The 144179-nt window shown below is 43.2% G+C and overlaps 1 protein-coding gene and 1 long non-coding RNA gene across 2 annotated transcripts; one reads left to right on the forward strand and one right to left on the reverse strand.

The window, feature by feature from the left end:
* Window positions 1-2555: 2555 nt before the first annotated feature.
* APBA1 (amyloid beta precursor protein binding family A member 1) lies at window positions 2556-80524 on the forward strand (the record flags this gene model as incomplete). The annotated part of the gene is made up of 12 exons (XM_082656345.1): window positions 2556-3761; window positions 42439-42534; window positions 46803-46842; window positions 50751-50896; window positions 59793-59825; window positions 60829-60915; window positions 61620-61805; window positions 65523-65702; window positions 67187-67399; window positions 77416-77535; window positions 79491-79631; window positions 80415-80524. 12 exons carry the CDS (start codon window positions 2556-2558, stop codon window positions 80484-80486), a joined length of 2520 nt encoding a protein of 839 aa, XP_082512471.1. The 3' UTR covers window positions 80487-80524.
* Window positions 79172-84195, reverse strand: LOC309823782. Its single transcript, XR_014296871.1, has 4 exons — window positions 83729-84195; window positions 82888-82988; window positions 80182-80269; window positions 79172-79318 (listed from the first exon to the last, which is right to left on the reverse strand). It is a non-coding gene; the product is annotated as an uncharacterized lncRNA (long non-coding RNA).
* Window positions 84196-144179: the final 59984 nt, after the last annotated feature.

The following is a 144179-nucleotide window of genomic DNA, read 5'->3' on the forward strand; positions in this document are numbered from 1 at the left end:
AGTCAATAGAAAGCTCCACTGTAGCAAAACTGCATTATTTTGACAGTATTTTTCCCTAAAGTAGTGGTTTCTTGTAACTTTGTTTACCATAACTCAGTGTACGGACATGCATGGAAATCTCATTTCCTTTGGATCAGTGCTCTATGAGATGGTACCATGTGCTGGTCAAATGCAATTTTAACCCAGAATAAACTAAAATCTCTTTCTGATGCATATATCGATAGATTTTTATCAAAGTGAAAAGGGAAAATGCCATTTTCACTGAGGACAGTGCTTTGATCAGTTCTGCACATGGTTATCATGAAGTCTTGGCTGGTTCAGGTGTTTTGGATGGTGGTTGTTGCATTGCTAACACTAAGCACACACAGCTGACACACTGCAGGGCAACAGTACCCCGGGAAGTATCTGGCATGTTTGGTATCCCTCCCAGTGAATGCTTTCTCTGTGCTCAGCAGACTTAGATTTGTACATGAGTGTGGTTTTTATCTGTTGTCTTTTCCAGAGAGTCCTTATAAAGGAAACTTGGATAGACTGTTGTCGTCCATGTGTTGTATTGAACTGAATATTTGTTTTGTATTTTGCGTGATCCGCTGGAGGCCACCTAACCTGGGGGCCTCTTCTGTTCAGTGCATTAACCATCCATCTGGTCTGAATGGAGACTCGTACTTGGAAAACTTTCTTATACCTAGTTCACAGTCACTGTTCTCAGGGGTTAAAGGAGAGGAGGCCACAGTTTTTCAAAGAAGACAGGGTCTAATTTGTATGAAGTGGGACTCTTATCAAGGAAGGAAGCAATAACGATTGATCATCTCTGCTAAACCACAATTGCTTTCTAGTGAGTATTAGTCAGTGGTGGATCCATCAGAGAATGGGAGAAAGATGATACTTCTGCTTTAAGATGAACTTGGTAGCTCCAAAATGGCCTCCTTTACTGCTGGGACTGTCATAGTGCCTGAAGGAAATTGCTTTCATTGTGGTGGGAGTTGAGCAGAATATAATGCATCAAAACATGAGAGAGTCCATCAGATGTTCCTGGTCCTCCTGGAGCTCTCTGCTATTACGTTAAAGAGTTCACTTCCCACTTTTGTCCATTTGTAAGATGAGCTCACCAAAAGAACACTATGAGAAAAGTTTACACATTTTAAAAATATATTTATTTATTTAGGCCATGCCGGGTCTTAGTTGCGGCACACGGGATCTTTAGTTACAGCATGCAAGATCTTTTTAGTTGTGGCATGTGGGCTCCTTAGTTGTGGCATGCATGTGGGATCTAGTTCCCCGACCACGGATCGAAACTGGGCCCTCTGCCTTGGGAGCTCGGAGTCTTACCCACTGGACCACCAGGGAAGTCCCTAAAAGTTTACACATGTTGAACCTATTTACCATAAATGTCTTGAAATCATAGGGATCCTGCTTGTTTTTGCTGTTCTTTACATCTTTTGTGTTTATTTCCATACATTGCACACAGATTATGCTATAAAGCTATTTTGTGATAAGAATGAGAGAGGTTGAAACCAAAGCTGTGTCTCTAGCTGCAAGTCCCTCTGAAAATAGGGAAAGAGACCTAGCCATATTTTAAAGAAATAAGCATGTTATCCAATATCAGCTGTAATGCTAATTCATAGAATCAAAGAATTGTAGATCCAGGGTGTATGAGGGAAGTGAGTATTAGAAATTAGCTAGTCTGTATTTCTCTAAGTGCATTTGTCAGAACACTGGCCTGTAGGAAAAAAGTGTTTCCCAGTCAAACAAGTTTGTGAACCGAGCATCTTGTATCTTCCTCCCCTTGAATATTCACAATGAAAAGTCAACTCGAAGTCAGCATTTCCCAGACTTATTTGACCACGGAGTCTTTTCTTATCTAGGTAATAGGTGTTAACATCCTGCTATAGGAAATGAGTCCAGCCTCATGGTGGAGGTCCGGAAAACTGAGCCACTTAACCGGAGGCAACAGAGCCAGCAGTGCCAGGACGAGAACCCATTGATGGTTGATAGCCTCCCCCAGAATGGCTGCGAATTTGTATTGACAGCAACGGATCCAAAACATTCCAAGATTATTTTTTTCCCTTGAAACTTATTTTAAAAATCGTTTCTAGTATAACTTAGATTTATCCCTTAGCAGATGGAAAATGTGTCAATTGTCTCATTCAATTTGGTAGTACTCTCTATTCATATGCATCAGAAACAGAACCTGAATAGTAAGCATGGTGGGGAACTAACGGCTCAAGAGGCTCTCAGTCTGAGGGGTGGGGAAGGGAGAAAGCCAGTAAGCAATTACACAAGGAGATATGTAATTACAAATTACGACACGTGCTACGAAGAAGATGAACTATGTGCTCTCAAGCTGAGCTTAATTTGCAATCACTTTTGAATTGACCGAGATTCAGATGGGATCAATAACAGCTGTTTTTATGGTATCTTGGTACTCAGCTCCCGCCTACAGTCTGAACCACGTAATAGCCCCTCCCCCCTTCTTGTTTTTCCAGCCGGGTGAGGCAGAATGAGAGCGCAGTGAGCCGGCCCAGCCCCTCTCCCAGCCGTCGCCGACGCCCACCATGAACCACTTGGAGGCGGCCGCGGAGGTGGAGGTGACGGACGAGGCGGCAGGCGGGGAGGTGAACGAGTCGGTGGAGGCCGACCTGGAGCACCCGGAGGTGGAGGAGGAGCAGCAGCAGCACCATGCGGGCCGCCCCCCGCGCGGGCGCGCCGTCGAGGACCTCCGCGCCCAGCCCGGGCCGCAGCAGCCGCAGCAGCAGCAGCAGCAGCAGCAGGAGGAGGAAGAGCGCGGGGAGTGCCTGGCGCGCTCCGCCAGCACGGAGAGTGGCTTCCACAACCACACGGACACGGCCGAGGGCGACGTGATCGCCGCAGCGCGCGAGGGCTACGACGCCGAGCGCGCGCAGGACCCCGAGGACGAGAGCGCGTACGCAGTGCAGTACCGGCCCGAGGCCGAGGAGTACACGGAGCAGGCGGAGGCCGAGCACGCCGAGGCCACGCACCGCCGCGCGCTGCCCAACCACTTGCACTTCCACTCGCTGGAGCACGAGGAGGCCATGAACGCTGCCTACTCGGGCTACGTCTACACGCACCGGCTCTTCCACCGCGGCGAGGACGAGCCCTATGCCGAGCCCTACGCCGACTACGGGGGCCTCCAGGAGCACGTGTACGAGGAAATCGGGGACGCACCCGAGCTGGACGCGCGCGACGGCCTGCGGCTGTACGAGCAGGAGCGAGACGAGGCGGCCGCCTACCGCCAGGAGGCCCTGGGCGCGCGGCTGCACCACTACGACGAGCGCTCCGACGGCGAGTCCGACAGCCCCGAGAAGGAGGCCGAGTTCGCGCCCTACCCGCGCATGGACAGCTACGAGCAGGAAGAGGACATCGACCAGATCGTGGCCGAGGTCAAGCAGAGCATGAGCTCGCAGAGCCTCGACAAGGCGGCCGAGGACATGCCTGAGGCCGAGCAGGACCTGGAGCGCGCCCCCACCCCGGGCGGGGGCCGCCCGGACAGCCCCGGGCTACAGGCGCCGGCGGGGCAGCAGAGGGCGGCTGGCGGCGAGGCGGTGCAGCGGTACAGCAAGGAGAAGAGGGATGCCATCTCGCTGGCCATCAAGGACATCAAGGAGGCCATCGAGGAGGTGAAAACCAGGACCATACGCTCGCCTTATACCCCCGACGAGCCCAAAGAGCCCATCTGGGTCATGCGCCAGGACATTAGTCCCACCAGGGATTGTGACGACCAGAGGCCGGTGGATGGAGATGTAAGTGTGTGCGGGTTCAGGCCCGCTCAGCTCCACGCGCGGCCAGGAGGGGAGACGGGCGCTCGGTGGCATCGTTTGTCATTGGGAAATGACTTGATGAGAGAAACGATCTGTGGGGATGCTCAGAAACAGCTTGTGCTTAAGCGCGCCTGAGTGAAACACAGGTGGGAGGGAGTTAAGTGTTGAGAGGTTGCCGTAAATCAGTGGTTCTCAAACTGTTCCTGGAGCACTTGTTCAGAAATTGATTTCCAGGCGCACCGCTTCCCATCCCCTAGTTTCCCACTTAGAAGGTATGGGGTGGGGCCTGAGAATTTGTATTTCTAACGTCAAATAAAAAAACAGGTCTGGATTGAGTAAGGAGAGACTATTGGAAAGCGTTATTGCAAAGGGGAAAGGTCCTGTTGTAACAGGGGAAGGGGGACTGTTGCAGTAGCAGAACCTCTAAGATCTGCAAGCGTCTCTAGAGTTAGGCACAAAGGGGGTTCTTTTGGAGGGAGGAGTAAACAAGGCTTGGAAGAACAAAGTGTGAGGAAGTGGGATGAAGCCCGGCTTGAACGCATTGCCCAGGAAAGAGTGTTTTAACCTGACATCAGCCTATTCCCAGGAGGAGCTGTTGAGTAGGGGTGGGAAGCTGGCCAAAGTTCAAGGACCTGGAAGAAGGCGAGGAGCTTCATCGAAGGCTGGTTAATAAGAATTTTGTCTTGATTAATCAGCAGTTCAACTAACCATTTGTCAGGCAAAGAATGTAAATTTGGAGGGGCTGTGTCTGGCCTTGTCCTAGGTAAACAAGGGGGCACCTGTGAGCTACTCAAGTCTAATGGGAAGGTAGGTTCTTTGCCTAAGCCATTTCCAGAACACAAAACGAGGGGAGGGGAGCCCTTAACCTTTGCTGTTTTCCAGGATCTCAGGGCTCAGGTGAAACTCAACGTTGTCACTAATAAGTTCCCAGGTGATGTTAATGCTGCTGGTCCCAGGACCATAATTTGAGAACCACTGCCTTAAAGCAACCCTTAAAAGTTTGGGATGGATAGTGTGGCCTCTTTGGAGGAAATCAAGGAAATCCTTCTGCCTTTTGGGGGTGTCTGCAGTTTTTTCACTGTGACTTTCAGGAAGGGCTTAGTTTTCATCTCTGGTGGTACCAGAGTGTCCTTCTCACCTCACAAAAGACATGTTTTTGAACTGAAATACACTTTCTTGTGAAGAGCTACAGAAAGCTATTGCTGCCCTGTCTGCATTTTATTTTCTGTGTTTGAAATACCTAAGAAATTTGATAACTCGGCAAGCTTGAGTGTCACCACAGTCTATTCAAAATAAATCAAGAAGGCTAACCTTTACCCCCACTACCTGGCTCTAAAGATTCTCTTTCTCCTCTGACTCTTACTTTTCCATTCTCTTGAATAATTTTTAAGCACTTTCATTTTTTTTAAGCACTTTCGTTTAAAATGCGAGCTTGGAGTAAAAGAAGGGTCAAGTGGTTAAATTCGGTTTCATTTAATTCTGCATTTTATGATTGCACCAGCCTATTTCTCGGTATATCTGTTGGAGTGAGAAACAATTATTGGAAGCTGTTTGTTCATTTTACTTAAATAGGTAAAGGGCTATGCAGGTCAGAAAGGTATCATTCGCCTGCTCTTTTAGTAACAGTCAGCATTGGCTGTTAGCTGATTAAATCGCTGGCACCTTTAAGGCAAGGTTGGAAATGGGTTGGGAAGGGATCTGCATCCTCCCAGCCAGGGGGCGGCATTGGGTCAGTTAGTTTAGCATGCTTGGTGTCTCCCTCTGCTTTCCAGGCTTCACAGTCAAACAGTTAAAAATAGGTGCACTCACGTGCAGAATTGTCGGTGACCTCCCGCTGTCTCCAGGTTCCTTGTGGCTTGGAGGGATGGAGTGCAGCAAGTATTTTGCAAATGTAGTGGAAATGGAGCAGGTTTTTAAAAGTAGGGAGCTGTCAAGAGGCCGGGTTCTACATCCTTTTTAGAAACTTGGAAAGCCATCCGAGAAAAAGATGCGGGAGCATTCGGTCCAGATGCTGGCCTCTTCCTTCAGCTCTCTCACCTGCACCAGCTCCATGAAACTACTAGCTTAACCACCTGGTCCCTGCAGCCTCACGATGAACCCATCACCCAGCCTCCACTAGGGCTGGGGGCTTGCTTTTATCCATTGGAACTAGGAAAACAGCTTAACCCTCTTGCAAGATGTTTCATTCAGGAGGTAGAATTGATTCCAGAATATTGGGTGATGCTTTAGAAACCCATCCAGTCAGAAATTCAACTTGACACTAAGAAATTGGTTAGTTGGGCTTTCTGGGTTATGAATAGTTAATACACAGCAAACCCCAAGACCTGTGCTTTAAAATATTCCACCAGTTGTCTTTAAGCCATTTGAATTTGTGGGTTGCATTTCATCGGTCATGCCACATTTATCAGAAAGACCTTCATTTGCTACCTCTTTGATGGTATCATGGGGGAAATACATACATTCTGTGGATTTCTTCCTCAGCATCAAAAAATATTTACTGAATGCTCATTCCGTGTATACTGTTGTAGAAAATGGAAAAGCACTATTAAAAGCCACGTGGCCTGAAGTCTTTCTGGAAGGTACTTGTTAAAAATACAAATTACTACCTTTCTTTTCCAAACCAGAATACCTAAGATGGGGTCCAGTGATCTGGGGTTTTGTTCATTAGGTTTGTTTTCCTTGTTTGTTTTTGTTTTGTAAATTCTCCCTGTGATTCTTGAGTATGTAAAAAATTAAGAACCACTGATTTAAAGGACAAGTATCATCTGGGTAGTTTCCCCATGTTAGCTCTATGGATTAGAGACCTAGCTAATTAGAGACCTAGACCTAAACCATAGGTGTGGTTTCATGGAAGGGGCTCTCCCACTGTGGTTTTGGTCAACTGGCCTGGAAAAGGGGCCCTGGAATTCTTGTTACAGAAGCAGCATGTTCTCAAAATAGCAACATCAGAAACTACAGTTATGCAAATAGATGGTAATAAACACCACCTGTACTACTACTTGCCAGAGGTATCTGCTGATAGCTAAATCTGCTCTAAACACTACTTTTTTTTTAAACATCTTTATTGGGGTATAATTGCTTTACAATGGTGTGTTAGTTTCTGCTTTATAACAAAGTGAATCAGTTATACATATACATATGTTCCCATATCTCTTCCCTCTTGCGTCTCCCTCCCTCCCACCCTCCCTATCCCACCCCTCCAGGCGGTCGCAAAGCACCGAGCCGATATCCCTGTGCCATGCGGCTGCTTCCCACTAGCTATCTACCTTACGTTTGTTAGTTCTAAACACTCCTTTTAATTCACTCGGACCTTTAGCATTTTTCTCATACTTGGAGGAAACTGGCATCTGTTTGCAAGTGAATCCTACAGAATGCGAAAATAGGATGGCTCGTTAGCAAGGACTTATTGAACATAGACTAGATGCTCTGCAGTGAGTGAATATAATTGTTTTTTGAAAAAAGTATTTATAAATGCTTTGCTTCTAGTAAAGGCTCTTTTCTAGATATATGTTTGAAAACTACCACCCAGCCCCCTTCTTGAAAAGTATTGTTAATGAATGACCAGTTCTGAAAAGTTCCACAGCCTACCCGTCTCTCTTTAGGCAACAAACTCACTCTGAGTAGAGAACAGAGCGGGGGGTGGAATCAGAGGGATGGATGGGAGCAAGCACACAGCGTAATGGGAGGGTTTTGGCTACTTGGAGTAGTGTGTTGCACAGTTTGAATTGGTCTTTATCACTGCTCCCTCTTAAAGCTACACTAAACATACATACACTAATATGTATAAAATGGATAACTAACAAGAACCTGCTGTTTAAAAATAAATAAATAAAACAAAATTCGAAAAAAAAAGCTACACTAAAATGACAGTAAAATAATAAAAATACGTAAAGCCACAATCACCAGGAGACAGAAGAAACAGCAGCAGATGAGAACAACAAAATTTTGGAACACCATAGTGGTGACTGGCTGTGGTAGACATTAGTGCCCCTCCCCCATATTGCCAGTTGTCCTCTGCTTTCAAGCCCAGGGATGACTGCACTGCACCTCCTCATACCCTAGGAGCAAGACAAGGCCAGTGAAACGGGAGCAGTGAAATGTGATGTTGCTTCTAGGCAGGAGCAGCTCAGAGCACCTTCTTCCCCTGAAGCCTCAGGTTAAGATGGCGGTGTCACAGGATGGCAGAGCCTCTGTCCGTGTGGGTCCCAAGTGACCGTGATGAGCCGGGCTCTCTCCTGCCCCTGTGGACATGTAGTGTGAGAGAGGAAGCAACCTTTGTTGTTTTAAGCCTTGGGAATTTGGGGTGGTTTGTTGCCACAGCACAGCCTGATCGATTCTCACTCATACACTGATGAGGTTTCTGTGTTCCCTACTCTGTGAAGATTTGTGCCGGGGACCCCCAAGAAAGGCTAAGGAATTTGAGACACCAGATACCGCCGATGGCAGGAGTATGGCTGAAAAACAAAAGAGGATTGTTTGAAGGTGTGTCACAGGAGAAATTAGACTCCAAATCCCTTCTCCAGCCCATGCCACCAAGTTTCCACTTCTCCTCCACCCCCCGCAGAAGGTGGGAGGTTTACTGTAAAGAGAGGGTGAACCAGAGAAGTGCTGGAACTAGCCACAGCTGAAAAAGGGGTTAAGGGGTACCTTATGGAACACAGGACCCACTAAGCAGTGAGACTCTGAGAAAGCCTTGGAATTCTTAGCCATCAGGCTTAGAACCTACCCCCTCGCAGCCCCCAGCCCCAGCCGGAGATTAGAACATTCCTCTCTGAGGAAACAGAAAGACGCAAGAGTAGGTACCTACAGTTACTCATGTTTGGGGCTTTTCCAGCATAAAATCTGGTTCCCTACCTGATCACCACGCAGTGAAGGTTACTGCTGCTCATGGACCTTCCAACAGGCTTTTTGGGACCCGCTGTTAAATATGAGTGTATATCCAAGGATCTCCGGACATTTGACGAACATCTCTTAACATGAAAGACAAAGACACAAAAAAAGCAAATGGAAAAGGAACTTGGAGAAATAAAGGCAGTACTCAGAGCAGGAAAAAACTATAAAACATTCATCAGTATTCTCAGAAGGGTAGGAGAAGATAGGGGAGCCACTAAATTAGGATGCCATTTTAAAAAAAGAACATTCCAAAAAAAATTTTTTTTTACATCTTTATTGGAGTAGAATTGCTTTACAATGGTGTGTTAGTTTCTGCTTTATAACAAAGTGAATCAGTTATACATATGTTCCCATATCTCTTCCCTTTTGCGTCTCCCTCCCTCCCACCCTCTCTATCCCACCCCTCTAGGTGGTCACAAAGCACCGAGCTGATCTCCCTGTGCTACGCGGCTTCTTCCCACTAGCTATCTATTTTACGTTTGGTAGTGTATATATGTCCATGCCACTCTCGCGCTTTGTCACAGCTTACCCTTCCCCCTCCCCATATCCTCAAGTCCATTCTGTAGTAGGTCTGTGTGTTTATTCCTGTCTTACCCCAGGTTCTTCATGACATTTTTTTCCCTTAAATTCCATATATGTGTGTTGACATATGGTATTTGTCTTTCTCTTTCTGACTTACTTCACTCTGTATGACAGACTCTAGGTCCTTCCACCTCGTTACAAATAACTCAATTTCATTTCTTTTTATGGCTGAGTAATATTCCATTGTATATATGTGCTACATCTTCTTTATCCATTCATCTGATGATGGACACTTAGGTTGTTTCCATCTCTGGGCTATTGTAAATAGAGCTGCAATGAACATTTTGGTACATGACTCTTTTTGAATTATGGTTTTCTCAGGGTATATGCCCAGTAGTGGGATTGCTGGGTCATATGGTAGTTCTATTTGTAGTTTTTTAAGGAACATCCATACTGTTCTCCACAGTGGCTGTACCAATTCACATTCCCACCAGCAGTGCAAGAGTGTTCCCTTTTCTCCACACCCTCCCCAGCATTTATTGTTTCTAGATTTTTTGATGATGGCCATTCTGACTGGTGTGAGATGATATCTCATTGTAGTTTTGATTTGCATTTCTCTAATGATTAATGATGTTGAGCATTCTTTCATGTGTTTGTTGGAAGTCTGTATATCTTCTTTGGAGAAATGTCTGTTTAGGTCTTCTGCCCATTTTTGGATTGGGTTGTTTGTTTTTTTGTTATTGAGCTGCATGAGCTGCTTATAAATTTTTGGAGATTAATCCTTTGTCAGTTGCTTCATTTGCAAATATTTTCTCCCATGATGAGGGCTGTCTTTTGGTCTTGTTTATGGTTTCCTTTGCTGGGCAAAAGCTTTGAAGTTTCATTAGGTCCCATTTGTTTATTTTTGTTTTTATTTCCATTTCTCTTGGAGGTGGGTCAAAAAGGATCTTGCTGTGATTTATGTCATAGAGTGTTCTGCCTATGTTTTCCTCTAAGAGTGTGATAGTTTCTGGCCTTACATTTAGGTCTTCAATCCATTTTGAGCTTATTTTTGTGTATGGTGTTAGGGAGTGATCTAATCTCATACTTTTACATGTACCTGTCCAGTTTTCCCAGCACCACTTACTGAAGAGGCTGTCCTTTCTCCACTGTACATTCCTGCCTCCTTTATCAAAGAAAGGTGACCATATGTGTGTGGGTTTATCTCTGGGCTTTCTATCTCCTTCCATTGATCTATATTTCTGTTTTTGTGCCAGTACCATACTGTCTTGATTACTGTAGTTTTGTAGTATAGTCTGAAGTCAGGGAGCCTGATTCCTCCAGCTCCATTTTTCGTTTTCAAGATTGCTTTGGCTATTCGGGGTCTTTTGTGTTTCCATACAAATTGTGAAATTTTTTGTTCTAGCTCTGTGAAAAATGCCAATGGTAGTTTGATAGGGATTGCATTGAATCTGTAGATTGCTTTGGGTAGCAGAGTCATTTTCACAATGTTGATTCTTCCAATCCAAGAACATGATATATCTCTCCATCTATTTGTATCATCTTTAATTTCTTTCATCAGTGTCTTATAATTTTCTGCATACAGGTCTTCTATCTCCTTAGGTAGGTTTATTCCTAGATATTTTATTCTTTTTGTTGCAATGGTAAATGGGAGTGTTTTCTTAATTTCACTTTCAGGTTTTTCATCATTAATGTATAGGAATGCCAGAGATTTCTGTGCATTAATTTTGTATCCTGCTACTTTACCAAATTCATTGATTAGCTCTAGTAGTTTTCTGGTAGCATCTTTAGGATTCTCTATGTATAGTATCATGTCATCTGCAAACAGTGACAGTTGTACTTCTTTTCCAATTTGGATTCCTTTTATTTCCTTTTCTTCTCTGATTGCTGTGGCTAAAACTTCCAAAGCAATGTTGAATAAGAGTGGTGAGAGTGGGCAGCCTTGTCTTGTTCCTGGTCTTAGTGGAAATAGTTTCAGTTTTTCACCATTGAGGATGATGTTGGCTGTGGGTTTGTCATATATGGCCTTTATTATGTTGAGGAAAGTTCCCTCTATGCCTACTTTCTGCAGAGTTTTTATCATAAATGGGTGTTGAATTTTGTCGAAAGCTTTCTCTGCATCTACTGAGATCATCGTATGGTTTTTCTCCTTCAATTTTTTAATATGGTGCATCACGTTGATTGATTTACGTATATTGAAGAATCCTTGCATTCCTGGGATAATCCCCACTTGATCATGCTGTATGATTCTTTTAATGTGCTGTTGGATTCTGTTTGCTGGTATTTTGTTGAGGATTTTTGCATCTATGTTAATTAGTGTTATAGGCCTGTAGTTTTCTTTCTTTGTGACATCTTTGTCTGGTTTTGGTATCAGAGTGATGGTGGCCTCGTAGAATGAGTTTGGGAGTGTTCCTCCCTCTGCGGTATTTTGTAAGAGTTTGAGAAGGATAGGTGTTAGCTCTTCTCTAAATATTTGATAGAATTCGCCTGTGAAGCCATCTGGTCCTGGGCTTTTGTTTGTTGGAAGATTTTTAATCACAGTTTCAATTTCAGTGCTTGTGATTGGTCTGTTCATATTTTCTATTTCTTCCTGATTCAGTCTTGGCAGGTTGTGCATTTCTAAGAATTTGTCCATTTCTTCCAGGTTGTCCATTTCATTGGCATAGAGTTGCTTGTAGTAATCTCTCATGATCTTTTGTATTTCTGCAGTGTCTGTTGTTACTTCTCCTTTTTCATTTCTAATTGTATTGATTTGAGTCTTCTCCCTTTTTTTCTTGATGAGTCTGACTAATGGTTTATCAATTTTGTTTATCTTCTCAAAGAACCAGCTTTTAGTTTTATTGATCTTCTCTATCGCTTCCTTCATTTCTGTTTCATTTATTTCTGATCTGATTTTTATGATTTCTTTCCTTCTGCTAACTTTGGGGTTTTTTTGTTCTTCTTTCTCTAATTGCTTGAGGTGCAAGGTTAGGTTGTTTATTCGAGATGTTTCCTGTTTCTTAAGGTAGGATTGTATTGCTATAAACTTCCCTGTTAGAACTGCTTTTGCTGCATCCCATAGGTTTTGGGTCGTCGTGTCTCCATTGTCATTTGTTTCTAGGTATTTTTTGATTTCCTCTTTGATTTCTTCAGAGATCACTTCGTTATTAAGTAGTGTATTGTTTAGCCTCCACGTGTTTGTATTTTTACAGATCTTTTCCTGTAATTGATATCTAGTCTCATAGCGTTGTGGTCGGAAAAGATACTTGATACGATTTCAGTTTTCTTAAATTTACCAAGGCTTGATTTGTGACCCAAGATATGATCTATCCTGGAGAATGTTCCATGAGCACTTGAGAAAAATGTGTATTGTGTTGTTTTTGGATGGAATGTCCTATAAATATCAATTAAGTCCATCTTGTTTAATGTATCATCTAAAGCTTGTGTTTCCTTATTTATTTTCATTTTGGATGATCTGTCCATTGGTGAAAGTGGGGTGTTAAACTCCCCTACTATGAATGTGTTACTGTTGATTTCCCCTTTTATGGCTGTTAGTATTTGCCTTATGTATTGAGGTGCTCCTATGTTGCGTGCATAAATATTTACAATTGTTATATCTTCTTCTTGGATCAATTCCTTTATCATTATGTAGTGTCCTTCTTTGTCTCTTTTAATAGTCTTTGTTTTAAAGTCTATTTTGTCTAATATGAGAATTGCTACTCCAGCTTTCTTTTGGTCTCCATTTGCATGGAATATCTTTTTCCATCCCCTTACTTTCAGTCTGTATGTGTCTCTAGGTCTGAAGTGGGTCCCTTGTAGACAGCATATATATGGGTCTTGTTTTTGTATCCATTCAGCCAATCTGTGTCTTTTGGTCAGAGCATTCAGTTCATTTACATTTAAGGTAATTATCGATATGTATGTTCCTATTCCCACTTTCTTAACTGTTTTGGGTTTGTTATTGTAGGTCTTTTCCTTCTCTTGTTTTTCTTGCCTAGAGAAGTTCCTTTAGCATTTGTTATAAAGCTGGTTTGGTGGTGCTGAACTCTGTCAGCTTTTGCTTGTCTGTAAAGTTTTTAATTTCTCCATCAAATCTGAATAAGGTCCTTGCTGGGTGGAGTAATCTTGTTTGCAGGTTTTTCTCCTTCATCACTTTAAATATGTCCTGCCACTCCCTTCTGGCTTGCAGAGTTTCTGCTGAAAGATCAGCTGTTAACCTTATGGGGATTTCCTTGTGTGTTATTTGTTGTTTTTCCCTTGCTGCTTTTAATATGTTTTCTTTGTATTTAATTTTTGACAGTTTGATTAATATGTGTCTTGGCGTATTTCTCCTTGGATTTATCCTGTATGGGACTCTCTGTGCTTCCTGGACTTGATTAACTATTTCCTTTCCCATATTAAGGAAGTTTTCACCTATAATCTCTTCAAATATTTTCTCAGTCCCTTTCTTTTTCTCTTCTTCTTCTGGAACCCCTATAATTCGAATGTTGGTGCGTTTAATGTTGTCCCAGAGGTCTGTGACTGTCCTCAGTTCTTTTCATTCTTTTTTCTTTATTCTGCTCTGCAGTAGTTATTTCCACTATTTTATCTTCCAGGTCACTTATCCGTTCTTCTGCCTCAGTTATTCTGCTATTGATCCCATCTAGAGTATTTTTAACTTCATTTATTGTGTTGTTCTTCGTTGCTTGTTTCATCTTTAGTTCTTCTAGGTCCTTGTTAAATGTTTCTTGCAGTTTCTCTATTCTATTTCCAAGATTTTGGATCATCTTTACTATCATTATTCTGAATTCTTTTTCAGGTAGACTGCCTATTTCCTCTTCATTTGTTAGGTCTGGTGGGTTTTTATCTTGCTCCTTCATCTGCTGTGTGTTTTTCTGTCTTTTCATTTTGCTTATCTTACTGTGTTTGGGGTCTCCTTTTTGCAGACTGCAGGTTCGTAGTTCCCGTTGTTTTTGGTGTCTGTCCCCAGTGGCTACAGTTGGTTCAGTGGGTTGTGTAGGCTTCCTGGTGTAGGGAATTGCCAGCAGTGGAGGGTCTCCTGCAGAGGTGGGCGGTGGCTGTGGTTCACAGTGGGGACAAGGACAGCAGCAGAAGTTCTGGGAAGCACTCCCTGGCGTGAGCCCTCCCAGAGTCCCCAAAAATTTTTAATTAAAAAATGCCAGCAGGAATTTTTAAAATCCTTTAGTAGGAAGCTTAGAAGACAAAGTAGAGGAGATCTTCAAGAAAGTAGAATAATTAAGGTAATGGATGGAAAGAAGTAGGAACATAGATAAAATTGAGATATTGTGAAAGACTGTTTCCTGGAAGCAAAGGACATGAGAGTTTCCTGATTAAAAGATTCCATTGGCCGGGCTTCCCTGGTGGCGCAGTGGTTGAGAGTCCGCCTGACGATGCAGGGGACACGGGTTCGTGCCCCGGTCTGGGAAGATCCCACATGCCGCGGAGCGGCTAGGCCTGTGGCCCATGGCCACTGAGCCTGCGCGTCCAGAGCCTGTGCTCCGCAACGGGAGAGGCCACAACAGTAAGAGGCCCGCGTACTGCAAAAAAAAAAAAAAGAAAATGGAAGAAAATGAGATTCCATTGGGTGCCTAGAACAGTGAAATAAAGAAAAGATCCACATAAATTTCAGAACAGAAGGTAGAAAGAGAACATCCTCCATGCTTTCAGAGAGGTAAAAACAGGTTACAAATGATCAGGAATCAAAATGGTGATGGACTCCTCAAAAGCAACACTGGAAACTGGGAGGCCTACACCCAGTCTAATTTCCAATTAAGTGTGAAGGTGGAATAAAGATATTTTCAGTTACACAGAGTCCCAGAAAATTTACCTCCCAAGCACCTTTTCTCAGGAAGCTACTAAAGGATTGCTTCCCCAAAATGCGTGTGTAAATCAAACTCAAGAAAGAAGATGGGATCTGAGAAATGGAATCTAACAGGAGAAACAGGCAAAGCAATGCCCAGGGTGATGGGGGAGGAGATGACAACCATGTAGCAGGACAAGGCATCAGCCAGTCTAGGGTGGACCAGAACTTGGAGAGCTCCAGGTAGAAGGTTTCCAGAAATGGTGGAAATGAGAGATTTCCTAATATGTTTTTTTTTAATATTTTAAATCTGTATTTAATTAGAACTTTTTTTATCTTTGAAGGATATACTACTTTTTAAATTTTTTAGTTTATATTGGAGTATAGTTGATTAACAATGTTGTGTTAGTTTTACGTGTACAGCTAAGTGATTCAGTTATACATATACATGTATATATTCTTTTTCCAATTCTTTTCCCATTTAGGTTTTTACAGAACATTGAGCAGAGTTCCCTGTGCTGGAGAGTAGATCCTTGTTCGTTATCTGTTTTGAATATGGCAGTGGGTACATGTCAATCCCAAACTCCTAATCTGTCCCTCCCCTGCACCCTTCCCCCCAGTAACCATAAATTCATTCTCTAAGTCTGTGAGTTTTTCTGTTTTGCAAATAATTTCATTTGTGTCATTTTTTTGGATTCCACGTATAAGTGATATCATCCGATATTTGTCTTTCTCTGTTTGACTTACTTCACTTACCATCCCTGTCACTGCAAACGGCATTATTTCATTCTTTTTAATGGTTGAGTAGTATTCCATTGTATATATGTACTACATCTTCTTTATCCATTCTTCTGTTGATGGACATTTAGGTTGCTCCCATGGCTTGGCCGTTGTAAATAGAGCTGCAGTGAACATTGGGGTGCATATATCCTTTCCAACCATGTTTTTCATCATATATATGCCTCGGAGTGGGACTGCTGGTTCATATGGTAGCTCTCTTTTTTTAGTTTTTTAAGGAACCTCCATATTGTTCTCCATAGAGGCTGTACCAATTTACATTCTCACCAACAGTGTAGGAGGGTTCCCTTTTCTCCACACCCTCTCCAGCATTTATTGTTTGTAGACTTTTTGATGATGGCCATTCTAACTGGTGTGAGGTGATAGCTCATTGTAGTTTTGATTTGCATTTCTCTAATAATTAGCAATGTTGAGCATCTTTTCATGTGCCTCTTGACCATCTGTATGTCTTCTTTGGAGAAATATGTATTTAGATCTTCTGCCCATTTTTTTGATTGGGTTGTTTGGTTTTTTTTGATATTGAGCCACATGAGCTGTTTGTAAATTTTGGAGATTAATCCCTTGTTGGTCACATCATTTGCAAATATTTTCTCCCGTTCTGTGGGTTGTCTTTTTGTTTTGTTTATGGTTTCCTTTGCTGTTCAGAAGCTTTTAAGTTTCATTAGGTCCCATTTGTTTATTTTTGTTTTTATTTTCATAACTCTAGGGGGTGGATCAAAAACGATAGTGCTGCAATTTATGTCAGAGTGCTCTGCCTGTGTTTCTGTTTAAGAGTTTTTATAGTATCTGGCCTTACTTTTAGGTCTTTAATCCATTTTGAGTTTATTTTTGTGTATGGTGTTAGACAGTGTTCTAGTTTCATTCTTTTACATGTAGCTGTCCAGTTTTCCCATCACCACTTATTGAAGAGACTGTCTTTTCTCCATTGTATATTCTTGCCTCCTTTGTCATAGAGTAATTGACTATAAGTGTGTGGGTTTATTCCTGGGCTTTCTGTCCTTTTCCATTAATCTATATTTATCTTTGTGCCGGTACCATACTGTTTTAATGACTGTAGCTTTGTAGTATAGTCTGAAGTCACGGTGCCTGATTCCTCCAGCTCCATTTTTCTCTGAAGATTGCTTTGGCTATTTGGGGTCTTTTGTGCTTCCATACAAATTCTAAGATTTTTTGTTTTTGTTTCATTTTTCCAATGGAAAATGCCATTGGTAATTTGATAGGGATTTCATTGACTCTGTAGACTTCCTTGGGTAGTATAGTCATTTTGACAATATTGATTCTTCCAGTCCAAGAACATGGTATATCTTTCCATCTGTTTGTGTCATTTTCGATTCATTCATCAGCATCTTATATGAATAGTTTTAGGAGTACAGGTCTTTTGCCTCCTCAGGTAGGTTTATTCCTAGGTATTTTATTCTTTTTGACACAATGGTAAATGGAATTGTTTCTTTACTTTCTCTTTCTCATCTTTTGTTGTTAGTGTATAGAAATGCAACAGATTTCTGTGTATTAATTTTGCATCCTGCAACTTTACCAGATTCATTGATGAGCTCTAGTAGTTTTCTGGTAGAATCTTTAGGATTTTCTATGAGTAGTATCATATCATCTGCAAACAGTGACAATTTTACTCTTCTTTTCCGATTTGGATTCCTCTTATTTCTTTTTCTTCTTTGATTGCTATGGCTGGGACTTCCAAAATTATGTTGAATAAAAGTGGCAAGAGTGGACATCCTTGTTTTGTTCCTGATCTTAGAGGAAATGCTTTCAGCTTTTTACCATTGAGTATGATGTTTGCTGTAGGTTTCTCATATATTGCCTTTATTACATTAAGTTCCCTCTGTGCCCACTTTCTGGAGAGTTTTTATCATACATGGGTGTCAGATTTTGTCAGAATTTTTTTATGCATCTATTGAGATGATCATATGGTTTTTATTCTTCAATTTGTTGAGGTGGTGTACACACTGAATGATTTGCAGATATTGAAAAATCCTTGCATCCCTGGGATAAATCCCACTTGATTATGGTGTATGGTCCTTTTAATGTATTGCTGGATTTGGTTTGTTAGTATTTTGTTGAGGATTTTTGCATCAGTGTTCATCATGATATTGGCCTGTACTTTTCTTTTTTGTGTGTGGTATCTTTGGTTTCAGTATCAGGGTGATGGTGGCCTCATAGAATGAGTTTGGCAGTGTTCCTTCCTTTGCAATATTTTGGAATAGTTTCAGAAGGATAGATGTTAACTCTTCTCTAAATGTTTGATAGAATTTGTGTACGCAGCCATCTGCTCCTGGAGTTTTGTGTGTTCAAAGTTTTTTTTTAAATCGGTGTCAATTTCAGTCTATTCATATTTTCTGTTTTTTCCTGGTTCAGTCTTGGAAGGTTGTATCTTTCTAATAATTTTTCCATTTCTTCCAGGTTGTCCATTTTATTGGCATATAGTTGCTTGTAGTAGTCTCTTATGATCCTTTGAATTTCTGTCGTGTCTGTTGTAACTCCTTTTTCATTTATAGTTTTATTGATTTGAGCCCTCTTCCTTTTTTTCTTGATGAGTCTGGCTAAAGGTTTATCAACTCTGTTTATCTTTTCAAAGAACCAACTTTTAGTGTCATTGATCTTTGCTTTTGTTTTCTTCCTCTCTATTTCATTCATTTCTGCTCTGGTCTTTATGATGTCTTTCCTTCTACTAACTTTTGGTTTTGTTTGTTCTTTAGTTGCTTTAGGTGTAAGGATAGGTTGGTTTTGATTTTTCTTTTTTCCTGAGGTAAGATTGTATTGCTGTAAACTTCTCTTAGAACTGCTTTTGCTGTACCCTGTAGGTTTTGGACCGTCATGCTTTCAGTTTCATTTGTCTCTAGGTATATTTTAATTTCCTCTTTGATTTCTCAGTGATCCATTGGTTGTTTAGTAGCATATTGTTTAGCCTCCACGTGTTTGTGTTTTTTAGGGTTTTTTTCTTGTAGTTGATTTCTAATCTCATAGCATTGTGGTCAGAAAAGATGCTTGATATGATTTCAATTTTAAGTTTACTGAGGCCTTGATTTGAGCCCAAGATGTGATCTATCCTGGAGAATGTTCCATGTGCCCTTGAAAAGAATGTGTATTCTGCTGCTTTTGGATGGAATGCTGTATAAATATCAATTAAGTCCATGTGGTCTAATGTGTCATTTAAGGCCTGTGTTTCTTTATTGATTTTCTATCTGAATGATCTGTCCATGGATGAAAGTGGGGTGTTAAAGTCCCACACTATTATTGTGTTACCGTCAATTTCTCCTTTTATGTCTGCTAGTATTTGCCTTATATACTGAGGTGCTCCTGTGTTGGGCGCAGATACATTTACAATCGTTATATTTTCTTCTTGGATTGATCCCTTGATCATTATGTAATGTTCTACTTTGTCTCTTGTGACAGTCTTTATTAAAGTGTATTTTATCTGATATGAGTATTGCTACTCCAGCTTCCTTTTGATTTCCATTTGCATGGAATACCTTTTTCCATCCCCTCGCTTTCAGCCTGCATGCGTCCCTAGATCTGAAGTGGGTCTCTTGTAGACAGCATATACACAGGTCTTGTTTTTGTATCCATTCAGCCAGTCTGTATCTTCTGGTTGGAGCATGTAATCCATTTACATTTAAGGTAATTTTATCGATATGAATGTTCTTACTGCCATTTTGTTAATTGTTTTGGATTTGTTTTTCAAAGTCTTTTTTTCTTCCCTACCCCTTCTGTTCTCTTGTGATTTGGTGGCTAACTTTAATGTTGTATTTGGACTGCTTTTTCTTTTTGTGTGTATCGTAGATATTCCGTGAGGTTTTTTTTTTTTTTTTTGCGGTATGTGGGCCTCTCACTGCTGTGGCCTCTCCCGTTGCGGAGCACAGGCTCCGGACACGCAGACCCAGCGGCCACGGCTCACGGGCCCAGCCGCTCCGCGGCACGTGGGATCCTCCCAGACCGGGGCACGAACCCGCGTCCCCTGCACCGGCAGGTGGACTCTCAACCACTGTGCCACCAGGGAAGCCCCTTCCATGAGGTTTTGATAAAGCAGTCTGTATATAAACGAGATTGTTTTAAGTTGCTGGTCTGTTAATTTCAAATGCATTTCCAGTATCCTGCATTTGTGCCCTCCTTTTCTCACAATTCCTAGTTTTGATATCATATTTGTGTGCGAATGATTTCCTGCCTTTATATTTGCCTTTAGTGGTGAGGTTTTCCATCCGTAATTTTCTTGTTTCTAGTTGTGGCCTTTTCTTTTCCGCCTAGAGAAGTTCCTTTAGAATTTGTTGCAAAGCTGATCTGGTGGTGCTGAATTCTCTTAGCTTTTGCTTGTCTGTAAAGTTTTTGATTTCTTCATCAAATCTGAATGAGAACCTTGCTGGGTAAAGTATTCTTGGTTCTGGGTTCTTCCCTTTCATCACTTTAAATATATCACTCCACTCCCTTCTGGCCTGCAGAGTTTCTCCTGAGTAATCAGCTGATAACTTTATGTGAATTCCCTTGTATGTTATTTGTTGCTTTTCCCTTGTTGCTTTTAATATTTTTTGTCTTTGATTTTTGTCAATTTGATTACTGTTTGTCTCGGCATGTTCCTCCTTGGATTTATCCTGCCTGGGACTCTCTGCACTTTCTGGACTTGGGTGACTGTTTCCTTTCCCATGTTAGGGAAGTTTTCAGCTATTATCTCTTCAAATATTTTTTCAGGTCTTTCTCTCTCTCTTTTCCTTCTGGGACCCCTATAATATGAATAGTGGTGCAGTTAATGTTGTCCCCAGATGTCTCTTAGACTGTCCTCATTTCTTTTCATTTTTTTTCTTTATTCTGTTCTGTGGCAGTCATTTTCACCATTCTGTTTTCCAGCTCCCTTATCCATTTTTCTGCCTCAATTATTCTGCTATTGATTTCTTCTAGTGTATTTTTCATTTCAGTTATTATATTGCTCATCACTGTTTGTCCTTTAGTTTTCATAGGTCTTTGTTAAACATTTAGATCTGTGCCTCTGTTCTTTTTCCGAGATCTTCAATCATCTTTACTATCATTACTCTGAATTCTTTCAGATAGATTGCCTATCTCCACTTCATTTAGTTGTTCTTCCTGGGGTTTAATCTTGTTCCTTCATCTGGGACATACTCCTCTGCTGTCTCATTTTGTCTTTCTGTGATTGTGGTTTCTGTTCTGCAGGCTGCAGGTTGTATTTCTTCTTGCTTCTGCTGTCTGCCCGGGTTCTAAGAGGCTGTGCAGGCTTCCTGGTGGGAGGAACTGGTTCCTGCCCACGGGTGGTTGGAGCTGGGTCCTGTCCCTTTGGTGGGCAGGGCTCTGTCAAGCAGTGTGTTTAGCAGGAAGCTGTGTGCTTAGGAAGACTTTAAGCAGCCTGTCCGCTGATGGGTGGGGCTGTGTTCCTACCCTGTTGGTTGTTTGGCCTGAGGTGTCCCAGCACTGGAGCCTACAGGCTGCTGGGTGGGGCCAGGTCTTGGTGAGAAAATGGTGGCCTCCTGGTGGGCTCACGCCAATGAGTACTCGCTAGAACTGTCGCCGCCAGTGTCTGTCCCCATGGTGAGCCATAGCTGCACCCCACCTCTGCAGGAAACCCTCCAGTGCTAGCAGGTAGGTCTGGCCCAGTCTCTATGAGGTCACTGCTTTTTCCCCTGGGTCCTGGTATGCACGAGACCTTGTGTGCATCCTCCAAGAGTGGAGTTTCTGTTTCCCCCAGTCCTGGGGAATTCCTGTGATCAAATCCCGCTGGCCTTCAAAGCCAGATTCTCTGGGGGCTCCTCCTCCCACTGCCAGACCCCCAGGCTGGAGAGCCTGACGTGGGGCTCAGAACTTTCACTCTTGTTGGAGAACTTCTGTGGTATAATTATTTCCCAGTTAGTGGGTCACCAACCTGGTGGGTATTGGATTTGATTTTATTGTGATTGCGCCCCTCCTAATGTCTTCTTGTGGCTTCTTTGTGTTTGAATGTAGGGTATCTTTTTAAGTAGGTTCTGTGGGGGGGGTTGTTGTTGATGTTTGTTCAGCAGTTAGTTGTGATTTTGGTGTTTTGTAAGAAGAGGTGTGCTCAAGTCCTTTTACTCCATCTTGTCTCCATCTGAGATTTTCTAATATGTTTGTACTAAGAGGAATCTTAGATTGTCTTAGAGAGTTTGGCATAAATTATTGATCAGTACACAGAAAACTAAACAAATGTAAAAACAATGCAGCTATTTACCTCACTGAAAACAATTGTTATGCAGGCACGAAATGCGATAATGTAATGCATGCGCCTCAGGGAGTACCACGTGCGTAGTCCTCAGCATGCAAACACTGAATATTGATTAACCAAAAATGGGAATATTGAGAGGATAAGGGAAGGTATAGTATAAAATAGGTAAATCCTAGTCTTTTATAGTAGAAGCCAAGAAATAATGTCTGCAATTGAAAAATCAAGGAGAGGCAGTGTAAACACCCTATTTATGATGTGGAAGTAAATACCAGAAGAAATGCTAAAAGGGGGTGGGGAGGAGTAGGGAAAAGGACTTCAGTTTTTGCCTTAAGCCATATAGTACTGTTTGACTTTTAAAACTCGATTTCTGTATCTCTTTGCCTTATTAAAAAAACAAGAGTTGGGGGCTTCCCTGGTGGCACAGTGGTTGAGAGTCCGCCTGCCGATTGGGGAGACACGGGTTCGTGCCCCGGTCCGGGAAGATCCCACATGCCGCGGAGTGGCTGGGCCCGTGAGCCGTGGCTGCTGAGCCTGCGCGTCCGGAGCCTGTGCTCCGCAACGGGAGAGGCCACAGCAGTGAGAGGCCCGCGTACCGCAAAAAAAAAAAATAAGAGTTGGAATCGTTATTCAGAGATCACTAACTGTACAAAGGGATTGTCTCAATGTTATCATCCATATTCTTGAAAAAACAGAGAAAGGCAAACACTTCTGTATATTATGTGCACAATTTAAAAGTGACTGCTTTATTAACTGTTATATGGTGAGCTGAGTGTTCTGAGTTTTTCATTTTAATTTCATGCTGTGTTTGTGTATGTACTAAGCACACACACTTGCATTTGGCTTATATTACACACATAAGAGTAAAGAGGTAAGAAGTAGGTCAAGGATAGGGCTGTTCTGCTTAAGGTGAAGAACCCTAATTGGTAAGTGGATTTGCATCTTGACAGTGAATAACCTGAAGAGTTCAGGAACTGTGGGTTTGCTAATGGGCTTAGAGTTTAGAAACTGCTGAACATACATGGGAAGGATGGCAGCTAGAATACGAATAGCTGCAGTGAGAATGATGTTTGCTGAGGTCAAAGTGGATGCATTGATTTCTCCTCAGGTTTATATACTCACTTAGGTTAATGGTCTGTACTTTAAAAATGAAATGTTTTCAAGGTGCCATAAGCCATGGTAGGGTACATATAACGGCCCCTTCTGCAACTTAGGGTCAGCGGTAAATGGCCATATCCTTGGCAATGGGGAGTAACGCTCTAAATAACAGAACCGTGTTGTCAATTTAAAAAAATTCACTTTTCTGTGAACTGTGAGGACCTGATGTGACCAGGGTAATGTTTTTAAACATGTAATAGTCTTACTGTTACAACTTGGAAATGAAAAGGCCTGACCTGGAAGTCCCTATCAGAGAGCAAATATGTAATTTATTTCAATCGTGAAAATGCCAAAGGAGGTAGGAGCATGTGTGCTTTTGCTCTCTCCTCCTGGATTTGAAGTATTCCTGATTATTTTAACTCACCTTTTGAGTATCACCTGTCAGTTCAGCTCCAGACCAGCCCTGTTTACAGGGCAAGGCAGGTATCTCCCCACTGTCATCAGAGCATCACCATATTGGAATCACTGGCACAAACCAGTCTGATGATCTGCACAGCAGAACGCGAGGTCTCCAATTCTCTGTGCTGCGTGGAATGAAGCTACGTGATGGGAAAGATTGATTTTTTTTAACCCCCAGGCTCCAATTTTTTCTCTTGACCTGACCCCACTCCCAAGAGGAATCTTTCTCAACTTTTTAATGGATTGGCTCACTAGTCAGTGTGTATGTGAAGCTGTGTCAAGAAATGTGGGGAGAATTGCAGGGAAGGAACTGCATGATTTTGCCAGAGAGCATTTTGTTGTCACCTTCCAGGTAGCAACGCAGCACGCAGGGCCATGGTTTGGGTATCTCACATGCTCGCTTAATAAGTTGGAGCTCAGGAAACTTCCCAGGAGTCTTTAGAAACCATTGTGTTAGTTCTCCCAACTGTACGCTCTCGGTATTTTCTGTCAGTGGACTGGGGCTGTACAGGGGAGGAAGGGAAGGTGCAGGGAGGGGAGCGGATAGATCATAGCTAATTGAATTCCATATGTAACCCAGTTAAATCCTGGGCCCATGGAATTATGAATTGCGATTTATCTGTAAATGGGATCATCTTCAAAATGGGAAATACTCCCATTACAGGTGTATCTGACAACATGTCCTTAATCCAAAGATGTAGCTTATCAATCCACTTTCTTTGAAACACAGGTTTTCACTGGAGAGCAGGCATGGCGAGGATGTTGGGTTTTTTTGACAAAGGCCACCTCACTCTCCTGAAGAGTCCCACTGGCAATTTCTCTCTCCTGCTGTTTTGCACAGGAAGACAACGGGCACTCAGCTGCCCACTTGGTGTGCCTGGCTGACCTCTTTAGTTGGTCACATCCTGCCCGTGGGACACCAGAAACGGACGAAGTCTGGGAATGGATTGAAGGAGGTTTGGAGCCAGGCTGGGCATTTTGGCCTCAGTTTCCACAGACAGAATACCTGAAAATAGCTGGGGTATGTGACCCAGCAGCCTTGACCTACCAATCATGGTCCGTGACACATTTCACAGCTTTAGAGCACAAATTATCCAAGATGTCTACACCCTTTGTCTTGGGCAAAGACAGATTCCTCCAGGCAGTAATTTCCTCATGGGATTTCAGGGATGACTAGGCAGACCCCACTGGACCGAGACCAGATGGCGCTTTGGGCATGTAAGGATCCCCCGCCCCCGCCCTGCATTGGCTTACTCATCGGCCTTGTACTTACAAATTCTACATCTGCTTCTGTTTAAGCGGACTTGCCTCCATACCCCACTCCTTACCACACTGGCTCTCCCTTCTGACCAGATCCCATTCGTATTCAGTGCAGTCAGGGCCCCAGTCTTTGAACGGATCGATTCCAGATTCCAGACTTCCTGATTAAAATCTCTGGAGGTCGGGTCTTATCATGAGTATTTCTGAGGCCCAGTCAGAATTGGTAACCACCAACTTAAACTGCAAACTACAGTTTAAAACTTGATTCTTTACTGTCTGTCTTTCTACTTGTCTCACGTGCATTCGCCTCTTGCCTCTGTAAGTCACTGTCAGGTCTATTGAAGGCATAGTGTCTTTTCCTCCTCTTGGAACTCAGAGGAAGTCACAACGCTGGTGCTCAGTAAGCATTCATTATATGTAAATCTTAGCTCTATCGTCGACCTGCTGCAGCTACGTTGAGTTGCTCACCTCCTTTCTTCCTCAGATTCAGTTTCCTCATCAGTAAAACAAGTTATCAGGTTTATTTCCCAGAATGGCTGAGCGAAAATGGTTTTGCAGATATTGAGTCCTCCCTGGAAATGTGAAATCAGAATCACAAGTTTGGTGTATTAGTTGCCTTAGTAGGTCAATACTCACTTAACATTTAGGGTTGGTCTGTGGCAAACTGAACTAGAGGAGTTGGCTGTTAGCACCCCTTCCTCACTTTCTCCAGCCTGGTGTTGCCCTTCTGCTTCCCCCAGCACTCACATCCCTCCCGTGCCCTCACGGTACTGCCCATCTGGTCAGGCACTCTGAATAACCTAGGGTCTCCAGTTCCACTCTGAGCAACACTTTAGTATCAGCTTTTATTTTGCAGGGCTGGTCTGATTAAGTCAAACTCAACTGCTAACTAGTGATAATGGCAGTATGCACCACCCCCTTAACATAACATTTACCTTTTATTGGCATCCCCAGTTCCAGAGACCAATTGGTGAAAGTATTTTGAGGGAGGAAACCATTTGGGCACTAACACTTCTTAGACAGAAACCAGCCACTTTCCTGCTGAGAGGAAGATATTGCTAAAATCCTGGGAAATGTGAGGGCTTGATGTTAACACCTGCCCTGATCAGGTGCACTTTTGTGCCCACCTTCTTTTTTTTAGTTTTTATTTTTTTTGGAGAAAGATGATGTAATGAGGGTGGAGAAGCATCCTGGCTTCATCTGAGCCTTGGTTTCCTTGACGTCACCTCCCCCCATCCCCTCTCCCTTTCCCTCTATCCTGAATCCAACATCAGCCTACATGGATTGTTGTTGTTGCTGGGAAACTCTTGACCAAGGTCAAGTATACATGCTAATTCATTAAGGCTTGTTGGCAGCATCTTATCCTGTTATGGTTGTGTTGTCAAGCTTACAGGGGTGAGTGAAAAGAACCGTTTTTGACCAAAAAAAAAAAAATGTTTCTGCTGCTGAAGGCTTCTGTTTTCATGAAGGATTCTTGTTAAGGTATCCTTCTCTGAGAGGTCCTTTTGCCAATCCACATTCCTTAGGGAGCTCTGGCCAGCCATAGTTTTTCCAGGATCTGAATAGCAAAGGATGGAGTTGAAATGAGATCTGCAGTCAAGCAGACAGACTTTAGAATGAATATGTATTCTGTTGGAGCCTGATTTCCCTGAGTAGAGCAGTTCCTAGCTGGAATGTGATTCTTGGCAGGTGGGGGGGCAGGGAGGAGTGTTTTCCTAGGATAGTCAGCTCCATTCTGTGTCCTTTTGTGGCTTGAAAAGGACTAGACCCCAAGCAGCCTTAACTCAGAGTGTTCTCCTGGCCTGCTGTGGAAGAGTATCCCAGTATCCCAGTATTGGCTCTAAAACCAACTTTGTTCTGTTATATGGTTCATACTGTTTAGAAAAGGGGGGCTGGCAGACCCTCTAGGTTAACATCCCAGAAACTTACCCAGAAGCATAACTTTAGAACCAAAGGATCTGATGTCAGGACAGCAAAAATGGGCCCCAGGATATTTTGCTAAATAGAACTCAGAAGCCAATAGGAAAGCTCGTCTTAGACAAATGAATGATATCAGAGGAATAAATGTGCTCTCAACCATCTGCCATGCAAATTGTCATAAAGTGATTGGATTGAGCTGTTACAGTTGTTCCCTTGCTAACACTTTTGGGTTTAATAGAGTACAGGCTACATATAGGACACTGTCTATGAGTAAGAAATAGGGCTTGGCCACATAGCCACACTCTTCTTAGTTTTGTCAGTGAACCAAAGAGAGTTGTGACTACTTTATCTCATCACAAATTGAAAGTCTCTCAACTTATCATCCACTCGTTTAACAAATACTTCCGAGTTCCTTCTATAGCTCAGGCACCATGCAAGACACCAGGGATACAGCAGCCACGGAGATGCAGGCTCTGGCTAAAACAGACACAGGGCCTACCTGTGCAGACTTTATGATCTGTTCGAGGCTAGTTCTTTATTGAGCCCTCAGCCAGACCTCAGGTCTTCTCTGTTCTTGAGGCTTTCCTCTGAAGCCGCCGTTAGTGTCTCAGCTGTGTAAAATCTGCTGCTGTGTAAAAAAATTGCCCCCAAACTTAGCGGCATAAAACAAGCCATGTTGATTATCTTACAGTTTCTTTGGTCGAGAATCTGGCATGGCTTAACGGGTCCTCTGCTTTGGGGCCTCTCAGAGACTGCAGTCAAGGTGTCAGTGGCCTGTAGTCACCTTAAGGCTCACCTGGGGAAAGCCCTGTTCCCAAGCTCATGCACTTGTTGGCAGGATTCAGCTCTTCTTGGGCTGTTGGACTGAGGACCTCAGTTCCCAGGTGACTCCTGGCCACAGGCCTCCTAGGTTCTTTGCCGCTTGGGCGCTCTCCTCCCTGGCAGCTTGTGTTAATGAAGTGTGCCGGACAAGAAGGCTGAGTCTGATAGCAAGATGGGTTACAAAGGACTGTGACTTCCCATCACAGAGTGACATCCTTTGCTGTATTTTATTGTTGCTTAGAGTAAGTCACTAGCCCACACTCCCTCCCCAGGAAGGGGATTACACAAGGGCCTGAACACCAGAAGCTGCGGGTCACAGGGGCCACTCAAGAAGTCCACCTGCCGCATTTGGTGTCTCGTCATTACCTTGTGCCAGCAAAGAGCTGCTGGGCTTAAAGCCTGAGGACACAGCAGCTGCTGGCCTCCTCCTACCCCCAGCCGACCTGGTCAGCCATTCCCAGCTCCTAGGCTGTATGAATTTTGTTGTCTGGCTGGGAATGGGCAGATCTACAGATCCTGACATGACTGACAGAGAATGAAGCCAAAGTGGTGGAAAAGGGAATCGGGGTGTGAGCCAGCACCGAGGTGAGGCGGGCGGCTGTGTCAGAGAAGGTTAGGGCTCAGAAGGGCCTGTGGAAATGGGAAAGAGGAAGGATTTTGTCCTGAAGGAACACGCACGACCACGTGGATCCTTAAGTAGAAGGATTTTAACTTTATTCTCAAGGGACTTCCAGAGCCCAGAGAATTTCCTGTAAAGAGTCCTTCATAAGCTAAGGCGGAGCTTTCAACCGCTGTGCCAATGATCCAGCTGGATTTTGGAGACAGGGGCAACCTGGACCACCGGCTATGTTGCCTTCAACTCCGGCAGCTTCACTCGGGGCTCCAGACCCTCTCCGGGTGACCCCCCGTGCTGTCCCAACGCTGTCATCTCTCTACGCCATGACGCAAAAGGAGGTAGAGAGGCACCAAGTTAGGGGGTCTTGCGGTGCTGAGAGAACAGGCCTTGAGGCTGGCTGGCATCCTGGGGCCTTGACTTCTCCCTCAGCTGTGGGGTGTGGCACCTGTTCTTTATGCTCCCATCTCAACCGCTGTCTTGCTGTGTACGTGGCGGGAGCGGGTTGAGTCGCAGGTGTTATCCATTATGGATGAGGTCTGGAGAAGGCCGTGGTGAATAATTAAGCAGGTTTCAGGTGCAGATTGAACATTAAAAGGAAGGAAAGAATGAAGAGAGCCAGGGAAAGAATTCTGGATTCTGTTGCACAAACAGAACACTGTGTAGATGCTTTCTGTAACTTTCCAGAAGGTCTGTTTTCTTTGCAGTCTCTCTGGTGATTTTCAGTCTTATGTGTGATGGTGGTTCTCTGGTTAATAACTGAAAAAATGACAAGCTTTCCACAGCAGCAGTGAAGATTCTGATGGCTTCAGTCTGGCCTGAGTGGCTCATGAGTCCAAACCAAAGCAATTTTTAAGAGTGCTAATGGAGAAAATGGCTTCACACATGAGCCAGGGAGAGTTCAGTGGTAGGGGCTATTTAATTTGGACACTTGAGAGTCAACAGCCAGAGGCTTTCTATCTTTTAACTAATTCATGGAAAGAAGACAGTGTCTTGAGAGATGCCCAGTGCTGTAAATTCAGAAGAAATACCTCCTGCACTGCCCACCATTTTGAAAAAGCTTCCTTGAATGGGGCTGACAGCCACAGGAATCGCATCACACTGACCCAGATTATAGTAGGTACAGTCTGGCTGCGCGCAGAGCGGTCAGAAACACAAGAACAAGAGAGGAGGGACAGAGAAGCCCCGAGGACCCTCTCTCTCTGGTCTGGCCTGCAGAGTTGTCCACAGCGCAGGAAACTGTCACTTAGCATGGGTGGGTTTTCCAGCTGTGTATTGTTCAGGTCCTTTGCTTCTCTTTTTTCTACCTTTTGACTCTATTACAATTCATCAGGTAGACTCAGGGAGAGAGACCTGTCAGCATGTCTCATGCAGAGTTAGGTGAGAAGGAAGGCCGAAGCCATCTGTTACAACGAGTGTCTTGAATGTTCTGTGCCTTTCACGTCTCGTGCACCCACGTGCTCCCCCATTGCCATGGCTGGTTGAGAGGTACGTTGGCTCTGGGAGGTCTGTCTGTTTCCTGTCGTCAGGCTTCAGAACTACCCTGCCCACCTCTGTTTCCATTAGTTCCCTCCAGCTCAGTTCCACTCATATTTGTCTTGACTTTTTCTGAGAACCACAGACCTGGTCCAGCTCTCAAACCCAGTTTGGGATTACCTATTGGTTTAGGTCAAACCATGCCGACCCTGGGGACAGCTTCTTTTTGTATTTGTGTATCTGGCTTGCCATTTCCCCTTATTCAGATTGACGTGCAAGGATGTTAGAGCACAAGAATGTTCAGCAAGTGTGAAGAGGTAGGGAGGGTCCACTTGCAGCATGCTGTGCCCCCAGAGACCCACGCCTCAGCTGGCCACATGCCCAGGTGCATTCTGACGCAGGTTTTAAGAGAGCGTCTTTTTCCCAATTCCCACTTCTTCCATCCACATGAACTAAATGCTTTTTTCACAGGTTCTGTAAACGCAGCAGAGTTTATAGAGTGTGTGAAAGTTTCTGGTAGCACCTCAGAACCGAGTTTATTTTTCCCCAGAAATAGTAGGCATTGCTGCCAGAAGGGGTACGTCTGCCCCTTCTCAGAAACATCAGGTGATGATGCTACACCAGTGACGCACGGCTGCCGGGGACATTGGGCACCCAGGGGTTAGTTAATGCAGCTAGGTCAGACACCCTGGGATGTGGTCACGTCTCCTGTTACAAGTTGCATTATTGACTAGGGAACATCTAACACCACTAGAAACAATCCATCAGACACACACTGAGGTCAGGAGTTAGCCTCAGCTCACAAGTGGACACACAAGAGCTGGCCCTTCTACCCAAAGAATACCAGTAAAGATGGAGAATTTTTGGATGTACCAATTTGAGTGTCACGAAGACGAGGTAGGTGGATCCTCGGGCTTCAAAATTATGTTTGCTGCTTTGCTCTTGGTTTTCTTCTCCTAGTCCTGTCAGATTGTGCGTTCTCTGCATTTCCCTTGATAGTAGGAGTAAGTGAACAGAGCTGGAATAGGAATAGGACGGGAAGAAATGTAATCAGGTTTGCCTGTTGCTCACAAGTCCAAGATGACCTGAAAAGAGAAAAGGCTGTTTGATCACTTAGAAAGATGTGCACTTTGCTTCCTCTCCAACAGTGTGGCATTGTTATTTGCTGTGAAAATGAGTTCCTTTGGGCACTGTAGCCTCTAATTCTTGGCCCTATGTCGTGTCTTTTGCTTCCATGATGCTAATGAAACTGAATGGAGATTAGTGCCTTGCACATTAGGAACTGTTTCGCTAATAAATGAACTAATGGGCACAGTGAACCCTGTACAGTGCCTGGCACATAGTAATCCATCTGCAAATGGTAGCTATTATTGTTCTTAGCAGATAATGTGTTATTACAGCAAATAGTATGCTCTTAGCTGCATCTCTCAATACAAACTAACAGTCACTTTGGTTTTCCTCTCACCGTTCAATGTGGCCTGAGGAAGCCAGTGTAGGAGAACCATCAGGGAATATGGACCTAGATGGAGACATGAATAGCAGGCTTCCTCCATAAATGAGTCCATCACAAGTTGTAATACCTTTCCAATAAATACAGTGAGGCTATTTTTGGGAAAAAATAACATCGGTTTATAGATCAACTTTATCAGATAAGTTATCCCACCTTGCAGGGATGACTCTAGTTAATAGTTAACTAGTCAGTTTTGTGGATTTTTTTTTCTTTTTTGCCTTTAAGAACATGGTTTCAGAAGCTTGGAGCCCTTTAGATGGTGATAAAATGAGTGATCTGTGTGGTCCCCCCAAGATGAAAGCAGCCTCTATCTGAGGAGATTGCTGCAGTGCAAGGTTCTCTCTGAGCTACGAGGTGGGCCGGAACTTCACACTACAGCCTTGCCATGGGTTTAAGAGACTTGGAGATGGGAATGGGAGCATTTTCCCTGTGGGAAAAGAGGATGGAAATAGAATATTCTGACAGTTATCTCAAAATGTTCCGTTGGTATTAATTGAATCCATTATAAATGTGTATATAAAATACTTCATTAGGCCCAGGCTATTATCATTTTAATGACATAACTATGCCCCTACAATGCCTATGCTAACTTTCCTGCGTCACCACATTAAGGAAATACAAACGTGCATTGATAATATAGTTTGAATTGAGAGTGAATAATTATGGGTTTCTTCAGCAGTTTCAATTTTCAGAAGCACAAACATAGCTTGGAGCAAGGAGAAACTAATCATATATTTGTTTTTTTTAAATAATTGTAACATGGAGTAGGTTAATTTAAAACACCTTAGATCAGTGAGGAAAACAATGTACATTTACTTGAGAAAAAAGGATTATGCTGTTTAAACCAATATGCACAGTGAAAAAGCTGTGCGAGGACACAGGAAGCACAGAAGCTCCATACAGCCCCCGAAATGGAAGTTTCCCAGGAAAACTAGAGCATGTACTGTGGCCTGCCCTGAGTAATGCCCCCACCTTTGAAAGTCCATATAGAAAAGGGAATGGAATCAGAATGTTCAGGCTGGACAGGACTTGAATGGCCAAATGCTTGATTACGGTCTATGAAATACCACCTTTGAGCACACTTGTTCCTGCTGTGTCTGCAAGACTACTCTAATCATCTGAGGGTGCAGACGTGCAAGCAGAATCTGCCGAAGAAGGGAGACAGACCGTGATCAAGAATTAGTAAAGGTGAGGCATCACCTCACACCAGTCAGAATGGCCATCATCAGAAAGTCCACAGACAACAAATGCTGGAGAGGGTGTGGAGAAAAGGAAACCCTCCTACACTGTTGGTGGGAATGTAAATTGATACAGCCACTATGGAGAACAGTATGGAGGTGCCTTAAAAAACTTAAAATACATCGACCATATGACCCAGCAATCCCACTACTGGGCATATACCCTGAGAAAACCATAATTCAAAAAGAGTCATGTACCACAATGTTCATTGCAGCACTGTTTACAATAGCCAGGACATGGAAGCAACCTAAGTGTCCATCGACTGATGAATGGATAAAGAAGATGTGGCACATATATACAATGGACTATTACTCAGCCATAAAAAGAAACGAAATTGAGTTATCTGTAGTGAGGTGGATGGACCTATAGTCTGTCATACAGAGTGAAGTAAGTCAGAAAGAGAAAAACAAATACCATATGCTAACACATGTATATGGAATCTAAAAAAAAAAAAACTGGTTATGAAGAACCTAGGGTCAGGACAGGAATAAAGACACAGGCGTAGAGAATGGACCTAAGGACATGGGGAGGGGGAAGAGTAAGCTGGGACAAAGTGAGAGAGTGGCATGGATATATATACACTACCAAATGTAAAATAGATAGCTAGTGGGAAGCAGCCGCATAGCACAGGGAGATCAGCTCAGTGCTTTGTATACACCTAGAGGGGTGGGATATGGAGGGTGGGAGGGAGATGCAAGAGGGAGGGGATGTGGGGATGTATGTATATGTTTAGATGATTCACTTTGTTATACAGCAAAAACTAACACAACATTGTAAAGCAATTATACTCCAATAAAGATGTTAAAAATAAAATAAAATCAGCCTTAAAAAAAAAAGAGTAAAGAGCAGACATAGAGAACAGACTTGTGGCTGATGAGGGGTAGGAGGGTGGGGAGAGGGATGAATTGGAGTTTGGGATTAGCAGATGCAAACTTATGTATAGGATGGACAAACAACAAACTCCTACTGTATAGCACGGGGAACTGTATTCAATATCCTGTGATAAATGATAATGGGAAAAAATATGAAAAAGAATTATATATGTATAACTGAATCACTTTGCTGTACAGCAGAAATTAACACAGCATTGGAAATCAACTGTACTTCAGTAAAATTAAAAAAAAATATGGACGAGAACCCTAGCTATATGTGGGTACAAACTTCCACATGAGCACATAAGTGCAATGCTGCATGTGTCCAGAACCTACTGTGTATATAAACCTGTTTCCTTTTTGTGTGTCCTTTTTCCTCTGATACTAGAGGATTGGTGTTCATGCATCCTTCCATGTATTCAACACACTTATTGAACTCCCGTTGTATATTTCATGGGGAATCCCGTATTAAGCACTTGAAGAAGAAAATGTAAATTAGTCATAAATCCTGCCTTCATGGTGCTTATTAAAATATTGTAATTAAAATATTATTCAATAGCATTAGAATTTTATAAAATATAAGAGAGAAAGTGATGCACCATAAGAATGGCACAGATAAAATACAAGCAGCTCTCATAGGAGAGGGATTCCTTTTACCTAAGAGAATTGGAAAGACTTCATGAAAGAGTTAACATTTGAAATGGGCCTTTGGTGTGTTGTGGACATGTGGAGTTCAGACAAGAGCATCAACAAAGGCTCTGAGCAGAAACTCACAGGTTATATACAGGGAACAGAAAGGAGTTCAGTTTGGCTTGACGACAGAGAATAGGAACTGGAAGGGTAGAAAATGGTAAAGAAATTAAGGCCAATCCTTGGATTCCTTGAGTGCCAAGGTAAAGAGTCTAAGATTTATTCTTTAAGCAAAAAAGAACCACTAAAGTTTTTGAATTGAGGAGTGAATTGCTCAGAGCTTGTTAAAACTGTCTTTAAAAATGAGAGTAAATAGGTGCTTAGTGAGAAGCCTCTGGATGTCTTAGTTTGGGCTGCTGTAACAAGATACCATAGACCCAGTGACTTAAACAACAGAAATTTATTCCCCACAGTTCTGGAGTCTGGGAAGTCTGAGATCAGGGTACCAGCATGGTCAGCTTCTGGTGAGGGTTCTCTTCCTGGTTTGCAGATGGCTGTCGTCTTGCTGTGTCCTCACAGGGTGGAGAGCAGGGAAAGAGGAAGCATGTTCTCTTGTCTCTCTTATAAAGGCACTAATCACTTTCATGAGGGCCCCACCCTCATGACCTAATTAACTCCCAGAGGCCCCACCTCCTAATACCATCCCACTGAGGGCTAGGGTTTCAACATATATGTTTGAGGGAGACACAGTCTGTAACACTGGTGAAGAAGGTTCATGAGTTCTTAGTGTTTGGGTCACATGTAGTATGTCGACTGCTTGGTGACCTTAAAAATAAACTTATTCTCAGGTTCTGTGAGTTGCTCCATATCTAGCCTTCGTTGCAGTGAAATTTTCCTTTGGAGGGAATGTGTACTTGGATCCACGGGTACTGAGACTCGTTAAACTTGGCTAGAGCTGGCTGGGGTCTTTCACCAGGTGTCCTAAACAGTGGAGTATCTCGGTGTGTCATGGTTATACATAAGCTGTGTTCTCAACTAACACTAGAGCAATGCATATGCACACGATTCTGTTTTGTAAATCAATCACCATGATAGCATCATGCTCAGCCCTCATATTCCTCATATTCTGACCTTGAATGGGAGACTGTGGGCATGACAGAAATTGCATACAGCCATCGTGTATACCCCCCAGCCATAGCCAGTAATGAGCTATTCTTGCCAGTATATAAGTAAGAGTCTTGGGGCTTACAAATTAACTTAAAATCTTTGTGGTATGATTTTTATAGAGCCTTCTGTGTGCTTTTTAATATTATTCATGAATAAAATGTTAATAAGGAAGGAAACGAGATGAAGAAAACATCCCAGTGGGTATGTGTTGTCCTTGTGAACACTCTCCCATAGGGGTGAAATCACTTTTGTTACTGTTGGGATCTTAAAAGACTTATTCAATATTGATCGAGTGCATTGTGTGTGCCCAGGCACTGAGCTGACCCTCTGTGTGCTTTGTCACCAATTAATCCTCACCTCAATCCTGAGAGACAGGTAATTACTGTTTTCCTCAATTGTCAGGAGAATCAGAGAGGTTGGGAACCTGCTCAGGGCCTCAGCTGTGAGTGGTAAAGCCAGAATTCACACTCAGCTCTGCCAGATGCTAGGGCTTGAGCAGTTACAGTTAACCCCTTCGGTATCCTGAAACCTCAGCTGCAATTTTACTTGTTCTGCCACAATACAAAATAAAACGCCAATCTTTTTCAAAGGAGAAATGTTAACTTGTGTTCCCTGTAATCACCTATACTTTTGGAAATAGACCCTAATATTGGAAAGCCAGGTCATGATGGCTTTGAAGACTAGACACAGTGTCTTAGGAATTGATTTTTTTTTTTTTTTTTTGCGGTACGCGGGCCTCTCACTGTTGTGGCCTCTCCTGTTGCGGAGCACAGGCTATGGACGTGCAGGCTCAGCGGCCATGGCTCACGGGCCCAGCTGCTCCGCGGCATGTGGGATCTTCCTGGACCGGGACACGAACCCGTGTCCCCTGCATCGGCAGGCAGACTCTCCACCACTGCGCCACCAGGGAAGCCCTTTTTTTTTCTTTTTTTTTTACTTCTGCCAACCAACAGGCTTTGTTCAGGGCCTTCCAAGTACCAGACACTGTGGCAGGAAAGGCTGTGTCTCCTCCACTGGAAGCCTTCTTTGACCCAGATGGTCTCTCCTCCCTCCTGCTCTTGACTCTTATGGCAGCTGTCATGTCACATTTTAACCACCAGAGGAGAGGGAGGGGTGTCCCAAGGATCCCTATGTTAAGTGTACCTTCAAAGGCCTACTTAAAATTAATTCACTTACAACAAAGACCAAAGTTTCAAGTAAGAATGGGGAGAAAGGGATTTGATTAGAACTTTACCTTGAAAGACAGTACTAAAAACTTACAAACATAAGCTTAGTTTATCTTTTGACTAACAACATGTTGGTTATAATTTCATCTATATGTGAATTCTTAGAGAAGAAGTATTTTTTCATTTATTTTATTGAAGTATAGTTGATTTACAATGTTCTGTTAATTTCTGCTGCACTGAAAAGTGATTTTTATGCATATATATTCTTTTTCATATTCTCTTCCATTATGGTTTATTACAGGATATTGAATATGTAGGTTCCCTGTCCCTGATCCCAGTCGGACCTTGTTGTTTGTCCATCCTATATATAATAGTTTGCATCTGCTAATCCCAAACTCCCAGTCCATCTCTCCCTCCCTCTCTCTCCCTTTCGGCAACCACAAATCTGTTTTCTATGTCGGTAAGTCTGTTTCTGTTTTGTAGATAAGTTCACTTGTGTCATATTTTCCATTCCGCATATGTGATATCATATGATATTTATCTTTATCTTTCTGACTTACTTCACTTAGCATGATCATCTCTAGGTCCATCCATGTTACTGCAAATGGCATTATTTCATTCTTTTTTGTGGCTGAGTAGTATTCCATATACATGGAATTGTATGGTACATACCACATATATGTACCACATCTTCTTTAGCCATTTATCTGTCAGTGGACATTCAGGTTGTTTCCATGTCTTGGCTATGGTGAATATTGCTGCTATGAACATAGGGGTGCATGTATCTTTTTGAATTATAGTTTTGTCTGGATATATGCCCAGGAGTGGGATTGCTGGATCATATGGTAACTCTATTTTTATTTTTTTAAGGAACCTCCATACTGTTTTCCATGGTGACTGCACCAATTTACATTCCCACAAACAGTGTAGGAGGGTTCCCTTTTCTCCACGCCCTCTTCAGTATTTGTTATTTGTAGAGTTTTTAATGATGGTGGTACCTCACAGTTCTGATTTGCATTTCTCTAATAATTAGCGATGATGAGCATCTTTTCATGTGCCTCTTGGCCATCTGTATGTCTTCTTTGGAGAAATGTCTATTTAGATCTGCCCATTTTTCAGTTGGGTTGTTTGGTTTTTTGTCATTGAGTTGTATGAGCTTAGAAGAGAAGTATTGACTTGGGGAGTTGTAATTTTTCTCAAAAAAAGTCATTGAATCGTACAATAGAAGAACTGCCTTCAATTCACACATGACTTGCACAGCATGATCAGAAACAGTCCTTTCAATCATAAGGAGGACCATTTCAGCAGAAATATTTAAAGACTGTTTTGCCAAGGGCCTCTCTTTATTATCAGATGTTCAGATCATGCTCTTTTAAAGCACCTCTAACATTGTCATCCTTCCATTTTTCTCTTAATTGTTAACTGGTGTAACTCCACCAACTTTTCAATGGTCCATAGTGGGTCTGAGCAGTTCTCCAACTTTGCCACCTTCAGCTTTCTGAGATTCTGCTTGTTCTTTATTTATTTTTGCAGTATTTGCACTTCTACTCTGCAGTGCAGTTGCTGTTTTGTTTTGATTTTGCCTAGAAATGCCAGATGGTCCCAACAGTCAACAGAGACCAGCTGACAAAGACATGGACCAGGTAGATGCTAGTGTTTTGGAGGGAGGCTGTTAAGGTGGACACTAACCTTGCGAGTAGTCAGCTCCATAGTGGCTGTTTTTATGTTATGGTGACTTTTATTTTTCTCAGGGACTCAGAGACATTGCTACGGAGGACACACTGCGTTTGTTTGTGGGTCTGTCTGCCCTGCTAGGTCAGGAGCTCCTTGGGCACAGTCAGGGATTTGGGCTCCCCAGACACTGTCTGTACTTCATGTTAAATAAATGAGTGAATGGCCCAGGTCAGACTCACTTTTTTGTGTCTTTTGACTGGAATTCCTCCAAAAATCTTTCAAGATCCCTGTACACGTCTCCAGATCACAGCTTTACTCTCAGTCCTGCCTCAGTCCTTAGGCCTTTCTGAAAAGAATGCTGCCCGTTTGGAAAGAGCCAGGGGCCCTTTACCCATGGTTTTGGGGTGTTCCTATTACCATCCTGTCAACTTTTCTGGGTGGTAATCTTCTCTTCATGCTGATGTCCAAGGATGAAAGAGGATTAAGGGAAAGGGAAGAGCAAACCCCTCAACCCTCTAGATTTTCCACCTTAATTCAGGAAATAGTTATTAAAGTGCCTACATTGTGCTTCTTCCATGAGGACAGTAGGCCAGTGGCTCACAAAGAAAATACCCTCTGGGCAGAGAGTAGGCAGTTTGTCACCAAGTGGGGCTCCGGTGACTCGTCCCTGCCCTTCAGCTCCTCTCTCCCTTCCCTGCAGAGCTGTGCTTCCCTCCCTGCCTCTGTTTCTAGTACCTTCCACCTCTTCCCTATCCCATCCCATCCTGCTGCATGAATACCATCCCGTTTTCAGGATTCAACTGAAGCAATTCCTTCCCAATATAGCATTGCTGATAGACACCCCTCCCCTTCTGCAGAGAGACACCCTCCCAACCCTGTGTCTTTATGTATGGATTCATATCCTAGCCACCTGGCACGACGCTGACTTTATGTGTCTCCTCCCACTACCTGGAAAGGAGTGGGGGACAGAACCACAACATCGTTTTCCTCTTTGTTTCCCTGGCCCAGTGCTAGGAACACAAGGAGGCACTGAAATGTCTGTTGCAGGAATAAATTAATAGTAATTATTTGTGCACTGTTTTTTTCCCCTTCGTGCATAGCCTGAAAATTCCAGGAACTGTTTGTCTCTCACCTCTACCACCAGCCGTTAGTTTGCCCCAAGAAGATGTCCAGTTGGAATGAAAATGAATGATTGGCTTTCCCTTGGGATGCTATTGCATCCTTAGGCGTAAGATCGGGACTGTCCATCTCTTGTCCTGGCATTGAAGAGCCTAAGTCTTAAGACTGACAGCTCTGCTTTGTGGAACCCCAAAGCTGTGGGAAATCTGCTGGAACATAATTTGCAGAAGACATATTGTTGAGCTTAAGGAGACCTCCTGTAATTACCAACACAGGGAATTGTTGAGTCATCTTTGAACACTGCCTCCCTAGAGACACCCTGTGTGGCACTTACCTTTGTGAATTTCCAAGCCCACATTTGCTTCCCACCCTTGGTCTCATTTGCCTAAAACTGAATATCTGTTCAGTAACCCAGAAGGCATGAGACTCCAGACAGAAATATGTAATGATAGTTTTTATTTTTTGCATCATTTTGTTGGTTAAATTTTGCCTCCAGTACATCTTTGAAATATAAAAAGTATTATCCAATTTCTGGTTTTCTCTCCACTCTTGAGCATATAACAAGGCAGAAGTTGAATTGATGTTAACACCCTTATTTGGGCTCCATGGAGCCTGTGTCTTCTCTGAAGATGTTTGTCCACCTTGACTTTGTCAGCAATGGTGTGGTGGGTAGTGGGCTTCCACCAGGTAGGGTACTCTCTTGTTTGGGGACAGTTTTTGCTTTAAAGGAGCTTAGCTGGAGCTAAGGTCTGAGTCTTCACAGGCAAAGGCCACTTCTCTAGTTCAAAATGCAGATGTAACATTCTACACATAACAGCGTAGAGGTCTTATATCAGAAAGAGGCTTACCACTGATCACTAAAAAAATGCAAGAGTAGTGGTTGACTGCTTTCTGTGCGAGTTGGAAAACATGGTAAGGCTGGACACCCCACTGACATCAGTTATTCAGTAAATGTTTACTGGGTGTCTACTGTTTATAAGACACAAGGCTAGGAACTTGGATTATAAAGATGAATAAGACAAGAGCCCTCTGGAAAGTTCTTGGGAGAGGGGAGGCAGACACATAAACAGATAATTACAAAACCCGAAACATGCCATCAGGGGAGAATGATACCTTGAATAGAGTCTGAGAAAGCTTCAGCAAGATGAGTGCTTTCGAAGGAGAGAATGAGGGAGAACTCTCTAGGTGGAGGTCAGTAACGGCACATGCAAACAGAAGGAAGCACAAGGGGCCTCATTTGCATGCAGAAGGCTGGGGCATGAGTGTCTGAGGGGAAGCGCCGCCTGATAAAGGCTGGTGTGGGTCCCCTGAGAACCTCGGTAAGAGCAGTGCCCACCAAAGTCACATTTGTGCCTCTTCTCCAGTGTCCCATGGTGGACGCCTGGGACTGGTCATCGAGCCTTACTGTGGGGTCTGACCTGCCTCTTCTGCATCCCAGCCTGCTCTCCAGATAATCTGTCTTCTCACATCATCTGGCGATGACCTGGTGCTCACAACATTGCAAAGACTCCATTTTCAGAAGATTTGCAACAGAAAATAATTAGAGAAATAGGCACTGTGGGATACTTTGGGAGCATTTATTTTTTCAACGAAGGTGATATACATGGCTCTCAAACCAAGCAATTAAAGAAAAAGCAACTGCTCTAGCTTCCCCAGGGACTAGACCTTTAAAATTTTTGTGACAGAGAAAATTACTTGGGGAAAAATAGACATAAATGTCCAAGGAAGCTCTTCAAGTTTGAAAAACTGGGAAAATTTAAAGGCATTAAATTATCATGAAAACTTGACTACATTAATTTTGAGTAGGCCAGACACAGAGCTAACTCAGCAAGTCCCCACCAACTCTCTTGGGTGCCGAATGAAAAATTCTGTGTGTTCTTTTTAAAGGCACACGGGGCACCTTTCTTGTGTCCAGGGACCGTGGGGCTTGGGTACTTCGTGTCTGATGTTACCCTAATGCTCATCCTCTTGACTTAACTGCGGAGCAGCTGATTTCTGCATTGACTGTTGAAGAGACTCATTGGTCCTCACCTCCCTGCTCAGGATCAGGTATATCGGCTCATGGGAAACAAATCCAGGCTTCACAGCAATAGACTGGGATGGTACCACATCTGTGTGCGTAATACTGCATTTCACCATATCATGCTTCAGTTCATTTGGTGTTTCCTGTCATTAAGACTCTTTGGAAAGGATTTATTGTTTTTATGATTTCACACAGTGCTTGCTGGGGCCCCCCTTGTATGTGAACGTGCCCCCTCCCTTCCTGAGCACCATTGCTCTGTGGGACATTCTCCCTTCCCACGCAGAGGTGTATTACTGATGTCTCTGTGCCTCCGCTTCCCCGTGAGGTTCAGTCTCCAGAGGTCAGAAGCAGGTTCTAGCTATTGCTCGTGTGATTTTGCTTTCTTTACCCAGAACATACCTCTCCTCACTCACAGCCCCACGCTTCCTCAGAGAATAGGTCCTTGACTGGGTTCGGTTTTATGCCTTCTATCAAACATCACCAACAGACTGTGAAGCTGCATGTTCTTCCTCTCAGAGGACCATGGCTACAGAATTCGTAAGCATCCCTGTGGCCCACCTGAAGGTTCTCTTCATCCCCCCAGATTTCAGGAGCATGCAGAATTGTTTGGGAATCAGCTGGGGAGGGTTTTCAGCGCCTGCACTATTCCCATCCCTGTGCTTGTTTTCTTTCTTTGGTCATTCAGTCAGCAGGGCTTAAAGGGCGCTGGCCTGGAGCTTCAAATCCATTCAAGCAGGACCTGCACAGGGAGCCTGAGCCCATCACCAGGTTGGGGACTATGCTTTCCAAACCTTTTCTGTGCCTTATTTTTAAACATACCATTTAACAAAGAATTTTTTAACTCTTCTAAGAGTATCAAGGTAATGTTTTTTGGATGCCGAAATATCTCTGTGTTTTCAGTGGCCTCTGGATTATATCAGACAGAATATTTCACAGGGGGTGTGGTTTCCAGTCATCAGAATCAGTCCCAGCTGCCTCTTTAAAAATTCATGTTTTAATTTTTCCCTTTCCTTTCAGGTAATCTTGGGCAGGTGATTTTATAAGACATTTAGCACCCAAAGTCTTCTGTTTCCCTCAGTAAGAAAAATGTTTTAAAAACGGAAACATTTGAGTATCACTATTAGCTTTACTCATCTAGGGCTTTAAGTTTGATATTCAGCTTTCACAATGCTTGAACCCTTGGCCTAAGGTGGGGGGCCGGGTGAGGCTGAACTGTAAGGGCTCCTTTGGAAACAGGGCAGGAATCTAATGAAAGCTCGACAAATCCAAGCCTTCTATGTACATTTGGCAGTTCCTTTCCAAGAAAGTTTTCTCACTGCTGAAATGTGCTTCAGATATGTGCACCTCTGTGTCCCCCAGGGCTGGGCGGTTCACCCAGTCCCTCACTCTGTGATGCTCACTGTGATTTCCTCTGCTGTCTGTGTTCCAGTCCCCGTCTCCTGGCAGTTCCTCACCCCTGGGTGCAGAGTCTTCGAGCACACCCCTTCATCCCAGTGACCCCACGGAAGCCTCCACAAATAAAGAGGTAGGGTACCATTTTGTTTCAAAAGCCATCAGCCCGTTATGTCTTATTCCGTTTCTGGTTTATGCTTTCTCCAGCCTCCCACAGAGCTGCTGACCCAGATTACCCTGCGGAGAAAAATTCTGATCTCTCCAGCGTGGAATTCGGTGATAAAGCCGTGCCATCCAATTTGACAGCCGCTAGCCACAGGTGTCTATTTTAATTCATAAATAAAATGAAAAAGTCACCTCCTCAGGCACACTAGCCACATTTCAAGGGCTTGGCAGCCACACGCGACTAGTGGCTATTGTACTGGAAGCAGAGATTACTGAACATTGCCATGATGGCAGAAGGTTCTCTTGGACGTGGGACATCAAAAGCTCTGTTTAGCAGCATCCTTCCTGGAGCTGTTATGAGCCTCAGTGCCATGGCATTACAGTTGCTCTGTGGTTTGGGAAATGGGCTGGTTTCTTAAATACTAATTTATTTCAGGCCCAAGTGAAATATCTTTCATGACAACAGGATGACTGCTTGTCCTGGCTTACCTGGGGTGGTCCCGGTTCACACCTGTTGTCCAAGCAGTACACCTGGTGAGCACCCCGTCTCACGTTTGAAAGCAGCAGTGCTGTCCAGGAGAACTTTCTGTGATGCAGGGAATGTTTTACTTCTGGACTGTCCCATATGGTAGACACTACGACGTGTGCCTAGCAAGCCCTTGAGGTGTGGCTAGTGGCACTGAGGAAATGAATTTTGCATTTTATTCCATTTAAATTAACTTAAACAGCTGTGTGTGGCTAGGGGCTGCTGGACAGTGCAGCCTTAAAGTGTCTCTTTGGACAGCAAATCGTATGGTCACCCTACTGATGGAGGCCATGCTGAGCACTGGCAGAGAATATTGAAGAGAGAAGATGCTGCTTTGCTCCCACTAAGGGTTCTGGGGCTAGAAACGGGCAGGTGTTTTTCCCCTGAGAGGGAGCCATTGCTCTCTCCAGCACCTGTTGTCTTTTGACACCTGACTAACTGCTACCCTCACCTACTTATGAACTAGCAACAGGTAAACACTGGCCTGCACCATCATCTGTGTGTGGGCTCAGCTCATTCTAAATATAGATGCTGCCTAATCAACACTGAGGACAGGCGTTAAAGAGCTAAACCACATATTGAATGATTGTCTCATTTTTCCTTCCTTTTGCTAATAATTTTCCATTAAATTCAATGGAAGAAAGTGACCTCCATTTTAACCTGAGTGGCAGATCGCTTCTAAAAGGAGTCTTAGTTAAAATTTACCCTTAAAATATCATTGAATTCACATACGTTTGCCATTAAATATTCATGCAGGGGAGAAGTATTTTTTTCATTAATCTATTCATATTAAACCAAAAAACATGAGGAGACCTTCTCTGAAACGGCACCAACATTAGAATTTAGATTTGAAATACGCTTTGTCCTTCTCTGGTCTTCATCAGGCCACAGGAACAGGAGTAATGGGCTTACGGTTTCTGCTGGCCCTGCATCCTACAACGTCACCTTGTACTTTATTCATAGCACACGAATAGGTAAGAACAAATGGCAAGAAGAAAAGCCACAGTGATAATAACAGTAATGAGAGTTACCATTTCTTGAGCATTTATGGCATTCAGGCACCAGGCCAAGCAAGTCACATAGTATCTCATTCAGTCCTTAAAATACTTCTGCGAGGTAGGAATTAATGTCCTCATTTGTTCGTGGAGGAAGCTGAGAGGTTAAGTAACTTACCTGAGGTCTCAGATCTCACATGTGGTAGGGCCAAGTTTTGAATCCAGAGCTCCAGAGAGCCCAGGCTCTTAACACCAGAATCTGCTATCCCTGCGATGAAGAGTACTTGCAGGTCACACACTGAATGGACAGGGTAGCTTGTATGTTATTATTGCAGTTTTCAAGCCTCTGGGCTCTACACATGGTTTATGTGACCTCCTGGAACATCCCAAAGATTTGGCCTTTAAGTTCTTGAATGTGGCTTTATTAATTCTTGAATGTTAAGGATCAACTAATGTTCATCTCTGTCCACATGTGGGAAAACACAGGGCTAATCAGACATCTGAATATTCAGCGTTTGATTATTCATCAGATATAATAAGCAAGTTTCTCAATTTGGCACACGTTTCTGCATATCTTTAGAAATGACGATGAAAATCCTCTTTGTGTGCAATAATTAGAGATTAGAGACTCTTTCGTTTCACAAAACTCTTTAAAGAAAAATTGACTACCCCAGAGATTAAAGAAAGCCAGTCATGAGTTCATGAATAGAGAATAAGTGAATGTACCAAATGCCCTCCGTTGTGACTCTAAGTAAAACAGCAGCTTTTAGAGCCATAGACTAAAGCAATTCTTTTGTAGCATCTGCTAAAATCTAAATCTAATAGCCCAAGAAAATATAAATATAAATTGGCTTCTTGGTTGTACCTGGAGGCTAAACCATTTTGATTAGATGAAGTAAAGCCCTCATTGCCCCTACCTAGATGCTGAGGGCAAGGACAGGGAAATGGTTGGGGAATAATAATCTAAAAGTCTTTGGCTCTTATGAAGAAGCTAGCTTTCATCTGCATACCATGAAGTTACGGATTTTTTTCCTTAAAGCAACAGAGTTTAAGCCAACAGGCACTCAGCTGGGCCTATCGTCTCACTTGAGTAAATGGAAAGTAAAATTAAGGTGAAGCACCATTGAAATTGGAGTCCTCTTTTCTCCTATCCACATAATCTTGGCTTTCAGTAGGTGTGCCTCTTTCCATAAATACATTAGCAGCCAGTAACTTTTCATTCCTGGTGATCTTGTGTCCTTAGTTTCTTTAAAGGTGATCCTTTCTGAAACCAGAAACCCACCCTCTTTGGTGTGAGGAACCGTTTCATCCCAGTGAGCACGTCTGCAGCAGGTTTACTGAGATTGATCTGCATTGTGTATTGTGTGATTAGTGTTGAATTCTTGTCATTGTCCTGGATTGAGTTTAGAGTCTTAAAATGGTTTCTTCGACTGCCTCCAATTTTTCACATAACAATTAACACTAATATTTTTTAGAATGTTGTGCAAATATTAACTAATTAATCATTCCTTAGCCATTCCCATCTTCCAAGTGAAGAGCACTGTATAAAGTACTATGATATGGAGTTGTTTCCCATGATATACCAGCCATCATCTAGGGGCTTTCAGTCTTCGAGTCCACTAGGCACCTCAGAGTATACCATCAATTCAAGTCAACCTACTGAGTAGCTATGTTGTACTAGGTAGTCTTGTTCTGAAATGATCACCTAACACCTGGTAGATTCTTGGCAATGAAAATCTTTAGGTTTTTTGAAGGTAACCCTTGGCCATGCAAACCCTGATTTTGCCCATTTTAGGGACTCTTGTCTTTTACGTTAGCTCTCCACTCTCCTGTAATGCTCTCATCACCCTGCCCTAGACATACCAGCTGCAAATTCTGTCACTGGTTAGAGCAGGAATGAATTACCTATTCTTATTCCACTGAGAGTTAACTCTAGGACATTTGCTTGTGAAAGGAACCAACTGGTAAGTACTGCTCCTCTGAGAGCTAGCATTTAAACTGCCATCCAATCAGGTTCTAGAAGGTTTCTAGCTGATTACATCCACTTCCAAGGATGCTTTGGGAGACTGACCTTTGCTATGAGGTTTTACTTAGTATAAGAAATTCCAGGGTTTTTAAATTACCTCTTTGTTTATTGGGTTCTTATTTTAAGGTAACACAATAATAACTTATGTAATAGATTTTTTTACACTAAAATACATCAGTAAGGGATGAAAGGAAGAGATAAAAACTGTAGCAATCATTTTTAGCACAGTTAGAGATCAGTGCAGCAAAGACATAAAGTGGAATAAAATTCTCAAAGGGAATTCTTAATTTTAGCATATAATCATTTCATTGGTGCCTTTACTAATCAGCAGTTTCTCACTTAGACACCCAAATTCTTAAGAATACAAATTGAGTCCTTCTTATTGCTATTAATGATTATGAATTTTGGTCCATGGGTTATTTTTTAAGATGACAGACATCACTCTGATTGCAGAATGTAGGATTTTTAGATTATCTAAAATATGAATGGGTGGTTCTGGGCTTTGGGTAACCTTTAATAATAAATGCATATGTTTATTCACACTTCACTTTTTGTAGCCAAAAATGGTTGACAACTGGTTAATATCTGTCATTGGTGATGTATTTATTTTTCCTGTTGCACAGATGGCTGTGTTAATGCATTTTTCATCATGCTTTGCCCTTTTTGAAACCTCTTTGTCTTAATTGCAGTCAAGAAAAAGCTTGGCTTCATTCCCAACCTACGTCGAAGGTAAGAGCTGAGAAGGAAATATTGAACACTGAGTCATTCATGAATCTTCTAGCATTTTGGGTATTGGAAGCCCTGGGCTGTAAGACGATAGTGGGGAAAAGAGACCACAAAGTCACCTATTCTCAGTCTTAAGTCTTAGAATCTTAGACTAAAACAGCAGTAGCCATGAACCTCTCAAAGACCCTCCTCCCTGCCTTTGCTGTTTCTGTCCAGGAGACTCTGAGGCTGGGGGCTTTGCCCAGCCTAGAACTGGCCATATTGGATCCAAAACCCAAGTCTCCTTATCTCTAGTCCAATATACCTCTTGCATCCATCAAGGCCCATTCAAATGGGAATGATGTTTAACTAAGGGAGAATTTTGCTCTTCATTTAAAAAATAAATAAAAAGACCTTCCCAGTAATTCCCGTCTCTTGCTTGGATGAGCTAGTGATAGTAACATTTATCAAGCTCTTTCTTACTGTCTGCCAGGTACTGTTCTAAGCACTTTCTATGTAATAACTAATTGAATCCTCACGTTGATCTTGTGAAGTGGGTTTTATCATTATCCCCATGTTATGCACGAGAGAACTGAGGCATGCGGGGTATGAGCAACCTTCCCAAGATCCCACAGTTAAGTAGCAGAGACAGGCTGGGAACCAGAAGTCTGACTCCACCATTCTCCCTGTAATCAATATCCGATGCAGTACCTTTGTTTTCTGCCACACAAATATTGATATTATGCAGGTCCTATGGATTCTGGCAATTTGCTTGTAGTTTGGTGTTCCTGGCAATATCTTGTCACCTAGTTTTGTTGTAAATATATTCCAGTGGTCTTTGGTTTCCCTATCTAGTTTCTTTGTTTTAGGTGGTGATTAAGAGAGAATAAAAAACTATGCTACTACTACCATCTTCTTAGAACCCTCCAAAGTAGTTTTTTAATGCTAAACAAATTATGTAAATGTTTGTCTAACACCCTCCTCTGACTTCTCAATTCATTTATAATAAAATTACAATTTATTAACCTAAAAAAAAAAATCTGATGCAGTACTGCCACACATGGTTGTGCAGGTTGTTCACTGCACAAATGTATCCTGTCAACAAGCCTGGTGGGGCCACAACTCAATCCAGGCTAGACATCCCAGCTTGAGGTCAGGCCACACAACTGGAGCGTGCTACTGATCCTCTACCAGGGAGGACAGCAGATGATTTGGGGGGCAGGGTAGATTGTCATTCCCTTGAAGGAGGATTTTCTGGGGGCCAGAGGATGCCCAGACATCGTGTCTGGGCGTTGGATCCTGTGCATGAACCGTTGATGTGTTCCACTGCCCAAGAATGAATTACCTGGATTCATAAACCTACCTGAACCCTTGGGCCTGAAGCCCAGGACAAGCTCATAGGTTTGGTTGTTACTCAGGTTTCTTTCTTGAGTAACTTGGAAATTATTTCCACCATCTTTGCAAAGCTCCAAAACTCCACAAGAGTACCTTGGGGGGTTTTCAGAAGTTGACTGTTTCAGAATAGTCAAAACTATTCTTCATATCCATTCCTCTAGGCCTAGAGATTTTCAAGCTCGGCATTAACATGAGTGTGAAGATATAACGTGTGTGCTCATTCACCCACAGAGCAGCATAAAGGCATCACTGAAAAGGAAAACCTGCAATTCTTTGACTTAGGACCATTATAACTTTTTTTTTTTTAACTTTTAAAAAATCCACTAGCACTGAGCCTAAAATGAACTTAGGAAATTCGGGCTGTTTTTTTGTGAGTGTAATACCGTGACATTTGATTTTAGTCAGTTTCCCCAGAGGATAATTGACATAAGATCATATCTCAAATATATATTTGTTTAGGTCCAATATTTCTGCCTCTTGGCTGCCTGATATTTATACAGTCACTTAAATATTATCTGGATTGCTTTTAAGTATATCTGCATATCCATACTCATTATGGTTAAAGAAGGACCCTTTTCAGTAAATAGAGCTAAATCCACTGATGAATATATGATATAGGAAGTTCCATAGAGAAGATGTTGCATTTTTGTTTTTCTTTTTTTTTTTGCGGTACGCGGGCCTCTCACCGCTGTGGCCTCTCCCATCGCGGAGCACAGGCTCCGGACGCGCAGGCTCAGCGGCCATGGCTCATGGGCCCAGCCGCCCCGCGGCATGCGGGATCCTCCCGGACCGGGGCACGAACCCGCGTCCCCTGCATCGGCAGGCGGACTCTCAACCACTGCGCCACCAGGGAAGCCCTGTTTTTCTTTTAACATTCATTATTTTCACAAAATAAATGGAAGCTTTTTAAAAGTTGCTATTCCAAGTGAGACCTTTTTTTCTTCAATACCGGGTTGTCAAAAATGATTATGTTTCTGTAACATTATAAATCTATCGCTGGAATTTGAGAGAAGACTGATAATCTCTTACTTTTTACAAGGCAGAGTGTGGATCCAAACTTGTCCAGGTATTATTTCAGTTTGACAGCGCTTCCCTGCTGTATACCTAAAGCTGTACATTGTAAATGACCTGCATCCTTCTCGCATCTATAAAAGCTTCAGGGTAGGAAGGGTGTAGCTGTTGAGAAGCATGTAAGTGACTGGTATGTGGTGGAGGCAGCTGTGGCTGTGGATCACTCAGTGTTTATCCAGAGTCTCAGAAAGACTGAGAATCAGAAAACGAACAGGTTTCCTGACTTAATTACTACACACACGCTTTGTGAAGGCCTTTCCTAAAACATGGTTAAATTTCTTTTTTTCCACCACCAACTTGGTTTTAGGAAAATGAATAGATTACTTTAAGGCTGTACCCTGATAAGTAGCTTATCGTGGGAAGCAGCTGTTTAAGCTCAAGATGAGCTGGATGTGTAAGGATAAAGATAAAAACCATTTCAGATTAGCTCTCCAAAAGGAAAAAGCAAATTGTTTCCATTTCAAGTTATCTAATTTACGACGCTGAGGTTTTAACAGTGGGTTAAAAAGTATATTTTAGTCTTTCCAAATATGGCATTCAAGCCAAAGAAAATACGTATATTTTCATTGCAGAATTAAAATGCCTTTCTTAGCACATCTGTTGCAAAGTTATATATTATTCTGAAACATGTTTTAATTTCCAGTAGGGTTTACAGGTGATTGTGGTTAGAATCAGATGCCCCCATTTTAAATATTTAAAACTAAGGTTTGATTTAAAAGGCTGGTGAATGAGAACAGAAAATTCCAATTTTCCTTGGAATTGATACGTATGTAGACGCAGGCCGGGAACATTGTAGCCTGTGAGTCAGCAAGGTTAGCAGCATGAGACCATGGCTTTAGGGTAATGTCACCTGTCTTGCAGATTTCAGGTTAGAGGCTATTTTGGGAATCCAAACATTTGGCAACAAATACTCATTTTTCTGATTTATAAAATTTGTTTCCCCCATTATGGATAAGATGGAAGGGGGCGATATGCATGGGTGGCGAGTAAAGGAACTGCTGTAAAATGAGTTTTTCTAATAAGACGGCCTTCTGCTCACCTAACCATCTGTCCAGCAAACATTTATTTGATACCCACTGGGTGACAGACACTGACTAGACACAGGACAGCCAGAGATGACTGTGACGAGCTCTTTGTCCCAAAGAGCTCGCAGTCTAACAGGCAAAACAACATCCTTTATCACTGAATTTTATGTTTCATGTTTAAGTAAATATTCACATTGTTTCTCACAATAAATGGACTGGGTGAAATAAGCTTCTCTAGGAAGAACTTGTTCCTTCTATTTGCAAATGAGGGCTGAGTGAAGGTAGACCAGAGAGATGCTCCAGAGTCGCAGGTGGTTGCACCTGCTCAGGGGTCTCTGCAACTGGCCCACCTGTGCTGGAGGTGAGCGGCGGGGGAGAGGTGGTGTGATCGGGGGGGTAGAGCGTGGCTTCACTCACCACTGTGGCTCTGTGTGTTAACAGTTCCTGGACCTTGTGACCCTGAGGACTTGATCGATGGAATCATTTTTGCTGCCAATTACCTGGGCTCCACCCAGCTTCTCTCAGACAAAACCCCCTCCAAAAACGTGCGCATGATGCAGGCCCAGGAAGCAGTCAGCAGGATCAAGGTGAGGGGGCGCCGTGTGCTCCGAGGGGGGCGGCGGGCAGATGTGGGCGCCTGAGCTGGCCGTAGTGCTCACCCCACACCTCACGACCCGAGCTTAGAGGAGAGGAGAGTGAGGTGACGTGGCAGGCAGTGCTTATACACGTACCTGCCAACAGTTCTAAACGGAAAAAAGATTTCCAAAGTATGCTGGAGTCCTGATGTATAAATGCTACATAATTTGGTTGTTCTTAATGGCCCGTCTTGAGGAAAAAGTGATAAGCTTTGAAAAGTTGAAAAGGTGAGAAAGGATAACATTGTAAGTATTATATTTCCAGTATAATATGTGAGAGCTATATCACCGTATTTCCTTGTACAGTTAGAGACCAGTGACTAAAACGTCCGTGATACAGTGTGGTTCCAACTAGCTGTCGTTGCATTCGAACCGGTTGATCCTGTTCAAGCTAGATTGAACTGGCTTGCTTCACCTAAAACGAGCCATTTGATCAGATCTACCCTGGCTAGTCTGAACCAAGTCAGTGCAAGGGTAACTCAGTGCAAACCAGTCATAACCTGTTTGAACCTGCCTTATCAGGATTTAAAAGCAGCGAGCCTATTTGATCCCTGAAGAAGCACTTTTGTCTAGTTTAAATCATTCACAGCTAGTTTGAACCGGCCAGAGCTGGTTTGATCCCATGGAAATGCAGAGCTCTAGACTCTCCACCACGATGCTAGTGCCACCTAGAACCACGCACAAGCCAAGGGCGACAGCGGCCCTCATGGTGCCATCACGTAGTTCAAGTGCCATTAAGGGCCACCAGCACCTAGAGCCCCTGAGGCTGTTCCCACGTAGAGCCACAGGCATCGCATCACCGTTGAAATCAGAGCCGGGTGTTTCGAGTGACTTGGGATAGGTTATGACTTCCCAGATTTGGTTCTGTCTGGTGTCCACTGGCCAGAATCAACTCCCTCCTCAAGGGACCAGTCCCTTTTTCATGTCTTCTCTCTCACACATCCCCAAGTTCCATCCTGGGCTTCGTGTGGCATGTGGAATGAGAAGCACGAGTAGAAGGCCATACGTGAGAGTCCTTTACTGTCTCCATCAAGGGAAGAATATTTCTCAAGCACTTATGAGTGCGAGGCTGTGCGAGGTCCCCTGAGGGAGGGAAAATAGCGATTTGTAAAGTGAGATCCTTACCCTGAAGCTCAGCAGCACAAATGAGAAGTGAATCAAGCCAGCGCACGTGCAGGGGGTGCCAGAGGAGGAGAGAGGGGTGTCAGGTACTGAGGGCCACAGGAGTGCGGAGAGACCTTGAGAGATGAGATGCTGCCTGAAAGCCCAAGGGAGGGGAGAGCAGCAACCACGGAGGTCACAGAGGTCACACAGCAGGGGCCGTGCTTCTGGTCCTCCGGTCGGGGCTGATTCCCATCTTATTCACATGCCCAGGCTGTGTCATGCCCTGAATATTAAACAAGGTCAGCGCTGGCCCTTCCCTTCACTACCCATCACAGCACAGTAAGCCCACACTGCAACTTTTGATAATATTATCGACATTTTAGGAATTAGGATGTGTAAGCCAGAGAGTAATTTACAGCTACATCTTACCCCCAGAGATGCATCTTATCCTGCGACTCCCAACAAGACAACTCCCTGACAATGTATCAAGCTGACCTTCCTGCCCTCCGCATCTTTCAGACTCAATAATGCTGCTGGTAGAACATCAGGTTCCTGTTGAGCTGCCCATCCAAGCTTGGCCTGATTCTTTTTCACTGTCTCCGTTATCATAAAGAGGTGACAGTAATACCCACAGATGTCCCCACAGCCTTCTCCATCTTAATTTAGTATCTCCCAGGCACAACGTTCAGAACGAGAACACACAAACCTCTCTGAGAGAACAAGCTGCTTTTCAGGCATTGTCCTGCCTTATTTCCTACAGAGCAGAGAACTTTAAAAACATAGTCTTTAGGGACGTACTTCTGACCCCTCCTGTCCCACAGTTTCCAAACATGTTATGATTTTGGTACATTAACATTTGCTAGGTAAACCCCCAGGGCGCCAGATGGTGAGCAAAACGCCACAAGAGAAATTGAGATAGAGAAGTTTATGACTCACAGGTCCTGGAGGAAGTACGTGCACACCTGGAGGGGCCACGTGGGGAGGTCAAGGCAGGACCTGGGCATAAGCCTTTCTTTATTGGGGTCTGTGGGTGGAATGCTTTGAGGTTGCCAGACTAAGGCCGGATTGTTCACTTCAAACCAAAATGGGGTTTTGGTGAGCTCCATGGGGGTCTTACCTAAGGGGCGCCAACGGGGAAGGCCCTGGGAGGCTGGGGGAGACTTGTTCACAAGGGCCGTCGAGGGGGTCCTTTCAGGAGCTTCCATTTGCACGTGACTCTGCGGGCTGCTCTCCACAGCATTTGCTTGCGTGAAGGAGCCAATGTCATTTTAAGGCCCACGCCAGCTGCTTGGCCAAACCAAATGGACGCGGAGGCAGTAATACCGTGGAGTAACTTAGCTGAACTCTTAACCCAGCACTTAGTTTCCCAGGTTAGTGGTACTGTTAGCTCCCCCAGGGTCAGTGGGCATGCAAGGACCCGGCGTGGTTCTCTGACAGACAGGGACCCCGGTCAGAGAACCATGTGTTTGGAAATGGGGTGGTGCTTTTGGTTGTCACAGTGTCTGGGACATTTATATTGGCATTAGTGGCCAGAACCAGAGATACTTGATACCCTGTAATGTCCAGAACGCAGCCACATGACAAAGATTTATCTCCTCCAGAATGCCAGAGCACTTCCCTGTCAAGGAACACTACCAGGGCCCATTCAGATAAATCCTCCAGAAGAAAGCAACAGTCCACCCCCAGATAGTACTGAAGACCCCTGAGACCAAAAACTGCACGTTGCTTTTAGATGAGTTTTTCCTAGGTTCTGTTTACTGGCCTCCTGACAGGTGCCCTTGACTCCTGCAGCTAGAGTCTCTCTGTCTTTCCCCTGCCCTGTGACACGTATGTGTACTCAGTGACCTTGAGGGAAGAGCAGGCACAGACGCATCACCTGAACATAGAGCAGCGCTTAGGAAAGACGCCGCGTCCCAGTACCAGATCCTGCCCAGTGCCAAGTGTTCTGTGCATTTTCTGATTTCCACAGTGGTTTCTGACAGTGTTTTTTCCCCTTCTTTAAAGTGCAGCTCCCTAGTGAAAAACCAGAAAGCTTACTTTGAATCTTCAAAGGATTGGTATCCAGAAGTTCCACAGGTCATTTGAACAAAAAATTAGATGACTTTGTCGATCAGAACAGGCAACACAGAGGCTCTCTGATTATAAATCCATTTTAGACCTGCCTAGAGCAGAGAAAGCATTTGGAAAACGTATATTTATTTTTACAGCAAATTACTCTAGTGTGAGGAATTCATTATAGAGTAGTAAGATTAAATGGTTGCATTTCATTTATAAGTATCGTTTCACAATGTGCTTCTTGCATCTGAAGGAACTGTTGCCTAACATTAAATATTTTCTGCCTCATGTTCCTTTTACACCATTGAAACGCCTGTCAGATTGTTTGCCTTTACACCCAGCCTGACGCTTTTTCAAATTGTAAGTGGAGAAGGCTGCGTCTAGAACCCATGGTTTATTTCCACGCCCCCTAGAAAGTTACCGTCAGAATCGTGCACAGAGACTGCATTGCGTGCACAGGGAACCGAGGGGCCGAGAGCATTTCTCCAGATCACTCAGGTGGTCTCAAGGGGAGCGTGCACTGCGGTGCCCACACAAGCTCCCTTCTCTGAGGGAGGTGGTACCACGCTTTTTCCTAAAGAGAGGCTGCCCTTTCAGGAGTGAGTTACTCTGGGCCACCTCTGGAGACACGCAGAACAGAATGAGGCTGCAGGGTTTATAGCCACGTCCATCCAGGAAGGAAGGGGGAAAAATTTACTTGGAAGTCCATTCAGTAATAACCTCACCACAAACTGATGAGTAATTCCTGGCTTGGTGGTCTCACCTGCACAGAGACAGAGGAGTTTCCTCCTTTCTTTTTCCGATTCCTTCTTCCCTTCCTCCCCGCAGGGATCCCATCTTGCCCCTCTCTTTCCTCTGCCTGCATTGTTTGTTTGACCTGACGTGGATGCCAGTGAGACCTACCTCACCAGGAGTCCAGTCGTGGCTGTGTGTTTTTGGTGCTTTCTTTCTGAGCAAGCACTGAACCTGACGTTTGGGTTTCCATTTCAAAGCAGGCTTTAATTTCTGGTCTGTCCGTCAATTACATGGTGCCTGTCACTCACATAGCAGCAACCGTGCACTGGAATTGAATAATGATACTGAATTTACACTTGGAGTCTTAAGAATTATGATTTTCCTAATTTAACGAAGAATTTATAGGTTTATTTGCCAAAATGGGAGGCGAATTTGGAGTTGTGGTTTGGCTAGATATGAATTTGGCTCAAAAAGCAAACTGTCCCTGTGCAGGATCCTGTGATAGGCATCTTAGGAGATAAAAATCAACCAATTCCTTGACCTTGAGAAACATGCATTTTAATAAGGGAGCCAAGAAGAGTGTTTAGGTAACAGTAATACAAGGCAGGCTGAGGAATCTGAAATTAAAAGACATTTCCATCCACCAAAATGTAAGAAATAAGGTGCATCTGAATGCAATAGCGGAATTACAGGACATCTGCCATTTTTTTTAAGTTTTTTTTTTCATCTTTGCACCCTCCCTAATATATTCTTTCTGCCTTTGTTCCTAATTTTTGAGAAGTAGTAATATCCTTCCAGGAAGCTTCCCATATGATTTAGAAATGCATTAGAGCAATGGTCCTCAAAGTGGGACCTGGGAATTTGTTAGAAATGCAGATTCTCAGGCCCCACCCCAGTCAGAAACTCATGGGGGTAGAGACCAGGAATCTTTTTTCATAAGCCCTCCAGGAGACTGTGATGTATGCTATAGTTTGGGAGTCACTGCCTGAGAGACGGGTGGGTCATCCAGCCTGAAGGAGCCTCTGTTCTCCAGCTGTGCTCTGCACGTTCCGGGCAAGCCGAGTGCTTCTCGCTGATGGGGTTCCATTGGCAAATAAGCGCAAGAAACGCTGCCAAACGGATCTTTTTGGGTATTTGCCACATGTGTTTTCCTAGTAAAGGCTCTGAGAAGACCTGTACTGAGGAAATTTAATTCAGTTTGTTTAACCAGAAGCTTCCACAATTACTTGAACGCAGAATACATTATCGCTGTGGTGGTACCTGTTACGTCTTGTTGCGAGGATTCTTTTAAACATGTTTTAGGGAAATATTCTGGAGAGAGCTTTGCCCTACATGCTATCAGTATCAAAAGTGCACTATGGGGCTTCCCTGGTGGCGCAGTGGTTGAGAGTCCGCCTGCCGATGCAGGGGACACGGGTTCGTGCCCCGGTCTGGGAAGATCCCACACGCCGCGGAGCGGCTGAGCCCGTGAGCCATGGCCGCTGAGCCTGCGCGTCCGGAGCCTGTGCTCCGCAACGGGAGAGGCCACAACAGTGAGAGGCCCGCATACCGGAAAAAAAAAAAAAGTGCACTATGCAGAGACAGCCCCCCACCCCAGCCCAGGGTGGAAATCCTGCCTTAACCCTACCTAGAGAACCAAACGGGAAGCCAGTGCAGCTAGCTCACTCACCTCCCTTCCTCTCACTACATCTCCGTGCTTTGTTCCACCCTCATTCCCACTTCATTCTCTGCTCCTCAGCGGGAAGACGGGGTGATGTGCTAAATTCTGCCTGAGCCGTAGAAACTGCTTCATGTCCATGCAGAGTGTGGTGTTTGTCTCCATTTTCTTTCTCCATTTGTGAAGCTCACAAATGGCGTTTTGATATTTTTTGGTCCATGCATTTTTGTAAGAAGCATGCATTATCAAATATTATTCTGTCTTTACTAGCCTGCCCCAAAAGATCAGATTTTCCCATTCTTTTATAGAGAGATTTTCCTTAAGCGTTAAAAATTATGATTTAATTGTAGAATGAAAATTTCTATCAGTGTAGCATTGTCTAAGCCATCTGATTTCCCATCTGACTTGAAGTCTGTGGTTGATAAAGACGATATTGACACTGGTAGCAGACCCTTCACGTACACGATCTCATTTACTCCTCCAAATGGAGGGGGTGGGGAATCCTGTGAGGTAGGTATCATTACCCCCATTTTACAGACAGCCTTAGAAGTTTATAGATGAGAAACTTGTCCAGATGGCACAGTAGCAATTTGGAATATAGAGTGAGGTTTCCAGGGTTTGAATATCTCTTCTGCCACTTAATAGCTGTGTGACCTCGGGCAAGTTAATTAGCCTCTCTGTGCCTCAGTTCCCTCTCCTGAAAGATGAGGATAATGTAGCGCCTACCTCACAGGGTTGTTGTAAGCTTTTACATTGGTACACATGAAATGCTTAGAAGGATACTGGCATATACCAAGTGCTCAGTAAATGTCAGCTGGGGAAAGAAAAGCTAGAATAGCCAGGAGGATCCCCGGCATAACTAAACTTGAAGGGTCTTAAGAACAGCAGATACCCAGTACACATTGCAGATCGAGTGATAGGATGGACGGTGCTGCAGTATGTCCTGTGCACCACAGCCTGCTGGTGGTAAGCCATAATCAGTCTCATGAAACACGAGGATTTAAATGGATGTTGTCACTCCCTGCTTCAAGATGCATCCTGGCCTTAAGGCTCTCTTAGACCTTTCTCTGCTGTTCCAGCTTCTCATTCTGACCCCAACCCCATCACCATTTCCAATGTTATGTCTAAATTTTTACTTTGTTTCAGGGCACTTGAATATCATAAGCGATTTAAAGGTGGTGTCACTCTAAGTGCATAAAATATTTTTAGCTTCATAAAAATTGTCTCAGAATGCCTTTCATGAAACTCAGTTTGCCTTTGGATTCTCTTCCTCATCACCCATTCCAGTAAAAAACAGAATGTGGGCATTCCATGGGTGGCAGACTTACTTTCCTTTGAAAAGGGCCCTTTCAGATCACTCTTCCTGAGAGTGAAGAATTTTGACCAATAGCTATTAAGTTTTGGTATCAAAAATCATGGAAATTTATATATTACTGCCATAGCATTCAGGGGAGGTAGTAGAAGACAAACAGATGTTAGGATCTCACAGCAGTTGTTTATCTTGAGGATTATAACTGGTGCAGATCAGAGCATCCGTGGCAGAACGCTGAGATTCCACCCAGTAATCTCTGTGGCACAGCATCAGCACAGGGCCACTCCTCAGATGTGCGGGTATTTCCACCGTCATGCACAGTGGTTAGGATGATGCTTGCAGTTGCTGCCTTCAGACTTTTCCAGAGTAGGCTGTTCACCTCGAACTCATGACCAGCAGTACAAGCTGTGGGGGGGCTCTGTGGGAGTGGGGCTGCCCTAGTTTCCTGGTGCACCAAGATTAGCCATTTGGTGTTTGGATAGCTGACTCATCGAGTTTAGGCAGTACAGACAACACATGTAGTCACTAATGAAATAGTGACACGCTGCTGAGAGCAAGAGCTTTCCCACCAGGTGAGTACCAAGGATGTGAGGGAGCAGCTCTCCCTGTACCCCACCCCCATCCCCACAGCAGTTACATGGTTTGGCCATTGACTCACCATCATTTGAGTAAGATCTGTGTATATGTACCAAGCCCTACCAAAGCCAAGAGGTTGCACCCTGACATAGGCAGATTATAATCATCTAACGTCATGATCATATAAGAGCAAACACAAATAGAGTGCTTATAATGCACCAGGAACTGTTCTGAGAGCATTGTATATACAGTTGACCCTTGAACAGCACAGGTCCCCTTACATGTGGGTTTTTTTCAGTAGTAAATACTGCAGTACTGTATGTTCCAAGACTGGTTGAATCTGTGATGGGTTGAATCCGAGGATGTGGAACTGTAGATACAGAGGAACCGAACTGCATATACAGAGGGCCAACTGACTGTAAGTTATATGCAGATTTTTGACCCTGCGGTGGTTTTGGCACCCCTAACGCACACATTGTTCAAGAGTCAACTGTATTCATTTTATCCTCAAAACAGCCCTATGAAGTCGATACTGTTTTTACCCTCATTTTACAGTTGAGGAAACTGCAGCACAGAGCCATGAAGTGGCTTGTTCCGAGTCACACAACTAGTAGGTAGCAGAGCCAGAATTCAGTTTTAGACAGTCTGGCCTCAGAGTTTCTATTTTTATCAACTATTCTCTCTTGAATAAATATTACATCCATTTCTAGTTAGGTATAGGCTCTATTAATGTTACACAAATTTAAGGCAAGAAGTATTACTAGAGAGAAAGAGGGAGAACAATTCAGAAATCAGTAACAAAAAGATAACTAGGAAATCTTCAAGTATATTAAAATTAAGAAGAACACAGTTCTAAATAATGTTCAAAGAAGAAATCACAGTGGAAATTAGAAAGTGTTTTGAATGAAATAATTAAATTGCAACATCAAAATTTGTGGGATACTGCTAAAGCAGAGATTAGAGGAGGCTCATAGTTTTATATAAAATCAGGAAAGAAAAAAGTTTGAAAATCCATACGTTAAGTTTTCATCTTAAGCTAGAAAAAAAATTGGCAAACTGAAGCCAAAGAAAAAAGAAGGAATAAAGGTACAGGCTGAAATCAGCGAAATAGAACACAGGCATACAGTAAAGGAAATCAACAGAATCAAAAGTTGGTTCTTTGAAAACATCAATTGCAGTGAAGTGTAAGAAGCACCTCAATACGTGTCCTTCCTACTACTACTCCTGGCAGCTACTAAATTCTGATCTAGGAAATCGATTATAGAGTGGGATTTTTTTAAGCCAGTCCTCCTCCCACAGAAATGCTTTATACCACTGTCAGTATTAGTTTGTTGATTCCCTTTTCAACTGAGTCTCTGCAAATTCTTTTCTAACTGTTCTCCTGTCTCTGTTTGTTCCATGCTAAGCAGATGGCCCAGAAATTAGCCAAAAGCAGGAAGAAGGTGCAGTACAAACAACTTCATCAGCTTGGTGTTATGCCTGTTTTTTTTTTTTCCCATTTACTTACGTTTTGCCTTTTTTCTTATTTCGTGTTTTTGTTTTCTGCATCCAGCAAGTTTTTGTTCAGATTTCTTTTTGAACCGCCCCATAAGCCAACGTTTCTCAAAACTCAGTTGCCCAAAGTGGCTGTTTTCTGTTGCTCATTAGTCATCTCACTCCAGAGGAATGACAGGGAGCAGATTGGGGATGCTGAAGGGATCCTGCAGTAGTGTGCAAGTGCCCACCATTCAGGAGCATTCACGTGGCAGGGACCTGGGTCTGCTCAATTCTAGTCATGTTTGATTTGTGGATCTGTCAGATTGCTGGATGCAAAAAAGAAAACTCGCTAATAACCACACGTGTGCAGAGTCAAGCCCTGAGTGAATCAGACTAATGTGCTTTTTTGGTTGTGAAGCTTCTAGGTGCTTATGAGCTACCCATGGGACACTGAGGCATTGGGGCTCACTCTTACTGGGGTAGCTTCAGGAGTAGGTACTGCTTCTGTGGTGTGTGGTGTGTGGGAACATGAAGACCCTCTTACCACAGCTGCCTTGTTTGCACCTGCTGTAAGCATTGTCCCCCAGGAGCAAACTCTGACTTCTCCAAGGTCCTGGGGGTATGAGTCAGTTGCCCTTTGTTCCTTCAATCTGTTGGGCTCTGAAACCCTTGCAGACAGTGCCATTCACGATCATTGTTCATGGAGCCAGATCTACTACAGTTACTGCTTCCATGGCGGAAGAAGCAAGGAAGGGTCCGCATTTCCCCCTATAACCTGGAGATGCTCACTCCCGTCCCCGTGTGTCATCCTCTGTGTGGTCCCTTCAGCTTTGGCGGTCTAGTTCTGAAGTCTGCATCGCTGTTCTGGTGACTGTGTCTCAATGCCTCTGTGTATGAGCTAACCTTGCTTGCACGCACCTGGGTCAGAGTAACGTATTGAGCTTTCTCTCGGTGCGTTTTCCTTCTCAGGCCCCTGAAGGTGAATCTCAGCCAATGACCGAAGTGGATCTCTTCATTTCTACCCAGAGAATCAAAGTATTGAACGCTGACACGCAGGTATTAGCTGGCTCCCACCTTCCTCGGGGGTGAAGCTTAGCATGACAACTAGGAGACTGTGCGCTTGTCTGTAGAGCAGCTGTCCCCAGATGCTGGCTTCCACACAAGCTAGAAGGTGGTGTATGCAGTGCCTGCTGCCGGGCTGGGGGATGGGAGGGGACTTGGTAGGGAGGATTGGGGCTATTCAAGATCAAAGGAAAAAATAAGCCTTGGATATTGTTGGCTAATAATTCTCATAAGTTTTTATCAGAAGATTCATGAACAAACTAGCCTTTTAAGAAATTTTGTTTAAAATCACACACACACACACACACACACACACACACACACACACACACACACACACACACACACACACACACACACACACACACACACACACACACACACACACACACACACTACAATCATCCAGTCATCACATGCAGATTTTTTATTTTTTAACTTCCCCACCAGAGATTCTACTGGTTGTAAAATGACTGAAATTCCTTTTCACATACTACAGACCACTTCCTGCTCTGGGTTATCACAAGCCAAGGGAATTGCTCCCAGGCCTGGGTGGGCGCGTGTAAGTCTGCCAACAGGGTGTTTGCAGCGAGCTCCCACGTGTGGACCGCACTTGGCTGGGCTGTGGGGTGGCAGGCTGTCTCATGGGTCATTCGATGCCGCACTGGACATACCATCCTCTCCCTGCTGCCTTCCAGGAGACGATGATGGACCACCCTCTGAGGACCATTTCCTACATTGCAGACATCGGGAACATCGTTGTGCTGATGGCCCGCAGGCGGATGCCCCGCTCCAACTCCCAGGAGAACGTGGAAGCCTCCCACCCATCCCAGGATGGAAAAAGGCAGTACAAGATGATCTGCCACGTCTTTGAATCTGAGGACGTAAGGGCGGCCTCCCTTCCATGTGATCTGGGCTGCCCTTGGATGGCCAGGTTCCCTCTAGTTCTCAGAACCTTAATCATATGTAAGACAGATACTTATTGAGCACTTATTATGTGTCAAGCACTGTTCTAGTGCTAGGGATATAAGGCTGAGTAAAATAGACAAGACACTCATTGTAAAGCTTGTAGAGAGACAGAAAATAGATAGATAAATATACTTAATACAAAGTTAGGTAGTGGAAGGTTTGATAAGGAAAAACTAGGTCAAGGGATAGAGGGGCCAGGGGCTATTTCAGGTAGAGTGATGAACAAAGTCCTTTCTGAGGTGACATTTGAGCAGAGACCTGAGTAGAGTTGAGAGTGAGGAAAGAGCAGGTGCAAAGGCCCTGAGACAGGGGCCTGCTGATAGAGGTTGAGGAAAGGCAAGGAGACAAGCCACTAGAGAGGACAGAAGGGTGGGAAGAATTCAGCCAGACCCACAGGGGCCCGAACAGGTCTCACCTGGCCACTAGGGCATTTGGGGAGGACAGTTCTTGAATGTGCAGGACTGCCCTTTCCTAACAGGAAAGTTAGCATCCCTGACCCTTCCCATCAAATGGCAAGAGCACCAGCCACCCACTCCTTAGCAAAACCAGCTGCTCCTCCAGTCACAAAGCTAGTGATCCCTAACGCCCATCTCTCCAGGTGATAAGGTCAGCAGAGGAAGTCAGCGTACAACAGAGGTGGGGCCCATTCTTCCATTCAGCCTTCTCACCCAGTTGTCCCTAGAACTGCCGGCGAGAACACCAGGCTTCAAGCTGTGTTAGCATCGTGCTTCCCCCAAAGCTCAACAGGCCTTGGAAACTCGCTCTGGGCCTTGCTTTTTTTTTTTTTTTTTTTTTTTTCTGGCCAAGCCATGAGGTTTGCGGGATCTTAGTTCCCCAACCAGGGATTGAACCTGGGCCCTCGGCAGTGAAAGCACAGAGTCCTAACCACGGAACCACGAGGGAATTCCCCCCACGATGGTTTTGAACTACAGAGCCTCCCCGAGAGGGCCGTGTTGGTGCCGTTGACTGGTCTAACTTTTCCTCCTGCCACAGTGGAATAAGCTGTGTTTCTCATATTGAGCAGGGAACCCTTATATACGTAAAGAAAATTGCCTACAGTAGCCTTGGCTCCTTAAAAGGGGCCATTTTTCTCCAGAAGAGTGTTCATGCAGCTGCTTTAAATGGCCTTCCTCTGAGAAGTTAGGAGTCTGAGGCGAGCTGCTTTTCTCCAGGGAAACAGAGCTGACATGGCTGTAGCCACAGACAGGAGGAGACGCTTACACTTTTGTACCATCTTTTACTTGTCTGGTTCTCTAGAAAGCAGTCCCAGGGACACGGTCACTGAGAAGGCAGAGAGCTTGAAGCACCTGTCCTGGCCATTCTCCCTGCTTTTCCTTTAAAACTGAGGCCAAACCTGCAAACTGGGAGAAAATGAGTTTAGAAGGTTCTCGGAAAGTTCCAAAGGAGTTACATTTAGAATCTTAAGTTTCATGTGTTCTGCAGGCCCGTGAAAAGGTGGCGTTAGCTCTGCTCACCAGACGTGAGGGTCCCGGTACGACCCTCTGCCACCTCCCTCTGGCTTGGTGCTCCTAAGGAGGGCTTTCTTTCCCTTGGGGCTCCTTTGGGTCTGTAGGGGAAGATGATGAAGGGGAAGAATGAGGAAGCAAGAGTGGACCTGGGAATCTTACTGCTTTGCTTCCAAAGCCCAGGACAGAAGGGGGAGAGCATGGCCTGCAGAACTGGGAGGACTGTTTGTGGATCCCGTCTCCCGTTCTGCAGAAGCTCAGGCTGTGCAGCTGCTGAGCTTCTGTAGAATGGGCTGCCGTGCGGCTCAGGTGGACACGGCAGAGATATAAGTAGCCTGTGTGTGTTTGCCCGGTGCATCCACACGTGACGGTCGGGAGGACCGCTGGCCGTGTTCTCAGACACACTTTTTTTAGTTCGTCTGTTCACACGAGCCTCTGATGCCCTCGGTGAGGCCTCGGCAGGAGGCAGCATGGTGGTCCTTGATGTGACTTGTGGCATGTGACGTCACCAGATCCTCAGAGTGAGAAAAGTTGAGCATTTCTTTCCCCACTGCCAGCCACACAGAAATTTCTGATAACACAGTTAATTAGCTGCTTTCAGCAAAAATTATCAAAGGTAGGGAAAGGAGGAGTGCAGATTAGAGTTGTGTGTGTTTGAAACATTGCCCTAGAGCTTTTTGTTGTTTTGCGGGCTTTCTACCCACTACTATTAGAGCAGCAGTCCCAGTGGTGGGCAGGAGGTGGGCTCCGGAATCAGGCTGCCAGGATTCTCAGCCCCCATCCCCACCCCAGCTTAAGCTCTCAACCTCGTTTTCCTGATCTGCCCAATGGGAGCAAAGAAAACAGATCCGAAGTCTCAGAGCTCTGAGAAACAAGGGATTTTTGTACTCAATTGGTTGATAAACCTGCTTTGAGCTGCCATGAGACACTTTATAGGATTTGTCCAGCTTACCATGAATCTTACACATTTGTTGCAGGAACGTTACTGTGTTTAGGCACTTCTCCAGGCTCTAATGGGGTTTTTACACAATGTATGATAAATGCACCCTGTTACCTTTCTAAAATGTGAACATTTCTGAATTCTGAGACACTGCCTTCAGAGCTTAGGATGAGGGCTTATGGACCAGTCATACTTAATCTTAGACTTGCTGTGAGGATTTATGTGACGGTGCTTCTGCAGCATTTAACACAGCACAGGCTCAGTTGCTGGTGTCTCTCCCAGGTTGTAATGTTGGTTGATTAATGCAGGGAAAGGTTATCAAAGCCCAGTGCAGGAGAAAGAACAACAGAAGCAGAGTTCCTGTCCTGTGAGCGGTGTGACCTTCCTTGAACAGGTTCCTTCACGTCTCTGGCCGCAATCTCCTCACCTGGAAAATGCATAATAATTTGTGATGTCCCATCCGTAGATAATATGAATGAAATGAAATTCATAGATAATATAACCTCCCTTTTTGAAAAAATTTTCACAAAATAACCAAAGTATTGCCATAAATATAACACAAAGGAGAAATAAAAGGAAAGCAAGCTAAATAAAATAAAATAGGTTGATAGACACACACTCACACACACATGCAGAACCACCATGCTCTACGGCCAGTGTGCAGGCTGATGGGAATGTGATTTACTGGCAACCCACATCCCACGAATAGCATTGATGCTGATGATTTTCCAAAGTCATGCAGCTTACTCGTGGTAAAGTGTTGGACAAAACAAAATACCGTCTTCTCTCAATTTACGGAATAGTTGTATTCTGGGACTGTTCAGTATGTATTAGAGCGTGCAACTAAAGTCCTGTGTTTTTATATAAATTAGAGTTGAGTCCCAGCCTTTAGACACAGTTGTTATATGTACATGAAGGTCCAGTGGGATATTTGAAAGTTGTGCAGGATGTAAAACAGCTCGTCCCGTGTAGGACTGTCCTTTGCACGGCAGTAGGTCCAGCATCTCTGACTCCTGTCCATCAAATGCCAGGAGCTCCATCAGGACCATTGTCATAGACAAAATTGTCCCCACTAATTTTGAAAATGACCTCTAGCAGGCACTGCTGCCCCATGGTGACCCACTGGGCTAGCTGCTGCCTAGGGCTCTGTAGTCCTGAGGGACCCAGGTCGCCCACCAGCAGTGCTGCCCTGTTGACCCCGTCTCCCCTTTCCGGCTCCTCTCCAGGCTCAGCTGATTGCACAGTCCATCGGGCAGGCATTCAGCGTGGCATACCAGGAGTTCCTCAGGGCCAACGGGATTAACCCCGAAGATCTCAGCCAGAAGGAATACAGTGACCTGCTCAACACCCAGGACATGTACAACGATGACCTGATCCACTTCTCCAAGTCGGAAAACTGCAAAGATGTAGGTACTTTCCAGAAGCTGTTCTCTGAGCTGGGCCAGCCGGGCCCACCCGCGATAGAAGTGAAGGCAGAGTGGCTGGGCTGAAGAGTGAGCTCAGGCCCATCTCTGTCTCACCTCACATGAGGCCCGATAAAGACTGCAGCCGAGGGCCGTGGCCAGTGAGACAGGGCGTCGTCTGCTTCCTGCAATCCAGAGCTGACTTTGGGGTGGGTTCCAGAGGCAGACGGGACCTGGACCCTGCCCTTTACCAAGCCCACAGTCTAGGAAAGGGCACAGAAGATTTTAGATGATGGTGCTGGTACAGGCACTCGTCAGAGACAGCTGTACTTGGCGGATTGGAGCCGATCTCGGCTCTCAGGTCTCAGATGATAAGTGCCGTGCTCCCCCAGGGACCGAGCTCTGCAGGAGTGTCTGGAGGAAAACGGGGCCATCTGATCTGGTCTGAGGTCTGAGTATTCTTTGGAAAGTGTAGAGGAGTGCAGAGGGCTGAGCCGAAGTAACAGAAGCATGAGGGTCCGAAAGCTCAGGAATTGTCTGGGGAGCCACGAATGAGGCAGCCAGGCTGCAGCAGGGGTTGTGCATAGGAGAGGATGTGAAGAGGCCAGTAGAGGCTTTGGTCAGAACTGGAGGGCTTGAGAGTCCAGCTGTGGTGGGGGGCCTGGACTTTATCCACTAGGTGTGAGAAAGTGATCCTTCTATCCACTAATGAATGTTAAGTGTCCTAGGCTCCCTGGAAGCAGAGCCTGAGATGGGAATTCTTGTACATGGGATTTGGGGGAAGGGTGCACCCAGGAAAAAGTGAGTGTGGGCGGCAGGGTGTTGGGGATGCCAGGGAGGAATGTGGCCTTGCTGGAGACGAGCATCATCCTGATCCAAAGGGAAGCTCCAGCTCACACATCGCAGGACGGACCTTGTCTCACCTAGAGCCAAAAGAGCTGGCAGGCCTTTGTAGGCTGTACTAATCAATTATTGACACCAAGGTCAGACGGAGGTGTGTTAGTGTGCTTGGGCTGCCGTAACAAAGTTCCCCAGACGGGGGCGCTTCAACAACAGAAATGTATTGTGTCACAGTTCTAGAGGCTGGAAGCCCGGGATCAAGGTGTCCGCAGGGTTGGTTCCTTCTGAGGGGGAAGATCCATTCCAGGCCGCTCATTTGCTTGTAGATGGTCATCTTCTCCCTGTGTCTTCACTCTGTGCATGTCTCTGTGTCCAAATTTCCCCCTTTTGTAAAGATACCAATCATATTGAACTAGGACCCACCCTAATTATTTTATTTTAGCTTGACTGCCTGTGAAAAGATCTTATCTCCAAACAAGGTAATATATGCCATGGAATATAGAGAGGACAGGACGCATTTGGGTTGGAGTCATCAGGGAAATGTCTGTCATGTTTAGTCAAGACAGGAATAGGGAAAATGCTTTGATTTCTGTTGCTACCCTGGATGGTTGCTGATTCAGGCTTTCTACATGTTTTCCTCCTTTCAGGTCTTCATAGAGAAGCAGAAAGGGGAAATCCTAGGTGTGGTGATTGTGGAGTCTGGCTGGGGATCCATCTTGCCAACCGTGATCATAGCCAACATGATGCACGGAGGCCCAGCGGAGAAATCGGGGAAGCTGAATATTGGGGACCAGATCATGTCCATAAATGGCACCAGCCTGGTGGGCCTGCCTCTGTCGACCTGCCAGAGCATTATTAAGGTAACTGGAGATGGGAAAAATCAACCTCTCTTGTAGACCTGAAGTGATATGAAGTCATCAACATTTGAGCGTATTCTAAGTGTCAGGCACTGAGAAGGACACAAATACAAAAGGCATGGACTTGCACTTGGGTTGTTTACCATCAAGTTGCTATTTACCAATTCCTCCCTGAAATTGTTTTTTCAGGGATGGTGTATCTGGCTCACATAGCATCACTCCCTAACACCATGCCCTCACAGACATCACTAATCAATCACAGCATTCTGTCCCATTAAGTCCCCACTCAGCCTCAACAGAATTTTCCTCAGCTCAGTAATCAAGACAATCACTTACAGTCAGCTGGGTGTTCTTGAGATGACTTGCCATCCCTGTTACAAATCATGGAAATGCTTCAGATCCCAGGGCACTTTCCTTTACTGTGATCCAGGTGAGTGCATCCTCCCCAGAGCCTGCGTAACATGATCCACACATGCCACGTAGAAGGAAGGAAACTGGTACAGTCTGTATACGCCTTCTAAAACCTGAACATAATTACTTCTTGTTCAGCCTGAATTGATACTGTTGTGTGAGGCTGAGAAGAGCTACTTAAAGGAAAATTGAATATGAGTATTTGAGGGCAAGAAATTAGATTTTCTTAGAAATGAAGTATCCATGTGTAGTCTCTTGAGTGCATTGGAACTCACTGATTGCATGGGAAGTAGGAACAAGTATATTTTTCCTTCACTACAGTATCTGTAGACCCTGCCAGCTCTGTACCAAGCAGTGTGGTACAGGCAGACTAGGATCCTATGACTTTCTTTGGTTCCTTGGGGTTTCCTGAAAGACTGTTAACTAGAATATAGCTCTGTATGTGTGTGTCTGTGAGAAAGAGAGAGAGAGAATAAATGTGAATTTATAGAATAGTTATTCTAAGCAGAAGAAAATCACAAAAGAACATCCTTGGCCAAGGGCCCTGGGATGGAGGGGAGGTCAAGGTGAGTGTATAGGCCAGACAGGTCTACCTCGTTGCGTTTTTTGTTTGTTTTTTATGTTATATAGGAATTCATCTTTTTTTCTTTCTTTTTCCTGTTTTTTTTATCAGTATTTTTTATTGAAGTATGGTTGATTTATAATGTTGTGTTAATTTCTGCTATACAGCAAAGTGATTCAGTTATACATATATATACATTCTTTTTTTAATACGTCCTTTTCCATTATAGTTTATCATAGGATATTGAATATAGTTCTCTGTACTATACAGTAGAATCTTGTTGTTCATTCATCCCATATATAAAAGCTTACCTCTGCTAACCCCAACCTCCCACTCCATCCCTCCCCCAACCCCCTCCCTCTTGGCAACCACCAGTCTGTTCTCTATGTCTGTGATTCTGTTAATGTTTCATAGATAGGTTCATTTGTGTCACATTTTAGATTCCACATATAAGTGATATCCTTTGTATTTGTCTTTCTCTTTCTGACTTACTTCACTTAGTACGATAATCTCTAGTTGCATCCGTGTTGCTGCAGATGGCATTACTTTGTTCTTTTTTATGGCTGAGTAGTATTCCATTGTGTATATGTACCACATCTTCTTTATCCATTCATCTGTCAATGGACACTTAGGTTGTTTCTATGTCTTGGCTATAGTGAATAGTGCTTCTATGAACATAGGGGTGCATGTATCTTTTTGAATTATAGTTTTGTTGGGATATATGCCCAGGCGTAGGATTGCTGGATCATACGGTAATTCTATATATTTTTAGTTTTCTGAGGAACCTCCATACTGTCTTCCACAGTGGCTATCTGACCAACAGTGTAGGAGTGTTCCCTTTTCTCCACACCCTCTCCAGCATTTGTGGTTTGTAGAATTTTTAATGATGGCCAACCTGACTGGTATGAGGTGGTACCTCATTGTAGTTTTGATTGCATTTCTCTAATAATTAGTGATGTTGAATATCTCTTCATGTGCCTATTAGCCATCTGTATTTCTTCTTTAGAGAAATGTCTGTTTAGGTCTTCTGCCTATTTTTCGATTGGGTTTTTTTGTTTTTGAGCTGTGTGAGCTTGGAAATTAAGCCCTTGTCAGTCATATTGTTTGCAAATATTTTCTCCCATTCTGTAGGTTGTCAAATTTTCATTTTGTTTTGCATGTTTATTTTTTTTAAGTTTATTTATATATTTTTGGCTGGGTTGGGTCTTCGCTGCTGCGTGGGGGCTTTGTCTAGTTGCGGCGAGCGGGGGCCACTCCTTGTTGAGGTATGAGGGCCTCTCATTGCAGTGGCCTCTGTCGCTGCAGAGCACGGGCTCCAGGTGCACGGGCTTCAATAGTTGTGGCTTGTGGGCTCTAGAGTTCAGGCTCAGTAGATGTGTCGCTCTGACCGAGTTGCTCCGTGGCATGTGGGATCCTCCCAGACCAGGGCTCGAACCCCTGTCCCCCGCATTGGCAGGCGGACTCCCAACCACTGCGCCACCAGGGAAGCCCTGCCTGTTTATTTTTAATGAAACAAATCTAAATCCTCATAAGATAATCACACCCAGAAAGAAATAGTCCTTTTTGGGCTCATTTCTTTTTGTTATAAATAAATTCTACCTCTTGCTTAACATACATTAAAGATAAGATTAAAGGTCCTAGTTTGAACATGTATATTCATTCAAACATGTTTAATTGGGCTTCTGTTAGCCTGAGCTGAACTGTGAAGAAGCCAGAATGAAAAAAATAAATAAAAATTTAAAAAGCCAGAATGACAGTATGCACATGGAGGATAATTTATAATTGAAAGGGTTCAGTGGGCCCTAATGGCAACATAGAGGTGAAATGCTAAGAGCATTTGGAGTGGGGGAGCGGAAAATCTTACCTGATTTTTTTTTTTTTTTGAGGTACGCGGGCCTCTCACTCTTGTGGCCTCTCCCGTTGCGGAGCACAGTCTCCGGACGCGCAGGCTCAGCGGCCATGGCTCACGGGCCCAGCCGCTCCGCGGCATGTGGGATCTTCCCAGACCGGGGCACGAACCCGTGTCCCCTGCATCGGCAGGCGGACTCTCAACCACTGTGCCACCAGGGAAGCCCTACCTGATTTTTAAGGTGGGCCTTGAAGGAGGAGTTAGACTCAGGTGGATAGCAGAAAGGAAAGTGGCCTTTGGGAGTTTCTTCTGGAATTGATGGATGGTGGACTGGCTTTGTGTTGGGAGAGGCAGGTCTGAGCCAGCCTGAGAAGGCTGATCTGATGGTGTGATAATGTGCAGAAGCCAGGGAGGGCCAGGAGTAGGGAGAAAGGACCCACCCACGTTTGGCTTCTCACTCACACATGCCAAGGTTCACAGATGCCCTCTCACACCAGGGAGCAAGTTACTTATTAAACACCGATGCATGTGTGAGAACTGTCGAGGGGCCATGGGAGCCAGAGATGCCTCAGACACAATCCGCACCCTAAGGAGCTTGGCCTCGATGGGGAGAAGGGAATGAAAGGACTGATAATAACAGTGACTGAGTGCTGTGCGCCTGGACCATTCTGAGAATGTGTGTGTTCACTCGCAGAACCCTACAGCAGCCTTTTGTAGGGTAGGTACTATTGTGCAAGTTAGGAAACAGGCACAGAAAGATGATACAATCATTCGAGGTCACACAGTGTGTCAGTAGTGCAGCCAGGTCACTCGGCCACCCTGATATCGTTCCAGCGGTGTCTGTGGTCAGACCCTGGGGCAGTGGTTCTCAACCTGGGGGATCTTGACCCCTTGACCCCCCGGGCGTCATTTGGCAATGTCTGAAGACAGTTTGGGTTGTCACGACTAGGGAGAAGGAGATGCTACTGGCATCCAGTGGGTGGAGGTCAGGGATGCTGCCAGATACCCTACAATGCACAGGACAGTCCCCACAACTAAGGATTATCCAGCCCAAATGTCAATAGATTGAGAAAGCCTGCCTGCGGGAGATAGTTCAGGTGTGGGAGAGAAATCTGGAGAAAGGGAGGTCGGTGAGGGAGGGAGGGTGGGGGGGGGAGTTGATCTACATCTGGAAAGGCTTGGGGAGGAGGAGCCAGAAGAGAGGATAACTTGAGCGCAGGTGGGGCTGGGGCCTGGGTGGGAATAAGCAGACCTTCCTGAGGACTGGCAAGGCTGCATGCCTGAGCCCATTTACACACCTGCCCGGCAGTGCCCAGCCCTTGGCACTGGTCACCTCCCTTCCTCTTCATAAAAAACAGCCTGTGAGGGAGGGTGATGGCAAATGCCTGGTTCACAGATGAGTCATCAGCTACTCAGAAGGTGCAGACAGCATGCCCAGGACACCCCAGCTGACGGAGTCCAGGCCCCGTCCACCCCTCCCTGCCTCTGCACAAAGAAGGCAGACGAGGTGAGGGAGGCTGTGAGACCCATGGCCTGCCTTCCCCTGGTACCACACGGGGACTGGTCTTCTGCCCAGTGCATCACACATCAAGGTGGAAACAGACTAGCACAGGGCGCAATTGGCGCACTGTCTGAGCAGTTTCCTAAGGGGAAAAGGTTTGTTTGCACGAGTAGCTGACCTTTGATGTCTATAAATGGAGTCTCTCTGGAATCGGAAAATTAAAAGGCCATGTGGTGATGAAAGAGATGTAACTGATGAAGATGGAGAGGAAGAAAGCCAGCACCTCTGTGGCCACCCTCGGCAGAGAAGTACTTAGCAGGCGGGACACAGCTGCCCTTTCTCAGCACTGCAGGATGCGCTGCCTTGTCGAATAGAAAAGGGTGATTGGCCTTGTCCCCTTCTCCCCCCACCCCGAGAATCTTCCTACTGATTCCAGCTAGAATTGCCAGTACCGAAGAAGACGTTTAATGGGTTGTCTCCTTGTTTTTAAGTTCTGTAAAAACATCTTTTTTGCCTGCCCCTGAGCAGGTACTCACACTGCCCTACCCTCACCCCTAGGCCCCCGCAGGGGGGCATTCTGGGCTTCTTCAAGGCTTCCCATCAGTATCGCTTGTTTCAGTGTTATGTCAGTGCTCCTTGCGATGAATTTAGCGAGCAGCTCTCATCCTGGAAAATCAGTGCTTAGCAGACTTTGATTGAATCACCCAGGGATCTTAGTAAACTGCAGGTTCTGATTCGGCAGGTCTGGGGTGGGCTTCTGCATTTTCAACAAACTCCCCGGTGATGACATCGCCAATAATGGGCTTCGAGTGTTCTGCATCTTGCCACTTTAATGCATGTTGACCTTTTCTCTCCCCTGGTTATAGGGAATAGAGTATGTTTCTAGAATAGATTACAGGTATTGAATTATTTTCTTTCTTCCCTTCCTCTTATATTTCCTGTCATAGTTCCTAAAGCATAATTACTGGTAGGCAAAGCATGTTAGCAGACCGCCTGTTCGTGCCATCGCCTCTACGGTCCTGCCCTCCAGATTTGTTTTCTTTTTGAAACTAGAGCACCGCTTCCTTACCTTCCACAGGATCATCACGGGTCTGCTTTCCCGTTGCTGTAGAGACCATTCTGGCTTGTCTCCTCTCCCGTTCCCTCTTCCCTACTCTTTCCTCCCACCATATTTCTTAATTTGCTACACCATTCCACTGTTGTCATGGGGACGAAATGACCATTTATTTAATTGGCACCTCCAATAAAGTGGCAGCTGAGAAATCCGAGTTAATGGGACCCAACTTGAAGCATTGATGGGGAACAGCAGAGCAAGTGCGTGGTCTGGTTGTTTCAGATTTGCCATCTCTCTGGGCTTCGTCTTGCAGCAGATATCCCGTCTAGAAATTCTTTCACTGAGGGACAAATCAGCATCTTAAATCAATGTACACAAAAGAACCCACCGGAGCGTTGTGGACTTTTTAGGTAACAGAGAAAATAGAGTCATTCTCTTGCTTTTCAGGAGCTCTCCAAGGTCTTCCTGTATCTCACAGACATACCTGAACAACCCCAGTGTTTCATAGGTGCAAACATTTAAAGCGGGTGGCTCTATCTGGAGGGTTGTGTTTCTGACAACATGCTCCTTATTTTCATCATCCTTTGCTCTTGTTTCCCACACACTCCTGGTCTTGTAGTTTGTGATGTGGGGAGAGAAAGGGGAATGGACTCTGGCTGCCCTGCCTGTGCCCGCAGCCCTCCCCTGAGCTCCCGGAGGCCTGGCTCCACCAACTCCCAGCGCCTAACACATGTGTTGGCACATTGCAGGTGATCCATACATAGCTACTGATTGAGTGATAAAGAGGGGGCTCTCAAGGGAAAAAGAAATATATGCACGAATGGTATCTGAGCAACACCCCCAAAAGAGAAGCCGATTTGTAATGTTAGAAATAGCTGTTTCTGAGCATGATGGTTGAGATGTGGTGTTGTCAGCAGACATGCTTAGGAAAGAATAAAAATGCATAACAAGGGCTGAGATCGTAGCAATTAGAAGTGGAAGAGCTCTTAGTAGGTTTCAGCATTTGTTTTGAAGATGTGGAGACTGAGGTAGAAGGTGGAATAGAGGGTCTAAGGCCCTCCGGGCTGTGGTGGAGGAAACACAGCTGCAGCCCAGGTCTCCTGACCAAGCAGAGGCCTCTTCACCCAGCCCCGCTGGTCCCACTGTTAGGGGAAGAATTCCAGCACATTCCCGTGGGCATGGGTGACGGGACCTGCTACTGTGCGGGAGGCCCGGACCTCCGCAGACTTCCTTCCCCCCAGGAGAATCGCCCTCGGCACATTCTGTCGCTCTCATTTGAAAACATGTCTTGAACCGGAGAAGTTTCCTAGAGCTGTTTCAGAAACCACGGAGGGATGCTGGTAACAGCTGCCTGCGAGTGCACACACGTCACCACAAGCCAAATCACAGCCGCTGGGAGGCTCCAGTCCTGCAGAAAACAGCAACTCAGGAGACTGAGGAAACAGCTGGGGGTGGGGAATTAAACTGACCTCCTCAAAACTCACACGTTGAGAGCACAAGCTGGAATCACCCAAAGGAAGTGGGGCAGCCAGGGAGCCAGAGCCCTGAAGTCTCGCCAGGTAGGCGAGTAAACTAAAAACACGGCCCCATGCAAGGCTGGGCGAAAAGGCTGGGGGCACAGCTTCATCCTTCTGTCACTCTCCCTGGCTTCTCTGTCCAGTAGGCTTTACTCATGAATAACACACACCCTCCCATTATCTATATGGGGAATCATGGTGTAGGCGAAAATGCTCTGGGTTTGAATACAAATAGACCTGGGACAGAATCTTGCTGCGGGTGAACTTGGGTGAGTGGTGAAGCCGCAGTTTCCTGCTCTATAAAATGGGCATAATTAGAGCTGCCAGTTTGTCAAGGAGATTAAAGGAGACAGCTCCTGTGACTCCAGGTCGGTGCCCGGCAAGAGTCAGCGTGCAGTGACAGGTGGTTTGGCTAGTTTCGTCATCAGGATGGGTTTTAATGGACAGTGACCTTAGGGGTGCTCACACACATGGGGGTGGCTGACTGAGCACCAGGCCAACTGGCTCTCTGTCACCCTCCCCCTGGCATGGCTAGCCCATGCTCTCATGGAGCACACTGGCCACAGGTATGAGTAGTAAACTGACATCTTTGACTCTGATCATCCCTGAGTGCATGTGAGTTCATTGTTCTGCAGCAGTGGTCTGTACCAGTTCTCAAAAATGGAGTGTATCGCCAGGAAGTGTGTATCAAGTCATCGGGAAGACTCATTAACACACAGATTGTTGAGTCCTACCCCTGGAGTTTCTGATTCTGTAGGTCTGGGTGGACCCCAGACTCTTGCTTTTTTTTTTAATTGAAGTATAGTTGATTTGCAATGTTGTGTTAGTTTTAGGTGTACAGCACAGTGATTCATTTATCCATATGTGTGTGTGTGTGTGTGTATACATTCGTTTTCGGATTCTTTTCCCTTATAGGCTATTACAAAATATTGGGTATAGTACCCTGTGCTATACAGTAGGTCCTTGTTGGTTGTCTATGTTATGTGTATAGTAGTGCGTATATGTTAATCCCAGCCTCCTAATTTACCCCCTGCCCCCACCCTGCATTTCTAACAAAAGTGTCCTGGTGCTGCTGGTGTGGGGTGTCCCCACTTCGAGGACCTGTTGGCCGAGCATAGGGGCCAAAAAAGCCCCTAGCCATCCCTCAGTCTAGAGTGTATCCTCATTACTTAGAAGCGAAAGGTGTGTGGGTCCCTCCTGCCACTCAGAGGGGCAAGTTACACTCTTGCCACAAATTCTGTGGGCACCAAAGTCATCTAACACCACTTTCACCTCTCTGCTTGCCAAGGTGCTTGTGAGGAAGGCAGAGGCTCCCTTATCCCCGTCCGGACCCCACTGAGCCTCAGACGAGGCAGGTTTAATGTCCACGTCTGCGTCCTCATCCGTAAAATGTGAAGCAGAAGTCCTGACCTCCCGCAGAGAGAGTGTTTGCAGACTGGTCGGAGGGTGGCAGTTGGCCACAGTGGTTGTGGAATTTACAGATTTCTATTTATAGACTAAGAGGCGATCACCCTTCGGGCCGAAATGGATTTGTCATTGTCCTCCCGGGCCTCTCTTTCCACTTCGCCGATAGAGGGCACACACTGGACCAGTCTGAATTGATGGGGCAGGGGGGTGAGGGGGGCATCTCCAGGGGATATGACGGACTTGGTGGAATAGAGCCTACCTTTGCCTGTCCCTCCTCTGCTGGTGGAGAGGCTGTCCACTCACCCCACAGTACCGTCTTTTAGAAAGAGCTTCTCGCCTCAGCTCTGGCCCTTTGGAGGAGTGGACCTTGGCAGGCCTGGCGCTGTTTCCCAATCAGCTGGCCTCGCGAGCTGGGAGTGCAGTGGGACAGGCATCAGACGGGAGTGCTGAGTTCTCCCCGCCTCAGCTCTCAAAGCAGGGCCTCCAGCCACAAGCGGTGTGGTCTCTCTACGCTGGCCCTTTCCCTGTGTGCCATGATGGAAGCGGGCTGGAAAGCACCTGCTGTTGGCCATTTGGTCTGGACCATCTGGCAAGTGGGAGTTGCCTGAGGCAGAGCACGCAGGCTGGGGAGATGTCGGGGGGCAGGGAGAGTTCATTTCGGGACTGAATTACCTTTGTCTGGCACCTTCCTCTTGGGTGAGGCTCACAAGTCGGTGGCGGGACCAGCAGGAGAAGCAGCTTCCCACCGCCTGAATGAGGGAAAGCGTAGCTTTGTGATGATTTTCTAGGGGTTCTCCTGTGCAGACCCGGGCTCTGGTCCCTGCTGAGCGTGTGTTCAAGGGGCAGGAAGACAGGCCTGAGCTCCGCTTAGATCAGAGTGGGGTGAAGGAAGCTCTCTAAATAGGCTCAGAAACCAGATGGAGTCCCTCTTTATCTTTAAAAACCAATTTTGCCTCTGTACTCCATTCCAAGTTAGAGGGAGGGACGAGTTACCAGGGAGCATGAAATCGGAGATGACCATTAAGCCCTATTTCCTCCTACTTCCCTCTCCACCAGCGCTGGTCCTACCACCCTATTCATTCTCCCAAGGAGGCCTTCACTGACTGCAGTCCTGCCTCTGTGCCCTGCTTCCCCCCAGATGCTCGTGGGAATGTCGATAAACTGTAGAATCCCTAACAGGCAGAGAGAATGGGGAAGCAGGACCACCAGGGGCGAGAGACAGCAAGCCCTGATGAACTGGGCTGTTGTGTGAATTAGCTGTCCTTTGTTAGAAAAGGAGGAATTGCTACGAGTATGCGTTTCAGAGAAAAAGTTCCTTTCGTGCTTGTCTCCCACCTGACCAGGAGAGAGACTGTGCCTCCTTCATCTTTCAAGCCAAAATGCACATGTGGCAGTTTTCCTCTTAGCTGCACAGACGATCGCCTTTTTCAGATGCCTTGAATGCAGCCCGTTTCCCCAAATGAAGACATTGCCCACAGAAACTGGTCTCTGCGTGGGCTAAAAGGGCTCCACGTAAACCTAATGGTTTTCTCCCCTAGGTTGACAGAATCTAGCTTGGACTCTCCGACGCAGGCGCTATCAGGCTGGACGCGGGGCACTGTGGAGTCAATGAAGAAACCGAGGCTCCGTGCAGCATCTTTTGCCTTTGGTGCCGTCTGCATTTCTCTCTTGTTGGCATCAATGGTCATCGAATCCCCTGTGCTTTATTCACATTTCAGGGCTTGAAGAATCAGGCCCGGGTCAAGCTGAATATCGTGAGGTGTCCCCCAGTGACCACCGTGTTGATCAGGAGACCAGACCTTCGCTACCAGCTGGGGTTCAGTGTCCAGAACGGAATCGTAAGTGCAACCCCACACCTTTTCCAAACGTCTGACACACGAAACCGCGGCCCAGGGTTTGGGTTTTGGGGCTGTTCTTGAAAGCTGGTCATTTTCCAGAAAGAATCCAGCAAGGAAGGGACGAATGGTTGAAGGCAGACTCACTTCCTCCATGGGCAGAGAATTCTGTGCCTTCTGTGGGGGAAGAGAGGGACCCTCCCAGATCCATGTGCCCCAGAGCCCAGCGACTCTGTGATGCGCAGGGTGACCCTCCCAGCTGCCAGCTTGAGATAGTTTGAGGTACGCACCTTCCCAACCGCCCCCAGCCAGCAGCTTCCCAGGGCGGTGGGCGAAGAACCCTGGGGGCTGGGCTTCCAAACCCTTGGTGATACCAGTGCAGCCCAGGCTGAGAACGCAGCCCTGTGGGTTATGCCTGAATGATCTCTGCCTTGCCTTTTTAACCTGAATTTGGCACTTGGGAGATAAAGAGTATTTTCATCACCTGGATGTCTGCCTTCAAATACTTCCTTTTTTTTTCCCCTTTATTGTGATAAAACATACACAACATTAAGTTTGCCGTTTAAACCATTTTTAAGCATACAGTTCAGTGCCTTTAAGTACATTCCAAAAGTGGTTGTGTCCATCAGTGCTATTTCTAGAACTTTTTCTTCATCCCAAACACAAACTCCATAGTCAAGACTACTCCCTTTTTGTCCTGGTTTGCCTTGTTCTGGACTCATAGTAGTTCTGGGCTTTGGTGACAAATCTGTAACCTTCTTGATATTATAGATTTTGGATGTGCCCTCCTTCTCTCTGCATTCATCTTTGCAGATAGAAAAGCCCTATTCTTTTTCCTCCCTTAATTTTTTTTTTTATAAATTTATTTTATTTATTTATTTTTGGCTGCGTTGGGTCTTCGTTGCCACGCACGGGCTTTCTCTAGCTGCGGCGAGCGGGGGCTACTCTTCGCTGCGGTGCGTGGGCTTCTCAATGCGGTGGCTTCTCGTTGCGGAGCACGGGTTCCAGGCGTGCGGCCTTCAGTAGTTGTGGCTCGCGGGCTCTAGAGTGCAGGCTCAGCAGTTGTGGCGCACGGGCTTAGTTGCTCTGCGGCATGTGGGATCTTCCCCGACCAGGGATCGAACCTGTGTCCCCTGCATTGGCAGGCGGATTCTTAACCACTGCCCCGCCAGGGTAGTCCCCTGCATAGGCTTTTAAAGAAAGGTACAGTCAGGAGTGAAAAAGTCAGCTCTGTAAATTCAAACCATGTTCTTTTGGGAAATTCCGATTGCTTTGTGTGTGAGGTAGGGGTGGCTATAGCCTGCAGCACTGAGCCCAGAGCCCTCCCCCAGCCTGCAGCCTCTGCCCACCGCAGTGCCTGGCTGCACTGAGACGAAAACCAGCCATGTTATCATTTCTGCCAGAGGGAGTTTGAACAAGAACCACTGAGTTGGGACAGCCAAAGGGAGCTTCTGCCTTCTAGCTGGCCACACTTTGGAACACGAAGTGGGATTCTAGCAGGTTCTAGCCCCATTTTAACTCAGGTAACTGTGACCCTAAAAAGTGGGCTGCTAGCATTACACAGTTCAGTGTTTGAGTCCCAGATAATACTAAACTGTGTTACACAGGCTGACAGTTTGAAAACATTGGCAGCTCTGTGACAGGCCCAAACAGCTTTTTTTTACCAAGACCGAGCTGGGATGAAAAGCACTCAGAATTCACTGTGCCGCGAAATCCAGTGACGTGCTGCGTCCCCTGTGCAGAGTGCGAGAACAAGGGGGCCATCTGGGCATCCAGAGTCCTAGCTCTTATAAAAAGAAACAAAGAGATGTAAATGTCCACAGCCTGACCATGGCAGCTCCTCAGAGATGACAGTGCTGGGGATGGGGGATTCTAGAAAAGATAGTCTCCCACCCCCACCCAGTTCCCTAGCAGGCGATGCAGGCCAGGGTGGGTAACTTGGCCTTTGACTCTGATAGATCTGCAGCCTCATGCGAGGGGGAATAGCGGAGAGAGGAGGTGTCCGCGTGGGACATCGCATCATTGAAATCAACGGGCAGAGCGTGGTCGCCACCCCACACGAGAAGATCGTGCACATCCTCTCCAATGCTGTTGGGGAGGTAAGGGAGAGTCGGGGGCTGGGGGTCCCCCTGGTGCGCTCGCCCCCTCCACGAAGCCCTCCTGAGTGTCCTTCCCTGTCCTCAGCACACCTCCACACTGAACAGTCTGTCTCGGACCAGAATTTAAACCTGGTAACGAGTGGTTATCTTAGAGCTGCTCCTCAAAATCCCGTCACGTCACCCTCAGCCTTCTCCTCTGGCATCACTTGCCCACCTCCTCTTTTTAGTTCTCCAATCTGGGCATCTTCTCGCCATAGCTGCCCAAGTTCTCTCCATTTTTCCCAGCTAATCCTGCCAAATGTGCCTGGAAGATTTTAAGTCAGATTCAAATCTAATCAACAGCTCCCCAGAGACAGTTCCCTGGTATGGCTGGGCAGGGGTCAGAACAGCTCTTCTGGGGCTGATTTCCTGCCGGGGGGAGGGAGGGAGGCAGGAGCAGCAAAACCCCACAGCAGTCCTACTGTTTTAAGGGTTTTGTCCTTTTGAAAAAACAAAAACAAAAAAACAGGCCTGGTGAGAGCAAGAGCTTTTGGGAAATAAACCACCTTACCTGGTTTTCATTGTCCACTCTCTGTCAACCCTAACTTTTTAGAAGCCCATGGATTCCGTACTTCCTGGAGGCCACTTGGGTCAGGCCCCTGTTAGGAATGGTGGGGGGATGAGGGGTGTACCTTCAAAGGCGTCCCACGGCAAGAGGTGCTGCCTCTCCCGCTAGCCCTGGGGCAGTGCCCACACAGCTCTCAGAGCCTCGGTCCCCCCGCTAAAGTGCGTTTCTGCCCTCAGATTCACATGAAGACGATGCCGGCTGCCATGTACAGACTGCTGACGGCCCAGGAACAGCCCGTCTACATCTGAAGCCACGCCCCCGCCCCCGGGCAGCATGCATGGAGGACTCTCCTCACTTGTGGTTGTGTTTCTCGTGCTACATCTGTGTGCCCACTGAGACATTCCCCTCTCATACCCAGCACTCGGTTTGACACAGAAGGAAAAGAATCCACAGAGACCTCCTTCTCTGTCTCTCTCTAGTTTGGTTTTTTTGTTGTTTTTAGCACCAGGGAAGTTTTGTATGCACTCCCTTGAGGCTGGAGAGCAGCCAGTATCCACCCAGAATCTGCCCAGGACCATCCTGAAGGGCCCTTGGGGGTCCTGAAGAGGGTTGTCACCGCTCAGGAAGGATCTTCCCTTCCCAAGAGGTGCAGACCTCTTAGAAGGAACTCCTAGGGGTGGTGAAGAAGCTGATTCAGCAGTGCCTATGATCCAACCACTGATCTCTGCTCTCTTCCAGTCAATTTCTGGGAATATGGTAGTAACAGGGAGGACCAGCCCGTGTCTTTACGGATATGCCTGCCCACCATGTACATGGGGCATCATACATTATTTCTGCCCAGAATTTCTGAGCCAACCTTATGCCTCTTCTGTAGTTTTAGTTTCAACATAATTGTGTTTTCTAATGCAAACCTTTTCACCCAGGATAGAAGGGGAACTGCCGTGGACAAGAATACCTTCGTGTTGCAGAGAACTGGGCGATTCCCAGGGCACCCTGGTTTCCCAAGGTTAGCAACCATTAGCTAAACACAGGCAGGTGCTTCCTGCCTCCTACATCACACGTACGTACACGGTCTCACTTGCATATATTTCAGCCTTCCCTCCTCCCTTCCGCCAGTGAGGTACCCAGAGCTCCTGGAAAACCCACGTCACCTCCATGTGAGGCCCCTTCCCCCAGCAGGTGAGGCCTGCAGGGACTGGTGAGCCCTGTCTGGAGAGAACCGCCCCTCTGAGGCTGAGGCCTGGCCCTGCCAGCACCGCCTTGGCTAGAAGTGTTCTGGTGGACTCCCCTCGTGCCTCCACCCGACACACACATCCCACACTGGGAGTCTGGGAGCAATGGACTGTTCCTCTTGAAGATGAGGCCCGGTGGAATCATGTTATGCTTCCTGGCCCAAGGTGGGACCAGCCTTGTTCTCCACTCAGGACCATGAGGCAGGATGTGACATTTGAGGGCCCAGAACAGTATATAAACCACAAAACTAAGGGGACAATCATGACCTCAAGCGATGCCTAAGAAGCCCCAAATGTGTTCCAGAAACATCTTGCTGCCTCCTGGGCCTGAAAAAGCTTTTATTTGGTGTGGAACATTACGTGTTTTATCAGGTGCCTCATGTCCATGGGTTTTGTCTCAGTTTGGTGCAGATGTTTTAGTAATATCATGATTCTGAGCCAGTTTTCACTTACTCTTGGTCCAAAGAGCATTTTGTTTTCATGTGGGTGGGGTGTGGCTTGGATTGGTTTTTGTTTTGTTTTGCTCGTGACCTCTGCAAAGACAGGGGAAGAGAAACTAATATATTTTGTGATATTAATATAGTCCCTCTTCTCAACATCTGCGTCATTTATGTTGTGTCCATGGAAATAGGAACCCGGTGAGCACGTGTTGGACAGTATGGGTTTATATGTCGAATGGAGGGATTTCAGGGAGGGAGAAAGTGAATATGAAAAGGTTGGGAACAAGATACTTGTGCCAGAGAGCTGTGTGGTCAGTGCCCCTGGGATCTCTGTGCCATCTTGAGTTTTCTGCTTAGAGTCAGGAAAGCCGGTTGTTTCAGTGGCGTCAGTGGCTGGACTCCCAGTGTGACCGTGGGACAGGCCCTGCTGAAGAGTGGCTGTGCTGCCCGCATGTCCCCTTTAGGAAGGGGCTGCCCCTTCTCCGGGCTGGGCAGTCTGGGACCCCTGGTTGACTTTTGAGGACACTTAGCTGAATGCTGCTGGGAGACCAGCCCCAAGGCTGACCCACTGCAAACGTGAGGAGCCGGGAACCTCAGCTCCATTTACCAAACCGTAGTGTCTGATGACATATAATTAAATACTAAAGAGGCCTAAGTTCATCTTTCCTTTGCCAGAAGGAGCGGGTAAAGTAGGAATGAAGCGTTCTGGGTGGTATTTTCAGGCATGAGGAGCCTTGGGGAGTCACTGGAGAGAGGCTCATGCCATCTGCTCCCAGGGTGACCGCTTGAGCCGCCTGCCCGAGGGCCCATTCCGAGCCCCCGCAATCGGCCAGGGGACGGGAACCCCACCAGCATGTCCCTGGGCAGCCTCCCACATAATTATATAAGGCTCTTCACCCAAAGGAGAGAAGAGACAGAATATACTTTCTATTGCTACTGCACAAAAATCTTGGGAAGTTTGACAGGTGCTGAAAAGGCCAGTGTGGTGAACTCTCCTAGAAGGCTAACATTTCAGCATAAGATTACCCACCACGTACCTCTGTGTTCGTAAAAGTGGCTCCTCACGCCCAGATAGTGAATGTTTCCGGAGCTTGGTCCAGGTTCAGAGGGCTGTAGTGTATTCTTTTCCCTGCTCCCACTGGATGGAGGGAATCAGCCCACCTTTGGAAGTTAACCAAGGAGCCAGAATCTTAATAGTAACTGTTTTTGAAAGTCCCACGGGAAGTGGTGGTCTGTTTCCCTTCTGACATCCCAGTATATATAGTTACATATGTAAATATCTGAAATAGTTACATATGTAAATATCTGAAACCCCATGTAATGGGGAAGACTATGTACAGAACAGCCTTCCCAAACATGGCCCCGGGCAGAAAGCCACTCTTGCCACTTGGCTAGGACATGCTGGTGACTCAGCTTTGGGGACAGATTCCTAGATCCGTCGACCCCTCCTGGTCCAGCCAGGATGCACCAGAACCCACCCTGCCTCTGCCTTCTCAAATGTGAGCATTTCAGGGAGCCACCATCAGCCTTGGGTTCACGAGAGGACGAAGCCCCCAGAGACCAATGCCTGGAGCCTGCTCCCCTCACTGGAGCAGCTCCTCCAGGCCTGGAGCCCATCATGGGGCACTGGACTCCGAGTCCCTGCAGCCGGGTCTGCTTTCTGAACATTGCCCATCAGCACTGGCCTCAGAGAGTCCCAGAGTAACCTACTACCTCCCCATCACTCCCACCACCCCTTTTCACACCCGTCACCCCGTCCGCATGCAGAAGAGACCCACCCACAAGCCCTTCTTGGGTCCCTCAGCCCAGCGGTGAGGCTGTTAACAATGTTTACAACCAAGGGCACCTCCTCTTAGGTGTGTTTACTCTCCCACTTACAAGGCCACTTGCTGGTTTGAGTTTCATGTCTGTCTGCTCCTTCCCTGGTTGAGTCCGACTTGAGCATACGACACTGATCTTACGTCCCGACCCTCCATCAAGGCAGTCGTGAGGACCGTGTGGGAAGGAAATTCCGTGTACATATTCAGCAGTCCCTAGAGTATGAACTTGTACTATTGTTCTGTAAAGAGGGTGAAATAGAGCTTATTGTAAAGCGCTGGGAGAAGTATAGTATTGTATTTGTAACAATATGGTTCTTTGTATACACAAAACTCAATGATCTCTATATATAAATATAAATAAATATATAAATAAGATCTATATACACGTGAGCCTGGAATGTTGATGCCGCACACCCACTGAATGTACTTCCTCTGACAGTCTGGTCACCGGGCTGGCCCTCCCTCCCCTCCTCCATACCGTTTTGGGGGTTGTGATGTATTTAATGTGTTCTCTTCCTTTATTTAACTGAACGCTAATGTCTGTAAGAGTTGCTGCAACAATAAACAAGAACTTCACCTCTTGGCCTGGGCTGAGTGTCTTAACTGTTTCGGGGGAGGGACAAAACTGTAAGTGGGGGAAAGATGTCGTCGTCCCAAAAGGCCACCTCCTACCCATCCCGTGGGACCTGCTCACAGCCCAGAAACCATTTCCTAAACGGACAGGTTCTGTGAAACCAACACAGCTGTAAAACACAATAGGCTGTGTCTTTTTGAATTACGGTTTTCTCAGGGTATGTGCCCAGTAGTGGGATTGCTGGCTCGTATGGTACTTCTATTTTTAGTTTTTTAAGGAACCTCCATACTGTTCTCCATAGTGGCTGTATCAATTTACATTCCCACCAACAGTGCAAGAGGGTTCCCTTTTCTCCACACCCTCTCCAGCACTTATTGTTTGTAGATTTTCTGATGATGTCCATTCTAACTGGTGTGAGGTGACACCTCATTGTAGTTTTGGTTTGCTTTTCTCTAATAATTAGTGATGTTGAGCATCTTTTCACTTACCTCTTGGCCATCTGTATGTCTTCTTTGGAGAAATGTCTATATAGGTCTTCTGCCCATTTTTTGATTGGGTTGTTTGTTTTTTGGACATTGAGCTGCATGAGCTGTTTGTATATTTTGGAGATTAATCCTTTGTCCGTTGATTCATTTGCAAATATTTTCTCCCATTCTGAGGGTTGTCTTTTCATCTCGTTTATAGTTTCCTTTGCTGTGCAAAAGCTTTTAAGTTTCATTAGGTCCCATTTATTTATTTTTCGTTTTTATTTCTATTTCTCTAGGAGGTGGGTCAAAAAAGATCTTGCTGCAATTTATGTCAAAGAGTATTCTGCATATATTTTCCTCTAAGAGTTTTATTGTGTCTGGCCTTATATTTAGGTCCTTAATCCATTTGGAGTTTATTTTTGTGTATGGTGTTAGGGAGTGTACGAATTTCATTCTTTTACATATAGCTGTCCAGTTTTCCCAGCACCACTTATTGAAGAGGCAGTCCTTTCTCAATTGTATATCCTTGCCTCCTTTGTCATAGGTTAGTTGACAGTAGGTGCGTGGGTTTATCTCTGGGCTTTCTATCCTATTCCATTGATCTATATTTCTGTTTTTGCGCCAGTACAATACTGTCTTGATTGCTCTAGCTTTGTAGTATATTCTGAAGTCAGGGAGTTTGACTCCTCCAGCTCCATTTTTTTTTCCTCAAGATTGCTTTGACCATTCAGGGTCTTCTGTGTCTCCATACGAATTTTAAGATTTTTTGTTCTAGTTCTGTGAAAAATGCCATTGGTAATTTGATAGGGAGTGCATTGAATCTGTACATTGCTTTGGGTAGTATACTCATTTTCACAATATTGATTCTTCCAATCCAAGAACGTGGTATATCTCTCCATCTGTTTGTGTCTTCTTTGATTTCTTTCATCAGTGTTTTATAGTTTTCTGAGTACAGGTCTTTTACCTCCTTAGGTAGGTTTATTCCTAGGCATTTTTATTCTTTTTGTTGCAGTGGTGAATGGGATTGTTTCCTTAATTTCTCTTTCTGATCTTTCGTTGTTAGTGTATAGGAATGCAAGAGATTTCTGTGCATTAATTTTGTATCCTGCAACTTTACCAAATTCATTGATTAGCTCTAGTAGTTTTCTGGTGGCTGTGTATAGTATCATGTCATCTGCAAACAGTGACAGTTTTACTTCTTCTTTTCCAATTTGGATTCCTTTTATTTCTTTTTCTTCTCTGATTGCCATGGCTAGGACTTCCAAAACTATGTTGAGTAATAATGGCATATATCCAGAGAAAACCATAATTCAAAAAGACACATGCACCCCAATGTTTACTGTAACACTGTTTACAATAGGCAGGTTATGGAAGCAACCTAAATGTCCATCGACAGATGAATGGATAAAGAAGTTGTGGTACATATATACAATGGAATATTAGCCATAAAAAGGAACGAAGTTGAGTCATTTGTAGAGATGTGGATGGACCTAGAGACTGTCATATATAGTGAAGTAAGTCAGAAAGAGAAAAACAAATATATTAACGCATATTTGTGGAATCTAGAAAAATGGTACAGATGCACTGGTTTGCAAGGCAGAAATAGAGACAAAGATGTAGAGGACAAACATATGGACACCAAGGGGGGAAAGGGGGGCATGGGATGAACTGGGAGATTGGGATTAATGTATATACACTAATACATATAAAATAGATAACTAATGAGAACCTGCTGTATAGAAACTAACACAACATTGTAAAAGAACTATACCCCAATAAAAAATAAATTCATCTGTATACCACAACTCAGAAAACTTACGTATAAGAGAAAAAAAAAAAACCTAATAGGCTGTGTCACCTGTTAAAGCCGATACTCCACAGTCTTGTCAGCCTCCCTGGAGTACTCTGAATGGGAGAGAGGAGCCCTCTGGACTTCTAAGGGAAGGAAGAGAAATAGAGGTTAATTACCTCCCTCAAGAAATGTCCAATAGGGGAGGTAGCCTTGGTTAAGTGGATAGTGGAAGGGAAGCTCTGCCCTGTCCCGTTTCCCCCACTTGGCCTGGCTGAAGGCTCTTGTGGTGCTCTCTACAATTCTGCTTTTTAAGCTTGCTGGGCATGACTTCCCTGCTGCCAATGATGGGCTCGGGGCACCCAGTTCCCCAACACAGAGTATCTAGCCATGTTTCTAAAGCAAAATGCCCTTAATGCTTCTCCTCTATGGACACAACTGCCCAGTCTTCCCTCTATAAAGCCTAGTCCCAGCTCCTGAGGGTCCATGAGTTAGGGCTGCTGAAAGAATGTGGCCATTCTGGCTATCCTGCAGCCTGTGTCCATTCTGGCTGTCATGCAGCCTGGCCCCAGGGGCTCCCTCCCCTCCTTTCTCCCCTCTCACAGAAGGCAGATCTCACCACATAGGATGCCTGCTGTCAAGGAAATCAGAAAGAAAACACATCTTACTGATGTGTGGAGAAGTTACAACTTGGAAAATGACCAACAGCCTGTCTTTAAGTACCTTCTATGTGCCAGACACTGTTCCAGCACTTTACACAGATTAACTCAGTTAATCCTCACAGCACCTGAAAGAGGTAGATGCCACTAGTATGCCCATTTTGTCGATGAGGAAACTGAGGCACAGAGAATTCAAGGACTTATGTTTATTTTTCCAACGGCTCCCAACTGTGCTAGGACTTCCCGTTCTGTCACAGCTGATGAACTCATCATTATACTTTTTGGTCTCTTGGTTCTTACACTGTTTTCTTTCCAGGTTTCTATCTTTTGCAAACCTCAATTCCTACTCAATCAAAGCTGCCTCACCTCTTAAAGACTTAAACGTAAGACATGACACCATAAAACTCCTAGAAGAGAACATAGGCAAAACATTCTCTGATGTAAATCATACCAATGTGCTCTTAATTTGGTCACCCAAGGCAACAGAAATAAAAACAAAAATAAACAAATGGGACCTAATCAAACTTACAAGTTTTTGCACGACAAAGGAAACCATAAACAGAACAAAAAGACAACCCACAGAATGGGAGAAAATATTTGCAAACAATGCGACCAACAAGGGCTTAATTTCCAAAATATACAAACAGCTCATACACCTCAACAACAAGAAACCAAACAACCCTATCCAAAAATGGGCTGAAGACCTAAACAGACATTTCTCTGAAGAAGCAATACAGATGGCCAATAGGCACATGAAAAGATGCTCAACATCACTAATTATTAGAGAAATGCAAATCAAAACTGCAGTGAGGTACCACCTCACACCAGTCAGAATGGCCATCATTAAAAAGTCTACAAACAACAAATGCTGCAGAGGGTGTAGAGAAAAGGCAACCCTCCTAACTGCTAGTGGGAATGTAAGTTGGTGCAGCCACTGTGGAAAACAGTATGGAGGTTCCTCAGAAAACTAAAAATAGAGTTACCATATGATCCAGCAATCCCACTCCTGGGCATATATCCAGATAAAACTATAATTCAAAAAGATACATGCACCCCTATGTTCATAGCAGCACTATTCACAATAGCGTAGACATGGAAACAACTTAAATGTCCATCAACAGATGAATGGATAAAGATGTGGTATATGTATATAATGGAATACTACTCAGCCATAAAAAAAGAACAAAATGGGGCTTCCCTGGTGGCTCAGTGGTTAAAAATCCACCTGCCAATGCAGGGGTCATGGGTTCGAGCCCTGGTCCAGGAAGATCCCACATGCCTTGGAGCAACTAAGCCCGTGTGCCACAACTACTGAGCCTGCACTCTAGAGCCCACGAGCCACAACTACTAAAGCCTGCCCGCCTAGAGCCCGTGCTCCGCAACAAGAGAAGCCACCACAATGAGAAGCCCACGCACCGCAACAAAGAGTAGCCCCTGCTCACCGCAACAAGAGAAAAGCCTGCATGCAGCAATGAAGACCCAAAGCAGCCAAAAAATAAAATAATAAATTTATTTTAGAAAAAGAACAAAATAATGCCATTTTCAGAAACATGGATGCAACTAGAGATTATCATACTAAGTGAAGTAAGTCAGAAAGAGAAAGACAAATACCATATGCTATCACTTCTACATGGAATCTAAAATATGACACAAATGAACCTATCTATGAAACAGAAATAGAATCATGGACATAGAGAACAGACTGGTGTTTGCCAAGCGGGAGGGGGTTGGGGAAGGATGCAGTGGGAGGTTGGGGTTAGCAGATGTAAGCTATTATAGAATGGATAAAGAACAAGATCCTACTGTAGAGCACAGAGAACTATATTCAGTATCCTATGATAAACCATAATGGAAAAGAATATTTTTAAAATGTATATATGTGTATAATGGAATCACTTTGCTGTATAGTAGTTAATTATCACAACACTGTAAATCAACTATACTTCAATTAAAAAAAGAAAAGAGCTGCCCCAACTCCAGGCTAGACTTTGGCTCCAGGTTCTGGGGGCGGGGCTTAGCTTTCCCCCGTCTCCCTCCCTCTCTGCATGACCCCTGTAAGGAAAGGTCATGGGTGGGAGCTGGGCAGAGATCTCCCAACTTTAGATGCTGGGCTTGGAAAGGTCACAGGCCTCTCCCTGTCTGGGTCCTTCTGCTGATCCAGTTCATTGACTAGGGACTCCACGTAGACAAACGGTGAGCAGTCCCCAGGCACTGGGGGTCCCTCCAGCCCTCAACCCCATCTTCCCACTGGCCCCTCAGGCCACAGTACTCTAAATTTAGTTTACACATCCTCAACCCAATCTGTGTCCCCAGCAAGTCTGCAGCCCCCAGTCCCATCAGCCAGCAAACTCATGTGACATCCATTTCCCTCATCCCTCAGAGAACATGTGGCCAGAGACCCTTGACCTCTCTCACTTGGCCATCCCATGAACCATGTCTCCACCAACAATGCTTTCCACCAGCCAGTCCCTCAGATAAGATGGTCACCAGTGTGGGGGGAGGGCTGGGGCACCCAAACTTCACAAGTGATCCTCTTGGGGTTCGCCTCCCTTGGCTTGGGGCAGGAGAAATACTTCTTTCCTCACCCCATGAGAAGAAGGGATGTAAAGACGACCTCCTTTCCTACATTCTGCCCTCCCCCGAATGGCAGCACCCTGCCGCGATCCTCATGTCGCCAGGATGACGTGGGAGCGGCAGCTGGTGATGGATCCTCTTCTTTGGCACCTCTAAGCAAGCCCCCTGGAGGTGTGCTGTCCCCTGCGGGTGGTGTCTGCCCCCGTGGCTGAGGCTGCCTCTACCACAGATAAGACCTCATGCTTTCCCCTCTCAGCTTTTATCTCTGCTGCAACTGCAGAAGAGAGAAAAAATCCACCCAACCATTGCAATGCACACAGAACCATTCATTGAGAACCATCACAGAACTTTCACTTTAGTCTTTCGTCTCTAATTTCCCCTTATACCACGATCTCAGTTACTTAACCCCTCGGAGCTTGTTTCCTCATCTGCAAAATGGCATCTACCTCGTGGGGACTATGTGAGGATCAGGGGCCCCAGAGATCCAGGTCTTCATAAGCTCCCCCAGGATTTGCATGTCCCCGGACTGTACAAGCAGTGGCCACGACTCAGGAGGGCCCCCAACCCTGTGAGAGTATATGCTGTTGGTGCCTCCACTTAGTTCAGGGGACACCAGCACACCTGCAGCCCCAGCCTAGCTTGCTTGTAGAGCACTATGAACTACTAATTCATTTAATTTTCCATAAATGCAGATTTTAGTTCCTAGTAAACACTTCTGGAATGTCAATGCATAATTTTAAAAGTCAAAAATCTGACTCTCAAGTGCAAATCAAAACTACACTGAGGTACTACCTCACACTAGTCAGAATGGCCATCATTAAAAGCTCTATAAGTAACAAATGCTGGAGAGGGAAAAGGGAAGCCTCCTGCACTGTTGGTGCAGCCACTGTGGAAAACAGTATGGAGGTTCCTCAGAAAACTAAAAATATTGATAGAACTACCATATGATCTAGGAATCCCACTCCTGGGCATATATGCAGACAAAACTCTAATCCAAAAAGATACATGCACCCCTATGTTCATAGCATCACTATTCACAATAGCCAAGACATGCAAACAACCTAAATGTCCATCAACAGATGAATGGATAAAGACAATGTGCTATATATACAATGGAATACTACTGAGCCATAAAAAAGAAAGAAATAATGCCATTTGCAGCAACATGGATGCAACTAGAGATTATCATACTAAGAAAGAAACATACCATATGATATCACTTATATGTGGAATCTAAAATATGACACAAATGAACCTAACTATGAAAGAGAAACAGAATCATGGACATAGAGAACAGACTGGTGGTTGCCAAGGGGGAAGGGGTTGGGGGAGGGATGGAGTGTGAGGTTGGGGTTAGCAGATGTAAACTATTATATATAGATTGGATAAACAACAAGGTCCTACTGTATAGCACAGAGAACTCTATTCAATATCCTGTGATAAACCATAATGGAAAAGAATATTAAAAAAGAATGTATCTATATATCTATATATATCTATATATGTATAACTGAATCACTTTGCTGTACAGCAGAAATTAACACAACATTGTAAACCAACTATATTCAATAAATAATTAAAAAACAAAAATCTAACTCATACAAATATAGAATGAACACATTAAAGATTTATTAATTATTTATGATGAAACAAGTAAGATGGTAAAGCTGTTCAAAAGAGTATTTTGAAGAACTAAGTATTTACAGATTTTTAAAAAAGGAATTAGAATGAAATTACTAGGTTAGATATAATTGGTATGTCCTTTAAGGACCTACAACTATAACTTTGGGCTTATCTTTTCTAAGCAAAAATCATTTGCATCTCTAGTTGGGGGTAGAAGGAGAACTGTTGGATGATAATAAATGCTATACAGAAAAATAAAGCACAGAAAAAGAACTGAAAGCAGGGATTCGAACAGATATTTGGGCACCCATGTTCATAGCAGCATTATACACAATAGTCAGAATGGAAGCAACACAAGTACCTAACAAAGGGTTAGTCAATAAACAATGTGGTATACATATAAAATGGAATATGATACAGCCTTTAAAAGGAAGCAAAGTCTGACACATGCTACAACATGGAAGAAGCCTTAATACAACTATGCCAAGTGAAATAAGCCAGTCACAAAGGGACAAATACTTCATGACCTCACTTTAAGGAGATATCTAGAGAAGACAAATTCATAGAGACAGAAAGAAGAATGGTAGTTGCTACAGGCTGGGGGAGGGCAGAATGGGGGGTTTTTGTTTAATGGGTATGGAATTTCCATTTGAGAAGATGGGAAAAGTCATGAAGACGGGTGGTGGTTATGGCTGCACAACAGTGGGAATGTCCTAATGCCACAGAACTTTACACTTAAAAATGGTTAGATCTAGGAGCTTCAAGATGGCAGAAGAGTAAGACGTAGAGATCACCTTTCACCCCACAAATACATCAGAAATACATCTACATGTGGAACAACTCCTACAGAACACCTACTGAATGCTGGCAGAAGACCTCAGACCTCCCAAAAGGCCAGAAACTCCCCACATACCTGGGTAGGGCAAAAGAAAAAAGAAAAAACAGAGACAAAAGAATAGGGATGGGACCTGCACCAGTGGGAGGGAGCTGTGAAGGAGGAAAGGTTTCCACACACTAGAAGCTCCTTCGCGGGCCGAGACTGCGGGTGGCGGAGGGGGAAGCTTCGGAGCCACGGAGGAGACCACAGCCAACAGGGGTGCGGAGGGCAAAGCGGAGAGATTCCCGCACAGAGGATCGGTGTCGACCGGCACTCACCAGCCCGAGACGCTTGTATGCTCACCCGCGTGGGTGGGTGGGGGCTGGGTGCTGAGGCTCGGGCTTCGGAGGTCGGATCCCAGGGAGAGGACTGGGGTTGGCTGCGTGAACACAGCCTGCAGGGGGCTAGTGCGCCACAGCTAGCCGGGAGAGAGTCCGGGAAAAGGTCTGGAGCTGCCTAAGAGGCAAGAAACCATTGTTTCGGGGTGCGCAAGGAGAGGGGATTAAGAGCGCCACCTAAGCGAGCTCCAGAGACTGGGGCAAACCGCAGCTATCAGCGCGGACCCCAGAGACGGGCATGAGAAGCTAAGGCTGCTGCTGCCGCCACCAAGAAGCCTGTGTGCAAGCACAGCTCACTATCCACACCGCCCCTCACGGGAGCCTGTGCACCCCGCCACTGCCAGGGTCCCGGGATCCAGGGACAACTTCCCCGGAAGAACGCATGGCGCACCTCAGGCTGCTGCAACGTCATGGTGGCCTCTGCCGCCGCAGGCTCGCCCCGCACTCCGTACCCCTCCCTCCCACCCCGCCTGAGTGAGCCAGAGCCCCCGAATCAGCGGCTCCTTTAACCCCGTCCTGTCTGAGCGAAGAACAGACGCCCACAGGCGACCTACACACAGAGGCCAGGCCAAATCCAAACCTGAACCCCAGGAGCTGTGCAAACAAAGAAGAGAAAGGGAAATTTATACCAACAGCCTCAGGAGCAGCCTCAGGAGCGGATTAAATCTCGACAATCAACTTGATGTACCCTGCATCTGTGAAATACCTGAATAGACAACGAATCATCCCAAATTGAGGAGGTGAACTTTGGAAGCAACGATACATATTTTTTTTTTTCTCTTTCTCTTTCTCTTTTTGTGAGTGTGTATGTGTGCTTCTGTGTGTGATTTTCTCTGTATAGCTTACTTTGTCCTAGGGTTCTTTCTCTCCGATTTTTTTTTTGTTTTTAAGTATAGTTTTTAGCTCTTCTTATCATTGGTGGATTTCTTTTTTGGTTGGGTTGATCTTCCTTTTCTCTTTTTTATTACTTTTTAACTTTTTAAAATAATTATTATTTATTTTTTTATCTTAATAACTTTTATTTTATTTTATTTCATTTTATCTTCTTTCTTTTGACCTTTTATTCTGAGCCGTGTGGATGACAGGCTGTTGGTGCTCCAGCCAGGTGTCAGGGCTGTGCCTCTGAGGTGGAAGAGCCAAGTTCAGAACATGGCTCCACCACTGACCTCCCAGCTACATGTAATAAACAGACGGCAAAAATCTCCCAGAGATCTCCATCTCAATGCCAAGACCAAGTTCCACTCAATGACCAGCAAGCTACAGTGCTGGACAGCCTATGCCAAACAACTAGGAAGACATGAACACAGCCCCATCCATTAGCACAGAGGCTGCCTAAAATCGTACTAACGTCACAGACACCCAAAAACACACCACCAGACGTGGACCTGCCAACCAGAAAGACAAGATCCAGCCTCATCCACCAGAACACAGGCACTAGTCCCCTCGACCAGAGGTTTGTGTAGATTAAAGGTCTGCCCAGCAGAGCAACACGCAGCTCTACCCACCACCAGTCCCTCCCATAAGGAAGCTTGCACAGGACTCTAAGATAGACTCAATCACCGGAGAGTAGACAGCAGAAGCAAGAAGAACTACAATTCTGCAGCCTGTGGAAGGAAAACCACATTCACAGAAAGAGAGAGAAAATGAAAAGGCTGAGGACTTTATACCAGATCAAGGAACAAGATAAATCCCCAGAAAAACAACGAAATAAGGTGGGGATAGGCAACCTTCCAGTAAAAGAATTCGGAATAATGATAATGAAGATGATCCAAGACCTTGGAAAAAGAATGGACGCAAAGATAGAGAAGATGCAAGAAATGCTTAACAAAGACCTAGAAGAATGAAGGAACAAACACCTAGAAGAATTAAAGAACAAACAAACAGAGATGAACAATACAATAACTGAAATGAAAAATACACTAAAAGGAATCAGTAGCAGAATAACTGTGGCAGAAGAATGGATAAGTGACCTGGAAGACAGAAAGGTGGAAATCACTGCCATGGAACAGAATAAAGAAAAAGAATGAAAATAAATGAAGACACCCTAAGAGACCTCTGGGACAACTTTAAACACAACAACATTCACATTATAGGGGTCCCAGATGGAGAAGAGAGAGAGAAAGGACCCGAGAAAATATTTGAAGAGATTATAGTCGAAAACTTCCCTAGCATGGGAAAAGAAATAGCCACAGAAGTCCACGAAGCACAGAGAGTCCAAGGCAGGATAAACCAAAGGAGAAAAATGCCGAGACACACAGTAATCAAATTGACAAAAATTAAAGACAAAGAAAAATTACTGAAAGCAACAAGGGAAAAATAACAAATAACATACAATGGAACTCCCATAAGGTTAACAGCTGATTTCTCAGCAGAAAATCTACAAGCCAGAAGGGACTGGCATGATAAATTTAAAGTGATGAAAGGGAAGAACCTACCACCAAGAGTACTCCACCCAGCAAGTATCTCATTCAGATTTGACGGAGAAATCAAAAGCTTTACAGACAAGCAAAAGCTAAGAGAATTCAGCACCACAAAACCAGCTCTACAACAAATGCTAAAGAAACTTCTCTAAGTGAGAAACACAAGAGAAGAAAAGGACCCACCAAGACAAACCCATAACAATTAAGAAAACAGTAATAGGAACATACATATCAGTAATTACCTTAAACGTGAATGGATTAAATGCTCCACCCAAAAGACACAGGCTCGCTGAATGGATACAAAAACAAGACCCATATATATGCTGTCTACAAGAGACACATTTCAGACCTAGGGACACATACAGACTAAAGTGAGGGGATGGAAAAATATGTTCCATGAAAATGAAAATCAAAAGAAAGCTGGAGTAGCAATACTCATATCAGATAAAATAGATTTTAAAATAAAGAATGTTACAAGAGACAAGGAAGGACACTACATAATGATCAAGGGATCAATCCAAGAAGATATAACAATTATATATGTACCCAACATAGGAGCACCTCAATATATAAGGCAACTGCTAACAGCTATAAAAGAGGAAATCGACAGTAACACAATAATAGCGGGGGACTTTAACACCTCACATATACCATTGGAGATCATCCAGACAGAAAATTAATAAGGAAACACAAGCTTTAAATGACACTATAGACCACATAGATTTAATGGATATTTATAGATATTCCATCCAAAAACAGCAGATTACATGTTCTTCTCAATGGCACACGGAACATTCTCTGGGATAGATCACATCTTGGGTCACAAATAAAGCCTCAGTAAATTTAAGCAAACTGAAATCATATCAAGCAGCTGTTCTGACCACAATGCTATGAGATTAGAAATCAATTACAGGGAAAAAAACATAAAAAACACAAACACATGAAGGTTAAGCAATACGTTACTAAATAACCAAGAGATCACTGAAGAAAGAAAAGAGGAAATCAAAAACTACCTAGAGACAAATGACAACAAAAACATGACGATCCATAACCTATGGGATGCAGCAAAAGCAGTTCTAAGAGGGAAGTTTATAGCAATACAAGCCTACCTCAAGAAACAAGAAAAATCTCAAATAAACAATCTAACCTTACACCTAAAGGAACTACAGAAATAAGTACAAACAAAACCCAAAGTTAGTAGAAGGAAAGAAATCATAAACATCAGAGCAGAAATAAATGAAATAGAAACAAAGAAAACAATGGCAAAGATCAATAAAACTAAAAGCTGGTTCTTTGAGAAGATAAACAAAATTGATAAACCATTAGCCAGACTCAAGAAAAAGAGGGAGAGGACTCAAATCAATAAAATTAGAAATGAAAAAGGAGACGTTGTAACAGACACCACAGAAATACAAAGCATCCTAAGAGACTACTACAAGCAACTCTATGCCAATAAAATGGACAACCTGGAAAAAATGGACAAATTCTTAGAAAGGTATAACCTTCCAAGACTGATCCAGGAAGAAATAGAAAATATGAACAGACCAATCACAAGTAATGAAATTGAAACTGTGATTAAAAATCTTCCAACAAACAAAAGTCCAGAACCAGATGTCATCGGAGGTGAATTGTATCAAACATTTAGACAAGAGGTAACACCCAACCTTCTCAAACTCTTCAGAAATTTTCAGGGGAAGGAACACTCCCAAACTCATTCTATGAGGCCACCATCACCCTGATACCAAAACCAGACAAAGATACTACAGAAAAAGAAAATTAGAGACCAATATCACTGATGAATATAGATGTAAAAATCCTCAACAAAATACTAGCAAACAGAATTGAACAACACATTAAAAGGATCATACACCATGATCAGGTGGGGTTTATCCCAGGGATGCAAGGTTTCTTCAATATACACAAATCAATCAATGTGATACACCATATTAACAAATTGTAGAATAAAAATATGATCATCCCAATAGATGCAGGAAAAGCTTTTGACAAAATTCAACACCCATTTATGATAAAAAGTCTCCAAAAAGTGGGCATAGAGGGAATCTATCTCAACATAATAAAGGCTGTATATGACAAACCCACAGCAAACATCATTCTCAATGGTGAAAAACTAAAAGCATTTCCTCTAAGATCAGGAACAAGACAAGGATGTCCACTCTCACCACTATTACTCAACATAGTTTTGGAAGTCCTAGACACAGCAATCAGAGAAGAAAAAGAAATAAAAGGAATGCAAATTGGAAAAGAAGAAGTAAAATTGTCACTGTTTGAAAATGACACGATACTACACATAGTGAATCCTAAAGATGCCACCAGAAAACTACTAGAGCTAATCAATGAATTTGGTAAAGTTTCAGGATACAAAATTATGCACAGAAATCTCTTGCATTCCTATACAGTAACAATGAAAGGTCAGAAAGAGAAATTAAGGAAACAATCCCATTCACCATTGCAACAAAAAGAATAAAATACATAGGAATGAACGTACCTAAGGAGGTAAAAGACCTGTACTCAGAAAACTATAAAACACTGTTGAAAGAAATCAAAGATGATATAAACAGATGGAGGTATAAACCATATTCTTGGATTAGAAGAATCAATATTGTGAAAATGACTATACTACCCAAAGCAGTCTACAGATTCAATGCAAATCCTATCAAATTACCAGTGGGATTTTCTACAGAACTAGAACAAAAAAATCTTAAAATTTGTATGGAGACACAAAAGACCCCGAATAGCCAAAGCAGTCTTGAGGGAAATTAAAAGAGCTGGAGGAATCAGACTTCCTGACTTCAGATTATACTACAAAGCTACAGTAATCAAGACTATATGGTACTGGCACAAAAACAGAAATATAGATCAATGGAAGGAGATAGAAAGCCCAGAGATAAACCTACGTACCTATGGCTAACTCATCTATGACAAAGGAGGCAAGGATATACAATGGAGAAAAGACAGTCTCTTCAGTAAGTGGTGCTGGGAAAACTGGACAACTACACGTAAAAGAATGAAATTAGAACACTCCATAACACCATACACAAAAATAAACTCAAAATGGATTAGAGATCTCAATGTAAGACCAGACACTATAAAACTCTTAGAGGAAAACATAGGCAGAACACTCTATGACATAAATCACAGCAAGATCCTTTTTGATCCACCTCCTAGAGAAGTGGAAATAAAAACAAAAATAAACAAATGGGACCTAATGAAACGTCAAAGCTTTTGCACAGCAAAGGAAAACATAAACAAGACGAAAAGACGACCCTCAGAATGGGAGAAAATATTTTCAAATGAAGCAAATGACAAAGGATTAATCTCCAAAATTTACAAGCAGCTCATGTAACTCAATATCACAAAAACAAACAACCCAATCCAAAAATGGGCAGAAGACCTAAATAGACATTTCTCCAAAGAAGATATACAGATTGCCAACAAACACATGAAAGGATGCTGAACATCACTAATCATTAGAGAAATGCAAATCAAAACTACAGTGAGGTATCACCTCACAGCAGTCAGAATGGCCATCATCAAAAAATCTATAAAGAATAAATGCTGGAGAGGCATTTATTGGAGAAAAGGGAACGCTCTTGCACTGTTGGTGGGAATGTAAATTGATATAGCCACTAGGGAGAACGGTATGGAGGTTCCTTAAAAAACTAAAAATAGAAGTACCATACGACCCAGCAATCCAACTACTGGGCATTTACCCTGAGAAAACCATAATTCAAAAAGTTTTATGTACAACAATGTTCATTGCAGCTCTATTTACAACAGCCAGGACATGGAAGCAACCTAAGTGTCCATCGACAGATGAATGGATAAAGAAGATCTGGCACATATATACAATGGAATATTACTCAGCCATAAAAAGAAACAAAACTGAGTTATTTGTAGTGACGTGGATGGACTTAGAGTCTGTCCTACACAGTGAAGTAAGTCAGAAACAGAAAAACAAATACCGTATGCTAACAGAGATATATGGAATCTAAAGAAAAAAAAAGTTTATGAAGAACCTAGGGGCAGGACAGGATTAAGGACACAGACGTGGAGAAAGGACTTGAGGACATGGGGAGGGGGAAGGGTAAGCTGGGACGAAGTGAGAGAGTGGCATGGTCATATATACATTACCAAATGTAACATCGATAGCTACTGGGAAGCAGCCACATAGCACAGGGAGATCAGCTCGGTGCTTTGTGACCACCTAAAGAGGTGGGATACGGAGGGTGGGAGGGAGATGCAAGAGAGAGGGGATATGGTGACATATGTACATGTATAGCTGATTCACTTTGTTATAGAGCAGAAACCAACACTCCACTGTAAAGCAATTATACTCCAATAAAGGTGTAAAAGGAAAAAAAAAAAAAAAAGCCCAGAGACACACCTATCACACCTATGGTTAACTAATCTATGACAAAGGCGGCAAGACTATACAATGGAGAAAAGACAGTCTCTTCAATCAGTGGTGCTGGGAAAAATGGACAGCTACATGTAAAAGAATGAAATTAGAACACTCCCTAACACCATACACAAAAATAAATTCAAAATGGATTAGAGACCTTAATGTAAGACCGGACAGTATAAAACTCTTAGAGGAAAACACAGGAAGAATACTCTGACATAAATCACAGCAATATCTTTTTTGATTCACCTCCTAGAGTAATGCAATAAAAAAGAAAACTAAACAAATGGGACCTAATGAAACGTAAAAGCTTTTGCAAAGCAAAGGAAACTACAAACAAGACGAAAAGACAACCCTCAGAATGGGAGAAAATATTTGCAAACGAATCAATGGACAAAGGATTAATCTCCAATATATATAAACAGCTCATGCAGCTCAATATTAAAAAAACAACCCAATACAAAAATGGGCAGAAGCCCTAAATAGACATTTCTTCCAAGAAGACATAGAGATGGCCAAGACGCACATGAAAAGCTGCTCAACATCACTAATTATTAGAGAAATGCAAATCAAAATTACAATGAGGTATCACCTCACACCTGTTAGAATGGGCATCATCAGAAAATCTAAAAACAATAAATGCTGGAGAGGGTGTGGAGAAAGGAACCCTCTTCCACTATTGGTGGGAATGTTAATTGATACAGTCACTAGGGAGAACAGTATGGAGGTTTCTTAAAAGACTAAAAATAGGATTACCGTAAGATCCAGCAATCCCACTACTGGGCATATACCCAGAGAAAATCAAAAAGATACATTCACCACAGTGTTCATTGCAGCACTATTTACAATAGCCATGTAATGGAAGCAATCTAAATGCCCACAGACAGATGAATGGATAAAGATGTTGCACATATATAAAATGGAATATTACTCAGCCATAAAAAGGAATGAAATTGGGTCATTTGTAGAGACGTCGATGGATCTAGAGACAGTCATAGAGAGTGAAGTAAGTCAGAAAGAGAAAAACAAATATTGTATATTAATGCATATATGTAGAACCTAGAAAAATGGTACAGATGAAACAGTTTTCAGGGCAGAAATAGAGACACAGATGTAGAGAACAAACGTATGGACAGCAAGGGGGGAAAGGGGGGCATGGGATGAACTGGGAGATTGGGATTAACATATATACACTAATATGTATATTAGTGGGGAAAGCCATGGGGGGGTTGTGGTGGGATGAGTTGGGAGATTGGGATTGACATGTATACATTTATAGGTATAAAATAAATAACCAATAAGAACCTGCTGTATAAAAAAATAAAATAAAATTCAAAAAATAAAACAGAAAAAAAAGTTCTTCCCTTCACATAGATGTATTTATATGAATGAATTATTTCCATGCTTATATCTATAAATACATAAAAGAGGAATAAAATTTACCTTGAATCAAAAAAGAAAAAACAGAACCCACCAGTTATATAGAGGAAAACCCTATCAGGGCACTTGCTCCAGTGGTAAACAATTCTGAAGTTGGTCAGAGGTGGACAATCGTCTCCCATGCAGCCAGCAGCCCCCCCCCCGCAAGGAGTGTCCTCATTGCAAAGCTGGGGCACCGTGCCGAGGCGTCTGTGAGGAAACATGAGCTGAGCCCCAGGCCAGCTGCTGCTGAACTGTTCCCACCCTTCCCAGGTAAAACACCTGAATATGTACAAGGACTTGAAAGCCTAGAGGAAGGGTCGTGGAGCCACACCAGCGACAGCACGCCGGCTGACTTGGTGCCTGCAGGCCAGCCAGGATGGTCCTGGCCCCGGGAGCTCTTCTGGAAGCTTTCCGTTTCCCTGCCTGAGATACCCCTCCTGTCCCAGCCCCCACTGCTTTTTTCCTTCCTCACCTCTGCCCGGAGAGAAATTCCAGCAGCAGGTATGGGTGACACATCCTCTTCTTTAGCAGGTGGCAGCCTGGCAACTCCTGCAGAAAGTCCAGCAGAGCCCCACTCACACCGGGCCACCCACAAAGCCGTGGCCCCTCACTCCCTCCCCAGCCCCGACACTGCTGACGCGGCATAGAATATGGCGTCAGGCACAGCTGCAGGGGCTCTTGCTGCCTGGAGCGGTGTTTATATTGACCTCAACCCAGGCACACCTGCGGAGGGCTGACCGGCAGGGTCAGGCTGCCCAGGTCAGCCAATCCTCACCCCTCAGGGGCTCACAGTTGCAGAAAATGGACCTTGCTAAACCGGCCAGGTACAGGGAACAGGTGTGGAGCTGCAGCTCCGGCTTGTTTTCTAATCATTTTATCTGGCCCAGGCGTGGGAGACAACTTCAAGAAGACACACTCTTAATGAGAGGAACCCAGGAGTCAGGGAGAGCAGGGGTGGTGGGTGGAGACAGAGGCCTGGTGCCTTGGCTGCAGTGGAAGTCTCTGGAAGACCAGGCGGAGGGAGGCCGCACCGAGTGATGCCCAGGGTCACAGACCTGTCGGAGCTGCTGTTTGTTAGTTCAAGTCCTGCTCTGAGGTGCTCTGTGTCAGCTCTGAGCAACAGGTGAGCTGGGGGTGCTCTGCAATGAGGGCTATGTGCACGGTTCCTGTGTGCCCAGCCCTGCCGGTGTACCTGCCCAGGAGAGCTCCGTATCCTGGGAGGGGCCTGACCACGAGAGCCCCGTGGGCTGCTGGGGGCTTGCCCAGGTGAGCCCCATATCCTGGGAGGGGCCTGACCATGAGAGCCCCATGGGCTGCTGGGTACCTGCCCAGGTGAGCCCCATATCCTGGGAGGGGCGTGACCACGAGAGCCCCGTGGGCTACTGGGGACCTAGTAAAGGATGTCAGGACAGTCAGTGAAGCGACCGAGGATACACATCCAGTAGTTCCTAATTCCTACACACTGCTGGTCATTCTACCATCCACCAGGACATGGTATTCTGTATTAGACTTCAATGATGCCTTCTTCTGTATTCCATTAGTCCCAGACTCACAAGAAATTTTGGCTTCTGAGTGGCAAGAGTCAACATACAACAAAAACAATACTGCTGGGTCGTCCTGCCCCAAAGGTTCAAAAATTCCCACACCATCTTTGGGAAAACGTTAGCTAAAGACCTAAAAGTTCTACCTCTGGAAAAGGGAACCCTCCTTCAATATGCAGACGATATTCTGATCGCCAGCCCTACTAACGACGCCTCTGAACTACCTAGCCAATAAAGGATAGAAGGTGTCCAAGAAAAAGCTCAAATATCACAGACTAAGGTGACCTGCCTGGGCTTCATTCTCACAGACGGTCGGAGAAGCCCGTCCCAGGAAAGGGAAGAAGCCATTTGCAGCCTTACCCCTTCTAAAACTAGAAGACAGCTTAGGGGTTCCTGGGGAGGCCGGGGTTTGCTGCATCTGGATCCCTAACTACAGTCTAATAGCTGGGCCTCTATATGAAACACTGAAAGGAAAAGATGATGATCCTTTCGAATAGAATCCAGAAGTGGCCTTTCAAGAATGGAAAGAGCAGTCAATTCAGACCCTTGCTCTGGACCTCCCTAATTTAGCTAAACCCTTTGACCTTTACATTCCCGGTCAAAGGTGAATCGCCCTTGGAGTATTAGTGCAAAAACTAGGGCCACTTGAAATGGAGCAACGCAAGAATGCCCTCCAGGTAGGATAAACTAAGGTCACCAAGGGCTTGGCCCGCCGCCCCATCCGGCCAGGATACTGGCGGTATCTAAAAACCTGGAAATCAGCAGCCCACAAGGCCAGCTCCCTCCTAAGGGAAAAGGACCCCACGTGGTGATCCTAACCGCCCACCATGCCCTGAAGTTGCAGGGGTCGCTCCGTGGGCACACTGACCTCGAGTGACGAGGCCCTCCAACTCCAACCTCCAGAGAGACAACTGAGGGCAACGGGCCCCCATGACGACTCATGTGACCATCACTTGACCTGGAGCTTCTCTCAGAAAACAAGAGTGTGCCCCAAAAGAGCAGACTACTGCTTGCAGGACTTACTGCACCCAGAGGGGAGCTAATAAGCTTGGCGGGGGAACCGTATATCACGCTGTCAACATAGAAAAGCCTACAGACACCGCGGTGACGGCAGCCAATGAGACCGGCTGGACTCCTGGCTACTTCAAAAGGCCGTTGACTCAGTGGCCATCATGGTCCTGGATCACCACCGACCCTGGACTGTCTGGGAGTTGAGCGGGCAGGGCTCTGACACTTGGTGCTGTTTGTACGTTAATTCAGGGGCCTAACTGAAGAAAGCGCAGACTACCGGTCAGAGCATCTAGGCTGGCAGAAACCGTCAGCCTAAGGTGGCCGAACAATGTGGGGCGGGGTAAAACCGGCCCCCGCATTGTCTCTGCGCATCTCTTTCCTGGACCCTTAAACGTCATTAGAATCTATAACACTTCCAATGCTGGTGCTCAGACGGACGAGCAGTGAGGCAGGAGGCCTGGGGACAATCAAACTCACCTGGAGGCTGCTGGGGAGAAGTTCTGCCCCTCCCCGCCCCCTGGGTATGAGGACTCCCAACTCGGCATGAAGCAGTTACAGAAGAGGGGTCTGCACCCTCTGCACCCCAAGAATGAGGAACGGGACAAAAGGCAGAGGAGGGGTTTGTCACCGGCAAAGCCCATGAAAAATTCCTGGGAGAAAAATAGAATCTGGGCAATAAAATAAAGTCTAACCTTTTTTTCCTTTGTGCTTTGTCTAATTTCACGTGCTCCTAGGGTTCCGCATGCAGAGGTCCCACACCCGGCACTTCAGACCCGAATCCCTAGTGCAGAATGGCTGCGTCGACACCTCAGCTCGCAGGGCCTCATGCAGTCTCTGCGACATAGAGCCTGAGCTGCAGCCAACCTGGCCCTCGAGAGCTCTGCCCCCTCCCTCCCGCTGACGCTGCCGGGATCCCTACACAGCAGCCCAGCCCACAGCCCACGGGGGAGCTTACGCTCTCACCTCTCCATTCTCTGATCAAAATATAAAGTTTCCTTTGCTTCTGAACCAAACTCAGTCTCGATCTGTTGGCTCCAATGACACTGGGCAGGGGGACCCGTGTTGGGGCCCACTCTGGAGGATCAGTAACAGAAATTGAGAACATTGTAACTTCAATGAACAGATGTGTGAGCCAAACTGTAATTAACATAGAACAGTGTATAAGGCTCGGGTAAAATAAGATGTTTCTAACACTTCCATTGGATATTTCCATCACTTTATTATAAGCAAGTTCAGTGAAGAGGTTAGTCTTATTTGTCAGGTCAACATTAGAGAAATGAAGTGATTTCTTTCCAAGGATGTACATCTAATAATCTTGGCTGAAGCTTCAATCTTGTTTTGAATGCTCTTCCATTGAAAATGATACCTCTCTTTCAGCTCCCCCAGTTCTGAGAAGTATAAAATCTTATAATTTATTATTACCAAAGGGGAAAGGTGGGAGGAGGAATAAATTAACAGTTTGGGATTAACACATACACACTGATATGTATAAAATACATCATCAACAAGGAACTACTGTATAGCACAGGGAACTACACTCAATATTTTGCAATAAACTACAAGGGGAAATAATCTGAAAAAGAATATTTTTATCGACATCATCTGTCAATGACAGAAAAAAATGTAACCTAAGGGAAGCTGATGGTGACCGCTTCTGACCCTGAAGACTTCGATCATCTGAAGTTCGGACTCAGCCTACTGCCCAAGGCCCTTAATGAACATACGTGTAGCCGTAGCTTAAAATTTCCCCAGTTTGGGGTTCGGGGAGACACTGATTTGGAAAAAATCCCTGATGTTCTCCTTACATGCACGGGACCCTTCCTACTGCTAAAATATGACTGTCACACCCAGAGGATGGTACACCATTTGATCGGGAAGAGTTTGGAAAAGGCATCTCATCTCCTCATCTCCTGGTGCTCGGGTTCACCCATCCAGCGTCTTTACTAACAATCTCCCCACTTGGGGATGTCAGCACCGTCAACATCCTGCTGCACACAGTTTGGAATTTGTCCAGAGGATGAAGCGGAAGGATGAGAAACAATGAGAGACAAGTCCTAGGTGTTCAGACAGGCACACGTCACTCTAATTTCAAATCAGGAAGATGAATTGACCAAAGGCTAGGATTTCCCACAGAAACAGAATAGGGCTTGAGGAAATCCCGCTGTTTTGTGGCCAGTTCCCAAAAACACAAGTTGAAAAATGGAACTCAGGGGCACTAAAATTCACGAAACTGCAGAGTTGAAAATATCCATCGTCGAAAAATGTCTTGAGGTAAGTCACTGAAAAGGACTTGTAAGCAAGGAAGAATGGCAGGAAAAGGATTTGAAGAGGTAGGAAGGACTCGCCATTAAAGCACAAGAAAAGGGGCTGAACATCGCCAACGATGCAGTTGGCCAAAAAGGGCATATGCGTTTTTTCTGAATATATTCATAAAAAGGGCATACACCCTTTTTAGCCAACCAAACAGGTGGGCACTGGAAATCAATACTACAAAATGTATCACTTCGCATCAGTCAGAAGAGCCATCCTCATAAAGTGTAAACACCAGAAATGCAGGACAGGGTGAGGAGAAAAGGGAGCCCTGTGAGGCTGACAGTGGAAATGTAAATTGCAAAGGCCACTCTGAAGAAGTGTATTGTGTTTACTAAAACATCTAAAAAATGAGCTACAGAGCATAGGGCACTTGCACTCATGAGCGTATATCTTGGGAAAAACAAAAATCGACAGGACACAGGAACCCCAACGTTTACCGCCTCTCTGTTTAAAAGAGCCTCGACTAGGATATAACCTAAATGTCCCTGGAAGGAAAAAATGGATAAAAGAGATGTGGTACTTATGTAGAGTGGAATATTACTCAGCCCAGAAATCAATGAAATAAGGGCAGTTGCAACAACTCCGGAGGAGTTATGTACAATCATTCTAAGTGACATAAGTCAAAAAGAAAGACACATATCATAAGATATCACTTAAAGGTGGAATCAAAAATGGCTACACATGAAATAAATTACAAAACAGAAACATAGTCAAATATGTAGAAAACACACATAAGGCTGCTAAAGGGGAAAGGTGGGGAGGGGTGAGGCATTATCCAGGAGGTTGAAATTAGCAAAGATACCATTCCAAATACCAAATTGATAATCAACAAGGCCTACACGGTAGCTCAAAGAAATGCACTCAGCACACTCAAGTCACTGGAAAAGAATGTATATGACTGGTAAGAATCTGAAAAAGAATTTATTGATGTCTCTCTGTACGTGAATCAACTGGATGTACAGCAGCAAGGAACAGAGCTTTGAAAATCAGCTGTAACCAATATAATAATAAATTAAAAAAATAAAAGACAGTGAGACAGAGAAAACTTCTTACAACTTTTGCTTAGGGGCTGTGATGCAACATGGATTGAACACGTCTAGACACACAGCAGGATGAGACATAAGGCTGGAAACTGTTCGCGCTAGGAGAATTAGTGAGGTTAGATGAGGAAATGCAGACCCTTTAAAGTAATACTGCCTGGTACCTATTCCATGGGTACCAAATCTGAAGGTTCAAGGGAATCTTCCTACAGCTAAAACATGCATGGGAAACCCAGAGGATGGTACAATGTGTGTTCGGGAAAGGTTTCTAAAAAGCACCTCAGTTTTCCTCTCCTGGTGCTCAGGTTCCTCATTCCAGCTGCTTTACTAACAATCTCCCCACTTGGAGAGTCAGCGCCTTTAACCTCCTGTTTCGCACAGTCTGCAATTAGTGCAGAGGATGAACGGGAAGAGGGGGAACCAATGAGAGACTAGCTGTGGGGGTTTGGACGGGCACATGTCACTCTAATTTCCCATCAGGAAGAAGAATTAACCAAAGGCTCAGCCTGCCACCCCGGAACCAAAATAGGGCCTGAAGCAATCCTGCGGTTTTGCGGCCAGCTCACAAAAAAGCAAGTTGGATAATGCAGCTCAGGGGCACTGCAATTCACAAACCTGCAGAGTTATAAAGGACAACTAACGTCCAAAAATATATTCAATGAGGTAAGGCAACGAAGAGGATCTGAATGCAAGGCAGAATTGCAGGAAACAGATTTCAAGAGGTAGATTGGAGTCGCTTTTAAAGCACATCAAAAGCGGCAGAACTTCGACAATGATGCACTTGGCCAAAAAGGGCGTATGTGATTTTTCTCACTTCACATGGAGAAAAGGGAGCCTTGTTAGGCTTATGGTGGGGATGTAATTTGCCAACGGCCACTCTGGAGAAGTGTATGGTGTTTCCTAAAACATCTCAAAAAACAGAGCTACAGAGCTTAGGGCACTTCCACTCATGGGCGTATATCTTCGGAAAACCAAAAATCGACAGTACTCAGGCACCCCAAAGTTTAGGACTGCTCTGTTTACAAGAACCTCGACTTCGATACACCTTATATATCCCAAGAAAGAGAAAAATGGATAAAGAAGTTGTGGTACTTATGTACAAAGGAATATCACTCAGCTATGAAATCAATGTCATAAGGCTAGTAGCATCATAATGACTGGATTTACGTATGATGATTCTAAGTGAAATGAGTCACAGAGCAAAAGAAGCCTATCATAATATATCACTTATAGAGGGAATGTAAAAATCACGACACATGAACTGAATTACAAAACAGAACAGAGTCACACGTTTAGAAAACACACTTATGCCTGCTTCAGGGGAAAGGTGAGGTGGGGTGATGCATAAAAGTAGAGTTTGAAATGAGCACAGATACCGTTCCATAAACCAAATATGTAATAGTGAAGACCTACTCATTGCTCAATGAACTGGACTCAACAGTCCCTATTCACTGCAGAAGAATATATCTGTCTAGTAAAAATCTTAAAAAGTATTTATTGATATCTCTCTGTAAGTGAATCAAGTGGGTGTAAAGCGGCATAAACACAGCAGTGGAAATCAGCTAAACCCCATCATAAAAATAAATATATTCAGGAAGAACGCATGCGCCCTTTTTGGCCATCCAAACAATGGCGGAATGCAAATCAGCACTACAAAGAAGTGTCACTTCCGCATTTGTCAAAAGGGCCATCCTGGAAAAGTGTAAAACCAGAAAGCAGCACAGGCCACGGAGAAAAGGGAGCCTTGTTATGTTGATGGAGGGGGGGATGTAAATAGCCAACGGCCACTCTGGAGAAGTGTATGGTGTTTCCTAAAACATCTAAAAAACAGAGCTACAGAGCCCAGGGCACTTCCACTCATGGGCGTATATCTTGGGAAAACCAAAAATCGACAGGACACAGGCACCCCTACGTTTAGTGCTGCTCTGTTTAGAAATGCCTCGACTTCGGTACAACTTACATGTCACTGGAAGTAAAAAATGGATAAAGAAGATGTGGTACTTATGTACGATGGAATATTACTGAGCAATTAAATCAGTGAAATAAGGCCAGTTGCAGCAACTCGTGGAGACTGAGGTACGATCATTCTAAGTGACGTAAGTCAGACATAAAAAGAGATTTATCATAAGGCATCACTTATAGATGGAATCTAAAAATGGCTACACATGAGCTCAGTTACAAAACAGAAACAGTCACACATTTAGGAAACACACTTATGGCTGCTAAAGGAGAACGGTGGGGTGGGGTGATGCTTAAACCAGGAGGTTGGAATTAGCATTGATATGGTTCCAGAAACAAAACAGGTAATTGACAGGACCTACTGTATAGTTCAAAGAGCTGGACTCAGCACACTGTTGTCACTGGAAAAGGATATATAAGACTGGTAAGAATCTGTAAAAGAATTTATTGATGTCTCTCTTTAAGTGAATCAAGTGGATACATGTAGAGCAGGAAGAAACACAGTATTGAAAATCAGCTATACCCTATTATAAAATTAAATAACAAGAACCAAAAAAAAGACAGTGAGAGAGAAAGAAATTCTTACAAAATTTGTTCAAGGGCTGTGATGCAATCTGGACTGAACACATCTAGACACACAGCTGGATGGGACCTAAGCCTCTACACTCCTGGGTCTGAGAGGTTTGGTGAGGATGGGACCGCAAATGCAGCACTTTTAGAGTAATACTGCCTGTCCCCCATTCCATGGGTCCCGTATCTCCAGGTACAGGGGACCCTTCCTACAGCTAAAACATGAATGGGATATCCAGAGGATGGTACACCGTCTGTTTGGGAAGAGTTTGGGAAAGTCACCTCATCTCCACTTTTCCTGGTGTTCGAGTTCCCCAGCTCCTTTCCTTAGAGTCTCCCCACTTTGGGAAGGCAGCACACTCAACAGCCGGTTTTGCACAGCTTGGAATTTTCCGTGTGAAGAAGGGGAATGGGGGGATGGAATGAGACACAAGTCCTAGATGTTTGGACAGGCATATGCCACTCTAGTTTCCTAATCTGGAAGAAGAATTTCCCTATCCTTCAGGTGCCCCAGTAACCAGAATGGGTCTGTAGAAATCCTGCCCCTTTGTGGCTGCTTCCCTAAACAACAAGTTGAAAACTGGTGCTCAGGGGCACTGCAATTCACAAACATGCAGGGTTGTAACTGACACCTCTAATGGAGTCATTTCTTGAGCCAAGTATTCGTAAAGGCCTTGTAGGCAAGACAAAATTGCAGGAAAGGGATTTCAAGAGGTAGTTTGCACTCGCCATTAAAGCACATGCAAAGCTGCTGAACATCGCCAATGATGCAGTTCGCCAAAAAGGCCGTATGCATTATTCCTTAATATATTCAGGAAAAACCCTTACTCCATTTTTGGCCAACAAAACAGACGGCAATGTAAATTAGTACTACAAAGAGGTATCACTTCGCACCAGTCAGAATGGCCAAGCTCACAAAGTGTAAAACCTGAAATGCAGGACAGGGCGTGGAGAAAAGGGAACCCTGACAAGCTGATGGTGGGAATGTAAATTGCTAACAGCCACTGTGGAGAAGTGGGTGGTGATTCCTTAAAAATCTAAAAAACAGAGCTTCAGAGCATATGGCGCTTCCACTCCTGGGCCTGTATCTTGGAAAAAACGTAAATTGACAGGACCCAGGCATTCCAAAATTTATGCAGCCCTGTTTGCAAGAGCCTCTAATTGGAAGCTACCTAAATGTCCTTGGAAGGAAGACTGGATAAAGAAATTATGGTAGATATATACGATGGAATATTACGCAGCCATGAAATGAATGGAATAAGGCCATTTGCAGCCACTCGGAAGGACATACATACATTCATACTAAGTGTCATGAATCAGACAATGATAAATATCATATGATATTACTTATCGGTGGAATCTAACAACTGATACAAAGGTACTATCTTACAACAAAGAAACAGAGTCCCAGACTTAGAACACAAACTTATTGTTACCAAACTGGAAAGGTGTGTCGGAGGCATAAATCATGAGGTTGGAGTTAGTATATACATATTTACAGAGAGAAAATTTGTAATCAACATGGACCTGGTGTAGAGCACTTGGAACTCTTCTCAACACACTGTAGTAACCTCAATGGGAAAATAATTCCAAAAAGAATATATAGTCATCTCTGTATAAATGAATCATGTTTGTGTATATCAAAAACGAACACAACATGGTAAATCAACTATACTCCATTATAAATTTAAAATTAAATTATAGAAAAGAAAAATGATCACTAAATTCGTTTAGTCACGGTGAACGTGCTAGTGTCACATCCCTGGACATAGACCCAATTTGGTCCCAAGGGACTGTTGTGGGCCTGAGGACCTCGGGAGGATATGCCAGCTAATTCAACCCCTTGAACATGTAGTACTTGGTCCCCTCTGCATGGGATCACAATCTCCAGATCTAAGTGTGCCCTCATACTATTAAACCAACCCTCTGACACCCAAAGGATGGTGGACTCTCTGGGCTGGATGACATTTGGAAAATCACCTGGTCTCAACATATCCTGGTGTTTGGGTTCCGACCTCCTGACTCCTTCGTTAGGGTCATCCCACTCTACAAGACAGCACCCTCAACAGGTGATTTTGCAGGGGGTTATACTTGTTCAGGGGATGAAGGGTAAGGGGGAAGAAGGAATGGGACAGAAGCCCTTACATGTTTGGTCAGGCACATTCCACTCTAATTTAAAACCCAGGAACAGGATTTTCCCTACATCTAAGGTTGTGTCAGTAACCAGAGAGGGACAGTAGAAATCCTGCCGCCTTCTGTTTCCCATAACAACAACTCTAAAACTGGACCTTATAGGCACTTCATATTCACAATGCCTGAGGAGCTGTAAATGACAACAGCCCTCAAGAAATACCTTGGGGTAGGTAATCGAAATAGACTTCAAAACAAGGCAACCTTTCAATAACCCTTTTTCAAGGGGTAAATTTTACTCACACTGTTCAAAAAAAAAAAAAGCACATATGAAGATGCTCACCATTGCTTTATGTTAGACAAATGCAAATCAGATGTACAAAGAAGTATCACCTGGAACTACTCAGAATAGCCATCCTCACAATGTCTAGAAATAAGAAATGCTTCAGAGGGTGTGGAAAAAAGAGAAACCTACTACTTATTATTATTTTTTAATCTGCGTTGGATCTTCGTTGCTGCGTGCGGCTTTTCTATAGTTGCAGCAAGCAGGGGCTACTCATAGTTGTGGTACGCAGCCTTCTGCTTGCAGTGGCTTCTCTTGTTGAGGACCACAGGCTCTAGGCACACAGGCTTCAGTAGTTGTGGCACGTGAGCTCAGTACTTGTGGCTCGTGGGCTCTAGAGAGCAGACTCAGTAGTTGTGGTGCACAGGCTTAGTTACTCTGCGGCGTGTGGGATCTTCCTGGGCCAGGGCTTGAACCTGTGTCCCCTGCACTGGCAGGCAGATTCTTAACCACTGCGCCACCAATACTACGTTACTGGAGGCAATGCCAATTGGTAACAGCCACTATGGAGCACAGAATGGAGGTTACCAGAGTAAGGGGAGGCGGGAGGGATAAACTGGAAATTGGGATTGACATATACACACCACTATATATAAAAGAGATAACAAATACGGGCCTACTGTATAGCACAGGGAACTCTACTCAATACTCTGTAATGACCTGTATGAGAAAGGAATACAAAAAGGATTGGATATATGTATAACTGCTTCACTCAGCTGTGCAGCAGAAAGTAACACAGCATTGTAAATCAACTATACTCCAAAAAAAATTGAAATTGAAATGAAATGAAATAAAATAAAATAAAATAAAATAGAGCTACCAGATGATCCAGCAAGTTCACTCCTGTGCGCATATCTGGAGGAAAGCAAAAATCGAAAAGACACATCTTCCCCAATGTTCACTGCAACACTCTTTACAATAGCGAAGACATGGAAGCAACCAAAATGTCCATCAACATATGAATATAGGTAAAGAATATGTGATATATATATATATAATGGAATATGACTCATCCGTAAAATAGAAGAAAATAATGCCAATTGCAGTAACATGGATGGACCTAGAGATGACTGTACTAAGTGAAGTAAGTCAGACACAGTAAGACAAATATTGTATGATATCACTTCTAGTTGGAACCTAAAAATTGATACAAATGAACTTACAAAACAGAGGCAGACTCACAGACTTGGAAAACAAACTTATGGTTACCAAAGGGGAAAGGTGTGGGGTAGGGATAAATCAGGAACTTGGGGTAAACATACGAATACTACTATATATAACATAGATAAGCAACAAGGACCTACTGTATAGCACAGGGAAGTCTACTCAATATTCTGGGAATACCTGTATCAGAAAAGAATCTGAAAAAGAATGAATATATGCATATGTGTAACTGAATCACTTGCTGTGCAGCTGAAATGAACATAACATTGTAAATCAACTATACTCCAATAAAATTTAAATTACAAAATAAAGAAAATCACCTATATTTCAAAAGAAAAAAAGAATTCCCATATATTTTTATGGCTTGATATGTTACTTTTTTAGTGCTCTATATTATCCCATTCCCAGAATATATTAATACTATATCATTTCATTCACCTATTGGAGGACACCTTAGTTCCATTCACATTTTGGCAATATTGAATTAGGTGCTATAAATATCCATATGCAGGTTTTCGTCTGGAAGTATGTTTTAAACTACTTTCAGTAAATATCCATGTTTTAAACTACTTTCAGTATCCTACTTGCTGGATTGTACAGTAACAGAATGTTCAATATTATAGCAAGTGCCAATCAGACTACCAAAGTAGCTGTATTATTTTTCATTTCCACCAATAACAAATGACATTTCCTATTGTTCCACATCCCCTACAGAACTTGTTCTTGTCATTGTTCACATTTTAGCCATTCTAATGGCTAAAATCATATGTAATTCTATTGTTAATTTGCTTTTTCATGGCAGCATGCAATCTGGACTATTCTTCTGTATACTTATATGCATAGTGTCTATTTTCTTTGGTGAGGTGTCCATAAAGCATATTGGTCCACATTTTATTTAGGCTGCTTTCATTTTTTTCTACCCAATCTGTATTTGGTTTATTTATTTTCGTGCCTTATTGCATTAGCAAGGACTTGGAGTAAAATATGGAAAAGGAGTCATGAAAGGGGACATCCTTGCTTTTACCTGAACTTAGTGGAAAAGCTTCATGTTTTTGACCATTAATCATGATGTAAGGTAAAAGTTTCCTGTAGATCTTTGTTATCAACTTGAGAAAGCTCCAGTCTATTTCTTTAACTGAGAGTTTTTATGAAGAATGGCTGTTAGATTTTTTCAAAGGTCCTCTGAATCTATTGATATGCTAATGATTGTCTTTAGGGTGTTGATATGATGGATACAATTATTTGATTTTAGAATGTTGAACCAGCCTTGCATACCTGGGATTATTCCCTTTCATTCATGATATAAAATTCTCTCAAAATATTGTTGAATCCGATTTGTTAATATTTTGTGGAGGATTTTTGCATTGATGTTCCTGAGAGATATTGGTCAGTTTTCTTTACTATTCATATGTTCCTCTAAGTTTGGATGTTGTGGATTTAGTGTCAGACATTCATTTGGGGAGATTCTCAGTCATTTTTTAAAAATATTTTCTCTTCTTTGTTATCTTTATTCTCCTCCTGCTATACCCATTATGTATAGGTCACAGCATTTTCATTGTTCCACAATTATTGATTATTCTGTTCTGTTGATTTCTTTCCTGCCCATTTTCTCTTTTCTTTTGAGATTTAAAGGTTTCTCTTGATATGTCTTCAAGCTCACAGATATTTCTCTTCAGCCAGCTCTTTGACTGCTAAAACAAAATACGAGAGACTTGGTATTTTATAAACAACAGAATATTTTTGTTTTCTCATAATTGCTGAGGCTGAAAAGTTCAAGAACAAGTTACCAGGGGCTTCCCTGGTGGCGCAGTGGTTAAGAATCTGCCTACCAATAAAGGGGACACGGGTTCGAGCCCTGGTCCAGGAAGATCCCACATGCCATGGAACAACTAAGCCCATGCACCACAAATACTGAGCCTGTACTCTAGAGCCCACCGGCCACAACTACTGAGCCCGTGTGCCACAACTACTGAAACCCACACGCCTAGAGCCCGTGCTCCGCAACAAGAGAAGCCACCCAATGAGAAGCCCGCACACTGCAACAAAGACCCAATGTAGCTGAACACTAATTAATTAATTAATTTTTTTAAAAAAGAACAAGTTGCCAGCTGACTTAGCGTCTGGTGAGGGAAGAATATCTGGTTCATAATGTGGGTCTTTCTTGCTCAGCAATGAAATCATGTGATGGGCATGAGATCTTCTGTGTGCTACATTTATTAGGTCACTAATCCCATGTTTGAGGTCTCTGGCCTCATGACCTAATCACCTCCCAAAAGCCCCACTTCCTAATGCCATCAACATGGGAGCTGGGTTTCAAAATACTAAAATTAGAGGTACAAAATGTTTACACCATAACAGGGATCACAGAGTTAACTGATTTTTCCTTTCATGTTAAAGGTTTGCACATTTATATTTATTATATAATCCCAAAACCCTTGTTTTTTTTTTTTATTCTTTTCCCATATATGCCAGTACACACCACTGAGTAGAGTTCCCTGTGCTATAAAGCAGGTCCTTATCAATACTTATCTATTTTATATATACTAGTGTGTATAGGTCAGTCCCAACCTCCCAATTTATCCCTTCCCCACTTAAACCCTGGTAACCATAAGTTTGTTTTCTATATCCATGACTCTATTTCTGTTGTGTAAATTAGTTCATTTGTACCTTTTTTTTTCTTTTTTAGATTCCTCATATAAGCAATATCAAATGCTATCTGTCTTTATGTGTCTGATTTGCTTCACTCAGTACAACAATCTCTAGGTCCATCCATGTTTCTCCAAAACCCTCAATTGTTAAGGATAACTCTCAATTTTTTCCAGTATCATCAGCAATTCTTTCTGGCAGACATTTGATAACACTTTTTAAACAGGGATATTGAGACCAAGGCTCCTGACCTGAAAACAAACAAAACATCATTCATATAGTGAAAACTTTGCATATCAAAGGATGAAAGCACTTGGTCTAAATCCCTTTGCACCCACCGCTGACAGAGGGCAGAGGAGTTTGACTCACTAACCTTCCTTACGTGCACTTCTTCCTAATGGGGTATTCCAACTAAAACTTATAAGAAGCAGGAATTCATCATGGAACACACCAATCCCTACTACAGATTCTGAACTAGCAAAAAAACAAAAACATGATGAATCCATCCAAAGGGTTCTGTCCACATTGTTACAATAGTTTCCCTCGCACTGTGAACCCTTTTCAAACCCTATCACTTGAACCTACTTTTATTTTTTTCAACAAAAATAATATTAATCTGCAGTCACACGCTCCAGTAATATTACACTATCCCTTGTGCAAGGATGTAGGGATTTGAGGAGCTATGGGAGGCTATCATGAGAGGTTGCCTAGAGTAATTAGGACATTTCATTTAATGTTGGCTCTTCTCCCTAAGATGTCTGCTGTCCTCTTCCTTTTGTAGCTACTAGCATTGAGAAAGTGACCGAGAGAAGGCCCTTCTCTTTTACTGCCCATGAATGCAGCTGTGATTAACCCCACAGACCTTGGTGCTTCCAGAATCCCCTGAACCTACTGACCCTCCATGCATGGCATGACATAGATAAGGATGGTGACGTGTATACTTGTATAGGGCATGCTATAAAATTTTCGAGTCTTCCCTTCCTCATAATTCCAAAGAATAGATTTCTTTGGATTTCTGCTTAATGCTGCTGGAGTTGGTACATAAGTTGAGGGAGGTATCAGGGCACACCAAAAGAGAGGGTAACTGCACAGAAAATACAAGCAGGTATATTTCTGTGTAGTTTCAAGCAGCTTATGTGCTATATCAACCATGGTGACATGTTGACCCTTCCTCTTTCTACTAGTAGTACAACAAACATAAAGGATATTTAGGCTGCTTGTTTTATCCCCACCTCTCTCAATTGATCTGCATTCACATATAGGACAATGAAGGGCCCTTTCTACCATCTTAACCAATACTTGAGAACTAGAAAATGTCCAGATTTCTCCGGGGATTATTTTCATATTCCCCAATCAGGCCTATGAAGGAATCTAACCTATTGTGTTTAATGAAGTCATATCTCTGACGGCATCCCATCATCAACAAAACTGGAAAGAAATCTGAAGGGTCTTAGAATTTTAACATATTTGAAATTCCAATATTTTAGCCTGACATGTTATTGGATTTTAGAAAAAAATATTTTAAATGAGACAAAAAATCATTTTTATGACACAAAAAGACAGCAATAGTTTTCTATTTTTCTCTGTTCCACCTGCACACACAAGTTTCATGGGGTTATGTAGAGCAGTCCTGTTGGGTGCTGTGCATGGTGCAAGTATGGATTAAAGGTTAGGAATCTTAAGCTTCAGTCACCTGAAACTTTTAAATTAGGATGCAAGCAATCCTGTCCAACATTTGAACAGAGCAAGACACTGTCTTTATTTTATTTGTCAGGTAATTAATCCGTCTTTTGCCCCAAGGAGAGAAACAACTGGCATCTTCCATCAATGTGTTGTACAAAAATCTTTGAACAGAGAGTGCAAGCAGAGGCTGATACAAGATGTAAAAAAAAAAATGAGAGACCCTTGTGGCATTTTCTCCTAACTTATTGCAATCTCTCATTTAAAATGTGGGAATAATCAATCTTCTGAGGAAAAAGGCCCAAGGAAGGTTTTTACTTCTGTGGAATAATGGGATTGGTAAAGATTTCAGGAGGCAAGACGAATTAGTGAGAATGACCATGAGAAATCAGAGAAAAGTCACATCCATGGATGAAGTGATGTTTACCTCTGTGAATCAATGAAAAGTAGGAGCAAATGAAAAGAAAGCTGAATACAACATTTTCAGAATAAATGTAACCTTTCAGCTGTCATAGAAAACTTAATACTCACTATGATACAACATGTTTAGAAAGTTAACTTAAATTTAAAGCTTAATAATTAGATTTATTGAAGAAATGAAAATGTATTTGTGGTTTAGAATAAATAATGTGTTCTGCTACAGATAAGAAGACTACATAAATAAATAGAAATAAGACTAAATAAATAAATAAATAGGAAAATAACAAATTAGATGTTATTAACATTAAAAACTGACACTCATCTAAAGAAAGAGAAGGAGAGACAGAAAGAGAGAAGAATTCACAGCAAGCATATATTAAAAACTCCTAAATAAGAAGTCTTCGGATGTTAAAAAAAAAGAACTCTTCAATAAGAAGATAATGTAATAGCAAAAATGAGGAAAATATACCAAAAGATATTTCAAAAAAGAGAGTACAGAATGTTAAGTAAACATATCAAAAGATGCTTGGCTTCTTAGTAGTCAGTTAAATGCAAAAAAGTGACACCTGGAATTATCACTCACCAACCAGAAAGTTCACATGAAAATGACAGGTATTATCAAGTTTGACAAGAATGTGTATAATCATTGAATCTCATTCACTGATGCTGAGGATGAAAAATCATACAAATGTTTTGAAAATATTTAGAAATATCTAAAAAGATAAACACATGAAAGCTATGACTCGAAAATTTTACTACTACATGTATACTGAACAATAATTTATACACACACCACCAAAGCTCAAGTTCTAGAATTTATATACCAGTGCTATTCTCAATAGACACAAACTGAAAATCACTCATATTGTAATACACATTGGAATAAATTAATAGTTAAATACTTACACTATGGAATCCTATGCAACAGTGGCAATGCATGATCACAACAACAAGCAACCATATAGGCATATTCACAAGCAACATAAAATTAAAAAGCCCTGTTCAAAAGTGATTTTACTGTGCCATAACATTTATATAAAATACAAAATACAGGTAACATGATCTTTCTGTTAGATACAAGAACAATATTAAACCTTAAGGGGAGTCACTAGAATAGGACCAGGGGGCCTCTGAGTATCTGGCAATTTTCTGTGTCTTTATCTAGAAGCTACGTATAGAATGTATTCAGATTCTGAATTTTCTGAAATTTGTCATTTCCTTACAAACCATGCATGTTTTTAGTTGTTTTTTTATACATAACAAGAAGTAAAAACGATAGACTAGGGAAGGTAATTATATTAGCACTTTAAAATCCATGCTTTTCAAGATGTAAGTGAAAGGTATTAAATAATTGACATTGTGATTACTTCTTAAAGGAAGGTGAAAATTTGAGATTAATAAATAAGACATACTTCTTCATGTATAATCCTCAAACAGGAGGGGTAGAAAGGAGTATTATTATTTTTATTTAATACAGACTCGTTAAGATAGAAAATAATGAAAACAGACTAGGTTTAAAAAAGAGCACACTGGACTTCCCTGGTGGCACAGTGGGAAGAATTTGCCTGCCAATGCAGGGGACAGGGGTTCAATCCCTGGTCTGGGAAGATCCCACATGTCTCAGAGCAACTAAGCCCGTGTGCCACAACTACTGAGCCTGCACTCTAGAGCCAGCAAGCAACAACTATTGAGCCTGCATGACACAACTACTGAAGCCCATGCACCTAGAGCCCATACTCCACAAGAGAAACGACCGCAAGGAGAAGCCCGTGCACCACGACGATGGGTAACCCCTGCTTGACACAACTAGAGAAACCTTGTGCAGCAACAAAGACCCAACACAACCAAAAATAAATAAAATTAAATCTTTTGACTTCTGAGATGACTCACTCACGTGGCTGTAGGTAAGAGGTCTCAGTTCCTTGCCACATGGATCTCTCCTTAGGGCTGCTTGAGTGTGCTCATGACATGGCAGCTGGCTTACCCCAGGATGAGTAATCTAGCAGAAACCAAAGCAGAAGCTGCAATGTCTTTTGTAACTTTGGAAGCTACACTTTGTAATTTCTGCAATTTCTTATTAGTTAAACAGTCAGCCCTTTTCAAGTGCAAGGAGCCACACAGGTACATGAAGACTAGGAGATAATTAGGGGATAAATAGGGCCATCTTGGAGGCTGGCTAACAAAGTGGCTGACTAGCTGAAGACTGAATTTTCTTTTCTTCACTTCTGGAGAGAAAATGGTCAGTGAATCTCATTGGTGGTCTTTGAGATGTACCAAAGCTACCTCTTGCTCTCACCCCCAGCCGTGTGGCTGACAAGGTCTTGGTGCTCCGGCCGGGTGTCAGGCCTGTGCCTCTGAGTTGGGAGATCCGAGTTCAGGACATTGGTCTACCAGAGACCTCCGGCACCTTGTAATATCAAACGGCGAAAGCCTCCCAGAGATATCCATCTCAACGCTAAGACCCAGCGCCACTCAGAGACCAGCAAGATCTAGTGCTGGACATCCCATGCCAAACAACTAGCAAGACAGGAATGCAGGCCCACCCATTAGCAGAGAGGCTGCCTAAAATCATAATATGGCCACAGACACCCCAAAACACACCACTGGATGCCGACCTGTCCACCAGAAAGACAAGATCCAGACACACCCACTAGAACACAGGCACCAGTCCCCTCCACCAGAAAGCCTACACAACCCACTGAACCAACCTTAGCCACTGGGGGCAGACACCAAAAACAACGGGAACTATGAACCTGCAGCCTGTGAAAAGGAGACCCCAAACGAAGTAAGTGAAGCAAAATGAGAAGACGGAGAAACACACAGCAGATGAAGGAGCAAGGTAAAATCCCACCAGAACAAACAAATGTAGAGGAAATAGGCAGTCTACCAGAAAAAGAATCCAGAGTAATGATAGTAAAGATGATCCCAAATCTTGGAACTGGAATGGAGAATATATAAGAAACATTTAACAAGGACCTAGAAAAACTAAAGAGCAAACAAACAATCATGAACAACACAACAAATGGAATTAAAAATTCTCTAGAAGGAAACAATGCAGAATAGCTGAGACAGAAGAATGGATAAATGACCTGGAAGACAAAATAGTGGAAATAACTACTGCAGAGCAGAATAAAGAAAAAAGAATGGAGGACAATCTGAGACACCTCTGGGACAACATTGAACATACCAACATTCTAATATAGGGGTCCCAGAAGTAGAAGAGAAAAAGAAAGAGACTGAGAAAATATTTGAAGAGATGATAGTTGAAAACTTCCCTAATATGGGAAAGGAAATCATTAATGAAGTCCAGAAAGTGCAGAAAGTCCCATACAAGATACACCCAAGGAGAAACATACCAAAACACATTAATGAAACTATCAAAAATTAAAAACAAAGAAAAAATATTAAAAGCAGCAAGGGAAGAACAACAAATAACATACAAGGGAATCCCCATAAGGTTAACAGCTGATCTTTCAGCAGAAACTCTGCAAGCCAGAAGGGACTGGCAGGACATATTTAAAGTGATGAAAGGCGAAAAGCTACAACCAAGATTACTCGACCCAGCAAGGATCTCATTCAGATTTGACAGAGAAATTAAAACCTTTACAGACAAGCAAAAGCTAAGAGAATTCAGCACCACCAAACCAGCTTTACAACAAATGCTAAAGGAACTTCTCTAGGCAGGAAACACAAGAGAAGGAAAAGACCTACAATAATAAACCCAAAACAATTAAGAAAATGGTAATAAGAACATACACATCAATAATTACCTTAAATGTAAATGGAGTAAATGCTCCAACCAAAAGACACGACTGGCTGAATGGATCCAAAAACATGACCGGTAAATATGCGGTCTACAAGAGACCCACTTCAGACCTAGGGACACATACAGACTGAAAGATAGGGGATGGAATAAGATATTCCATGCAAATGGAAATCAAAAGAAAGCTAGAGTAGTAATTCTCATACCAGACAAAAAAGACTTTAAAATAAAGACTATTAGAGGAGACAAAGAAGGACACTACATTGATCAAGGGATCAATCCAAGAAGAAGATATAACAATTGTACATATTTATGCACCCAACATAGGAGCCCCTCAATACATAAGGCAAATGCTAACAGCCATAAAAGGGGAAATCGACAGTAACACAATCATAGTAGGGGACTTTAGCACCCCTCTTTCACCAATGAAAGATCATCCAAAATGAAAATAAATAAGGAAACACAAGCTTTAAATGATACATTAAACAAGATGGACTTAATTGACATTTATAGGACATTCCATCCAAAACAACACAATACACTTTTTCTCAAGTGCTCATGGAACATTTCCCAGGATAGATCATATCTTGGGTCACAAAAAAAGCCTTGGTAAATTTAAGAAATTTGAAATCGTATCAAGTATCTTTTCCGACCACAATGCTATCAGACTAGATATCAATTACAGGAAAAGATCTGTAAAAAATACAAACACATGGATGCTAAACAATACACTACTTAATAACCAAGAGATCACTGAAGAAATCAAAGAGGAAATCAAAAAATACCTAGAAACAAATGACAATGAAAACATGAAGACCCAAAACCTATGGGATGCAGCAAAAACAGTTATAAGAGGGAGGTTTATAGCAATAAAATCCTACCTCAGGAAACAAGAAACATCTCAAATAAACAAGCTAACTTTACACCTAAAGCAATTAGAGAAAGAAAGAAAGAAAAACAAAAACCCAAAGTCAGCAGAGGAAGGAAATCATAAAGATCAGATCAGAAATAAATGAAAAAGAAATGAAGGAAACAACAGCAAAGATAAAAAAACTAAAAGCTGGTTCTCTGAGAAGATAAACAAAATTGATAAACCATTAGCAAGACTCATGAAGAAAAAAAGGGAGAAGACTCAAATCAATAGATTTACAAATGAAAAAGGAGAAGTAAAACTGACACTGCAGAAATACAAAGGATCATGACAGATTACTGCAAGCAACTCTACGCCAATAAAATGGACAACCTGGAAGAAATGGACAAATTCTTAGAAAAGCACAAGGCTTCCAAGACTGAACCAGGAAGAAATAGAAACTATAAACAAACCAATCCCAAGCACTGAAATTGAGACTGTGATTAAAAATCTTCCAACAAATGAAAGCTCAGGACCAGATGGCTTCACAGGCAAATTCTATCAAACATTTAGAAAAGAGCTAACACCTCTCCTCTCAAACTCTTCCAAAACATAGCAGAGGGAGGAACTCTCCCAAACTTATTCTATGAGACCACCATCTCCCTGATACCAAAACCAGACAAGGATGTCACAAAGAAAGAAAACTACAGGCCAATATCACTGATGAACATAGATGCAAAAATCCACAGCAAAATACTAGCAAACAGGGGCTTCCCTGGTGGCGCAGCAGTTGGGAGTCCACCTGCCATTGCAGGGGACACGGGTTCGTGCCCCAGTCCGGGAAGATCCCACATGCCGCGGAGCGGCTGGGCCCGTGAGCCATGGCCGCTGAGCCTGCACGTCCGGAGCCTGTGCTCCGCAACGGGAGAGGCCACGACAGTGAGAGGCCCGCGTACTGGAAAAAAAAAAAAAAAAAAATACTAGCAAACAGAATCCAACAGCACATTAAAAGGATCATACACCAAGATCAAGTGGGTTTTATCCCAGGGATGCAAGGATTCTTCAATACATACAAATCAATGTGATACACCATATTAAAAAACTGAAGGATAAAAAGCATATGGTCATCTCAATAGACGCAGAAAATGCTTTTGACAATATTAAACACTCATTTATGATAAAAAACCTCCAGAAAGTAGGCATAGAGGGAACTTTCCTCAACATAATAAAGGCCATATATAACAAACCCACAGCAAACATCATTCTCAATGGTGAAAAAGTGAAACCATTTCCACCAAGATCAGGAACAAGACAAGGTTGCCCACTCTCACCACTATTATTCAACAAACTTTTGGAATTTTTAGCTACAGCAACCAGAGTAGAAAAAGAAATAAAAGGAATCCAAATCGGAAAAGAAGAAGTTAATCTCTCACTGTTTGCAGATGACATGATACTATACATAGAGAATCCTAAAGATGCTACCAGAAACGTACTAGAGTTAATCAATGAATCTGGTAAGGTCGCAGCATACAAAATTAATGTACAGATATCTCTTTCATTCCTATACACTAAAGATGAAAAATCTGAAAGAGAAATTAAGGAAACACTCCCATTTACCACTGCAACAAAAACAATAAAATATCTAGGAATAAACCTACCTAAGGAGACAAAAGTCATTTACTCAACAAACTATAAGACATTGATGAAAGAAATCAAAGATGACACAAACAGATAGAGAGATATACCATGTTCTTGGATTGGAAGAATCAACATCGTGAAAATGACTATACTACCCAAAGCAATCTACAGATTCAATGCAATCCCTATCAAACTCCCAATGGCATTTTTCAGAGAACTGGAACAAAAAATTTCATAATTTGTATGGAAACACAAAAAACCCCGAACAGCCAAAGCAATCTTGAGAAGAAAAACAGAGCTGGAGGAATCAGGCTCCCTGACTTCAGACAATATTACAAAGCTACAGTAGTCAAGACAGTATGGTACTGGCACAAAACCAGAAATATAGATCAACGGAACAAGAGGGAATGCCCAGAGATAAACCCATACACATATGGTCACCTTATTTTTGATAAATGAGGCAAGAATATACAATGGAGAAATCACAGCCTCTTCAATAAGTGGTGCTGGGAAAACTGGACAGCTACAGGTAAAAGAATGAAATTAGAACACTCCCTAACACCATACACAAAAATAAACTCAAAATGGATTCAAGACCTAAATGTAAGGCCAGACACTATCAAACTCTTAGAGGAAAACATAGGCAGAACACTCTATGACATACATCACAGCAAGATGCTTTTTGACCCACCTCCTAGAGAAATGGAAATAAAAACAAAAATAAACAAATGAGACCTAATGAGACTTAAAAGCTTTTGCACAGCAAAGGAAAACGTAAACAAGACGAAAAGACAACCCTCAGAAGGGGAGAAAATATTTGCCAACGAAGCAACTGACAAAGGATTAATCTCCAAACTTAACAAGCAGCCCATGCAGATCAATATCAAAAAAACAAACAACCCAATCCAAAAATGGGCAGAAGACCTAAATAGACATTTCTCCAAAGAAGATATACAGATTGCCAACAAACACATGAAAGAATGCTCAACATCACTGATTATTAGAGAAATGCAAATCAAAATTGAAATGCAAATCAAAATTACAATGAGGGATCACCACACACAGGTAAGAAAGGCCATCATCAAAAAAATCTACAAACAATAAATGCTGCAGAGGTGTGGAGAAAAGGGAACCCTCTTGCACCGTTGGTGAGAGTGTAAATTGATACAGTCACTACTGAGAACAGTATGGAGGTTCCTTAAAAACCTAAAAATAGAACTACCACTACCATAGGACACAGCAATGCCACTACTGGGCATATACCTGGAGAAAACCATAATTCAAAGAGTCATGTTCCACAATGTTCATTGCAGCTCTATTTGCAATAGCCAGGATATGGAAGCAATCTAAGTGTCCATCAACTGATGAATGGATAAAGAAGACGTTGCACATCTTCAATATAAAATGGAATATTACTCAGCCATAAAAAGAAATGAAATTGAGTTATTTGTAGTGAGGTGGATGGACCTAGAGTCTGTCATACAGAGTGAAGTCAGAAAGAGAAAAACAAATACTAACACATATATATGGAATCTAAAAAAAAGAAAAAAAAAGGTTATGAAGAACCTAGGGGCAGGACAGGAATAAAGATGCAGACATAGAGAATGGACTTGAGGACATGGGGAGGGGGAAGGATAAGCTGAGACGAAGTGAGAGAGTGGTATGGACTTATATATACTACCAAATGTGAACGAGATAGCTAGTAAGAAACAGCTGCATAGCACAGGGAGATCAGCTCAGTACTTTGTGACCACTTAGAGGGGTGGGATAGGGAGGGTGGGAGGGAGACGCAAGAGGGAGGATATATGGAGATATATGTATATGTATAGCTTGTTCACTTTGTTATAAAGCAGAAACTAACACACCATTGTAAAGCAATTATAGTCCAATAAGATGATATAAATAAATAATTTTTGCCCTCCCCCAAATTAAATCTTTTTTAAAAATAAATAAAAAAGAGCACTCAATAACATGGTAACTCTAAACCTAAGTATTTTCAGTACTATAGTAAATGTAACTGGATTAATATCTCCTATTAAAGTGTAATTTTTTATATTATGTGCAACTAAATTTTTTTCACAATATACAGGTAAAATAAAAGAATTACATTAGAAAGGAGAAAACATTCCATGTATTTAAAAACAATAAAACAATAAGCATATAATATCATGCTTATAATAAGCATCTTAGATAAAGTAGTCTTTAAGTTCAGAACAATTTGTCATTATTGTAATTAATATTATCCCAATTTCTTAAAAATATTCCAATACTTTTTCTATTTGAAAAAATATTTTAATATTTTTTTCTTTACTCTTTTGTGGTCTAATACATGGTAAGTATTTAGGTGCTAACATAACCTAAAAATATATGTTGTTTTTTTACAGCCGAACAAAACTGAATCAAGAAGAAATAGATAATGTGAACATACTGATCACTAAAAGCAAAATGGAATCTGTAATTTAAAAAAACTCCCTACCAACAAAAGTCCAGGATCAGATGGTTTCACAGGCAAATTCTACCAAATATACAAAACAAAACTTACACTGATTCTTCTCAAACTCTTTGAAAAGATTGAAGTGTAAGGAATACTTCCAAAGACATTCTATGAATCCACCATCACCCTGATATCAAAAACAGATGGGGGGGACTTCCCTGGTGGCACAGTGGTTAAGAATCCGTCTGCCAATGCAGGGGACATAGGTTCGAGCCCTGGTCTGGGAAGATCCCACATGCCGCGGAGCAACTAAGCCTGTGTGCTACAACTACTGAGCCTGCGCTCTACAGCCCAGAAGCCACAACTCCTGAGCCTGACAGCCACAACTGCTGAAGCCCACACACCTAGAGCCCATGCTCTGAAACAAAAGAAGCCACCACAATGAACAGACTGCACACCACAATGAAGAGTAGCCACCGATCGCCACAACTAGAGAGAGCCCGTGCACAGCAACGGACACCCAATGCATCCAAAAATAAATAAAGAAATTTACTAAAAACAAAACAAAACAAAAAACAACGGATGGGGACTTTTCTGGTGGTCCAGCAGTTAAGATTTCGCCTTCCAGTGCAGGGAGGGCAGGTTCAATCCCTGATGGTGGAGTTAAGATCCCACATGCCTCACAAACAAGAAACCAAAACATAAAACAGAAGCAATATTGGAACAAATTCAATAAAGACTTAAAAAAAAACACAGAGAAAGACACTACCAAAAAAGAAAATTGGGGCTTCCCTGGTGGCGCAGTGGTTGAGAGTCCGCCTGCCGGTGCAGGGGACACGGGTTCGTGGCCCGGTCCGGGAAGATCCCACATGCCGCGGAGTGGCTGGGCCCGTGAGCCATGGCTATTGGGCCTGCACGTCCGGAGTCTGTGCTCCACAACGGGAGAGGCCACAACAGTAAGAGGCCCGTGTACCGCCAAAAAAAAAAAAAAAAAAAAAAACCACTTACCAAAGTGGGTATAGAGGAAACATATCTCAACATAATAAAAGCTATTTATGACAAACCCACAGCCAATATAATACTCAATGTTCATAGGCTGAAAGCCTTCCCCCTAAAATCTGGAACAAGACAAGATGCCCACTCTCACCTCTTCTCTTCAACATAGTATTGGAAGTCCTAGCCACAACAATCAGACAAGAAAAAGAAATAAAATCTAACCACACTGGAAGGGAAGAGGTAAAGTTGTCATTATATGCAGATAACATGATAATATATATAAAGGAAACCCTAAAAGTTCAACACAAAAACTACTAGAACTGATAAACAAATTCAGCAAAGTAGCATGATACAAGATTAACATACATAAATTGGTTGCATTTCTTGGTTTTTCTTTTTTTTTTTTTAATTTATTTTGGCTGCATTGGGTCTTCATTGCTGTGCACGGGCTTTCTCTAGTTGTGGCCAGTGGGGGCTAGTCTTCGTTGTGGTGCGCAGGCTTCTCATTGCAGTGGCATCTCTTGTTGCGGAGCATGGGCTCTAGGCACGCGGGCTTAAGTAGTTGTGGCACACGGGCTCAGTAGTTGTGGCTCACGGGCTCTAGTGTGCAGGCTAAGTACTTGTGGCACACAGGTCTAGTTGCTCCACGGCATGTGAGATCTTCCTGCATCAGGGCTCAAACCCATGTCCCCTGTATTGGCAGGTGGATTCTCAACCATGGAGCCACCAGGAAAGTCCCTGGTTGCATTTCTTTACACTAACAATGAAATATCAGAAAGGAAATGTAAACAAGCAATCCTTTTTAAAATGGCATCAAAAAAATAAAATACTTAGGAAAAACCTCACGGAGGTGAAAGAATTATATGTTGAGAACTACAAAACATTAGTAAAGGAAACTGAAGATGATTCAGAGAAATGGAAAGACATCCCACGCTCTTGGATGGGAAGAATTAACACTGTTAAAATGGCTATACTACCCAAAGCAATCTACAGATTTAATGTGATCCCTATCAAATTGCCCATGACATTTTCCCCAGAACTAGAACAAATAATCCTAAAATGTATCTCGAACCATAAAAAGTCAGAACTGTCAACACAATCCTGAGGAAAAGGAACAAAGCAGGAGGCACAACCCTCCTAAACTTCAGACAATACTACAAAGTTACAGTAATCAAAACCACATGGTATTGGCACAGAAAGAGATACAAGGATCAATGGAATGGAATAGAGAGCCCAGAAATAAACTCACACACCTATGGTCAATTAACCTTCGACAAAGGAGGCAAGAATATACAATGGGGAAAAGATAGTCTCTTCAGTAAGTGGTGTTTTGAAAGTTGGACAGTGGTATTCAAATCAGTGAAGTCAAAACATACCCTCACACCATACACAAAAATAAACTCAAAATGGCTTACATGCTTAAATATAAGATAGGACACCTTAAAACTCCTAGAAGAGAACATAAGCAAAACATTCTCTGACATAAATCATACCACAGTCTTCCTAGGTAGTTCTCCCTAGGCAGTACAAATACAGTAAGTCACCTACATACGAACCTTCAAGTTGTAAAGTTTCAAAGATGCAAACGTCCATTCGCATGTCCAGTCATTTAAGTTAGTTCACGTGTCTGGCACACGTTGTCATGTGCTTGCATCCTCTATAAGTGGTTGTGCTTTTGTGTACTTTACAGTACTGTATAGAGTACAGTAGTACAGTACCTTTATTTCAAGCCCAAGATGTCTGGAAGCAAGAGTAAAAGCAGCAGTCATGTAGCTGGTACTGTTAAGAAGGGCCAAGCGATAATGATGGAAACAAAAGTGAAAGTAGTTGAGAGAGTGGAGCGAGGCAAAAAGATGTTAGACATCGCTCATTCTTATAACATGAATCATTCAATCATTGGCACGAATCTAAAGAACAAGGACAAGATCATGGAACATGTGAAGTCTGCTGTGCTGATGATGTTGACAAAATATCGAAGAAGCATGGAAAAGTGATGGAGGAGATGGAGAATCTTCTCAGTGGGCGGATGCAGGATCAACATCAGCGCTGAGTCCTGCTCAGCTTAATGCTGATTCAAGAGAAAGCTAAAAGCCTTTATGAAGACTTGAAGAAGAAACACGGCAAAGAATCAGAGGGCACATCTTTTAATGCCAGCCATGGCTGGTTTCATCAGCTCAAGGCTAGAGCCAATCTTCACAATGTAAAAGTAAGTGGAGAGGCAGCAAGTGCAGATAGGGTAGCTGTCCGGGAACTTCCGGAAACACTTTGAGAAATTACTGATGATGGTGTGTATTTACCCAACCACCACATGAGAGACAACTCTACTGGAAGAGAGACAACTCTCATCCAGTAGAGAGACAACTCTACTGGAAGACAGTTGGATGAGAGACAACTCTACTGGAAGAGGATGCCAGACCGAAGTTACATCAGTAAGGAGGAAAAGTTGATGCCGGGCTGTAAAGCAGCAAAGGATAGGCTAACTGTTGTTTGGTGGCAATGCTTCCGGTGATATGAAGCTGAAGCCTCTCTTAGTTTATCATTCAGAGAACCCAAGAACCCTTAAAAACATAGCCAAGGGCTCTCTTCCTGTTGTGTGGAAGCACAACCCCAAATCCTGGATTACACAGGCCACGTTCCAGGACTGGTTTTGCCACCACTTTATCCCAGATGTAGAGAAATATTGCTTGGAGAAGGACGTTCCAGCAAAACATTCTTTTGCTGCTCGACAATGCTCTGGGCAATGCCCCATCCATGAATGACTTTCATCCCAACGTCAAAGTAGTGCATCTGTCACCGAATACTACGTTGCTCATCCAACCTATGGACCAGGGAGTTAGAGCGACTTTCAAGAAATATTATTTATGTCACACTTTTTGTCAGGCAGTAAAGGTAAGTGACAAATCAGGAACAACCTAGGGACAACTTTGGAAGGACTATAACATCTACAAGACCATAAAAACATTGACTTTGCATGGTGTGAGGGTATGGTGGTCACCATGAATGGGGTTTGGAAGAACGTTTGCCCACAGTTTGTTCATGATTTTTGTGGATTTGAGAAGGTAGATCAGAAGTCCGAAGAGGTCTTCAGCAACGTAGTGATCCTCAGAGAGAAGCTGGAGCTAGATCTGCAAGAGGACGATTTCATTGAACTCCTTGCTGTGCAACATGAGGAGCTTACTGATGGAATTGGAGGCCCAGAGAAAGGATGAAGAGGGACAGGAGGAAGAAGAAGTAACTGAAGAACTGAAGAGATTCACAACACAGAAAACAGCAAGGGAATCTTCTTTATTTGAGGAAGCACTGTTAGTTTTTGAGGCACAGGACCCAAACCTAGAATGGTACCCAAAGTTGGCAGCAGCCATTCAGAACGCAATCCGGTGCTACCTTGTCATCTATGATGAGAAAAAAAGAGCTACTACCCAGACATCAATGGATCATTTTTCAAGAGGGTAGATAGAATTAAATCCAGCAAGGAACCAGAACTTGTGTCATCAACGTCAGGTATGAGTGAAATGGCAGCTTGCCCTCTGTCTCCTACTGCTGATAATCCTTCACCTCTATCTTCTCCCACCTCCTCTCCCTCCTCTAATAAGTAACTCTTCTCACCTATTCCCTCGATGCCAGCCCGAGTATCCCAGTTGTTGTACTGTATTACTGTACTTTTCAAGTTACTGTACTATAAGATTAAAAATGTTTTCTTTATTTTTGTGTTTGTTTTTTATGTATTGCTTGTGTGAAGAGTATTATAAACCTATTATGGTACAATACCATATAGCCGACTGTGTAAGTTGGGTACCTAGGCTAACTTTGTTGGACTTACAAACAAATTGGACTTACAAACGCACTCTTGGAACAGAACTTGTTCATATGTAGGGGACTTACTGTAAAAGCAAAAAAGAAACAGGAACTAATCAAACTTATAAGCTGTTGCACAGCAAAGGAAACCATAATCAAAATGAAAATACAACCTGTGGACTGGGAGAAAATATTAGCAAATGATGAGACTGACAAGGGCTTAATTTCCAAACTATACAAACAGCTCATACAACTCAATAACAAAATAACAAATAACTCAATGGAAAAATGGGTAGAAGACCTAAATAAACATTTCTCCAAAGAAGACATACAGATAGCCAATAGGCACATGAAAAGATGCTCATCATCACTAATTATTAGAGAAATGCAAATCCAAATTACAATGAGGTATGACTTCACACTGATCAGAATGGCCACCATTAAAAAAAATCTACAGTTAACAAATGCTGGTTGGGGTATGGAGAAAAGGGAACCCTTCTACACTGTTGGTAGCCATGTAAGTTGGTGCAGCCACTATGGAAAACAGTATGGAGGTTTCTCAAAAAAACTAAAAAGAGAGTTGCCATATGATCTAGCAATCCCACTTGTGGACATATATCTAGACAAAACTATAATTCAAAAAGATACATAAAACCCTATGTTCATAGCAGCACTATTTATAATAGCCAAGACATGGAAACAACCTAAATGTTCACTGAAAAATGAATGTATAAAGAAGGTGTAGTATACATATACAATAGATATTACTCAGACATAAAAAAGAATGAAATAATGCCATTTGCAGCAACATGGATGGACCTAGAGATAATGATACTAAGTGAAGTAAGTCAGAAAGAGAAAGTCAAATACCATATAATATCACTTATATGTGGAATCGAAAACAGGACACAAACGAACATGTCAGCGAAACAAAAACAAACACACAGATATAGAAAACAGAGTTGTGGTTGCCAAGGAGAGAGTGATGGAAAGATTGGGAGTTTTGGAATAGCAGAAGCAAAGTATTCTACATGGGATGGACAAACCACAAAGACCTACTGTATAGCAGAGGAAACTATATTCAGTATCCTGTGATAAACCATAATGGAAAAGAATATATATATATATATATATATATATATATATATATATATAACTGAATCATTTTACTGCACAGCAGAAATTAATACAACAATGTATAAAGGCTGCAGAGGGTGTGGAGAAAAGGGAAGCCTCCTGCACTGTTGGTGGGAATGTAAACTGATACAGCCACTATGGAGAACAGTATGGAGTTTCCTTAAAAACTAAAAATAGAACTACCATATGACACAGCAATCCCACTACTGGGCATATACCCGGAGAAAACCATAATTCAAAAAGATACATGTACTACAATGTTCACTGTAGCACTATTTACAATAGCCAGGACATAGAAGCAACCTAAATGTCCATCGACAGATGAATATATAAAGAAGATGTGGCCCATATATACAATGGAGTATTACTCAGCCATAAAAAGGAACAAAATTGAGTTATTTGTAGTGAGGTGGTTGGACCTAGAGTCTGTCATACAGAGTGACATCAGAAAGAGAAAAAAAATACGATACGTGAACACATATATATGGAATCTAGAAAAATGGTACTGACGAACCTAGTGAGAGGGCAGGAATAAAGACACAGATGTAGAGAACGGACTTAAGGACACAGGGTGGAAGGGGAGACAGGGACGTAGTGAGAGAGTAGCACTGACATATATACATTACCAAATGTAAAAGAGCTAGTGGTAAGCTGCCGCATAGCACAGGGAGATCAGCTCAGTGCTTTATGTCCCCCACAGGGGTGGGATAGGGAGTGTGGGAGGGAGCCTCAAGACGGAGGGATATGGGGATATATGTATACATATAGGTGATTCACTTGGTTGTAAAGCAGAAACTAATACAGTGTTATAAAGTAATTATACTCCAATAAACATGTATTTAAAAAACCCACAACATTGTAAATCAACTACACTAGAAAATGTTTCTTAAGTGCAAAAGATTTTTTGAATGTAAGTTTTATTGTGTGTGTGTACCACAGGTTCAATATATATGAATTATGTCAAATTGATTACATTGTTTTTCAAAATAAAGAATTTTTGATATCCTCTTCATAATATAAATGCAGAAAAACTATATTATTTTTTTCTAAAGTTCAGAAATAGGCATTTTGCTCATTCGGTATACTATAAACCACTAACTGTTAAAAAAGGGATTTGTGACCTCTTCCTTCCAAAGAAATATTTCTGCACTCACACAAGTTTAATAGGATGTTCCGCCATGAACTGACTTCCCACCTTAGAGACATGAGATTTGCATCCTGAAATCTCTTTCTTGCAAAAATGTCCAATTAGCATCCTAGCACTACAGAGAAGAAATGCTTTTTTCCAGATCTCAAATTCCATACAACTTTATCAAGACATCATGTATGTTTTTTTCTCACACACACAGACTGTATTTTATTTTTACAAGCAATAAATCAACTGACACCAAGCATTGCAAATGGATGACCACAACAAAAGCAACAATGATTGCAATTACCAAACACGAAACACACTCATACTATGTCATAATATTGACATTCAGTCCAGGAATCCTCCACTGTAACAGCTCCTTTGCAGTGAAAGACATCATGTATTTTTAAATTATTAGCAGTCACCTGAGATCTTCAAAAATCAACAAAAATATAATTTTGTGTTCTCTTTCATTTATTCTGGTTCTAAGTGGTCATTTCTAAATGAAAGTATTTAAGTATGTTAACGTCATCTTATAACATCATATTTCAAATGACTACCGTCTCTCCAAAGATGAAATATGAGGAACTCATAATTAGGCTCTCCAAAGTATTACTCTCTGAATCTGTATTACCCTTCTGCTGAACTCCACACTGTTCAATATTCTCTGAGAATATTCTTTTTCTTGTATGGCCATCACATGCTCTTTCATTTCATGAAGTTTTATCCTACAATTTTATGCCTAGTTTATTTCTGAGGATATGCATTATTTCAGATTGATATTTATAGACACAAAGACTTCTCTATAATTCCCTGAGAGTTTCAAGAACTCCCTCTTCTTTTTTTTTTAATACCTAGATTCTGAAGCTCTCCACAAAGCATTACTAAAATTGCATTTACATAAGTATCTACATATTAATCACACATTAATGCATTTACAATTGTATTATGCTTTATTGCTGATTTTGGAGCATAAATGCAGCTGTCTTATTTACCACCCTCTTGGAAATCACTTTAATATTTGCACTTAGGACTTGAAAGAGAATGGATAAATAAAAACCTGAAGAATATGCAAATACAATTTATATATTTCTCATGAAATTAGGTGATTATCTAACCTTTATCCAGAAAAAAGAAGAGCCCAGATACTCTGCAGGCATGATACTCGAGAATGTGTGGTCTTCCAGCAGGAAAACATGCAGTAATCCATGTGGCAGAGTTTACCTGTGACCAGCTGGGGTTAGTGACCTATGCACTCCTTACATGCAACATATCAGGAGTGGAAGAAGGGAATTTGTCAGTTGTGGCAATAAGTATAATGAAGATTTGTAGCAGGTCATGTTCATATATTCAACATAGGTACAATCAAAATTTTGCTCAATTCTGGTAGATCTAAGTCTGTATCTGTTACCTTGTCTTTAATGAGGAAATGTCAGAACTGACTTACAAAAAAAAAGTGTTTGTTTGTTTTAATTACAGTCACGGTGAGGAAGACATAGCTCAGAACAGCTAATGTGACTTAGTGATTCTCCACAGGAGAATCAGGAAATACAGTTTCTACTTCCCTGTTTATTCTCCACATCCTGTAGTAAGTTAAGTTTCAATGAAAGATAAATCCACAGGGTGAAAAAGAAAAGAAAACTTACATGTGTTGATAATATCATTCTGACAGGTTTTACCACGTATGTCAGTGTTTCTGGCGATGGACACAAGCCAGAGTTCCCTACTCTGACATTTTCACTGATGCCATCCCCCTTGATCCTCAATTTGAAAGTGGATAAAAATGTTTTCTATGTTTTCTTCTTTAAGAAATTAAATAAAGAATGCATTCGAGACATGATCCTCTAATGATTTTCAGTCAGTGGTCATCAAGAGAGGAAAAGCACAGAATCTCATCCCTACAGAAGGGTGACATTCAGTCAGGTAAGAAAATTCTCCCCAAAATCAGAGCTTCATCTTTAACATGGAATCAGAGGCTTTCACAGGTTCTTCATCACTCTGCACTCAGCACTGCCATATGGGATTGGATCTGAGAATCTCACATCAGATGACTGACAAACATGTCATAGTACACTGATCTGGTACCAGATCCTGCCTCTCTTATTGCAATATTCTAGGATATTTCCTGGAGCCCTCTACTCTATACAGGTACACTTCCAAGTAGAAACAGAAGCTTTGATTCTCACTGGGACCCCTGCTCTGTCCAACCAACCTCTCTAGAAATATGATGTTCTAATCTCTCCTGATTAGAACATTTCAAGGTCTCTCCCTGTGCTAATTTAGTAAAGGTAAAAGAGAAACAAGAAAGAGCAAACTATGCAGGGAGCAATATATAAGATTCCTTTACTTAATGTATTTATCTGATATACCCAAATATTGAGAAATATAGATTCATTTCATAATGGTCAAGAAAAGAGGAGGAACCTCCATGCCAACAGTATATATAGAATGGAATCAATATTGCATAAGCTCCAGCTTAAGCTTAGCTACGAGGTACTAACTCTTCTCATAAAGAAAAAATAACTCTCCATCATTTGAAGCACACTGAGGACTCAGACAGGTGGACTCTGAGGGTGTAGTCTCCTCACTCGAATTCTGTACCTGCATCACAGAGCAATAAAATATTCCCAAAGAATTATTAAGGATGCGGTGGGGAACCGAAATAAAAAAGACGAATCCATAGCCTGCCCTACCATCTGTTCTGCGGGATATTACCACCATCGTGGCCCAATATGACCTTCCCACTTTTCTCTGGGCCTCCCTACTTTCCACCTCCGTCCTCTCATTATATCTTACCTACACTTGGAAATGACTCTAGTTTTTCCACTTATCTTTATCAACAAGTAATCCAAAGAGCAACTGTGTATATAACTCCTTAGAAACCTCAGGTCTGACTCAGGAATACATGACCTTCGAAGTCCAAAGTTTTCCTAATTCCCTTTATTATGTTTTTCTAATTTCCATGTACTTACACTCTCAGGACCTCCACTGTTCTCAGGTTCGTCTTCCCTGCAAAATCTGTCAACCTAGACATAGACTTAAGTACCACCCTCTAATTATCTCCTAGGGAATCCAGTTTTTTAAAAAGCCTCAGCAAGCCTTATGGACTTTATTAAAGACTCTTTTAAGATAACCCATGGGAAACAGCAGTACCCCCACAGATATCTATTTAATACACCCTCAGAGTAATTCTTTTTTCTTTTTTATAAAGTCTCTTCTGTCCAATGAAGACTCTCAGCTCTTCTTCTTCAACATATGCAGTGTCTCACCCTTCTGATTACTCTCTGCTCTATCCCAGGGCTACTCCCTTTCCTGGTATTACATTCTTTCCCAATTTTGTATGTTAGTAAAATCAAATAACATAAAATATAACATGTTAATTATTATAAAGTGCACCGTTCAGTGATATTAAATACATTCATATTATTGGGCGATGAACATCACCATTTATCTAATTCTTTTCTACATTTTAAAACTGTAACTCTATATCCTTTAAACATAACTTTCCTTTTTGTTCCATAACCACCTGAAAAGCATCATTACCCTCCCAATTTCTATGGTTTTGACTACACTAAGTACCCCATATAATTGAAATAAGTAGTTGTATTGTTATGACTCACTAAAAGTCACAAAAATGGCATTTTGGTAGCTAAATTTCCTCAAGATTCATCCATGTTGTAGCATATTCCTAGATCTTTTCCTTCTTAACACTGAATAATATTGTATTATATGGGTATACCACACTTTGCTTATCCAGGAACTAGTGGATGAACGCTTAGGTTGCTTTCATATTTTAGCTACTGTGATTATTGCTGCTGTAAACACTGGAGTACAAATATTTCTTTAAGACTCTGATTTCAATTCCTTTGGGTACACATCATAGTACAATTCCTGGATCATGTAGTAATTCTATTTTTCAATATCTGAAAACTTGCCATACTTTTCTGCAAAGCAGCTGTATCATTCTACATTCCCACTGACATAGCACAATGCTTCCAGCTCCCTCACATCCTCACCAATACTTGTTTTCTGCTTGTGTATGTGTGTGTGTGCTTGTGTGTGTATGCATGCACACAAATATATAAACATGCATTTAGTGATACGGAGCATCTTTTCAAGTACTTAGTCATTCGTACATCTTTTTGAAGAACCATCTATTCAAGTCTTTTATCCATTTTTGAATCAGGGTGTTTGCTTTTTGTTGAGTTGTAGGAGTTCTCTGTATATTCTGAATAGAAATCTCTTGTCAGATAGATGGCTTTCAAATATTTTCTCCCATCTTGTGGGTTGCCATTTTATTCTGTTTACATTTCTTTGATACACATTTTTTTAAATTATGTACTGCAAATTGTTTATTCTTTTTGTTAGCTGTACCTTTGTTGTTCCTTCGTTTCATACTGAGGAAAACACTGCCAAATCCAATGTTATGAAGCTCTTGTCCCGTGTCTTCTCCTAAGACTTTTTATTTTATTAGGTCTTATATTTAATTTCTTGATACGTTTTCATTAATTTTTGCATATGATATTAGGTAAAGGTCCATCTTCCTTCTTTTGCATGTTGACAACAAGACTTCTTAGCACCATTTGTTGAACATACTATCCTTTCTACTTCGAAAAGTCTTGGCAACTTGTCAAAAATCATTTGGCCATATATCAGGGTTTATTTCTGGGTGTTCTATTCTATTCTATTGGTCTTGAATAAGGGAGAAAATAGTATAACCCATCCAGGTTGATGAAGAACATAAAGAAAGACCAGGACTGAGAATTAGGAGGGCAATATAAAACAGCAGGGAGTAAAAGACAGTGTGAGAGAAGATCTTGTATTTGCAAGTTCATGGAAATATGATCATGTTAAACCACTAAACACCTGATTTTGAACAATACGGTAAATGTGCTAGCAAGAAACATAATACTTACCCATCTCTGGGAAATATAGTATGGGCATAAAGGTAAACTACACACAAATATATTAAAAAAGGAAGGGTTTTCATGGTGTGAGAATATTGTGGGATTTGAAATACAATTTACTTCTGTTCTACCATTGTCTCTAAAATTTATCAAAGTGTATATACAAGCAATTCCAATTCTGGTAATGTGCTTGACAGGTTTATATATGAACTTCAGCAGACCAGTAAATGTACATTCATAGTAGGACTGTTCCCTAAGCCAAAAAACAAAGCACAAAAACTGGAAAGACTAGAGTTCACTTTGTCAACACACATACAGATGCAGTGATGGTTAACGGTCCAAAAACAGAAGGTGAGCATGGGTGCAAGAGGTTAATCCCCAGGCTGGGGTGGGGAGCAGAGTTTGAGGGTAACAAAGGTAGAAAAGGCTTTTGTCCTATCCTTGATTTTTGAGGTATGGAAATTCACAGGTCACTACCTTCATTTCAAAATGAATGAATGCACTATTCAATTTTTTAAAACAGGAGAAGTAAACATGAGTGATAATAAATTTCAAACTGTCGCTAATCAAATAAGATACTAAGAAAAATTAAATAATATGATTTAAGAATGAAGTGCAGAGATTGTCCAAGATGGTAGCTTTCAAAGACCCAGAGCTTGATGCCTCTCATGGGCACACCAAAGCCACAACTGTTTACAGAACAGCAATTGATGAAAAAGGCCGGGACCTACCATAAAAGATGTTTTAGAGCTAAAGACATAAGAAAGGCACCTCGGCAAGACAGGAAGGAAGGGCAAAATCTCAATAGAGTCAAGACCCATACCACCAGGTGGGTGGTCCACAAATGAGAGAATAATTACAATTTCAGAGGTGCTCCCAGGTAGCAAGGGGTATGAACCCAACATCAGGCTCTCAAGCCCAGGGATCCTGTGCTGGGAAGAAGAGTTCCTAGAAAGTTGGGCTTTGAAGACCAGTAGTGCTTATTTTCTAGAGAGCCAGAGGGTTGTGGGAAATAGATTCCACACTTAAAAGATGCTCACAGGGCTTCCCTGATGGCACAGTGGTTGAGAGTCCGCCTGCCGATGCAGGGGACACAGGTTCGTGCCCCGGTCCGGGAGGATCCCACATGCCGCGGGGCGGCTGGGCCCATGAGCCATGGCCGCTGAGTCTGTGCACCGCAACAGGAGAGGCCACAACGCTGAGAGGCCCGCGTACCACAAAAAAAAAAAAAAAAAAAAAAAGATGCTCACAAAATCCCACATGACCCGAGAATCAGAACAGAAGCAGTCGTTTGAAAGGATCCTGGGTCACACCTGATCTTGGAGAGTGTCCCAGAGAGGCAAGAGGCAACTACAGCATAGCCTCAGGGACATAGACACTGACAGCAGCCATTTGGGGGAGCTCCTTCTACCTCATGGCCACTGGTACCAGCAAGCATAATTTCAGAATCCTCCCTCTATTTTTTAGCCTCAGGACCTAGCCCTACCCATTTCCACCAGACTATAGACACAAGTACTAGGATGCTGCAGGCCAAGCAACTAACTGAGCAGGGGCATAGCCCCACCCACCAATAAACAGGCTGCCTTCAGACCCTCTGAATGCACAGCTGCCCCTGGACATGGGCCCAGCCACCAAAAGCCCCAGGACCAGCGTCCACACCTCAGTGGACAGACACCAGCCCCAGAGTCCCTGGCCCTCTGACAAGTGAGCCTGCTCTGGCCTTGGAATCAGCCTCACCATCGGCAGGTGATTACTGCACAGGGACTGGATTACTGCACAGGGCTTGGACGTACCCAATAGCAAACCTGCTCTAGCCTTGGGATCAGCCTCATACACCAACAGGCACACACCAGCTCCAGGAATACCACAGCCCAGCAGGCTGTGTGACCAGAACACTCACTTGCAGGCCAGAAGCAGCCATGGACTCAGCTGGGTCCTGACCCTGCCCATCAGAATGCCAACACAAGATTTGGGATACCCCAGACCCTGCAGACAGCTGTGTCAGGAACAGTGATCCAACACCAACTCTGCGACTCCTGGGCCCTGCAGCCAGAGCTCAGGACCTGTGTCTTCCTCGCAGTAGCCAGCATAGCCCCAGGACCAGTGACTGGGCACTAGCCCTGATATCACCTGGACTGCAATTCAACCCATAGTGAACCAGCACTAGATTTGGTGTCCCCGAGAGTTGTGCAGCCAGCTGCCTTATGATTTAGCCTCACCAAGCAGCACAGACAGCCTCCATACAAGGCAGAGTCTAGCAAACAAGCACTCTGGGGGCAGCCAAGCCTACCAGACCACCCACAGTAGTCAGCCCTCCGCAACAGAAGAGCCCAAGCAGCCCACATAGGGGGTACACCTAGAACATATAGTTCTAGTGATCAGGGGACAGTGGGCTGCTGGGACACATAGGACCTCTCCTACAAAAGGCCACTTCTCCAAGGTCAGGAAATGTAATGAACCTACTACATACATAGCAATAAAAACAGCAAGTTAAGAAAAATGAGGTGACACAGAAACACGATCCAAATGAAGGAACAGGATAAGAACTCAGAAGAAGATCTAAGTGAAGTGGAGACAGCCAATCTCCTCAACAAATAGTTCAAGGTAATGACTATAAAGATGATCAAAGAACTCAGGAGAAGAACCGACAACCAGAGCAAGAAGTTAGAATTTATAAAAAAAGAGACCATTAAAGAACAACAAAACAGAAGTGAGGAATACAATAACTGAAATGAAAAATACACTAAAAGGAAACTACTGTAGACTAAATGATACAGAGGAATGAATCAGAAAACTGAAGAACAGAGTACTGGCAATCACTGAAGATGAACGGTAAAACAATAGATTAAAATGAAATGAGCAAAGTTGAACAGACTTGTGAAACAACATCAAGTGTACTAATATTTACATTATACTGGTCCCAGAAGCAAAAAGGAAAGAGAAAGCAGTGTAAAACATACCTGAAGACATAAGAGCTGAAAACTTCCGTAACCTGGGAAAGAAATCAGACATCCAAGTCCAGTAAGCACAGTAAGGCCAAAACAGGATCAACCCAAAGAGGACCACACCAAGACTCATTGTAATTAAAATGGCAAAAAAATAAAGATAAAAAGACACTATTAAAAGGAGCAAAGGAAAAGCAACAAGTTACAAACATGGGAACTTGCATAAAGTTATCAGCTGACTTTTCAGGATAACCTCTGCATGCCAGAAGGGAGTGGCATGGCATATTTAAAGTCATGAAAGGGAAAAGCCTATAACCAAAAATACTCTACCCAGCAAGGCTCTCCTTCAGATTTGATGGTGAGATCTAAAGTTTTACAGAGAAGCAAAACTAAAAGAGCTCAGCATCGCCAAACCAGCTTTATGAGAAATCTTAAAGGGGCTTTTCTCAGTGAAAAAGAAAAGGCCACGACTGAAACATAAAAATTAGGAAAGGAAACTTACTAAAGGAAAAACCTCCAAAAAAACTGGATAAGGCAAATATTCAACAAAGGCAGTAAATAAACCATGTACACAGCTAATAGGAAGGATGAAAGAAAACAGTAATAAAATCATCTATATTCACAATAAGAAGTTAAGGGACACACAAAACAAGTAGATATAAAATATAAGGTCAAATTCAGTAACTGTGGGGGAGCAGAGTAACAGTGCAGGGTTGTTAGTGTCCACGTGAAATTAAGAGCTCAGCAACTTAAATAATCACACACACACACACACACACACACACACACACAAAACTGAAAGAAATCCAAACGTAATATTAAAGATAATCCTCACATCACAGATGAAGGGAATAAAAGGGGAGGAAAGGAACACTGAAGAAATTAAAGAGGGATTCTAAAAGTACCCAGAGACAAATGAAAATGAACACAAAATGCACCAAAACTATGGGACACAGCCAACGCAGTTCACAGGGGGAAATTATAGTGATACAAGCTTATTCTTAGGAAACAAGAAAAATATCAAATAAACAACCTAACATTACACCTGAAGGAATTAGAAAAAGAAGAAAAAACAAAACTCAAAGCTGTCAGAGAGAAAAAAATTAAGAAAACAATACCATATGCAATCACACCAAAAAGAATAAGATACCTAGGAACAAACACACCTAAGCAGGTAAAAGACATGTACTCAGAAATCTATCAGCCATGGGTGAAAGAAGTTGAAGGCAACAGAAAAAGATGGGAAAATATAGCAGGTGCATGGACTGGAAGAATTAATACGGTTAAAATAAGCATACTACCAAAGACAATCTACAGATTTAATGCAATCCCTATCAGAATACCAAAGCATTTTCACAGAACTTGAAAAAGTAATTTTAAAATTTGTATAGAAACACAAAGACCCCAAATAGCCAAACGATCTTGAGAAAGAAAAGAGCTGGAGGCATCACACACCTTGACTTCAGATTATACTGCAAAGCGACAGTAATCAAAGAGAATCGGACCGGAGCAGAAACAGACACAAAGATCACTGGAATAGAAAAGAGATCCCAGAAATAAGCCCACACACCTGTATTTAATTGATTTATGACAAAGCAGGCAATATGGAGAAAAAACTGTCTCTTCAGTAAGTGGTACTGGGAAAACTGGTCAGCTACATGGAAAAGAATAAAATTAGAGTATTTTAGCACACCATATATAAAATAAACGCAAAACTGAATAAAGACCTAAATGTAGGACCATAAAACCCCTAGAGGAAAATACAGAACATTCTTCAACATAAATGATAGCGACAGTTTTGGGTTCAGTCTACTAAGGCAAATGAAACAAAACGAAAAATAAACAAATGGGACTTCACTAAACTTAAAAGATTTTGCGCAGCAAAGGAAACCAAAGACAAAATGAAAAGACAACCTGCTGAAGGAGAGACAATATTTGCACATAAGAGTTTAACACCAAAAAGATGACCAAGCAAGGTTTCATATCTAAACTACAGAAACAGCACATACAACTCAATATCAGAACAACACCCAAAATCTTTTTTAAAAAAATGAGAAGACCTAAATAGAAAGTTTTCCAAGGAAAAAATACAGATAGACAGCCAGAACTCACAAAGATGCTAAACATAGCTAATCGGCAATAAAAGGCAAACCAAAACAATGCGATATATCACCTCAGTCTTGTCAGAATGGCTGTCATCAAAAAGGTCACAAATAACAAAGGTTAGTGAGGATGTGGAGAAAGGGAAACTCTTGTACACTCTTGATGTGAATGTGAAGTAGTGCAGCTACTGTGGAAAGCAGAATGGAGGTTTCACAAAAAACTAAAAATAGAACTACCATAATATCCATCAATTTCACTCTTGGGTATATCAGAAGAAAACAAAAACACTATTTCAAAAAAAAATAACTGCACACCAATGTTCATAACAGAGTTATTTGCCATAGCCAAGATATAGACTCAAACTAAGTGTTCATCAATAGGTTACAGGATAAAAAAGATTTTTTATGATGACTTCAGCAAAAAATGAAATTTTGCCATTTGCAAGAACATGGATGGACTTGGAGGGTATTATACTTAGTAAAATAAGCCGCAGAGAAAACAAGCCTGGTAGGTTATCACTTACACGTGGCATCTAAAAAATTGAATAAACAAAAACAACAACAAAACAGACTCACAGATTAAAGAACAGACTAGTGGTTACCAGCAGGGAGAGACAGGGTGGAGAAGCAAAATAGTGGTAGGAGATTCTGAGGAAGAATCCACTATGTACAAAATCAATAATCTACAGTGACGTACTGTATAGCATGGGGAATAGAGCCACTCTTTTATAATAAGTATAAATGGAGAACAATCTAAACATTTATGAATCACTATGTTGTACCTCTGAAACTAATATAATAATGCAAATTAACTATAGATCAATAAA

This window comes from Grampus griseus, assembly GCF_964374135.1.
Source record: "Grampus griseus genome assembly, chromosome: 6".
NCBI classification, from domain to species: Eukaryota; Metazoa; Chordata; class Mammalia; order Artiodactyla; family Delphinidae; genus Grampus; species Grampus griseus.